The sequence below is a fragment of the Metopolophium dirhodum genome, chromosome 9 (genome assembly GCF_019925205.1).
Source record: "Metopolophium dirhodum isolate CAU chromosome 9, ASM1992520v1, whole genome shotgun sequence".
Lineage (NCBI taxonomy): Eukaryota > Metazoa > Arthropoda > Insecta > Hemiptera > Aphididae > Metopolophium > Metopolophium dirhodum.
Genome location: NC_083568.1, coordinates 22,180,325 through 22,293,904, shown reverse-complemented (window position 1 = coordinate 22,293,904; position 113,580 = coordinate 22,180,325). Strand labels below are relative to the sequence as shown.

At 28.6% G+C, this 113,580-nt stretch overlaps 1 protein-coding gene and 1 long non-coding RNA gene across 3 annotated transcripts; both read left to right on the top strand.

Moving 5' to 3' along the window:
* The first annotated feature begins 60,836 nt into the window (after positions 1 to 60,836).
* Positions 60,837 to 67,793, top strand: LOC132952114 (uncharacterized). 2 transcript variants are annotated; one of them, XM_061024274.1, is made up of 12 exons: positions 60,837 to 61,041; positions 61,119 to 61,280; positions 61,356 to 61,517; positions 61,593 to 61,799; positions 61,878 to 64,641; positions 64,711 to 64,848; positions 64,918 to 65,004; positions 65,219 to 65,299; positions 65,392 to 65,544; positions 67,309 to 67,413; positions 67,473 to 67,614; positions 67,688 to 67,793. In XM_061024274.1, the coding sequence occupies exon 5, from the start codon at positions 62,122 to 62,124 to the stop codon at positions 63,424 to 63,426; it is 1,305 nt and encodes a 434-aa protein (XP_060880257.1). In that variant the 5' UTR covers positions 60,837 to 61,041; positions 61,119 to 61,280; positions 61,356 to 61,517; positions 61,593 to 61,799; positions 61,878 to 62,121; the 3' UTR covers positions 63,427 to 64,641; positions 64,711 to 64,848; positions 64,918 to 65,004; positions 65,219 to 65,299; positions 65,392 to 65,544; positions 67,309 to 67,413; positions 67,473 to 67,614; positions 67,688 to 67,793. The 2 variants fall into 2 exon arrangements, with proteins under 2 accessions (XP_060880257.1, XP_060880258.1); XM_061024275.1 differs by having other exon boundaries at positions 67,473 to 67,584; positions 67,688 to 67,710.
* A 7,577-nt stretch (positions 67,794 to 75,370) lies between these two features.
* LOC132951665 (uncharacterized) lies at positions 75,371 to 101,770 on the top strand. Its single transcript, XR_009665377.1, has 4 exons — positions 75,371 to 75,501; positions 77,817 to 77,979; positions 78,398 to 78,520; positions 101,551 to 101,770. It is a non-coding gene; the product is annotated as an uncharacterized LOC132951665 (long non-coding RNA).
* Positions 101,771 to 113,580: the final 11,810 nt, after the last annotated feature.

Sequence of the window (113,580 nt, the reverse complement as noted above, 5' to 3'; positions counted from 1 at the left end):
TTTGAATTGACTTGAAAATTGATAACTTGGTGCCCTGTGAATAATCATTCTTTAATAAACTAAATATTTTGAATATTTTTTTCTGTTTACGATTCTGGGCATTTTAGTTTGTACTTTGTAATGTGTATTCCTACAATATAATTTATTTAATTTTTTTTTTGGTTTCCTAAAATGCATTTGCCTGCGGGCGCAAACACCCTCCTTCAATTTTTTTTTTTTAGTAATGCCACTCTAGTTGAATATTTTGTATTGACTTGAAAATTGATAACTTGGTGCCCTGTGAATAATCATTCTTTAATGAACTAAATATTTTGAATATTTTTTTCTATTTACGATTCTGGGCATTTTAGTTTGAAGTTTGTAATGTGTATTCCCACAATATAATTTATTTAATTTTTTTTGGGTTTCCTAAAATGCATTTGCCTGCGGGCGCAAAAACCCTCCTTCAATTTTTTTTTTTTAGTAATGCCACTCTAGTTGAATATTTTGAATTAACTTGAAAATTGATAACTTGGTGCCCTGTGAATAATCATTCTTTAATGAACTAAATATTTTGAATTTTTTTTTCTGTTTACGATTCTGGGCATTTTAGTTTGAAGTTTGTAATGTGTATTCCCACACTATAATTTATTTAATTTTTTTTTTTGTTTCCTAAAATGCATTTGCCTGCGGGCGCCAACACCCTCCTTCAATTTTTTTTTTTCAGTAGTGCCATTTTAGTTGAATATTTTGTATTGACTTGAAAATTGATAACTTAGTGCCCTATGAACAATCATTCTTCACTGAAATAAATATTTTGAATATTTTTTTCTGTTTACGATTCTGGGAATTTTAGTTTGAAGTTTGTAATGAGTATTCCCACAATATAATTTATTTAATTTTTTTTTGGGTTTCTTAAAATGCATTTGCCTGCAGGCGCCAACACCCTCCTTCAATTTTTTTTTTTAGTAATGCCACTCTAGTTGAATATTTTGAATTGACTTGAAAATTGATAACTTGGTGCCCTGTGAATAATCATTCTTTAATGAACTAAATATTTTGAATATTTTTTTCTGTTTACGATTCTGGGAATTTTAGTTTGAAGTTTGTAATGAGTATTCCCACAATATAATTTATTTAATTTTTTTTTTGGGTTTCTTAAAATGCATTTGCCTGCGGGCGCCAACACCCTCCTTCAATTTTTTTTTTTAGTAATGCCACTCTAGTTGAATATTTTGAATTGACTTGAAAATTGATAACTTGGTGCCCTGTGAATAATCATTCTTTAATGAACTAAATATTTTGAATATTTTTTTCTGTTTACGATTCTGGGCATTTTAGTTTGAAGTTTGTAATGTGTATTCCCACAATATAATTTATTTAATTTTTTTTGGGTTTCCTAAAATGCATTTGCCTGCGGGCGCCAAAACCCTCCTTCAATTTTTTTTTTTTAGTAATGCCACTCTAGTTGAATATTTTGAATTGACTTGAAAATTGATAACTTGGTGCCCTGTGAATAATCATTCTTTAATAAACTAAATATTTTGAATATTTTTTTCTGTTTACGATTCTGGGCATTTTAGTTTGTACTAAGTAATGTGTATTCCTACAATGTACCTAATTTATTTAATTTTTTTTTTGGTTTCCTAAAATTCATTTGCCTGCGGGCGCCAACTCCCTCCTTCAATTTCTTTTTTTTATGATTTAACCTCTAGTTGAATATTTTGAATTGACTTGAAAATTGATAACTTGGTGCCCTGTGAATAATCATTCTTTAATAAACTAAATATTTTGAATATTTTTTTCTGTTTACGATTCTGGGCATTTTAGTTTGAAGTTTGTAATGAGTATTCCCACAATATAATTTATTTAATTTTTTTTTGGGTTTCTTAAAATGCATTTGCCTGCGGGCGCCAACACCCTCCTTCAATTTTTTTTTTTAATTATGCCACTCTAAATGAATATTTTGTATTGACTTGAAAATTGATAACTTGGTGCCCTGTGAATAATCATTCTTTAATGAACTTAATATTTTGAATATTTTTTTCTGTTTACGATTCTGGGCATTTTAGTTTGAAGTTTGTAATGTGTATTCCCACAATATAATTTATTTAATTTTTTTTTTGGTTTCCTAAAATGCATTTGCCTGCGGGCGCCAACACCCTCCTTCAATTTTTTTTTTTAGTAATGCCACTCTAGTTGAATATTTTGAATTGACTTGAAAATTGATAACTTGGTGCCCTGTGAATAATCATTCTTTAATAAACTAAATATTTTGAATATTTTTTTCTGTTTACGATTCTGGGCATTTTAGTTTGTACTTTGTAATGTGTATTCCTACAATATAATTTATTTAATTTTTTTTTTGGTTTCCTAAAATGCATTTGCCTGCGGGCGCAAACACCCTCCTTCAATTTTTTTTTTTTAGTAATGCCACTCTAGTTGAATATTTTGTATTGACTTGAAAATTGATAACTTGGTGCCCTGTGAATAATCATTCTTTAATGAACTAAATATTTTGAATATTTTTTTCTATTTACGATTCTGGGCATTTTAGTTTGAAGTTTGTAATGTGTATTCCCACAATATAATTTATTTAATTTTTTTTGGGTTTCCTAAAATGCATTTGCCTGCGGGCGCAAAAACCCTCCTTCAATTTTTTTTTTTTAGTAATGCCACTCTAGTTGAATATTTTGAATTAACTTGAAAATTGATAACTTGGTGCCCTGTGAATAATCATTCTTTAATGAACTAAATATTTTGAATTTTTTTTTCTGTTTACGATTCTGGGCATTTTAGTTTGAAGTTTGTAATGTGTATTCCCACACTATAATTTATTTAATTTTTTTTTTTGTTTCCTAAAATGCATTTGCCTGCGGGCGCCAACACCCTCCTTCAATTTTTTTTTTCAGTAATGCCATTTTAGTTGAATATTTTGTATTGACTTGAAAATTGATAACTTGGTGCCCTGTGAATAATCATTCTTTAATGAACTAAATATTTTGAATATTTTTTTCTGTTTACGATTCTGGGCATTTTAGTTTGAAGTTTGTAATGTGTATTCCCACAATATAATTTATTTAATTTTTTTTTGGGTTTCCTAAAATGCATTTGCCTGCGGGCGCCAACACCCTCCTTCAATTTTTTTTTTTAATAATGCCACTCTTGTTGAATATTTTGTATTGACTTGAAAATTCATAACTTGGTGCCCTGTGAATAATCATTCTTTAATGAACTAAATATTTTGAATATTTTTTTCTGTTTACGATTCTGGGGATTTTAGTTTGTACTTTGTAATGTGTATTCCTACAATATAATTTATTTAATTTTTTTTTTGGTTTCCTAAAATGCATTTGCCTGCGGGCGCCAACACCCTCCTTCAATTTTTTTTTTTAGTAATGCCACTCTAGTTGAATATTTTGAATTGACTTGAAAATTGATAACTTGGTGCCCTGTGAATAATCATTCTTTAATAAACTAAATATTTTGAATATTTTTTTCTGTTTACGATTCTGGGCATTTTAGTTTGTACTTTGTAATGTGTATTCCTACAATATAATTTATTTAATTTTTTTTTTGGTTTCCTAAAATGCATTTGCCTGCGGGCGCAAACACCCTCCTTCAATTTTTTTTTTTTAGTAATGCCACTCTAGTTGAATATTTTGTATTGACTTGAAAATTGATAACTTGGTGCCCTGTGAATAATCATTCTTTAATGAACTAAATATTTTGAATATTTTTTTCTATTTACGATTCTGGGCATTTTAGTTTGAAGTTTGTAATGTGTATTCCCACAATATAATTTATTTAATTTTTTTTGGGTTTCCTAAAATGCATTTGCCTGCGGGCGCAAAAACCCTCCTTCAATTTTTTTTTTTTAGTAATGCCACTCTAGTTGAATATTTTGAATTAACTTGAAAATTGATAACTTGGTGCCCTGTGAATAATCATTCTTTAATGAACTAAATATTTTGAATTTTTTTTTCTGTTTACGATTCTGGGCATTTTAGTTTGAAGTTTGTAATGTGTATTCCCACACTATAATTTATTTAATTTTTTTTTTTGTTTCCTAAAATGCATTTGCCTGCGGGCGCCAACACCCTCCTTCAATTTTTTTTTTTCAGTAATGCCATTTTAGTTGAATATTTTGTATTGACTTGAAAATTGATAACTTAGTGCCCTATGAACAATCATTCTTCACTGAAATAAATATTTTGAATATTTTTTTCTGTTTACGATTCTGGGAATTTTAGTTTGAAGTTTGTAATGAGTATTCCCACAATATAATTTATTTAATTTTTTTTTGGGTTTCTTAAAATGCATTTGCCTGCAGGCGCCAACACCCTCCTTCAATTTTTTTTTTTAGTAATGCCACTCTAGTTGAATATTTTGAATTGACTTGAAAATTGATAACTTGGTGCCCTGTGAATAATCATTCTTTAATGAACTAAATATTTTGAATATTTTTTTCTGTTTACGATTCTGGGAATTTTAGTTTGAAGTTTGTAATGAGTATTCCCACAATATAATTTATTTAATTTTTTTTTTGGGTTTCTTAAAATGCATTTGCCTGCGGGCGCCAACACCCTCCTTCAATTTTTTTTTTTAGTAATGCCACTCTAGTTGAATATTTTGAATTGACTTGAAAATTGATAACTTGGTGCCCTGTGAATAATCATTCTTTAATGAACTAAATATTTTGAATATTTTTTTCTGTTTACGATTCTGGGCATTTTAGTTTGAAGTTTGTAATGTGTATTCCCACAATATAATTTATTTAATTTTTTTTGGGTTTCCTAAAATGCATTTGCCTGCGGGCGCCAAAACCCTCCTTCAATTTTTTTTTTTTAGTAATGCCACTCTAGTTGAATATTTTGAATTGACTTGAAAATTGATAACTTGGTGCCCTGTGAATAATCATTCTTTAATAAACTAAATATTTTGAATATTTTTTTCTGTTTACGATTCTGGGCATTTTAGTTTGTACTAAGTAATGTGTATTCCTACAATGTACCTAATTTATTTAATTTTTTTTTTGGTTTCCTAAAATTCATTTGCCTGCGGGCGCCAACTCCCTCCTTCAATTTCTTTTTTTTATGATTTAACCTCTAGTTGAATATTTTGAATTGACTTGAAAATTGATAACTTGGTGCCCTGTGAATAATCATTCTTTAATAAACTAAATATTTTGAATATTTTTTTCTGTTTACGATTCTGGGCATTTTAGTTTGAAGTTTGTAATGAGTATTCCCACAATATAATTTATTTAATTTTTTTTTGGGTTTCTTAAAATGCATTTGCCTGCGGGCGCCAACACCCTCCTTCAATTTTTTTTTTTAATTATGCCACTCTAAATGAATATTTTGTATTGACTTGAAAATTGATAACTTGGTGCCCTGTGAATAATCATTCTTTAATGAACTTAATATTTTGAATATTTTTTTCTGTTTACGATTCTGGGCATTTTAGTTTGAAGTTTGTAATGTGTATTCCCACAATATAATTTATTTAATTTTTTTTTTGGTTTCCTAAAATGCATTTGCCTGCGGGCGCCAACACCCTCCTTCAATTTTTTTTTTTAGTAATGCCACTCTAGTTGAATATTTTGAATTGACTTGAAAATTGATAACTTGGTGCCCTGTGAATAATCATTCTTTAATAAACTAAATATTTTGAATATTTTTTTCTGTTTACGATTCTGGGCATTTTAGTTTGTACTTTGTAATGTGTATTCCTACAATATAATTTATTTAATTTTTTTTTTGGTTTCCTAAAATGCATTTGCCTGCGGGCGCAAACACCCTCCTTCAATTTTTTTTTTTTAGTAATGCCACTCTAGTTGAATATTTTGTATTGACTTGAAAATTGATAACTTGGTGCCCTGTGAATAATCATTCTTTAATGAACTAAATATTTTGAATATTTTTTTCTATTTACGATTCTGGGCATTTTAGTTTGAAGTTTGTAATGTGTATTCCCACAATATAATTTAATTAATTTTTTTTGGGTTTCCTAAAATGCATTTGCCTGCGGGCGCAAAAACCCTCCTTCAATTTTTTTTTTTTAGTAATGCCACTCTAGTTGAATATTTTGAATTAACTTGAAAATTGATAACTTAGTGCCCTATGAACAATCATTCTTCACTGAAATAAATATTTTGAATATTTTTTTCTGTTTACGATTCTGGGAATTTTAGTTTGAAGTTTGTAATGAGTATTCCCACAATATAATTTATTTAATTTTTTTTTGGGTTTCTTAAAATGCATTTGCCTGCAGGCGCCAACACCCTCCTTCAATTTTTTTTTTTAGTAATGCCACTCTAGTTGAATATTTTGAATTGACTTGAAAATTGATAACTTGGTGCCCTGTGAATAATCATTCTTTAATGAACTAAATATTTTGAATATTTTTTTCTGTTTACGATTCTGGGAATTTTAGTTTGAAGTTTGTAATGAGTATTCCCACAATATAATTTATTTAATTTTTTTTTTGGGTTTCTTAAAATGCATTTGCCTGCGGGCGCCAACACCCTCCTTCAATTTTTTTTTTTAGTAATGCCACTCTAGTTGAATATTTTGAATTGACTTGAAAATTGATAACTTGGTGCCCTGTGAATAATCATTCTTTAATGAACTAAATATTTTGAATATTTTTTTCTGTTTACGATTCTGGGCATTTTAGTTTGAAGTTTGTAATGTGTATTCCCACAATATAATTTATTTAATTTTTTTTGGGTTTCCTAAAATGCATTTGCCTGCGGGCGCCAAAACCCTCCTTCAATTTTTTTTTTTTAGTAATGCCACTCTAGTTGAATATTTTGAATTGACTTGAAAATTGATAACTTGGTGCCCTGTGAATAATCATTCTTTAATAAACTAAATATTTTGAATATTTTTTTCTGTTTACGATTCTGGGCATTTTAGTTTGTACTAAGTAATGTGTATTCCTACAATGTACCTAATTTATTTAATTTTTTTTTTGGTTTCCTAAAATTCATTTGCCTGCGGGCGCCAACTCCCTCCTTCAATTTCTTTTTTTTATGATTTAACCTCTAGTTGAATATTTTGAATTGACTTGAAAATTGATAACTTGGTGCCCTGTGAATAATCATTCTTTAATAAACTAAATATTTTGAATATTTTTTTCTGTTTACGATTCTGGGCATTTTAGTTTGAAGTTTGTAATGAGTATTCCCACAATATAATTTATTTAATTTTTTTTTGGGTTTCTTAAAATGCATTTGCCTGCGGGCGCCAACACCCTCCTTCAATTTTTTTTTTTAATTATGCCACTCTAAATGAATATTTTGTATTGACTTGAAAATTGATAACTTGGTGCCCTGTGAATAATCATTCTTTAATGAACTTAATATTTTGAATATTTTTTTCTGTTTACGATTCTGGGCATTTTAGTTTGAAGTTTGTAATGTGTATTCCCACAATATAATTTATTTAATTTTTTTTTTGGTTTCCTAAAATGCATTTGCCTGCGGGCGCCAACACCCTCCTTCAATTTTTTTTTTTAGTAATGCCACTCTAGTTGAATATTTTGAATTGACTTGAAAATTGATAACTTGGTGCCCTGTGAATAATCATTCTTTAATAAACTAAATATTTTGAATATTTTTTTCTGTTTACGATTCTGGGCATTTTAGTTTGTACTTTGTAATGTGTATTCCTACAATATAATTTATTTAATTTTTTTTTTGGTTTCCTAAAATGCATTTGCCTGCGGGCGCAAACACCCTCCTTCAATTTTTTTTTTTTAGTAATGCCACTCTAGTTGAATATTTTGTATTGACTTGAAAATTGATAACTTGGTGCCCTGTGAATAATCATTCTTTAATGAACTAAATATTTTGAATATTTTTTTCTATTTACGATTCTGGGCATTTTAGTTTGAAGTTTGTAATGTGTATTCCCACAATATAATTTATTTAATTTTTTTTGGGTTTCCTAAAATGCATTTGCCTGCGGGCGCAAAAACCCTCCTTCAATTTTTTTTTTTTAGTAATGCCACTCTAGTTGAATATTTTGAATTAACTTGAAAATTGATAACTTGGTGCCCTGTGAATAATCATTCTTTAATGAACTAAATATTTTGAATTTTTTTTTCTGTTTACGATTCTGGGCATTTTAGTTTGAAGTTTGTAATGTGTATTCCCACACTATAATTTATTTAATTTTTTTTTTTGTTTCCTAAAATGCATTTGCCTGCGGGCGCCAACACCCTCCTTCAATTTTTTTTTTCAGTAATGCCATTTTAGTTGAATATTTTGTATTGACTTGAAAATTGATAACTTGGTGCCCTGTGAATAATCATTCTTTAATGAACTAAATATTTTGAATATTTTTTTCTGTTTACGATTCTGGGCATTTTAGTTTGAAGTTTGTAATGTGTATTCCCACAATATAATTTATTTAATTTTTTTTTGGGTTTCCTAAAATGCATTTGCCTGCGGGCGCCAACACCCTCCTTCAATTTTTTTTTTTAATAATGCCACTCTTGTTGAATATTTTGTATTGACTTGAAAATTCATAACTTGGTGCCCTGTGAATAATCATTCTTTAATGAACTAAATATTTTGAATATTTTTTTCTGTTTACGATTCTGGGGATTTTAGTTTGTACTTTGTAATGTGTATTCCTACAATATAATTTATTTAATTTTTTTTTTGGTTTCCTAAAATGCATTTGCCTGCGGGCGCCAACACCCTCCTTCAATTTTTTTTTTTAGTAATGCCACTCTAGTTGAATATTTTGAATTGACTTGAAAATTGATAACTTGGTGCCCTGTGAATAATCATTCTTTAATAAACTAAATATTTTGAATATTTTTTTCTGTTTACGATTCTGGGCATTTTAGTTTGTACTTTGTAATGTGTATTCCTACAATATAATTTATTTAATTTTTTTTTTGGTTTCCTAAAATGCATTTGCCTGCGGGCGCAAACACCCTCCTTCAATTTTTTTTTTTTAGTAATGCCACTCTAGTTGAATATTTTGTATTGACTTGAAAATTGATAACTTGGTGCCCTGTGAATAATCATTCTTTAATGAACTAAATATTTTGAATATTTTTTTCTGTTTACGATTCTGGGCATTTTAGTTTGAAGTTTGTAATGTGTATTCCCACAATATAATTTATTTAATTTTTTTTTTGGTTTCCTAAAATGCATTTGCCTGCGGGCGCCAACACCCTCCTTCAATTTTTTTTTTTTAGTAATGCCACTCTAGTTGAATATTTTGTATTGACTTGAAAATTGATAACTTGGTGCCCTGTGAATAATCATTCTTTAATGAACTAAATATTTTGAATATTTTTTTCTGTTTACGATTCTGGGCATTTTAGTTTGAAGTTTGTATTGTGTATTCCCACAATATAATTTATTTAATTTTTTTTGGGTTTCCTAAAATGCATTTGCCTGCGGGCGCCAAAACCCTCCTTCAATTTTTTTTTTTTAGTAATGCCACTCTAGTTGAATATTTTGAATTGACTTGAAAATTGATAACTTGGTGCCCTGTGAATAATCATTCTTTAATGAACTAAATATTTTGAATATTTTTTTCTGTTTACGATTCTGGGCATTTTAGTTTGAAGTTTGTAATGTGTATTCCCACACTATAATTTATTTAATTTTTTTTTTTGTTTCCTAAAATGCATTTGCCTGCGGGCGCCAACACCCTCCTTCAATTTTTTTTTTTAGTAATGCCATTTTAGTTGAATATTTTGTATTGACTTGAAAATTGATAACTTGGTGCCCTGTGAATAATCATTCTTTAATGAACTAAATATTTTGAATATTTTTTTCTGTTTACGATTCTGGGCATTTTAGTTTGAAGTTTGTAATGTGTATTCCCACAATATAATTTATTTAATTTTTTTTTGGGTTTCCTAAAATGCATTTGCCTGCGGGCGCCAACACCCTCCTTCAATTTTTTTTTTTAATAATGCCACTCTTGTTGAATATTTTGTATTGACTTGAAAATTCATAACTTGGTGCCCTGTGAATAATCATTCTTTAATGAACTAAATATTTTGAATATTTTTTTCTGTTTACGATTCTGGGCATTTTAGTTTGAAGTTTGTAATGTGTATTCCCACAATATAATTTATTTAATTTTTTTTTGGGTTTCCTAAAATGCATTTGTCTGCGGGCACCAACACCCTCCTTCAATTTTTTTTTTTTAGTAATGCCACTCTAGTTGAATATTTTGAATTGACTTGAAAATTGATAACTTGGTGCCCTGTGAATAATCATTCTTTAATAAACTAAATATTTTGAATATTTTTTTCTGTTTACGATTCTGGGGATTTTAGTTTGTACTTTGTAATGTGTATTCCTACAATATAATTTATTTAATTTTTTTTTTGGTTTCCTAAAATGCATTTGCCTGCGGGCGCCAACACCCTCCTTCAATTTTTTTTTTTAGTAATGCCACTCTAGTTGAATATTTTGAATTGACTTGAAAATTGATAACTTGGTGCCTTGTGAATAATCATTCTTTAATAAACTAAATATTTTGAATATTTTTTTCTGTTTACGATTCTGGGCATTTTAGTTTGTACTTTGTAATGTGTATTCCTACAATATAATTTATTTAATTTTTTTTTTGGTTTCCTAAAATGCATTTGCCTGCGGGCGCAAACACCCTCCTTCAATTTTTTTTTTTTAGTATTGCCACTCTAGTTGAATATTTTGTATTGACTTGAAAATTGATAACTTGGTGCCCTGTGAATAATCATTCTTTAATGAACTAAATATTTTGAATATTTTTTTCTGTTTACGATTCTGGGCATTTTAGTTTGAAGTTTGTAATGTGTATTCCCACAATATAATTTATTTAATTTTTTTTGGGTTTCCTAAAATGCATTTGCCTGCGGGCGCAAAAACCCTCCTTCAATTTTTTTTTTTTAGTAATGCCACTCTAGTTGAATATTTTGAATTAACTTGAAAATTGATAACTTGGTGCCCTGTGAATAATCATTCTTTAATGAACTAAATATTTTGAATTTTTTTTTCTGTTTACGATTCTGGGCATTTTAGTTTGAAGTTTGTAATGTGTATTCCCACAATATAATTTATTTAATTTTTTTTTTGGTTTCCTAAAATGCATTTGCCTGCGGGCGCCAACACCCTCCTTCAATTTTTTTTTTTTAGTAATGCCACTCTAGTTGAATATTTTGTATTGACTTGAAAATTGATAACTTGGTGCCCTGTGAATAATCATTCTTTAATGAACTAAATATTTTGAATATTTTTTTCTGTTTACGATTCTGGGCATTTTAGTTTGAAGTTTGTATTGTGTATTCCCACAATATAATTTATTTAATTTTTTTTTTTGTTTCCTAAAATGCATTTGCCTGCGGGCGCCAAAACCCTCCTTCAATTTTTTTTTTTTAGTAATGCCACTCTAGTTGAATATTTTGAATTGACTTGAAAATTGATAACTTGGTGCCCTGTGAATAATCATTCTTTAATGAACTAAATATTTTGAATATTTTTTTCTGTTTACGATTCTGGGCATTTTAGTTTGAAGTTTGTAATGTGTATTCCCACACTATAATTTATTTAATTTTTTTTTTGTTTCCTAAAATGCATTTGCCTGCGGGCGCCAACACCGTCCTTCAATTTTTTTTTTTAGTAATGCCATTTTAGTTGAATATTTTGAATTGACTTGAAAATTGATAACTTGGTGCCCTGTGAATAATCATTCTTTAATAAACTAAATATTTTGAATATTTTTTTCTGTTTACGATTCTGGGCATTTTAGTTTGAAGTTTGTAATGTGTATTCCCACACTATAATTTATTTAATTTTTTTTTTTGTTTCCTAAAATGCATTTGCCTGCGGGCGCCAACACCCTCCTTCAATTTTTTTTTTTAGTAATGCCATTTTAGTTGAATATTTTGTATTGACTTGAAAATTGATAACTTGGTGCCCTGTGAATAATCATTCTTTAATGAACTAAATATTTTGAATATTTTTTTCTGTTTACGATTCTGGGCATTTTAGTTTGAAGTTTGTAATGTGTATTCCCACAATATAATTTATTTAATTTTTTTTTGGGTTTCCTAAAATGCATTTGCCTGCGGGCGCCAACACCCTCCTTCAATTTTTTTTTTTAATAATGCCACTCTTGTTGAATATTTTGTATTGACTTGAAAATTCATAACTTGGTGCCCTGTGAATAATCATTCTTTAATGAACTAAATATTTTGAATATTTTTTTCTGTTTACGATTCTGGGCATTTTAGTTTGAAGTTTGTAATGTGTATTCCCACAATATAATTTATTTAATTTTTTTTTGGGTTTCCTAAAATGCATTTGTCTGCGGGCGCCAACACCCTCCTTCAATTTTTTTTTTTTAGTAATGCCACTCTAGTTGAATATTTTGAATTGACTTGAAAATTGATAACTTGGTGCCCTGTGAATAATCATTCTTTAATAAACTAAATATTTTGAATATTTTTTTCTGTTTACGATTCTGGGGATTTTAGTTTGTACTTTGTAATGTGTATTCCTACAATATAATTTATTTAATTTTTTTTTTGGTTTCCTAAAATGCATTTGCCTGCGGGCGCCAACACCCTCCTTCAATTTTTTTTTTTAGTAATGCCACTCTAGTTGAATATTTTGAATTGACTTGAAAATTGATAACTTGGTGCCTTGTGAATAATCATTCTTTAATAAACTAAATATTTTGAATATTTTTTTCTGTTTACGATTCTGGGCATTTTAGTTTGTACTTTGTAATGTGTATTCCTACAATATAATTTATTTAATTTTTTTTTTGGTTTCCTAAAATGCATTTGCCTGTGGGCGCAAACACCCTCCTTCAATTTTTTTTTTTTAGTATTGCCACTCTAGTTGAATATTTTGTATTGACTTGAAAATTGATAACTTGGTGCCCTGTGAATAATCATTCTTTAATGAACTAAATATTTTGAATATTTTTTTCTGTTTACGATTCTGGGCATTTTAGTTTGAAGTTTGTAATGTGTATTCCCACAATATAATTTATTTAATTTTTTTTGGGTTTCCTAAAATGCATTTGCCTGCGGGCGCAAAAACCCTCCTTCAATTTTTTTTTTTTAGTAATGCCACTCTAGTTGAATATTTTGAATTAACTTGAAAATTGATAACTTGGTGCCCTGTGAATAATCATTCTTTAATGAACTAAATATTTTGAATTTTTTTTTCTGTTTACGATTCTGGGCATTTTAGTTTGAAGTTTGTAATGTGTATTCCCACAATATAATTTATTTAATTTTTTTTTTGGTTTCCTAAAATGCATTTGCCTGCGGGCGCCAACACCCTCCTTCAATTTTTTTTTTTTAGTAATGCCACTCTAGTTGAATATTTTGTATTGACTTGAAAATTGATAACTTGGTGCCCTGTGAATAATCATTCTTTAATGAACTAAATATTTTGAATATTTTTTTCTGTTTACGATTCTGGGCATTTTAGTTTGAAGTTTGTAATGTGTATTCCCACACTATAATTTATTTAATTTTTTTTTTGTTTCCTAAAATGCATTTGCCTGCGGGCGCCAACACCCTCCTTCAATTTTTTTTTTTAGTAATGCCATTTTAGTTGAATATTTTGAATTGACTTGAAAATTGATAACTTGGTGCCCTGTGAATAATCATTCTTTAATAAACTAAATATTTTGAATATTTTTTTCTGTTTACGATTCTGGGCATTTTAGTTTGTACTTTGTAATGTGTATTCCTACAATATAATTTATTTAATTTTTTTTTTGGTTTCCTAAAATGCATTTGCCTGCGGGCGCAAACACCCTCCTTCAATTTTTTTTTTTTAGTAATGCCACTCTAGTTGAATATTTTGTATTGACTTGAAAATTGATAACTTGGTGCCCTGTGAATAATCATTCTTTAATGAACTAAATATTTTGAATATTTTTTTCTGTTTACGATTCTGGGCATTTTAGTTTGAAGTTTGTAATGTGTATTCCCACAATATAATTTATTTAATTTTTTTTGGGTTTCCTAAAATGCATTTGCCTGCGGGCGCAAAAACCCTCCTTCAATTTTTTTTTTTTAGTAATGCCACTCTAGTTGAATATTTTGAATTAACTTGAAAATTGATAACTTGGTGCCCTGTGAATAATCATTCTTTAATGAACTAAATATTTTGAATTTTTTTTTCTGTTTACGATTCTGGGCATTTTAGTTTGAAGTTTGTAATGTGTATTCCCACAATATAATTTATTTAATTTTTTTTGGGTTTCCTAAAATGCATTTGCCTGCGGGCGCAAAAACCCTCCTTCAATTTTTTTTTTTTAGTAATGCCACTCTAGTTGAATATTTTGAATTAACTTGAAAATTGATAACTTGGTGCCCTGTGAATAATCATTCTTTAATGAACTAAATATTTTGAATTTTTTTTTCTGTTTACGATTCTGGGCATTTTAGTTTGAAGTTTGTAATGTGTATTCCCACAATATAATTTATTTAATTTTTTTTTTGGTTTCCTAAAATGCATTTGCCTGCGGGCGCCAACACCCTCCTTCAATTTTTTTTTTTTAGTAATGCCACTCTAGTTGAATATTTTGTATTGACTTGAAAATTGATAACTTGGTGCCCTGTGAATAATCATTCTTTAATAAACTAAATATTTTGAATATTTTTTTCTGTTTACGATTCTGGGGATTTTAGTTTGTACTTTGTAATGTGTATTCCTACAATATAATTTATTTAATTTTTTTTTTGGTTTCCTAAAATGCATTTGCCTGCGGGCGCCAACACCCTCCTTCAATTTTTTTTTTTAGTAATGCCACTCTAGTTGAATATTTTGAATTGACTTGAAAATTGATAACTTGGTGCCCTATGAATAATCATTCTTGAATAAACTAAATATTTTGAATAGTTTTATCTGTTTAGGATTCTGGGCATTTTAGTTTGTACTTTGTAATGTGTATTCCTACAGTTAATTTTTTTCAAAATTTTTTTATGGTTTCCTAAAATGCATTTGCCTGCGGGCGCCAACACCCTCCTTCAATTTTTTTTTTTTAGTAATGCCACTCTAGTTGAATATTTTGTATTGACTTGAAAATTGATAACTTGGTGCCCTGTGAATAATCATTCTTTAATGAACTAAATATTTTGAATATTTTTTTCTGTTTACGATTCTGGGCATTTTAGTTTGAAGTCTGTATTGTGTATTCCCACAATATAATTTATTTAATTTTTTTTGGGTTTCCTAAAATGCATTTGCCTGCGGGCGCTAAAACCCTCCTTCAATTTTTTTTTTTTAGTAATGCCACTCTAGTTGAATATTTTGAATTGACTTGAAAATTGATAACTTGGTGCCCTGTGAATAATCATTCTTTAATGAACTAAATATTTTGAATATTTTTTTCTGTTTACGATTCTGGGCATTTTAGTTTGAAGTTTGTAATGTGTATTCCCACAATATAATTTATTTAATTTTTTTTTTGGTTTCCTAAAATGCATTTGCCTGCGGGCGCCAACACCCTCCTTCAATTTTTTTTTTTTAGTAATGCCACTCTAGTTGAATATTTTGTATTGACTTGAAAATTGATAACTTGGTGCCCTGTGAATAATCATTCTTTAATGAACTAAATATTTTGAATATTTTTTTCTGTTTACGATTCTGGGCATTTTAGTTTGAAGTTTGTAATGTGTATTCCCACAATATAATTTATTTAATTTTTTTTGGGTTTCCTAAAATGCATTTGCCTGCGGGCGCAAAAACCCTCCTTCAATTTTTTTTTTTTAGTATTGCCACTCTAGTTGAATATTTTGAATTAACTTGAAAGTTGATAACTTGGTGCCCTGTGAATAATCATTCTTTAATGAACTAAATATTTTGAATTTTTTTTTCTGTTTACGATTCTGGGCATTTTAGTTTGAAGTTTGTAATGTGTATTCCCACAATATAATTTATTTAATTTTTTTTTTTGTTTCCTAAAATGCATTTGCCTGCGGGCGCCAACACCCTCCTTCAATTTTTTTTTTTAGTAATGCCATTTTAGTTGAATATTTTGTATTGACTTGAAAATTGATAACTTGGTGCCCTGTGAATAATCATTCTTTAATGAACTAAATATTTTGAATATTTTTTTCTGTTTACGATTCTGGGCATTTTAGTTTGAAGTTTGTAATGTGTATTCCCACAATATAATTTATTTAATTTTTTTTTGGGTTTCCTAAAATGCATTTGCCTGCGGGCGCCAACACCCTCCTTCAATTTTTTTTTTTAATAATGCCACTCTTGTTGAATATTTTGTATTGACTTGAAAATTCATAACTTGGTGCCCTGTGAATAATCATTCTTTAATGAACTAAATATTTTGAATATTTTTTTCTGTTTACGATTCTGGGCATTTTAGTTTGTACTAAGTAATGTGTATTCCTACAATATACCTAATTTATTTAATTTTTTTTTTGGTTTCCTAAAATTCATTTGCCTGCGGGCGCCAACTCCCTCCTTCAATTTCTTTTTTTTATGATTTAACCTCTAGTTGAATATTTTGTTTTGACTTGAAAATTGATAACTTGGTGCCCTATGAATAATCATTCTTCACTGAAATAAATATTTTGAATATTTTTTTCTGTTTACGATTCTGGGCATTTTAGTTTGAAGTTTGTAATGAGTATTCCCACAATATAATTTATTTAATTTTTTTTTGGGTTTCTTAAAATGCATTTGCCTGCGGGCGCCAACACCCTCCTTCAATTTTTTTTTTTATTTATGCCACTCTAGTTGAATATTTTGTATTGACTTGAAAATTGATAACTTGGTGCCCTGTGAATAATCATTCTTTAATGAACTAAATATTTTGAATATTTTTTTCTGTTTACGATTCTGGGCATTTTAGTTTGAAGTTTGTAATGTGTATTCCCACAATATAATTTATTTAATTTTTTTTTTTGTTTCCTAAAATGCATTTGCCTGCGGGCGCCAACACCCTCCTTCAATTTTTTTTTTTAGTAATGCCATTTTAGTTGAATATTTTGTATTGACTTGAAAATTGATAACTTGGTGCCCTGTGAATAATCATTCTTTAATGAACTAAATATTTTGAATATTTTTTTCTGTTTACGATTCTGGGCATTTTAGTTTGAAGTTTGTAATGTGTATTCCCACAATATAATTTATTTAATTTTTTTTTGGGTTTCCTAAAATGCATTTGCCTGCGGGCGCCAACACCCTCCTTCAATTTTTTTTTTTTAGTAATGCCACTCTAGTTGAATATTTTGAATTGACTTGAAAATTGGTAACTTGGTGCCCTGTGAATAATCATTCTTTAATAAACTAAATATTTTGAATATTTTTTTCTGTTTACGATTCTGGGGATTTTAGTTTGTACTTTCTAATGTGTATTCCTACAATATAATTTATTTAATTTTTTTTTTGGTTTCCTAAAATGCATTTGCCTGCGGGCGCCAACACCCTCCTTCAATTTTTTTTTTTTAGTAATGCCACTCTAGTTGAATATTTTGTATTGACTTGAAAATTGATAACTTGGTGCCCTGTGAATAATCATTCTTTAATGAACTAAATATTTTGATTATTTTTTTCTGTTTACGATTCTGGGCATTTTAGTTTGTACTAAGTAATGTGTATTCCTACAATATACCTAATTTATTTAATTTTTTTTTTGGTTTCCTAAAATTCATTTGCCTGCGGGCGCCAACTCCCTCCTTCAATTTCTTTTTTTTATGATTTAACCTCTAGTTGAATATTTTGTTTTGACTTGAAAATTGATAACTTGGTGCCCTATGAATAATCATTCTTCACTGAAATAAATATTTTGAATATTTTTTTCTGTTTACGATTCTGGGCATTTTAGTTTGAAGTTTGTAATGAGTATTCCCACAATATAATTTATTTAATTTTTTTTTGGGTTTCTTAAAATGCATTTGCCTGCGGGCGCCAACACCCTCCTTCAATTTTTTTTTTTATTTATGCCACTCTAGTTGAATATTTTGTATTGACTTGAAAATTGATAACTTGGTGCCCTGTGAATAATCATTCTTTAATGAACTAAATATTTTGAATATTTTTTTCTGTTTACGATTCTGGGCATTTTAGTTTGAAGTTTGTAATGTGTATTCCCACAATATAATTTATTTAATTTTTTTTTTTGTTTCCTAAAATGCATTTGCCTGCGGGCGCCAACACCCTCCTTCAATTTTTTTTTTTAGTAATGCCATTTTAGTTGAATATTTTGTATTGACTTGAAAATTGATAACTTGGTGCCCTGTGAATAATCATTCTTTAATGAACTAAATATTTTGAATATTTTTTTCTGTTTACGATACTGGGCATTTTAGTTTGAAGTTTGTAATGTGTATTCCCACAATATAATTTATTTAATTTTTTTTTGGGTTTCCTAAAATGCATTTGCCTGCGGGCGCCAACACCCTCCTTCAATTTTTTTTTTTTAGTAATGCCACTCTAGTTGAATATTTTGAATTGACTTGAAAATTGGTAACTTGGTGCCCTGTGAATAATCATTCTTTAATAAACTAAATATTTTGAATATTTTTTTCTGTTTACGATTCTGGGGATTTTAGTTTGTACTTTCTAATGTGTATTCCTACAATATAATTTATTTAATTTTTTTTTTGGTTTCCTAAAATGCATTTGCCTGCGGGCGCCAACACCCTCCTTCAATTTTTTTTTTTTAGTAATGCCACTCTAGTTGAATATTTTGTATTGACTTGAAAATTGATAACTTGGTGCCCTGTGAATAATCATTCTTTAATGAACTAAATATTTTGATTATTTTTTTCTGTTTACGATTCTGGGCATTTTAGTTTGTACTAAGTAATGTGTATTCCTACAATATACCTAATTTATTTAATTTTTTTTTTGGTTTCCTAAAATTCATTTGCCTGCGGGCGCCAACTCCCTCCTTCAATTTCTTTTTTTTATGATTTAACCTCTAGTTGAATATTTTGTTTTGACTTGAAAATTGATAACTTGGTGCCCTATGAATAATCATTCTTCACTGAAATAAATATTTTGAATATTTTTTTCTGTTTACGATTCTGGGGATTTTAGTTTGTACTTTGTAATGTGTATTCCTACAATATAATTTATTTAATTTTTTTTTTGGTTTCCTAAAATGCATTTGCCTGCGGGCGCCAACACCCTCCTTCAATTTTTTTTTTTAGTAATGCCACTCTAGTTGAATATTTTGAATTGACTTGAAAATTGATAACTTGGTGCCTTGTGAATAATCATTCTTTAATAAACTAAATATTTTGAATATTTTTTTCTGTTTACGATTCTGGGCATTTTAGTTTGTACTTTGTAATGTGTATTCCTACAATATAATTTATTTAATTTTTTTTTTGGTTTCCTAAAATGCATTTGCCTGCGGGCGCAAACACCCTCCTTCAATTTTTTTTTTTTAGTATTGCCACTCTAGTTGAATATTTTGTATTGACTTGAAAATTGATAACTTGGTGCCCTGTGAATAATCATTCTTTAATAAACTAAATATTTTGAATATTTTTTTCTGTTTACGATTCTGGGCATTTTAGTTTGTACTAAGTAATGTGTATTCCTACAATGTACCTAATTTATTTAATTTTTTTTTTGGTTTCCTAAAATTCATTTGCCTGCGGGCGCCAACTCCCTCCTTCAATTTCTTTTTTTTATGATTTAACCTCTAGTTGAATATTTTGTTTTGACTTGAAAATTGATAACTTGGTGCCCTATGAATAATCATTCTTCACTGAAATAAATATTTTGAATATTTTTTTTCTGTTTACGATTCTGGGCATTTTAGTTTGAAGTTTGTAATGAGTATTCCCACAATATAATTTATTTAATTTTTTATTGGGTTTCTTAAAATGCATTTGCCTGCGGGCGCCAACACCCTCCTTCAATTTTTTTTTTTAATTATGCCACTCTAAATGAATATTTTGTATTGACTTGAAAATTGATAACTTGGTGCCCTGTGAATAATCATTCTTTAATGAACTTAATATTTTGAATATTTTTTTCTGTTTACGATTCTGGGCATTTTAGTTTGAAGTTTGTAATGTGTATTCCCACAATATAATTTATTTAATTTTTTTTTGGGTTTCCTAAAATGCATTTGCCTGCGGGCGCCAACACCCTCCTTCAATTTTTTTTTTTAGTAATGCCACTCTAGTTGAATATTTTGAATTGACTTGAAAATTGATAACTTGGTGCCCTGTGAATAATCATTCTTTAATAAACTAAATATTTTGAATATTTTTTTCTGTTTACGATTCTGGGCATTTTAGTTTGTACTTTGTAATGTGTATTCCTACAATATAATTTATTTAATTTTTTTTTTGGTTTCCTAAAATGCATTTGCCTGCGGGCGCAAACACCCTCCTTCAATTTTTTTTTTTTAGTAATGCCACTCTAGTTGAATATTTTGAATTGACTTGAAAATTGATAACTTGGTGCCCTGTGAATAATCATTCTTTAATGAACTAAATATTTTGAATATTTTTTTCTGTTTACGATTCTGGGCATTTTAGTTTGTACTAAGTAATGTGTATTCCTACAATATACCTAATTTATTTAATTTTTTTTTTGGTTTCCTAAAATTCATTTGCCTGCGGGCGCCAACTCCCTCCTTCAATTTCTTTTTTTTATGATTTAACCTCTAGTTGAATATTTTGTTTTGACTTGAAAATTGATAACTTAGTGCCCTATGAACAATCATTCTTCACTGAAATAAATATTTTGAATATTTTTTTCTGTTTACGATTCTGGGAATTTTAGTTTGAAGTTTGTAATGAGTATTCCCACAATATAATTTATTTAATTTTTTTTTGGGTTTCTTAAAATGCATTTGCCTGCAGGCGCCAACACCCTCCTTCAATTTTTTTTTTTAGTAATGCCACTCTAGTTGAATATTTTGAATTGACTTGAAAATTGATAACTTGGTGCCCTGTGAATAATCATTCTTTAATGAACTAAATATTTTGAATATTTTTTTCTGTTTACGATTCTGGGAATTTTAGTTTGAAGTTTGTAATGAGTATTCCCACAATATAATTTATTTAATTTTTTTTTTGGGTTTCTTAAAATGCATTTGCCTGCGGGCGCCAACACCCTCCTTCAATTTTTTTTTTTAGTAATGCCACTCTAGTTGAATATTTTGAATTGACTTGAAAATTGATAACTTGGTGCCCTGTGAATAATCATTCTTTAATGAACTAAATATTTTGAATATTTTTTTCTGTTTACGATTCTGGGCATTTTAGTTTGAAGTTTGTAATGTGTATTCCCACAATATAATTTATTTAATTTTTTTTGGGTTTCCTAAAATGCATTTGCCTGCGGGCGCCAAAACCCTCCTTCAATTTTTTTTTTTTAGTAATGCCACTCTAGTTGAATATTTTGAATTGACTTGAAAATTGATAACTTGGTGCCCTGTGAATAATCATTCTTTAATAAACTAAATATTTTGAATATTTTTTTCTGTTTACGATTCTGGGCATTTTAGTTTGTACTAAGTAATGTGTATTCCTACAATGTACCTAATTTATTTAATTTTTTTTTTGGTTTCCTAAAATTCATTTGCCTGCGGGCGCCAACTCCCTCCTTCAATTTCTTTTTTTTATGATTTAACCTCTAGTTGAATATTTTGAATTGACTTGAAAATTGATAACTTGGTGCCCTGTGAATAATCATTCTTTAATAAACTAAATATTTTGAATATTTTTTTCTGTTTACGATTCTGGGCATTTTAGTTTGAAGTTTGTAATGAGTATTCCCACAATATAATTTATTTAATTTTTTTTTGGGTTTCTTAAAATGCATTTGCCTGCGGGCGCCAACACCCTCCTTCAATTTTTTTTTTTAATTATGCCACTCTAAATGAATATTTTGTATTGACTTGAAAATTGATAACTTGGTGCCCTGTGAATAATCATTCTTTAATGAACTTAATATTTTGAATATTTTTTTCTGTTTACGATTCTGGGCATTTTAGTTTGAAGTTTGTAATGTGTATTCCCACAATATAATTTATTTAATTTTTTTTTTGGTTTCCTAAAATGCATTTGCCTGCGGGCGCCAACACCCTCCTTCAATTTTTTTTTTTAGTAATGCCACTCTAGTTGAATATTTTGAATTGACTTGAAAATTGATAACTTGGTGCCCTGTGAATAATCATTCTTTAATAAACTAAATATTTTGAATATTTTTTTCTGTTTACGATTCTGGGCATTTTAGTTTGTACTTTGTAATGTGTATTCCTACAATATAATTTATTTAATTTTTTTTTTGGTTTCCTAAAATGCATTTGCCTGCGGGCGCAAACACCCTCCTTCAATTTTTTTTTTTTAGTAATGCCACTCTAGTTGAATATTTTGTATTGACTTGAAAATTGATAACTTGGTGCCCTGTGAATAATCATTCTTTAATGAACTAAATATTTTGAATATTTTTTGCTATTTACGATTCTGGGCATTTTAGTTTGAAGTTTGTAATGTGTATTCCCACAATATAATTTATTTAATTTTTTTTGGGTTTCCTAAAATGCATTTGCCTGCGGGCGCAAAAACCCTCCTTCAATTTTTTTTTTTTAGTAATGCCACTCTAGTTGAATATTTTGAATTAACTTGAAAATTGATAACTTGGTGCCCTGTGAATAATCATTCTTTAATGAACTAAATATTTTGAATTTTTTTTTCTGTTTACGATTCTGGGCATTTTAGTTTGAAGTTTGTAATGTGTATTCCCACACTATAATTTATTTAATTTTTTTTTTTGTTTCCTAAAATGCATTTGCCTGCGGGCGCCAACACCCTCCTTCAATTTTTTTTTTCAGTAATGCCATTTTAGTTGAATATTTTGTATTGACTTGAAAATTGATAACTTGGTGCCCTGTGAATAATCATTCTTTAATGAACTAAATATTTTGAATATTTTTTTCTGTTTACGATTCTGGGCATTTTAGTTTGAAGTTTGTAATGTGTATTCCCACAATATAATTTATTTAATTTTTTTTTGGGTTTCCTAAAATGCATTTGCCTGCGGGCGCCAACACCCTCCTTCAATTTTTTTTTTTAATAATGCCACTCTTGTTGAATATTTTGTATTGACTTGAAAATTCATAACTTGGTGCCCTGTGAATAATCATTCTTTAATGAACTAAATATTTTGAATATTTTTTTCTGTTTACGATTCTGGGGATTTTAGTTTGTACTTTGTAATGTGTATTCCTACAATATAATTTATTTAATTTTTTTTTTGGTTTCCTAAAATGCATTTGCCTGCGGGCGCCAACACCCTCCTTCAATTTTTTTTTTTAGTAATGCCACTCTAGTTGAATATTTTGAATTGACTTGAAAATTGATAACTTGGTGCCCTGTGAATAATCATTCTTTAATAAACTAAATATTTTGAATATTTTTTTCTGTTTACGATTCTGGGCATTTTAGTTTGTACTTTGTAATGTGTATTCCTACAATATAATTTATTTAATTTTTTTTTTGGTTTCCTAAAATGCATTTGCCTGCGGGCGCAAACACCCTCCTTCAATTTTTTTTTTTTAGTAATGCCACTCTAGTTGAATATTTTGTATTGACTTGAAAATTGATAACTTGGTGCCCTGTGAATAATCATTCTTTAATGAACTAAATATTTTGAATATTTTTTTCTGTTTACGATTCTGGGCATTTTAGTTTGAAGTTTGTAATGTGTATTCCCACAATATAATTTATTTAATTTTTTTTTTGGTTTCCTAAAATGCATTTGCCTGCGGGCGCCAACACCCTCCTTCAATTTTTTTTTTTTAGTAATGCCACTCTAGTTGAATATTTTGTATTGACTTGAAAATTGATAACTTGGTGCCCTGTGAATAATCATTCTTTAATGAACTAAATATTTTGAATATTTTTTTCTGTTTACGATTCTGGGCATTTTAGTTTGAAGTTTGTATTGTGTATTCCCACAATATAATTTATTTAATTTTTTTTGGGTTTCCTAAAATGCATTTGCCTGCGGGCGCCAAAACCCTCCTTCAATTTTTTTTTTTTAGTAATGCCACTCTAGTTGAATATTTTGAATTGACTTGAAAATTGATAACTTGGTGCCCTGTGAATAATCATTCTTTAATGAACTAAATATTTTGAATATTTTTTTCTGTTTACGATTCTGGGCATTTTAGTTTGAAGTTTGTAATGTGTATTCCCACACTATAATTTATTTAATTTTTTTTTTTGTTTCCTAAAATGCATTTGCCTGCGGGCGCCAACACCCTCCTTCAATTTTTTTTTTTAGTAATGCCATTTTAGTTGAATATTTTGTATTGACTTGAAAATTGATAACTTGGTGCCCTGTGAATAATCATTCTTTAATGAACTAAATATTTTGAATATTTTTTTCTGTTTACGATTCTGGGCATTTTAGTTTGAAGTTTGTAATGTGTATTCCCACAATATAATTTATTTAATTTTTTTTTGGGTTTCCTAAAATGCATTTGCCTGCGGGCGCCAACACCCTCCTTCAATTTTTTTTTTTAATAATGCCACTCTTGTTGAATATTTTGTATTGACTTGAAAATTCATAACTTGGTGCCCTGTGAATAATCATTCTTTAATGAACTAAATATTTTGAATATTTTTTTCTGTTTACGATTCTGGGCATTTTAGTTTGAAGTTTGTAATGTGTATTCCCACAATATAATTTATTTAATTTTTTTTTGGGTTTCCTAAAATGCATTTGTCTGCGGGCACCAACACCCTCCTTCAATTTTTTTTTTTTAGTAATGCCACTCTAGTTGAATATTTTGAATTGACTTGAAAATTGATAACTTGGTGCCCTGTGAATAATCATTCTTTAATAAACTAAATATTTTGAATATTTTTTTCTGTTTACGATTCTGGGGATTTTAGTTTGTACTTTGTAATGTGTATTCCTACAATATAATTTATTTAATTTTTTTTTTGGTTTCCTAAAATGCATTTGCCTGCGGGCGCCAACACCCTCCTTCAATTTTTTTTTTTAGTAATGCCACTCTAGTTGAATATTTTGAATTGACTTGAAAATTGATAACTTGGTGCCTTGTGAATAATCATTCTTTAATAAACTAAATATTTTGAATATTTTTTTCTGTTTACGATTCTGGGCATTTTAGTTTGTACTTTGTAATGTGTATTCCTACAATATAATTTATTTAATTTTTTTTTTGGTTTCCTAAAATGCATTTGCCTGCGGGCGCAAACACCCTCCTTCAATTTTTTTTTTTTAGTATTGCCACTCTAGTTGAATATTTTGTATTGACTTGAAAATTGATAACTTGGTGCCCTGTGAATAATCATTCTTTAATGAACTAAATATTTTGAATATTTTTTTCTGTTTACGATTCTGGGCATTTTAGTTTGAAGTTTGTAATGTGTATTCCCACAATATAATTTATTTAATTTTTTTTGGGTTTCCTAAAATGCATTTGCCTGCGGGCGCAAAAACCCTCCTTCAATTTTTTTTTTTTAGTAATGCCACTCTAGTTGAATATTTTGAATTAACTTGAAAATTGATAACTTGGTGCCCTGTGAATAATCATTCTTTAATGAACTAAATATTTTGAATTTTTTTTTCTGTTTACGATTCTGGGCATTTTAGTTTGAAGTTTGTAATGTGTATTCCCACAATATAATTTATTTAATTTTTTTTTTGGTTTCCTAAAATGCATTTGCCTGCGGGCGCCAACACCCTCCTTCAATTTTTTTTTTTTAGTAATGCCACTCTAGTTGAATATTTTGTATTGACTTGAAAATTGATAACTTGGTGCCCTGTGAATAATCATTCTTTAATGAACTAAATATTTTGAATATTTTTTTCTGTTTACGATTCTGGGCATTTTAGTTTGAAGTTTGTATTGTGTATTCCCACAATATAATTTATTTAATTTTTTTTTTTGTTTCCTAAAATGCATTTGCCTGCGGGCGCCAAAACCCTCCTTCAATTTTTTTTTTTTAGTAATGCCACTCTAGTTGAATATTTTGAATTGACTTGAAAATTGATAACTTGGTGCCCTGTGAATAATCATTCTTTAATGAACTAAATATTTTGAATATTTTTTTCTGTTTACGATTCTGGGCATTTTAGTTTGAAGTTTGTAATGTGTATTCCCACACTATAATTTATTTAATTTTTTTTTTGTTTCCTAAAATGCATTTGCCTGCGGGCGCCAACACCGTCCTTCAATTTTTTTTTTTAGTAATGCCATTTTAGTTGAATATTTTGAATTGACTTGAAAATTGATAACTTGGTGCCCTGTGAATAATCATTCTTTAATAAACTAAATATTTTGAATATTTTTTTCTGTTTACGATTCTGGGCATTTTAGTTTGAAGTTTGTAATGTGTATTCCCACACTATAATTTATTTAATTTTTTTTTTTGTTTCCTAAAATGCATTTGCCTGCGGGCGCCAACACCCTCCTTCAATTTTTTTTTTTAGTAATGCCATTTTAGTTGAATATTTTGTATTGACTTGAAAATTGATAACTTGGTGCCCTGTGAATAATCATTCTTTAATGAACTAAATATTTTGAATATTTTTTTCTGTTTACGATTCTGGGCATTTTAGTTTGAAGTTTGTAATGTGTATTCCCACAATATAATTTATTTAATTTTTTTTTGGGTTTCCTAAAATGCATTTGCCTGCGGGCGCCAACACCCTCCTTCAATTTTTTTTTTTAATAATGCCACTCTTGTTGAATATTTTGTATTGACTTGAAAATTCATAACTTGGTGCCCTGTGAATAATCATTCTTTAATGAACTAAATATTTTGAATATTTTTTTCTGTTTACGATTCTGGGCATTTTAGTTTGAAGTTTGTAATGTGTATTCCCACAATATAATTTATTTAATTTTTTTTTGGGTTTCCTAAAATGCATTTGTCTGCGGGCGCCAACACCCTCCTTCAATTTTTTTTTTTTAGTAATGCCACTCTAGTTGAATATTTTGAATTGACTTGAAAATTGATAACTTGGTGCCCTGTGAATAATCATTCTTTAATAAACTAAATATTTTGAATATTTTTTTCTGTTTACGATTCTGGGGATTTTAGTTTGTACTTTGTAATGTGTATTCCTACAATATAATTTATTTAATTTTTTTTTTGGTTTCCTAAAATGCATTTGCCTGCGGGCGCCAACACCCTCCTTCAATTTTTTTTTTTAGTAATGCCACTCTAGTTGAATATTTTGAATTGACTTGAAAATTGATAACTTGGTGCCTTGTGAATAATCATTCTTTAATAAACTAAATATTTTGAATATTTTTTTCTGTTTACGATTCTGGGCATTTTAGTTTGTACTTTGTAATGTGTATTCCTACAATATAATTTATTTAATTTTTTTTTTGGTTTCCTAAAATGCATTTGCCTGCGGGCGCAAACACCCTCCTTCAATTTTTTTTTTTTAGTATTGCCACTCTAGTTGAATATTTTGTATTGACTTGAAAATTGATAACTTGGTGCCCTGTGAATAATCATTCTTTAATGAACTAAATATTTTGAATATTTTTTTCTGTTTACGATTCTGGGCATTTTAGTTTGAAGTTTGTAATGTGTATTCCCACAATATAATTTATTTAATTTTTTTTGGGTTTCCTAAAATGCATTTGCCTGCGGGCGCAAAAACCCTCCTTCAATTTTTTTTTTTTAGTAATGCCACTCTAGTTGAATATTTTGAATTAACTTGAAAATTGATAACTTGGTGCCCTGTGAATAATCATTCTTTAATGAACTAAATATTTTGAATTTTTTTTTCTGTTTACGATTCTGGGCATTTTAGTTTGAAGTTTGTAATGTGTATTCCCACAATATAATTTATTTAATTTTTTTTTTGGTTTCCTAAAATGCATTTGCCTGCGGGCGCCAACACCCTCCTTCAATTTTTTTTTTTTAGTAATGCCACTCTAGTTGAATATTTTGTATTGACTTGAAAATTGATAACTTGGTGCCCTGTGAATAATCATTCTTTAATGAACTAAATATTTTGAATATTTTTTTCTGTTTACGATTCTGGGCATTTTAGTTTGAAGTTTGTATTGTGTATTCCCACAATATAATTTATTTAATTTTTTTTTTTGTTTCCTAAAATGCATTTGCCTGCGGGCGCCAAAACCCTCCTTCAATTTTTTTTTTTTAGTAATGCCACTCTAGTTGAATATTTTGAATTGACTTGAAAATTGATAACTTGGTGCCCTGTGAATAATCATTCTTTAATGAACTAAATATTTTGAATATTTTTTTCTGTTTACGATTCTGGGCATTTTAGTTTGAAGTTTGTAATGTGTATTCCCACACTATAATTTATTTAATTTTTTTTTTGTTTCCTAAAATGCATTTGCCTGCGGGCGCCAACACCCTCCTTCAATTTTTTTTTTTAGTAATGCCATTTTAGTTGAATATTTTGAATTGACTTGAAAATTGATAACTTGGTGCCCTGTGAATAATCATTCTTTAATAAACTAAATATTTTGAATATTTTTTTCTGTTTACGATTCTGGGCATTTTAGTTTGTACTTTGTAATGTGTATTCCTACAATATAATTTATTTAATTTTTTTTTTGGTTTCCTAAAATGCATTTGCCTGCGGGCGCAAACACCCTCCTTCAATTTTTTTTTTTTAGTAATGCCACTCTAGTTGAATATTTTGTATTGACTTGAAAATTGATAACTTGGTGCCCTGTGAATAATCATTCTTTAATGAACTAAATATTTTGAATATTTTTTTCTGTTTACGATTCTGGGCATTTTAGTTTGAAGTTTGTAATGTGTATTCCCACAATATAATTTATTTAATTTTTTTTGGGTTTCCTAAAATGCATTTGCCTGCGGGCGCAAAAACCCTCCTTCAATTTTTTTTTTTTAGTAATGCCACTCTAGTTGAATATTTTGAATTAACTTGAAAATTGATAACTTGGTGCCCTGTGAATAATCATTCTTTAATGAACTAAATATTTTGAATTTTTTTTTCTGTTTACGATTCTGGGCATTTTAGTTTGAAGTTTGTAATGTGTATTCCCACAATATAATTTATTTAATTTTTTTTGGGTTTCCTAAAATGCATTTGCCTGCGGGCGCAAAAACCCTCCTTCAATTTTTTTTTTTTAGTAATGCCACTCTAGTTGAATATTTTGAATTAACTTGAAAATTGATAACTTGGTGCCCTGTGAATAATCATTCTTTAATGAACTAAATATTTTGAATTTTTTTTTCTGTTTACGATTCTGGGCATTTTAGTTTGAAGTTTGTAATGTGTATTCCCACAATATAATTTATTTAATTTTTTTTTTGGTTTCCTAAAATGCATTTGCCTGCGGGCGCCAACACCCTCCTTCAATTTTTTTTTTTTAGTAATGCCACTCTAGTTGAATATTTTGTATTGACTTGAAAATTGATAACTTGGTGCCCTGTGAATAATCATTCTTTAATAAACTAAATATTTTGAATATTTTTTTCTGTTTACGATTCTGGGGATTTTAGTTTGTACTTTGTAATGTGTATTCCCACAATATAATTTATTTAATTTTTTTTTTGGTTTCCTAAAATGCATTTGCCTGCGGGCGCCAACACCCTCCTTCAATTTTTTTTTTTTAGTAATGCCACTCTAGTTGAATATTTTGTATTGACTTGAAAATTGATAACTTGGTGCCCTGTGAATAATCATTCTTTAATGAACTAAATATTTTGAATATTTTTTTCTGTTTACGATTCTGGGCATTTTAGTTTGAAGTTTGTAATGTGTATTCCCACAATATAATTTATTTAATTTTTTTTGGGTTTCCTAAAATGCATTTGCCTGCGGGCGCAAAAACCCTCCTTCAATTTTTTTTTTTTAGTATTGCCACTCTAGTTGAATATTTTGAATTAACTTGAAAGTTGATAACTTGGTGCCCTGTGAATAATCATTCTTTAATGAACTAAATATTTTGAATTTTTTTTTCTGTTTACGATTCTGGGCATTTTAGTTTGAAGTTTGTAATGTGTATTCCCACAATATAATTTATTTAATTTTTTTTTTTGTTTCCTAAAATGCATTTGCCTGCGGGCGCCAACACCCTCCTTCAATTTTTTTTTTTAGTAATGCCATTTTAGTTGAATATTTTGTATTGACTTGAAAATTGATAACTTGGTGCCCTGTGAATAATCATTCTTTAATGAACTAAATATTTTGAATATTTTTTTCTGTTTACGATTCTGGGCATTTTAGTTTGAAGTTTGTAATGTGTATTCCCACAATATAATTTATTTAATTTTTTTTTGGGTTTCCTAAAATGCATTTGCCTGCGGGCGCCAACACCCTCCTTCAATTTTTTTTTTTAATAATGCCACTCTTGTTGAATATTTTGTATTGACTTGAAAATTCATAACTTGGTGCCCTGTGAATAATCATTCTTTAATGAACTAAATATTTTGAATATTTTTTTCTGTTTACGATTCTGGGCATTTTAGTTTGTACTAAGTAATGTGTATTCCTACAATATACCTAATTTATTTAATTTTTTTTTTGGTTTCCTAAAATTCATTTGCCTGCGGGCGCCAACTCCCTCCTTCAATTTCTTTTTTTTATGATTTAACCTCTAGTTGAATATTTTGAATTGACTTGAAAATTGATAACTTGGTGCCCTGTGAATAATCATTCTTTAATAAACTAAATATTTTGAATATTTTTTTCTGTTTACGATTCTGGGCATTTTAGTTTGAAGTTTGTAATGAGTATTCCCACAATATAATTTATTTAATTTTTTTTTGGGTTTCTTAAAATGCATTTGCCTGCGGGCGCCAACACCCTCCTTCAATTTTTTTTTTTAATTATGCCACTCTAAATGAATATTTTGTATTGACTTGAAAATTGATAACTTGGTGCCCTGTGAATAATCATTCTTTAATGAACTTAATATTTTGAATATTTTTTTCTGTTTACGATTCTGGGCATTTTAGTTTGAAGTTTGTAATGTGTATTCCCACAATATAATTTATTTAATTTTTTTTTTGGTTTCCTAAAATGCATTTGCCTGCGGGCGCCAACACCCTCCTTCAATTTTTTTTTTTAGTAATGCCACTCTAGTTGAATATTTTGAATTGACTTGAAAATTGATAACTTGGTGCCCTGTGAATAATCATTCTTTAATAAACTAAATATTTTGAATATTTTTTTCTGTTTACGATTCTGGGCATTTTAGTTTGTACTTTGTAATGTGTATTCCTACAATATAATTTATTTAATTTTTTTTTTGGTTTCCTAAAATGCATTTGCCTGCGGGCGCAAACACCCTCCTTCAATTTTTTTTTTTTAGTAATGCCACTCTAGTTGAATATTTTGTATTGACTTGAAAATTGATAACTTGGTGCCCTGTGAATAATCATTCTTTAATGAACTAAATATTTTGAATATTTTTTTCTATTTACGATTCTGGGCATTTTAGTTTGAAGTTTGTAATGTGTATTCCCACAATATAATTTATTTAATTTTTTTTGGGTTTCCTAAAATGCATTTGCCTGCGGGCGCAAAAACCCTCCTTCAATTTTTTTTTTTTAGTAATGCCACTCTAGTTGAATATTTTGAATTAACTTGAAAATTGATAACTTGGTGCCCTGTGAATAATCATTCTTTAATGAACTAAATATTTTGAATTTTTTTTTCTGTTTACGATTCTGGGCATTTTAGTTTGAAGTTTGTAATGTGTATTCCCACACTATAATTTATTTAATTTTTTTTTTTGTTTCCTAAAATGCATTTGCCTGCGGGCGCCAACACCCTCCTTCAATTTTTTTTTTCAGTAATGCCATTTTAGTTGAATATTTTGTATTGACTTGAAAATTGATAACTTGGTGCCCTGTGAATAATCATTCTTTAATGAACTAAATATTTTGAATATTTTTTTCTGTTTACGATTCTGGGCATTTTAGTTTGAAGTTTGTAATGTGTATTCCCACAATATAATTTATTTAATTTTTTTTTGGGTTTCCTAAAATGCATTTGCCTGCGGGCGCCAACACCCTCCTTCAATTTTTTTTTTTAATAATGCCACTCTTGTTGAATATTTTGTATTGACTTGAAAATTCATAACTTGGTGCCCTGTGAATAATCATTCTTTAATGAACTAAATATTTTGAATATTTTTTTCTGTTTACGATTCTGGGGATTTTAGTTTGTACTTTGTAATGTGTATTCCTACAATATAATTTATTTAATTTTTTTTTTGGTTTCCTAAAATGCATTTGCCTGCGGGCGCCAACACCCTCCTTCAATTTTTTTTTTTAGTAATGCCACTCTAGTTGAATATTTTGAATTGACTTGAAAATTGATAACTTGGTGCCCTGTGAATAATCATTCTTTAATAAACTAAATATTTTGAATATTTTTTTCTGTTTACGATTCTGGGCATTTTAGTTTGTACTTTGTAATGTGTATTCCTACAATATAATTTATTTAATTTTTTTTTTGGTTTCCTAAAATGCATTTGCCTGCGGGCGCAAACACCCTCCTTCAATTTTTTTTTTTTAGTAATGCCACTCTAGTTGAATATTTTGTATTGACTTGAAAATTGATAACTTGGTGCCCTGTGAATAATCATTCTTTAATGAACTAAATATTTTGAATATTTTTTTCTGTTTACGATTCTGGGCATTTTAGTTTGAAGTTTGTAATGTGTATTCCCACAATATAATTTATTTAATTTTTTTTTTGGTTTCCTAAAATGCATTTGCCTGCGGGCGCCAACACCCTCCTTCAATTTTTTTTTTTTAGTAATGCCACTCTAGTTGAATATTTTGTATTGACTTGAAAATTGATAACTTGGTGCCCTGTGAATAATCATTCTTTAATGAACTAAATATTTTGAATATTTTTTTCTGTTTACGATTCTGGGCATTTTAGTTTGAAGTTTGTATTGTGTATTCCCACAATATAATTTATTTAATTTTTTTTGGGTTTCCTAAAATGCATTTGCCTGCGGGCGCCAAAACCCTCCTTCAATTTTTTTTTTTTAGTAATGCCACTCTAGTTGAATATTTTGAATTGACTTGAAAATTGATAACTTGGTGCCCTGTGAATAATCATTCTTTAATGAACTAAATATTTTGAATATTTTTTTCTGTTTACGATTCTGGGCATTTTAGTTTGAAGTTTGTAATGTGTATTCCCACACTATAATTTATTTAATTTTTTTTTTTGTTTCCTAAAATGCATTTGCCTGCGGGCGCCAACACCCTCCTTCAATTTTTTTTTTTAGTAATGCCATTTTAGTTGAATATTTTGTATTGACTTGAAAATTGATAACTTGGTGCCCTGTGAATAATCATTCTTTAATGAACTAAATATTTTGAATATTTTTTTCTGTTTACGATTCTGGGCATTTTAGTTTGAAGTTTGTAATGTGTATTCCCACAATATAATTTATTTAATTTTTTTTTGGGTTTCCTAAAATGCATTTGCCTGCGGGCGCCAACACCCTCCTTCAATTTTTTTTTTTAATAATGCCACTCTTGTTGAATATTTTGTATTGACTTGAAAATTCATAACTTGGTGCCCTGTGAATAATCATTCTTTAATGAACTAAATATTTTGAATATTTTTTTCTGTTTACGATTCTGGGCATTTTAGTTTGAAGTTTGTAATGTGTATTCCCACAATATAATTTATTTAATTTTTTTTTGGGTTTCCTAAAATGCATTTGTCTGCGGGCACCAACACCCTCCTTCAATTTTTTTTTTTTAGTAATGCCACTCTAGTTGAATATTTTGAATTGACTTGAAAATTGATAACTTGGTGCCCTGTGAATAATCATTCTTTAATAAACTAAATATTTTGAATATTTTTTTCTGTTTACGATTCTGGGGATTTTAGTTTGTACTTTGTAATGTGTATTCCTACAATATAATTTATTTAATTTTTTTTTTGGTTTCCTAAAATGCATTTGCCTGCGGGCGCCAACACCCTCCTTCAATTTTTTTTTTTTAGTAATGCCACTCTAGTTGAATATTTTGTATTGACTTGAAAATTGATAACTTGGTGCCCTGTGAATAATCATTCTTTAATGAACTAAATATTTTGAATATTTTTTTCTGTTTACGATTCTGGGCATTTTAGTTTGAAGTTTGTAATGTGTATTCCCACAATATAATTTATTTAATTTTTTTTTTGGTTTCCTAAAATGCATTTGCCTGCGGGCGCCAACACCCTCCTTCAATTTTTTTTTTTTAGTAATGCCACTCTAGTTGAATATTTTGTATTGACTTGAAAATTGATAACTTGGTGCCCTGTGAATAATCATTCTTTAATGAACTAAATATTTTGAATATTTTTTTCTGTTTACGATTCTGGGCATTTTAGTTTGAAGTTTGTATTGTGTATTCCCACAATATAATTTATTTAATTTTTTTTGGGTTTCCTAAAATGCATTTGCCTGCGGGCGCCAAAACCCTCCTTCAATTTTTTTTTTTTAGTAATGCCACTCTAGTTGAATATTTTGAATTGACTTGAAAATTGATAACTTGGTGCCCTGTGAATAATCATTCTTTAATGAACTAAATATTTTGAATATTTTTTTCTGTTTACGATTCTGGGCATTTTAGTTTGAAGTTTGTAATGTGTATTCCCACACTATAATTTATTTAATTTTTTTTTTTGTTTCCTAAAATGCATTTGCCTGCGGGCGCCAACACCCTCCTTCAATTTTTTTTTTTAGTAATGCCATTTTAGTTGAATATTTTGTATTGACTTGAAAATTGATAACTTGGTGCCCTGTGAATAATCATTCTTTAATGAACTAAATATTTTGAATATTTTTTTCTGTTTACGATTCTGGGCATTTTAGTTTGAAGTTTGTAATGTGTATTCCCACAATATAATTTATTTAATTTTTTTTTGGGTTTCCTAAAATGCATTTGCCTGCGGGCGCCAACACCCTCCTTCAATTTTTTTTTTTAATAATGCCACTCTTGTTGAATATTTTGTATTGACTTGAAAATTCATAACTTGGTGCCCTGTGAATAATCATTCTTTAATGAACTAAATATTTTGAATATTTTTTTCTGTTTACGATTCTGGGCATTTTAGTTTGAAGTTTGTAATGTGTATTCCCACAATATAATTTATTTAATTTTTTTTTGGGTTTCCTAAAATGCATTTGTCTGCGGGCACCAACACCCTCCTTCAATTTTTTTTTTTTAGTAATGCCACTCTAGTTGAATATTTTGAATTGACTTGAAAATTGATAACTTGGTGCCCTGTGAATAATCATTCTTTAATAAACTAAATATTTTGAATATTTTTTTCTGTTTACGATTCTGGGGATTTTAGTTTGTACTTTGTAATGTGTATTCCTACAATATAATTTATTTAATTTTTTTTTTGGTTTCCTAAAATGCATTTGCCTGCGGGCGCCAACACCCTCCTTCAATTTTTTTTTTTAGTAATGCCACTCTAGTTGAATATTTTGAATTGACTTGAAAATTGATAACTTGGTGCCTTGTGAATAATCATTCTTTAATAAACTAAATATTTTGAATATTTTTTTCTGTTTACGATTCTGGGCATTTTAGTTTGTACTTTGTAATGTGTATTCCTACAATATAATTTATTTAATTTTTTTTTTGGTTTCCTAAAATGCATTTGCCTGCGGGCGCAAACACCCTCCTTCAATTTTTTTTTTTTAGTATTGCCACTCTAGTTGAATATTTTGTATTGACTTGAAAATTGATAACTTGGTGCCCTGTGAATAATCATTCTTTAATGAACTAAATATTTTGAATATTTTTTTCTGTTTACGATTCTGGGCATTTTAGTTTGAAGTTTGTAATGTGTATTCCCACAATATAATTTATTTAATTTTTTTTGGGTTTCCTAAAATGCATTTGCCTGCGGGCGCAAAAACCCTCCTTCAATTTTTTTTTTTTAGTAATGCCACTCTAGTTGAATATTTTGAATTAACTTGAAAATTGATAACTTGGTGCCCTGTGAATAATCATTCTTTAATGAACTAAATATTTTGAATTTTTTTTTCTGTTTACGATTCTGGGCATTTTAGTTTGAAGTTTGTAATGTGTATTCCCACAATATAATTTATTTAATTTTTTTTTTGGTTTCCTAAAATGCATTTGCCTGCGGGCGCCAACACCCTCCTTCAATTTTTTTTTTTTAGTAATGCCACTCTAGTTGAATATTTTGTATTGACTTGAAAATTGATAACTTGGTGCCCTGTGAATAATCATTCTTTAATGAACTAAATATTTTGAATATTTTTTTCTGTTTACGATTCTGGGCATTTTAGTTTGAAGTTTGTATTGTGTATTCCCACAATATAATTTATTTAATTTTTTTTTTTGTTTCCTAAAATGCATTTGCCTGCGGGCGCCAAAACCCTCCTTCAATTTTTTTTTTTTAGTAATGCCACTCTAGTTGAATATTTTGAATTGACTTGAAAATTGATAACTTGGTGCCCTGTGAATAATCATTCTTTAATGAACTAAATATTTTGAATATTTTTTTCTGTTTACGATTCTGGGCATTTTAGTTTGAAGTTTGTAATGTGTATTCCCACACTATAATTTATTTAATTTTTTTTTTGTTTCCTAAAATGCATTTGCCTGCGGGCGCCAACACCGTCCTTCAATTTTTTTTTTTAGTAATGCCATTTTAGTTGAATATTTTGAATTGACTTGAAAATTGATAACTTGGTGCCCTGTGAATAATCATTCTTTAATAAACTAAATATTTTGAATATTTTTTTCTGTTTACGATTCTGGGCATTTTAGTTTGAAGTTTGTAATGTGTATTCCCACACTATAATTTATTTAATTTTTTTTTTTGTTTCCTAAAATGCATTTGCCTGCGGGCGCCAACACCCTCCTTCAATTTTTTTTTTTAGTAATGCCATTTTAGTTGAATATTTTGTATTGACTTGAAAATTGATAACTTGGTGCCCTGTGAATAATCATTCTTTAATGAACTAAATATTTTGAATATTTTTTTCTGTTTACGATTCTGGGCATTTTAGTTTGAAGTTTGTAATGTGTATTCCCACAATATAATTTATTTAATTTTTTTTTGGGTTTCCTAAAATGCATTTGCCTGCGGGCGCCAACACCCTCCTTCAATTTTTTTTTTTAATAATGCCACTCTTGTTGAATATTTTGTATTGACTTGAAAATTCATAACTTGGTGCCCTGTGAATAATCATTCTTTAATGAACTAAATATTTTGAATATTTTTTTCTGTTTACGATTCTGGGCATTTTAGTTTGAAGTTTGTAATGTGTATTCCCACAATATAATTTATTTAATTTTTTTTTGGGTTTCCTAAAATGCATTTGTCTGCGGGCGCCAACACCCTCCTTCAATTTTTTTTTTTTAGTAATGCCACTCTAGTTGAATATTTTGAATTGACTTGAAAATTGATAACTTGGTGCCCTGTGAATAATCATTCTTTAATAAACTAAATATTTTGAATATTTTTTTCTGTTTACGATTCTGGGGATTTTAGTTTGTACTTTGTAATGTGTATTCCTACAATATAATTTATTTAATTTTTTTTTTGGTTTCCTAAAATGCATTTGCCTGCGGGCGCCAACACCCTCCTTCAATTTTTTTTTTTAGTAATGCCACTCTAGTTGAATATTTTGAATTGACTTGAAAATTGATAACTTGGTGCCTTGTGAATAATCATTCTTTAATAAACTAAATATTTTGAATATTTTTTTCTGTTTACGATTCTGGGCATTTTAGTTTGTACTTTGTAATGTGTATTCCTACAATATAATTTATTTAATTTTTTTTTTGGTTTCCTAAAATGCATTTGCCTGCGGGCGCAAACACCCTCCTTCAATTTTTTTTTTTTAGTATTGCCACTCTAGTTGAATATTTTGTATTGACTTGAAAATTGATAACTTGGTGCCCTGTGAATAATCATTCTTTAATGAACTAAATATTTTGAATATTTTTTTCTGTTTACGATTCTGGGCATTTTAGTTTGAAGTTTGTAATGTGTATTCCCACAATATAATTTATTTAATTTTTTTTGGGTTTCCTAAAATGCATTTGCCTGCGGGCGCAAAAACCCTCCTTCAATTTTTTTTTTTTAGTAATGCCACTCTAGTTGAATATTTTGAATTAACTTGAAAATTGATAACTTGGTGCCCTGTGAATAATCATTCTTTAATGAACTAAATATTTTGAATTTTTTTTTCTGTTTACGATTCTGGGCATTTTAGTTTGAAGTTTGTAATGTGTATTCCCACAATATAATTTATTTAATTTTTTTTTTGGTTTCCTAAAATGCATTTGCCTGCGGGCGCCAACACCCTCCTTCAATTTTTTTTTTTTAGTAATGCCACTCTAGTTGAATATTTTGTATTGACTTGAAAATTGATAACTTGGTGCCCTGTGAATAATCATTCTTTAATGAACTAAATATTTTGAATATTTTTTTCTGTTTACGATTCTGGGCATTTTAGTTTGAAGTTTGTATTGTGTATTCCCACAATATAATTTATTTAATTTTTTTTTTTGTTTCCTAAAATGCATTTGCCTGCGGGCGCCAAAACCCTCCTTCAATTTTTTTTTTTTTAGTAATGCCACTCTAGTTGAATATTTTGAATTGACTTGAAAATTGATAACTTGGTGCCCTGTGAATAATCATTCTTTAATGAACTAAATATTTTGAATATTTTTTTCTGTTTACGATTCTGGGCATTTTAGTTTGAAGTTTGTAATGTGTATTCCCACACTATAATTTATTTAATTTTTTTTTTGTTTCCTAAAATGCATTTGCCTGCGGGCGCCAACACCCTCCTTCAATTTTTTTTTTTAGTAATGCCATTTTAGTTGAATATTTTGAATTGACTTGAAAATTGATAACTTGGTGCCCTGTGAATAATCATTCTTTAATAAACTAAATATTTTGAATATTTTTTTCTGTTTACGATTCTGGGCATTTTAGTTTGTACTTTGTAATGTGTATTCCTACAATATAATTTATTTAATTTTTTTTTTGGTTTCCTAAAATGCATTTGCCTGCGGGCGCAAACACCCTCCTTCAATTTTTTTTTTTTAGTAATGCCACTCTAGTTGAATATTTTGTATTGACTTGAAAATTGATAACTTGGTGCCCTGTGAATAATCATTCTTTAATGAACTAAATATTTTGAATATTTTTTTCTGTTTACGATTCTGGGCATTTTAGTTTGAAGTTTGTAATGTGTATTCCCACAATATAATTTATTTAATTTTTTTTGGGTTTCCTAAAATGCATTTGCCTGCGGGCGCAAAAACCCTCCTTCAATTTTTTTTTTTTAGTAATGCCACTCTAGTTGAATATTTTGAATTAACTTGAAAATTGATAACTTGGTGCCCTGTGAATAATCATTCTTTAATGAACTAAATATTTTGAATTTTTTTTTCTGTTTACGATTCTGGGCATTTTAGTTTGAAGTTTGTAATGTGTATTCCCACAATATAATTTATTTAATTTTTTTTGGGTTTCCTAAAATGCATTTGCCTGCGGGCGCAAAAACCCTCCTTCAATTTTTTTTTTTTAGTAATGCCACTCTAGTTGAATATTTTGAATTAACTTGAAAATTGATAACTTGGTGCCCTGTGAATAATCATTCTTTAATGAACTAAATATTTTGAATTTTTTTTTCTGTTTACGATTCTGGGCATTTTAGTTTGAAGTTTGTAATGTGTATTCCCACAATATAATTTATTTAATTTTTTTTTTGGTTTCCTAAAATGCATTTGCCTGCGGGCGCCAACACCCTCCTTCAATTTTTTTTTTTTAGTAATGCCACTCTAGTTGAATATTTTGTATTGACTTGAAAATTGATAACTTGGTGCCCTGTGAATAATCATTCTTTAATAAACTAAATATTTTGAATATTTTTTTCTGTTTACGATTCTGGGGATTTTAGTTTGTACTTTGTAATGTGTATTCCTACAATATAATTTATTTAATTTTTTTTTTGGTTTCCTAAAATGCATTTGCCTGCGGGCGCCAACACCCTCCTTCAATTTTTTTTTTTAGTAATGCCACTCTAGTTGAATATTTTGAATTGACTTGAAAATTGATAACTTGGTGCCCTATGAATAATCATTCTTGAATAAACTAAATATTTTGAATAGTTTTATCTGTTTAGGATTCTGGGCATTTTAGTTTGTACTTTGTAATGTGTATTCCTACAGTTAATTTTTTTCAAAATTTTTTTATGGTTTCCTAAAATGCATTTGCCTGCGGGCGCCAACACCCTCCTTCAATTTTTTTTTTTTAGTAATGCCACTCTAGTTGAATATTTTGTATTGACTTGAAAATTGATAACTTGGTGCCCTGTGAATAATCATTCTTTAATGAACTAAATATTTTGAATATTTTTTTCTGTTTACGATTCTGGGCATTTTAGTTTGAAGTCTGTATTGTGTATTCCCACAATATAATTTATTTAATTTTTTTTGGGTTTCCTAAAATGCATTTGCCTGCGGGCGCTAAAACCCTCCTTCAATTTTTTTTTTTTAGTAATGCCACTCTAGTTGAATATTTTGAATTGACTTGAAAATTGATAACTTGGTGCCCTGTGAATAATCATTCTTTAATGAACTAAATATTTTGAATATTTTTTTCTGTTTACGATTCTGGGCATTTTAGTTTGAAGTTTGTAATGTGTATTCCCACAATATAATTTATTTAATTTTTTTTTTGGTTTCCTAAAATGCATTTGCCTGCGGGCGCCAACACCCTCCTTCAATTTTTTTTTTTTAGTAATGCCACTCTAGTTGAATATTTTGTATTGACTTGAAAATTGATAACTTGGTGCCCTGTGAATAATCATTCTTTAATGAACTAAATATTTTGAATATTTTTTTCTGTTTACGATTCTGGGCATTTTAGTTTGAAGTTTGTAATGTGTATTCCCACAATATAATTTATTTAATTTTTTTTGGGTTTCCTAAAATGCATTTGCCTGCGGGCGCAAAAACCCTCCTTCAATTTTTTTTTTTTAGTATTGCCACTCTAGTTGAATATTTTGAATTAACTTGAAAGTTGATAACTTGGTGCCCTGTGAATAATCATTCTTTAATGAACTAAATATTTTGAATTTTTTTTTCTGTTTACGATTCTGGGCATTTTAGTTTGAAGTTTGTAATGTGTATTCCCACAATATAATTTATTTAATTTTTTTTTTTGTTTCCTAAAATGCATTTGCCTGCGGGCGCCAACACCCTCCTTCAATTTTTTTTTTTAGTAATGCCATTTTAGTTGAATATTTTGTATTGACTTGAAAATTGATAACTTGGTGCCCTGTGAATAATCATTCTTTAATGAACTAAATATTTTGAATATTTTTTTCTGTTTACGATTCTGGGCATTTTAGTTTGAAGTTTGTAATGTGTATTCCCACAATATAATTTATTTAATTTTTTTTTGGGTTTCCTAAAATGCATTTGCCTGCGGGCGCCAACACCCTCCTTCAATTTTTTTTTTTAATAATGCCACTCTTGTTGAATATTTTGTATTGACTTGAAAATTCATAACTTGGTGCCCTGTGAATAATCATTCTTTAATGAACTAAATATTTTGAATATTTTTTTCTGTTTACGATTCTGGGCATTTTAGTTTGTACTAAGTAATGTGTATTCCTACAATATACCTAATTTATTTAATTTTTTTTTTGGTTTCCTAAAATTCATTTGCCTGCGGGCGCCAACTCCCTCCTTCAATTTCTTTTTTTTATGATTTAACCTCTAGTTGAATATTTTGTTTTGACTTGAAAATTGATAACTTGGTGCCCTATGAATAATCATTCTTCACTGAAATAAATATTTTGAATATTTTTTTCTGTTTACGATTCTGGGCATTTTAGTTTGAAGTTTGTAATGAGTATTCCCACAATATAATTTATTTAATTTTTTTTTGGGTTTCTTAAAATGCATTTGCCTGCGGGCGCCAACACCCTCCTTCAATTTTTTTTTTTATTTATGCCACTCTAGTTGAATATTTTGTATTGACTTGAAAATTGATAACTTGGTGCCCTGTGAATAATCATTCTTTAATGAACTAAATATTTTGAATATTTTTTTCTGTTTACGATTCTGGGCATTTTAGTTTGAAGTTTGTAATGTGTATTCCCACAATATAATTTATTTAATTTTTTTTTTTGTTTCCTAAAATGCATTTGCCTGCGGGCGCCAACACCCTCCTTCAATTTTTTTTTTTAGTAATGCCATTTTAGTTGAATATTTTGTATTGACTTGAAAATTGATAACTTGGTGCCCTGTGAATAATCATTCTTTAATGAACTAAATATTTTGAATATTTTTTTCTGTTTACGATTCTGGGCATTTTAGTTTGAAGTTTGTAATGTGTATTCCCACAATATAATTTATTTAATTTTTTTTTGGGTTTCCTAAAATGCATTTGCCTGCGGGCGCCAACACCCTCCTTCAATTTTTTTTTTTTAGTAATGCCACTCTAGTTGAATATTTTGAATTGACTTGAAAATTGGTAACTTGGTGCCCTGTGAATAATCATTCTTTAATAAACTAAATATTTTGAATATTTTTTTCTGTTTACGATTCTGGGGATTTTAGTTTGTACTTTCTAATGTGTATTCCTACAATATAATTTATTTAATTTTTTTTTTGGTTTCCTAAAATGCATTTGCCTGCGGGCGCCAACACCCTCCTTCAATTTTTTTTTTTTAGTAATGCCACTCTAGTTGAATATTTTGTATTGACTTGAAAATTGATAACTTGGTGCCCTGTGAATAATCATTCTTTAATGAACTAAATATTTTGATTATTTTTTTCTGTTTACGATTCTGGGCATTTTAGTTTGTACTAAGTAATGTGTATTCCTACAATATACCTAATTTATTTAATTTTTTTTTTGGTTTCCTAAAATTCATTTGCCTGCGGGCGCCAACTCCCTCCTTCAATTTCTTTTTTTTATGATTTAACCTCTAGTTGAATATTTTGTTTTGACTTGAAAATTGATAACTTGGTGCCCTATGAATAATCATTCTTCACTGAAATAAATATTTTGAATATTTTTTTCTGTTTACGATTCTGGGCATTTTAGTTTGAAGTTTGTAATGAGTATTCCCACAATATAATTTATTTAATTTTTTTTTGGGTTTCTTAAAATGCATTTGCCTGCGGGCGCCAACACCCTCCTTCAATTTTTTTTTTTATTTATGCCACTCTAGTTGAATATTTTGTATTGACTTGAAAATTGATAACTTGGTGCCCTGTGAATAATCATTCTTTAATGAACTAAATATTTTGAATATTTTTTTCTGTTTACGATTCTGGGCATTTTAGTTTGAAGTTTGTAATGTGTATTCCCACAATATAATTTATTTAATTTTTTTTTGGGTTTCCTAAAATGCATTTGCCTGCGGGCGCCAACACCCTCCTTCAATTTTTTTTTTTTAGTAATGCCACTCTAGTTGAATATTTTGAATTGACTTGAAAATTGGTAACTTGGTGCCCTGTGAATAATCATTCTTTAATAAACTAAATATTTTGAATATTTTTTTCTGTTTACGATTCTGGGGATTTTAGTTTGTACTTTCTAATGTGTATTCCTACAATATAATTTATTTAATTTTTTTTTTGGTTTCCTAAAATGCATTTGCCTGCGGGCGCCAACACCCTCCTTCAATTTTTTTTTTTTAGTAATGCCACTCTAGTTGAATATTTTGTATTGACTTGAAAATTGATAACTTGGTGCCCTGTGAATAATCATTCTTTAATGAACTAAATATTTTGATTATTTTTTTCTGTTTACGATTCTGGGCATTTTAGTTTGTACTAAGTAATGTGTATTCCTACAATATACCTAATTTATTTAATTTTTTTTTTGGTTTCCTAAAATTCATTTGCCTGCGGGCGCCAACTCCCTCCTTCAATTTCTTTTTTTTATGATTTAACCTCTAGTTGAATATTTTGTTTTGACTTGAAAATTGATAACTTGGTGCCCTATGAATAATCATTCTTCACTGAAATAAATATTTTGAATATTTTTTTCTGTTTACGATTCTGGGCATTTTAGTTTGAAGTTTGTAATGAGTATTCCCACAATATAATTTATTTAATTTTTTTTTGGGTTTCTTAAAATGCATTTGCCTGCGGGCGCCAACACCCTCCTTCAATTTTTTTTTTTATTTATGCCACTCTAGTTGAATATTTTGTATTGACTTGAAAATTGATAACTTGGTGCCCTGTGAATAATCATTCTTTAATGAACTAAATATTTTGAATATTTTTTTCTGTTTACGATTCTGGGCATTTTAGTTTGAAGTTTGTAATGTGTATTCCCACAATATAATTTATTTAATTTTTTTTTTTGTTTCCTAAAATGCATTTGCCTGCGGGCGCCAACACCCTCCTTCAATTTTTTTTTTTAGTAATGCCATTTTAGTTGAATATTTTGTATTGACTTGAAAATTGATAACTTGGTGCCCTGTGAATAATCATTCTTTAATGAACTAAATATTTTGAATATTTTTTTCTGTTTACGATTCTGGGCATTTTAGTTTGAAGTTTGTAATGTGTATTCCCACAATATAATTTATTTAATTTTTTTTTGGGTTTCCTAAAATGCATTTGCCTGCGGGCGCCAACACCCTCCTTCAATTTTTTTTTTTTAGTAATGCCACTCTAGTTGAATATTTTGAATTGACTTGAAAATTGGTAACTTGGTGCCCTGTGAATAATCATTCTTTAATAAACTAAATATTTTGAATATTTTTTTCTGTTTACGATTCTGGGGATTTTAGTTTGTACTTTGTTATGTGTATTCCTACAATATAATTTATTTAATTTTTTTTTTGGTTTCCTAAAATGCATTTGCCTGCGGGCGCCAACACCCTCCTTCAATTTTTTTTTTTTAGTAATGCCACTCTAGTTGAATATTTTGTATTGACTTGAAAATTGATAACTTGGTGCCCTGTGAATAATCATTCTTTAATGAACTAAATATTTTGAATATTTTTTTCTGTTTACGATTCTGGGCATTTTAGTTTGTACTAAGTAATGTGTGTTCCTACAATATACCTAATTTATTTAATTTTTTTTTTGGTTTCCTAAAATTCATTTGCCTGCGGGCGCCAACTCCCTCCTTCAATTTCTTTTTTTTATGATTTAACCTCTAGTTGAATATTTTGTTTTGACTTGAAAATTGATAACTTGGTGCCTTATGAATAATCATTCTTCACTGAAATAAATATTTTGAATATTTTTTTCTGTTTACGATTCTGGGCATTTTAGTTTGAAGTTTGTAATGAGTATTCCCACAATATAATTTATTTAATTTTTTTTTGGGTTTCTTAAAATGCATTTGCCTGCGGGCGCCAACACCCTCCTTCAATTTTTTTTTTTATTTATGCCACTCTAGTTGAATATTTTGTATTGACTTGAAAATTGATAACTTGGTGCCCTGTGAATAATCATTCTTTAATGAACTAAATATTTTGAATATTTTTTTCTGTTTACGATTCTGGGCATTTTAGTTTGAAGTTTGTAATGTGTATTCCCACAATATAATTTATTTAATTTTTTTTTTTGTTTCCTAAAATGCATTTGCCTGCGGGCGCCAACACCCTCCTTCAATTTTTTTTTTTAGTAATGCCATTTTAGTTGAATATTTTGTATTGACTTGAAAATTGATAACTTGGTGCCCTGTGAATAATCATTCTTTAATGAACTAAATATTTTGAATATTTTTTTCTGTTTACGATTCTGGGCATTTTAGTTTGAAGTTTGTAATGTGTATTCCCACAATATAATTTATTTAATTTTTTTTTGGGTTTCCTAAAATGCATTTGCCTGCGGGCGCCAACACCCTCCTTCAATTTTTTTTTTTTAGTAATGCCACTCTAGTTGAATATTTTGAATTGACTTGAAAATTGGTAACTTGGTGCCCTGTGAATAATCATTCTTTAATAAACTAAATATTTTGAATATTTTTTTCTGTTTACGATTCTGGGGATTTTAGTTTGTACTTTGTAATGTGTATTCCTACAATATAATTTATTTAATTTTTTTTTTGGTTTCCTAAAATGCATTTGCCTGCGGGCGCCAACACCCTCCTTCAATTTTTTTTTTTTAGTAATGCCACTCTAGTTGAATATTTTGTATTGACTTGAAAATTGATAACTTGGTGCCCTGTGAATAATCATTCTTTAATGAACTAAATATTTTGAATATTTTTTTCTGTTTACGATTCTGGGCATTTTAGTTTGTACTAAGTAATGTGTATTCCTACAATATACCTAATTTATTTAATTTTTTTTTTGGTTTCCTAAAATTCATTTGCCTGCGGGCGCCAACTCCCTCCTTCAATTTCTTTTTTTTATGATTTAACCTCTAGTTGAATATTTTGTTTTGACTTGAAAATTGATAACTTGGTGCCTTATGAATAATCATTCTTCACTGAAATAAATATTTTGAATATTTTTTTCTGTTTACGATTCTGGGCATTTTAGTTTGAAGTTTGTAATGAGTATTCCCACAATATAATTTATTTAATTTTTTTTTGGGTTTCTTAAAATGCATTTGCCTGCGGGCGCCAACACCCTCCTTCAATTTTTTTTTTTATTTATGCCACTCTAGTTGAATATTTTGTATTGACTTGAAAATTGATAACTTGGTGCCCTGTGAATAATCATTCTTTAATGAACTAAATATTTTGAATATTTTTTTCTGTTTACGATTCTGGGCATTTTAGTTTGAAGTTTGTAATGTGTATTCCCACAATATAATTTATTTAATTTTTTTTTTTGTTTCCTAAAATGCATTTGCCTGCGGGCGCCAACATCCTCCTTCAATTTTTTTTTTTAGTAATGCCATTTTAGTTGAATATTTTGTATTGACTTGAAAATTGATAACTTGGTGCCCTGTGAATAATCATTCTTTAATGAACTAAATATTTTGAATATTTTTTTCTGTTTACGATTCTGGGCATTTTAGTTTGAAGTTTGTAATGTGTATTCCCACAATATAATTTATTTAATTTTTTTTTGGGTTTCCTAAAATGCATTTGCCTGCGGGCGCCAACACCCTCCTTCAATTTTTTTTTTTTAGTAATGCCACTCTAGTTGAATATTTTGAATTAACTTGAAAATTGATAACTTGGTGCCCTGTGAATAATCATTCTTTAATGAACTAAATATTTTGAATTTTTTTTTCTGTTTACGATTCTGGGCATTTTAGTTTGAAGTTTGTAATGTGTATTCCCACAATATAATTTATTTAATTTTTTTTTTTGTTTCCTAAAATGCATTTGCCTGCGGGCGCCAACACCCTCCTTCAATTTTTTTTTTTAGTAATGCCATTTTAGTTGAATATTTTGTATTGACTTGAAAATTGATAACTTGGTGCCCTGTGAATAATCATTCTTTAATGAACTAAATATTTTGAATATTTTTTTCTGTTTACGATTCTGGGCATTTTAGTTTGAAGTTTGTAATGTGTATTCCCACAATATAATTTATTTAATTTTTTTTTGGGTTTCCTAAAATGCATTTGCCTGCGGGCGCCAACACCCTCCTTCAATTTTTTTTTTTTAGTAATGCCACTCTAGTTGAATATTTTGAATTGACTTGAAAATTGGTAACTTGGTGCCCTGTGAATAATCATTCTTTAATAAACTAAATATTTTGAATATTTTTTTCTGTTTACGATTCTGGGGATTTTAGTTTGTACTTTGTAATGTGTATTCCTACAATATAATTTATTTAATTTTTTTTTTGGTTTCCTAAAATGCATTTGCCTGCGGGCGCCAACACCCTCCTTCAATTTTTTTTTTTAGTAATGCCACTCTAGTTGAATATTTTGTATTGACTTGAAAATTGATAACTTGGTGCCCTGTGAATAATCATTCTTTAATGAACTAAATATTTTGAATATTTTTTTCTGTTTACGATTCTGGGCATTTTAGTTTGAAGTTTGTAATGTGTATTCCCACAATATAATTTATTTAATTTTTTTTTTGGTTTCCTAAAATGCATTTGCCTGCGGGTGCCAACACCCTCCTAAAATTTTTTTTTTTAATAATGCCACTCTTGTTGAATATTTTGTATTGACTTGAAAATTGATAACTTGGTGCCCTGTGAATAATCGTTCTTTAATGAACTAAATATTTTGAATATTTTTTTCTGTTTACGATTCTGGGCATTTTAGTTTGAAGTTTGTATTGTGTATTCCCACAATATAATTTATTTAATTTTTTTTGGGTTTCCTAAAATGCATTTGCCTGCGGGCGCCAAAACCCTCCTTCAATTTTTTTTTTTTAGTAATGCCACTCTAGTTGAATATTTTGAATTGACTTGAAAATTGATAACTTGGTGCCCTGTGAATAATCATTCTTTAATGAACTAAATATTTTGAATATTTTTTTCTGTTTACGATTCTGGGCATTTTAGTTTGAAGTTTGTAATGTGTATTCCCACAATATAATTTATTTAATTTTTTTTTGGGTTTCTTAAAATGCATTTGCCTGCGGGCGCCAACACCCTCCTTCAATTTTTTTTTTTAATTATGCCACTCTAGTTGAATATTTTGTATTGACTTGAAAATTGATAACTTGGTGCCCTATGAATAATCATTCTTCACTGAAATAAATATTTTGAATATTTTTTTCTGTTTACGATTCTGGGCATTTTAGTTTGAAGTTTGTAATGTGTATTCCCACAATATAATTTATTTAATTTTTTTTTTGGTTTCCTAAAATGCATTTGCCTGCGGGTGCCAACACCCTCCTAAAATTTTTTTTTTTAATAATGCCACTCTTGTTGAATATTTTGTATTGACTTGAAAATTGATAACTTGGTGCCCTGTGAATAATCGTTCTTTAATGAACTAAATATTTTGAATATTTTTTTCTGTTTACGATTCTGGGCATTTTAGTTTGAAGTTTGTATTGTGTATTCCCACAATATAATTTATTTAATTTTTTTTGGGTTTCCTAAAATGCATTTGCCTGCGGGCGCCAAAACCCTCCTTCAATTTTTTTTTTTTAGTAATGCCACTCTAGTTGAATATTTTGAATTGACTTGAAAATTGATAACTTGGTGCCCTGTGAATAATCATTCTTTAATGAACTAAATATTTTGAATATTTTTTTCTGTTTACGATTCTGGGCATTTTAGTTTGAAGTTTGTAATGTGTATTCCCACAATATAATTTATTTAATTTTTTTTTGGGTTTCTTAAAATGCATTTGCCTGCGGGCGCCAACACCCTCCTTCAATTTTTTTTTTTAATTATGCCACTCTAGTTGAATATTTTGTATTGACTTGAAAATTGATAACTTGGTGCCCTATGAATAATCATTCTTCACTGAAATAAATATTTTGAATATTTTTTTCTGTTTACGATTCTGGGCATTTTAGTTTGAAGTTTGTAATGAGTATTCCCACAATATAATTTATTTAATTTTTTTTTGGGTTTCTTAAAATGCATTTGCCTGCGGGCGCCAACACCCTCCTTCAATTTTTTTTTTTAATTATGCCACTCTAGTTGAATATTTTGTATTGACTTGAAAATTGATAACTTGGTGCCCTGTGAATAATCATTCTTTAATGAACTAAATATTTTGAATATTTTTTTCTGTTTACGATTCTGGGCATTTTAGTTTGAAGTTTGTAATGTGTATTCCCACAATATAATTTATTTAATTTTTTTTTTTGTTTCCTAAAATGCATTTGCCTGCGGGCGCCAACACCCTCCTTCAATTTTTTTTTTTAGTAATGCCATTTTAGTTGAATATTTTGTATTGACTTGAAAATTGATAACTTGGTGCCCTGTGAATAATCATTCTTTAATGAACTAAATATTTTGAATATTTTTTTCTGTTTACGATTCTGGGCATTTTAGTTTGAAGTTTGTAATGTGTATTCCCACAATATAATTTATTTAATTTTGTTTTGGGTTTCCTAAAATGCATTTGCCTGCGGGCGCCAACACCCTCCTTCAATTTTTTTTTTTAATAATGCCACTCTTGTTGAATATTTTGTATTGACTTGAAAATTGATAACTTGGTGCCCTGTGAATAATCATTCTTTAATGAACTAAATATTTTGAATATTTTTTTCTGTTTACGATTCTGGGCATTTTAGTTTGAAGTTTGTAATGTGTATTCCCACAATATAATTTATTTAATTTTTTTTTTTGTTTCCTAAAATGCATTTGCCTGCGGGCGCCAACACCCTCCTTCAATTTTTTTTTTAGTAATGCCACTCTAGTTGAATATTTTGTATTGACTTGAAAATTGATAACTTGGTGCCCTGTGAATAATCATTCTTTAATGAACTAAATATTTTGAATATTTTTTTCTGTTTACGATTCTGGGCATTTTAGTTTGAAGTTTGTAATGTGTATTCCCACAATATAATTTATTTAATTTTTTTTTGGGTTTCCTAAAATGCATTTGCCTGCGGGCGCCAACACCCTCCTTCAATTTTTTTTTTTTAGTAATGCTACTCTAGTTGAATATTTTGAATTGACTTGAAAATTGGTAACTTGGTGCCCTGTGAATAATCATTCTTTAATAAACTAAATATTTTGAATATTTTTTTCTGTTTACGATTCTGGGGATTTTAGTTTGTACTTTGTAATGTGTATTCCTACAATATAATTTATTTAATTTTTTTTTTGGTTTCCTAAAATGCATTTGCCTGCGGGCGCCAACACCCTCCTTCAATTTTTTTTTTTAGTAATGCCACTCTAGTTGAATATTTTGTATTGACTTGAAAATTGATAACTTGGTGCCCTGTGAATAATCATTCTTTAATGAACTAAATATTTTGAATATTTTTTTCTGTTTACGATTCTGGGCATTTTAGTTTGAAGTTTGTAATGTGTATTCCCACAATATAATTTATTTAATTTTTTTTTTGGTTTCCTAAAATGCATTTGCCTGCGGGTGCCAACACCCTCCTAAAATTTTTTTTTTTAATAATGCCACTCTTGTTGAATATTTTGTATTGACTTGAAAATTGATAACTTGGTGCCCTGTGAATAATCGTTCTTTAATGAACTAAATATTTTGAATATTTTTTTCTGTTTACGATTCTGGGCATTTTAGTTTGAAGTTTGTAATGTGTATTCCCACAATATAATTTATTTAATTTTTTTTTTGGTTTCCTAAAATGCATTTGCCTGCGGGTGCCAACACCCTCCTAAAATTTTTTTTTTTAATAATGCCACTCTTGTTGAATATTTTGTATTGACTTGAAAATTGATAACTTGGTGCCCTGTGAATAATCGTTCTTTAATGAACTAAATATTTTGAATATTTTTTTCTGTTTACGATTCTGGGCATTTTAGTTTGAAGTTTGTATTGTGTATTCCCACAATATAATTTATTTAATTTTTTTTGGGTTTCCTAAAATGCATTTGCCTGCGGGCGCCAAAACCCTCCTTCAATTTTTTTTTTTTAGTAATGCCACTCTAGTTGAATATTTTGAATTGACTTGAAAATTGATAACTTGGTGCCCTGTGAATAATCATTCTTTAATGAACTAAATATTTTGAATATTTTTTTCTGTTTACGATTCTGGGCATTTTAGTTTGAAGTTTGTAATGTGTATTCCCACAATATAATTTATTTAATTTTTTTTTGGGTTTCTTAAAATGCATTTGCCTGCGGGCGCCAACACCCTCCTTCAATTTTTTTTTTTAATTATGCCACTCTAGTTGAATATTTTGTATTGACTTGAAAATTGATAACTTGGTGCCCTATGAATAATCATTCTTCACTGAAATAAATATTTTGAATATTTTTTTCTGTTTACGATTCTGGGCATTTTAGTTTGAAGTTTGTAATGTGTATTCCCACAATATAATTTATTTAATTTTTTTTTTGGTTTCCTAAAATGCATTTGCCTGCGGGTGCCAACACCCTCCTAAAATTTTTTTTTTTAATAATGCCACTCTTGTTGAATATTTTGTATTGACTTGAAAATTGATAACTTGGTGCCCTGTGAATAATCGTTCTTTAATGAACTAAATATTTTGAATATTTTTTTCTGTTTACGATTCTGGGCATTTTAGTTTGAAGTTTGTATTGTGTATTCCCACAATATAATTTATTTAATTTTTTTTGGGTTTCCTAAAATGCATTTGCCTGCGGGCGCCAAAACCCTCCTTCAATTTTTTTTTTTTAGTAATGCCACTCTAGTTGAATATTTTGAATTGACTTGAAAATTGATAACTTGGTGCCCTGTGAATAATCATTCTTTAATGAACTAAATATTTTGAATATTTTTTTCTGTTTACGATTCTGGGCATTTTAGTTTGAAGTTTGTAATGTGTATTCCCACAATATAATTTATTTAATTTTTTTTTGGGTTTCTTAAAATGCATTTGCCTGCGGGCGCCAACACCCTCCTTCAATTTTTTTTTTTAATTATGCCACTCTAGTTGAATATTTTGTATTGACTTGAAAATTGATAACTTGGTGCCCTATGAATAATCATTCTTCACTGAAATAAATATTTTGAATATTTTTTTCTGTTTACGATTCTGGGCATTTTAGTTTGAAGTTTGTAATGAGTATTCCCACAATATAATATATTTAATTTTTTTTTGGGTTTCTTAAAATGCATTTGCCTGCGGGCGCCAACACCCTCCTTCAATTTTTTTTTTTAATTATGCCACTCTAGTTGAATATTTTGTATTGACTTGAAAATTGATAACTTGGTGCCCTGTGAATAATCATTCTTTAATGAACTAAATATTTTGAATATTTTTTTCTGTTTACGATTCTGGGCATTTTAGTTTGAAGTTTGTAATGTGTATTCCCACAATATAATTTATTTAATTTTTTTTTGGGTTTCTTAAAATGCATTTGCCTGCGGGCGCCAACACCCTCCTTCAATTTTTTTTTTTAATTATGCCACTCTAGTTGAATATTTTGTATTGACTTGAAAATTGATAACTTGGTGCCCTGTGAATAATCATTCTTTAATGAACTAAATATTTTGAATATTTTTTTCTGTTTACGATTCTGGGCATTTTAGTTTGAAGTTTGTAATGTGTATTCCCACAATATAATTTATTTAATTTTTTTTTTGGTTTCCTAAAATGCATTTGCCTGCGGGTGCCAACACCCTCCTTCAATTTTTTTTTTTTATAATGCCACTCTAGTTGAATATTTTGTATTGACTTGAAAATTGATAACTTGGTGCCCTGTGAATAATCATTCTTTAATGAACTAAATATTTTGAATATTTTTATCTGTTAACGATTCTGGGCATTTTAGTTTGTACTAAGTAATGTGTATTCCTACAATATACCTAATTTATTTAATTTTTTTTTTGGTTTCCTAAAATTCATTTGCCTGCGGGCGCCAACTCCTTCCTTCAATTTCTTTTTTTTATGATTTAACCTCTAGTTGAATATTTTGTATTGACTTGAAAATTGATAACTTGGTGCCCTGTGAATAATAATTCTTTAATAAACTAAATATTTTGAATATTTTTTTCTGTTTACGATTCTGGGGATTTTAGTTTGTACTTTGTAATGTGTATTCCCAAAATATAATTTATTTAATTTTTTTTTGGGTTTCCTAAAATGCATTTGCCTGCGGGCGCCAACACCCTCCTTCAATTTTTTTTTTTAATTATGCCACTCTAGTTGAATATTTTGTATTGACTTGAAAATTGATAACTTGGTGCCCTATGAATAATCATTCTTTACTGAAATAAATATTTTGAATATTTTTTTCTGTTTACGATTCTGGGCATTTTAGTTTGAAGTTTGTAATGTGTATTCCCAAAATATAATTTATTTAATTTTTTTTTGGGTTTCCTAAAATGCATTTGCCTGCGGGTGCCAACACCCTCCTTCAATTTTTTTTTTTAATTATGCCACTCTAGTTGAATATTTTGTATTGACTTGAAAATTGATAACTTGGTGCCCTGTGAATAATCATTCTTTAATAAACTAAATATTTTGAATATTTTTTTCTGTTTACGATTCTGGGGATTTTAGTTTGTACTTTGTAATGTGTATTCCCAAAATATAATTTATTTAATTTTTTTTTGGGTTTCCTAAAATGCATTTGCCTGCGGGCGCCAACACCCTCCTTCAATTTTTTTTTTTAATTATGCCACTCTAGTTGAATATTTTGTATTGACTTGAAAATTGATAACTTGGTGCCCTGTGAATAATCATTCTTTAATGAACTAAATATTTTGAATATTTTTTTCTGTTTACGATTCTGGGGATTTTAGTTTGTACTTTGTAATGTGTATTCCTACAATATAATTTATTCAATTTTTTTTTTGGTTTCCTAAAATGCATTTGCCTGCGGGCGCCAACACCCTCCTTCAATTTTTTTTTTTTAGTAATGCCACTCTAGTTGAATATTTTGTATTGACTTGAAAATTGATAACTTGGTGCCCTGTGAATAATCATTCTTTAATGAACTAAATATTTTGAATATTTTTTTCTGTTTACGATTCCGGTCATTTTAGTTTGTACTTTGTAATGTGTATTCCTATAATATAATTTATTTAATTTTTTTTTTGGTTTCCTAAAATGCATTTGCCTGCGGGCGCCAACACCCTCATTCAATTTTTTTTTTTAATTATGCCACTCTAGTTGAATATTTTGTATTGACTTGAAAATTGATAACTTGGTGCCCTGTGAATAATCATTCTTTAATAAACTAAATATTTTGAATATTTTTTTCTGTTTACGATTCTGGGGATTTTAGTTTGTACTTTGTAATGTGTATTCCCAAAATATAATTTATTTAATTTTTTTTTGGGTTTCCTAAAATGCATTTGCCTGCGGGCGCCAACACCCTCCTTCAATTTTTTTTTTTAATTATGCCACTCTAGTTGAATATTTTGTATTGACTTGAAAATTGATAACTTGGTGCCCTGTGAATAATCATTCTTTAATGAACTAAATATTTTGAATATTTTTTTCTGTTTACGATTCTGGGGATTTTAGTTTGTACTTTGTAATGTGTATTCCTACAATATAATTTATTCAATTTTTTTTTTGGTTTCCTAAAATGCATTTGCCTGCGGGCGCCAACACCCTCCTTCAATTTTTTTTTTTAGTAATGTCACTCTAGTTGAATATTTTGTATTGACTTGAAAATTGATAACTTGGTGCCCTGTGAATAATCATTCTTTAATGAACTAAATATTTTGAATATTTTTTTCTGTTTACGATTCCGGTCATTTTAGTTTGTACTTTGTAATGTGTATTCCTATAATATAATTTATTTAATTTTTTTTTTGGTTTCCTAAAATGCATTTGCCTGCGGGCGCCAACACCCTCCTTCAATTTCTTTTTTTTATGATTTAACCTCTAGTTGAATATTTTGTATTGACTTGAAAATTGATAACTTGGTGCCCTGTGAATAATCATTCTTTAATAAACTAAATATTTTGAATATTTTTTTCTGTTTACGATTCTGGGGATTTTAGTTTGTACTTTGTAATGTGTATTCCCAAAATATAATTTATTTAATTTTTTTTTTGGGTTTCCTAAAATGCATTTGCCTGCGGGCGCCAACACCCTCCTTCAATTTTTTTTTTTAATTATGCCACTCTAGTTGAATATTTTGTATTGACTTGAAAATTGATAACTTGGTGCCCTGTGAATAATCATTCTTTAATGAACTAAATATTTTGAATATTTTTTTCTGTTTACGATTCTGGGGATTTTAGTTTGTACTTTGTAATGTGTATTCCTACAATATAATTTATTCAATTTTTTTTTTGGTTTCCTAAAATGCATTTGCCTGCGGGCGCCAACACCCTCCTTCAATTTTTTTTTTTAGTAATGTCACTCTAGTTGAATATTTTGTATTGACTTGAAAATTGATAACTTGGTGCCCTGTGAATAATCATTCTTTAATGAACTAAATATTTTGAATATTTTTTTCTGTTTACGATTCCGGTCATTTTAGTTTGTACTTTGTAATGTGTATTCCTATAATATAATTTATTTAATTTTTTTTTTGGTTTCCTAAAATGCATTTGCCTGCGGGCGCCAACACCCTCCTTCAATTTCTTTTTTTTATGATTTAACCTCTAGTTGAATATTTTGTATTGACTTGAAAATTGATAACTTGGTGCCCTGTGAATAATCATTCTTTAATAAACTAAATATTTTGAATATTTTTTTCTGTTTACGATTCTGGGGATTTTAGTTTGTACTTTGTAATGTGTATTCCTACAATATAATTTATTTAATTTTTTTTTTGGTTTCCTAAAATGCATTTGCCTGCGGGCGCCAACACCCTCCTTCAATTTTTAGATTGTGAGCGAAGCGATGAATGTATTGACAAGCGACGTGAAAAACAGAAGAAAAATTAAGGAAAAACGGGAATTTTTACGCAAAATCTGTTTTCGAGAAAATCGATTTTGGTTTTTGGTGTAACTCTAAAACAAATGATCGTAGGGACATGACATTTTGACTGAATGTTTATATTAGCATTTTTTATACACCATAAAATTTTGAAAATATTTTGACTCTTTTTGAGTTGTTTACGGCTATTGTCAGTTTTCAATTTTTTTAGTTTTTTTTTCTATAAATATCAATAAAATTATATTTTAAGGCTCCTAGGTTATTGTTTCAAAGGCAGATGAAAAAAATTAAAAATCCTTAGTCACAGTTTTTAATTATAAACATTTAAATTTCAAATTTTGACAAAATACGGAAAAATAACGAAAAATAGCAAATTATTTTGATGAGAATTCATATAAATTTTTCTTTTTAAATCTAAGATTTGAAAATGTAATATAAGATTACTAAGAGATACTAAAGATTACATAAGTTTGTCTACCTTTATCAAATAAAAAATGTCTAGAAGAAACTTAAATTAAATTTTTATGAGCGTCTGAAATTTATATTTTTACAACATTTGATATTTACTCGATTTCTCATGTAACAATTTTCTTATTTTATTGTAATTAAAAAACGAATGACTGTAGATACTTGAAAATTTCACTGAATGTTTATATTAGCATTTTCTATACACCATAAAATGTTGAAAATATTTTGACTCTTTTTGAGCTGTTTACGGACATTGTCAGTTTTCAATTTTTTTAGTTTTTTTTCTATAAATATCAATAAATTTTTATTTGTTGGGTAAAAAAGCGTGAAAATTTAATATAAGGCTCCTGATATATCGTTCTAATAGCAGTTGAAAAATATTAAAAATACATAGGCACAATTTTTTTTTATAAGCATTTAAAGTTCAAATTTTGACAACATTTATCAAATTTATAATTTATTAATTATTTTGTAGTTAAAAATTTATAAATTTTTAACTTTTATGGCTAAGGATTGAAAATTTAAAACAAGGCTCCACGTAAATAGGTTATATATAAATTACTTTATTCACAATAATATCATCAAATATACTTGGTAAAATCACTAAAATCATAGGCTGACTGACCGTTTTCGCTCAGAATCGTTTTTCTTATACAATGATATTATATCATTGAATTCAAATTTAACACCATCCATTACAGTGACCCACTTGTAACCTACTGTACAGCAGAGCGACATCCACTTATCCACCTTTTTTTTTTTTAGTTATGCCACTCTAGTTGAATATTTTGTATTGACTTGAAAATTGATAACTTGGTGCCCTGTGAATAATCATTCTTTAATGAACTAAATATTTTGAATATTTTTTTCTGTTTAAGATTCTGGGCATTTTAGTTTGTACTTTGTAATGTGTATTCCTACAGTTAATTTTTTTCAAAATTTTTTTTTGGTTTCCTTAAGTGCATTTGCCTGCAGGCGCCAACGGCCTCTTCAATTTTTTTTTTATGATTTAACCTGTAGCCAAATTTTTTAAACATTGACAATCTGGTACCCTTTGAATAATCCTTGTTTACTGATATAAATATTTTAAATAATTTTTTCTGTTTAAGATCCTGGGCATTTTAGTTTGTACTTTGTGATGTGTATTCCTCAGTTAGATTTTTTTCTAAATTTTTTTTTGTTTTTCGAAATTTTTTTATTTGTACTTCGTAATTTGTATTCTTACAGTAAAATATTTTCCACATTGTTTTTGGTTTTCAAAAAAGCATTCGCCTGCGGGTGCCAACACCCTCTTTCAATTTTTTTTTAGGAATGTTACTAGTAGAATTTTTGTATAGACTTGAACTTAGATAACCTGTTGCCATGCGAATAATTCTTCTTCAATGAACTAAATATTTTGAATAGTTTTTTCTGTTTAAGATTCTGGGCATTTTAGTTTTTACTTTGTGATGTGTATTCCTAAGGTAGAACTATTTCTAAATTATTTTTTGGTTTTCTAAAAATACGCACCTCTTTGCATGTTTTACTATACGCCGGTATCACCTTAAGTTTGCGCGAAGTAATTTAAAGCAATATAATGTTATTAATCTTTATATTTTATATTTTTATATACATAAATACATTATACACCTCATATATTTTATTAGCATACTTACACATTTTTTAGTGTAGTTTATACCCTAGACGGCTATATATATATAGGTATTATATGTCATGCAATTATATATTTTACTATAATTATTAATTTTATTATAATTTAATATAACAATACACTTTAAATTAAATTAGTTGTTATCAATACAGACAGTTTTAAAACAAACTCTTTTCGAGTTTTAGAAATCTAGTTGGTATTATAGTATTTGATAAATGTACTAATTTTCTATTTAAGATTCTTGGCATTTTAGTTTGTACTTTTTAATGTTTATCCTACAGTAAAATTTTTTCCACATTTTTTTTTTTTGGTTTTTTAAAAAGCATTTGTCTGCGGGGTGACCCGTCATTTGATCCGGTAAATAATATCCGGCGACGTACATTTTCTAATACATATATTACGGTGATACACCTCCGATCATATTAACTATTCGTTTATGTAAATAATACACACACATTTTTTATGTTTGAATTCTGGACATTTTAGTTTGTAATTTGTGATGTGTTTTCCTAAAATAAAATTTTTTCCACATTTTTTTTGGATTTCTAAAATGCATTTGCCTGCGGGCGCCGACACCCTTCTTCAATTTCTTATTTTTAGGAATGGAACCAGTCGAATTTTTTGTATGCACTTTTACATTGATATTTAGTATATTATATACTAGTTATTTAATTTTCGATGTTATAATTTAAATATTTAACAAGAATTAATTATCATTTGAGAACAAATTTAAAATTGTAAAAATCTTAATATTTAACATTTATGTAACTTACTTGGATTAATAATTATCATAGATTGAATATCAAGCATTCACTCAATAATTTATATTGAACGCTAATTCAAATTTTATGTTGTTTGAAAATCAAATATTTGATAACATTTATTTATTATATTGAAAATAATATAATATATATAATTCAGGCACGGATATCCTGAAGAACAATATAGTTACTGGCGGGGAGGATTTAATTTTTTTTAAGAAGGCGACACAAAATAATATATAATATTATGTATCCCCAGCACTCTTGAAGGAATTACGTCAAAAACTATAAAGTCACATGGATTTCTAACTATTTTTTTTTATGAGAATGTTTGGGGAGAGATGACGTGGGAGATTGATCACTTATAAATAAATAATATATATATTTTGCAGGACAAACTACATGAATTAGTTTTATTAACGCGAGTCGCGAAGTATAGGTAATATAAAACTAATAATGCAGACATATTAGGCTGCAGCATAATATTTTATATTGCAGCGTGTAGTCACATTATAATTGGCAGATAGGCCATATATTTGGCCCACCACACATACCGGTTAATATATATATATATATATGAACAAAATTAGCCTATTAAAAAAAGAGCCTTATCGAGCAAATAGCGGAGGGGGGGGCACCAGAAAATACGCCGTCTTCTTGTATCAGCCCATTATATGCGAGTGCATATTTTAAGGAATTTCACTAGGCGACAAAAAAATATTTTCTCAAAATGAATAATCATAATTTAGTAGTATATGCTAGAAGTATTATTATATATTTACATACTCGTTCCTATAATAATTAATTTAAAAAAAAATAAATCTCAATAGTGCTAGCATTAAATTTAAAAAAATAATAAATAAAAACTTATTATAATATTAAGTAAGGCGTCCTAATTGTTGTAGCCGCTATATTATAGGTATAGGTATAATATAATAATAATTATTATTTTACAATTATAAATATATGTGCTGCCTGACACGAGAAAAAAAATAGGTAAGGAATTTCAAGATGATTATGATGATACCTAGCTATTTATATATAATGTACAATGTACATGTCAATTAAATGTTATTAATTTTTGAGGTGGTATTATAGGCAGCGTACATTCATGAATATTTTAACATAATATAATATAATATTTTAACATAATATATTAACATTATTCACGTTAACGCGCTTCGTTGCGTAACCGCACTATAATCATAGAAAAATATTGAAAACTATTGAAACGAATTTCGATCAGCTGATAGGGTTTTACGTTTACCCATGATCTGAAGTCTGGACCTAGGAAACGAGTCCGTAAACCAACATGATGTATTCGAAAAACGTTTTCTCTTTCGTTTGCGTGGTATGACGGGTATATAAGACGTGGTATGTTACGCGGGGTCGGCTCGTTTACCATTCGGTATTATAAATATTATTATGGCACTATAATAGCAGTACCTATATTATTATCACAGATTATATTTCATATAATCTGTGTTATTATCAGTGATTAGTATAATATATAAGGTCTATGGGGGAAATACAGTTGTTAACATTTAAAACTATGTTATTTTTGGACGAGCATTGTCGACTGTTTCAATACAGCCGATTGCGGCATTGCGCCATTGCGGTGTGTAGTGTGGGGATGATACGTAACGGCGACCGTGAATTGTGTTTATCGTTTTGTTCCTGCCTCTTGGACTACTCTTGGTTACCATTTTTTGACTTGGTCTTCGCATGTTATAATTTATACGTATATAATATTGTTCTGTACTTGTGTTTTGTCCGTACGCGTTATTTGCACGGAGCACAACTCAATTTAAAACGGTGTTGGTCGTTGGTGTACTTCGAAGTAAGTATAATTTTTTTATACTAATTTTGTGGGATTGAGTACCACGCTACAATAATACCTGCTGGTTGATATTTCAGATTTCTCCATCTATCCGTACTTTTTCGCATCGTATATTGGTTTTGTTCATCGACTATTGTATATTACATACGTATATATATTGTTCTGCACTTGATTTTTGTCTGTACGCGTCATATACACAAAGCACAACTCAATTTAAATCGGTGTTGGTGTACTTCCAAGTAAGTATAATTTTTTTATAATAATTTTGTGGGATTGAGTACCACGCTACAATAACCTATTGGTTGATATTTCAGATTTCTCCATCTATCCGTACTTTTTCGCATCGTATATTGGTTTTGTTCATCAACTATTGTATATTACATACGTATATATATTGTTCTGCACTTGATTTTTGTCTGTACGCGCCATATACACAAAGCACAACTCAATTTAAAACGGTGTTGGTGTACTTCGAAGTAAGTATTATTTTTTTATAATAATTTTGTGGGATTGAGTACCACGCTACAATAACCTATTGGTTGATATTTCAGTTGTTTCCATCTTACACATAAGCATATGGTATATGTGCATATATTTATATATTATATTCTCATCTATATGGATAGTAAAAATGGTCTTCATTGTTCAACTCCAGCCTGCAGCTAACTATTTAAACAATTGCATACAAGTTAGGTATAGGTACACAAATATTTAAAATATATTCGTTAGAACTTTGCCCCACCACACCTCGCATAAAGGTATGAGTACTTTGAACATTATATATACATTTCTGTTGCATAGATCCGAATTACAAAATATATAATTATATTCTGCAGGTGTAAATGAACATGGATATTCAATAAGTTATAAAATCATACTCAATACCAATATTATATTATATTTTATTATCCCTTCAGTATTGTCATTTTAACAATCAATTTTATTATGTATAATTTATTAAAATTCTCATTGTATTTAATAGGTATAATATACTATTAATAAGTTATAATATTATTATAACTTATTAATAGTTGGTAAAGCTTAGCTCATTATAGTTCTTATTTTTATATTATATTCAATATGTCTTATTCTAATGTAAGCAAATCTACCAAACGCAGAAGGTTTTTAGAGGATGTCGAAACCATTAATTTTATAGTAGAAAATCAACAATCTCAAGTTTCACCACAACCATCGAGTATAACATCCCGACATACTGAATCTAATTTAACTATAGATGTTCAAAATAATGTATCATCAATTAATATTGATAGTAATTTTTCCATGTGTGATACAACTTTTATTGAACCTAAATATCCACTTCCAAGTAATGACTTTTTAAATAATAACCACAATATATTTATTAATGTGACAAGTTCTGATTCTGAAGATCATCAAAGATCAACTAATAATTTAAATAAAATTGCAGATGATAGTAATGGTTCCATTTTACCATTATCATCTAAATGGGCTGTAGATCACAATATAACATTGACAGCTCTCTCTTCATTATTAAAGGTTTTGAGGGTTCATGACTGTTTCAAGTATTTTCCGGTAGATGCTAGGACTGTTTTAAAAACAAATAATAATTCTCAACGTAATACTCACACAATTGTGCCAGTTCAGCCTGGATTTTATTATCACTTTGGAATTGCTAATGGGTTGAAATTTGACTATAATTTGATGGGTATTTTAAGCGAAAAAATAAAACTAGTAATTGGTATAGATGGCTTGCCACTTACAAAAAGTTCATTTAGTATGTTCTGGCCTATACTTGGATATGCTCGGTATTCTAGCAAACCTCGTGTATTTTTAATTGGTTTATATTGGGGAAGAGAAAAACCGCATAGTAGCAAATTGTATTTGAAAAACTTGGTTGATGAATTAAAAGATTTATCTGAAAATGGAATGGTGTCTGATTTTGGGAAAAAATTTGTTACTGTGGATACATTTTGCTGTGATGTCCCAGCTAAAAGTTTTATATTGTATACAAAAGCTCATAATGGATACTATTCATGTTTAAGATGTACTGTAGAAGGTGAACGTGTCAACAATACCATGAGTTTTTTAGGTTCAAATTTTCCAAAAAGAACACATATGGACTTTTTAAACCGAATAGATGATGAACATCATATTGGTGAAACAGTTTCCATTTTAACTGAAATTCCTCAAATAAACATGATCGATAACTTTAGTATGGATTACATGCATTTAGTTTGCTTAGGTATAGTTAAAAAATTAATTTCATTATGGCTAGGTATATTTAAAAAAGCTCCTGTACAAGTTCGTTTACAATCCCGAGATGTAAATATAATTTCTAATCGTTTGTTGTATGTTAAATCAAGTATTCCTTGTGATTTCTCCAGAAAACCGAGACGGTTAAACTAAGTGGCCCGTTGGAAGGCCACTGAATTTAGATTATTTTTGTTGTACACGGTTCCAGTGGTATTGAAAGGTGTTGTGTCAAATGATTGCTTTTTACATTTTGTATGTTTACATGTAGCTTTTAGAATTATTTAGTCTTCAAACAGTTCTAAAAAACTTGTAGATTTCAGTGAAAAAATACTATTACATTTTGTTGAGAAATTTGAAGAATTATATGGTGCCCAGTTTGTATCACACAATGTCCATGGATTAATACATATAGTGGATGATTACAGAAAATTTGGTTCTTTAGATAAATGTTCATGCTTTCCGTTTGAGGATTATATGAAGTTTTTAAAAAAAATGATTAGTAAACACGAAAAACCCCTAGAACAGGTTATTAATCGTTATCAGGAGTTTATGACATTTAGTGAATCTAAGTTAAGTTCTAATTTAAGTAATGAAGTTATCTATAAAAAATTACATAACAATGGATCTCTTCTTGAACATTTAACTGCCCCTCAATATCAAATTATCATAAAACATAATGTTAAAATCAACACTAAATCTATCAGTGATAATTACATAGGATTTGAAGAGGATAAAAAATTATTAATTTTTAAAGTTTATAATATATGTCACAATTAGTTAATGGTAGATATGTATTCTTAGTAAGACAGTTTAAGCATGTTCAATATTATTTTCTGAAACCTATCAACAGCTTAAAATTGGGTATAGCTTATGTCAATGACTTATCTGAAGAATTCACCACTGTAGATATAGATCTCACAAACTTTTTTAAATATGTTATTTTATGTGATAGTAATAATAAAAATATTGCATTTCCTATTCTTCACTCTAATGATACTTAAAATGTTACATTTATTATTTTTAGTTTAATAGTACTTAATTATAACTTATATTATTAATATGTAATTACTAATGTAACTATTTATATATTATGTATTATTTAATTATTTCAAACACCTTTGTAATATGAAATTATATTTTTGTTTATTGATAGAGAAATAAATATTAATTAATATGACAAGTTATTCAGTAGTACATTTCTTTGAAGATAATTCTGTTGAGGCAGTACCAAGCTTTTGGGTAAAAAAAATGGTACATGTGCATGGCCTCAAAACCAATTGTCTGCAGCAAAATTAATCGAACGAAAAACTATGCCAAATGAAATTGATTTTAATTATTTTAAAGCAAGGATTTAAAAAAACAATATTGGTAAACTTAAATACTTAACATTGAAAATTTTGATCAAATAGTTCTCTTTCAATTTGAAGTGTATTTTAGAATCTCTGATATCGGCAAAAGCGTATGCAGACAAGACGGCTATCTTTAGTGATTTATCTGGTGAAGATGATAAATCAAAAAGAAAACTACTTGCAAAGAAAAAGACTCAGTCCTATTCTGATTGTCCTGAATATCCAGGTAAATATAATACTTTTTAATTTTATAAGTATATACTATATTACTTTAATAAAATAATTAAAAATATAGAATCTGAATCTGAAGCTTTTAATGAAACCTTATATTTGAAAAGATCAGCAGCAGCAAGTTTGTCACCGTCGCCAAAAAAAAAAAAGGGTATAATTTATTTAAATTGTATATAGTTTATAATAATAAGTTATTACCATAATTGATAATAGTAATGGTCTTATTTTTATGATCATGAATATCTATATTATAATATAACCTACATATTAATACGTTTTATTTTCTTACAAATACAAATTTTATTGATCTTATCTATTAAATTATTAATTTATGTCAAATTCAATAAAATTAATTACAAATTTAGATTCTGAAGATGAAGTTTATAATAAAACCTTATTATCTTTGAAAAGACCAGCTGGCTGGTCACCATCTCCAAATAAAAAGGGTAATTTAATTATTTATTTAAATTGTGTATAATTTGAAATAACAAATTTGTATTATAACTATAATAGTTTGATTTTTCTTATTGATTTGTAGTAGACAAAGTTCAGCTTAATTCGTCCATTTCCATCAGTTCAATTAAACGACCAACAACTAATATTGGTGCCTCTACTCAAAGGTCAACAATAGTAAAAAAAAAATTGTCTTATAATGAATCTTCTGTTGAAAGTGATGGCAAAGGAATAATGAGTAAGTGATAAAACATTGTCAAATTTTGTATTTATTTACACGAAAGTTTAGGTCAAAAAAGTTATCATTTTAAATACTTAATTTCAAAAGATAACTTTTAGATTCTGAGCGAAGCGATGAATGTATTGATTTTACAATTATGTGTGTTTTTTTTTTATTTTTTTTTTATTTTTGTGTCTGTCATCACCTTTTAGGACAGTAAAAGGGCTTGGATTTTCTTCAATAGTAACTTTTCTGATAGGAAAGTGAATCTAGTTGGTACTTTGGGGGTCAAAAGTAAAAATTTCTCAGTAGTTTTCAAACGCGACGTGAAAAACAAAAGAAAAATTAAGGAAAAACGGGAATTTTTACGCAAAATCTGTTTACGAGAAAATCGATTTTGGTTTTTGGTGTAACTCTAAAACAAATGACCGTAGGGACATGAAATTTTGACTGAATGTTTATATTAGCATTTTCTATACACCATAAAATTTACAAAATTACAAAAAGACTCTTTTTGAGCTGTTTACGGACATTGTCAGTTTTCAATTTTTTTAGTTTTTTTTTTCTATAAATATCAATAAAATTTTATCTGTTGAGTAAAAAAGCTTGAAAATTTAATAGAAGGCTCCTAGGTTATTGTTTCAAAACGCAGATGAAAAAAATTAAAAATCTTTAGTCACAGTTTTTATTTATAAGCATTTAAAGTTCAAATTTTGACAAAATACAGAAAAATCACGAAAATTAGTAAACTATTTTGGTTTAAGAATTCATAAAAATTTTTCTTTTTGAATCTAAGATTTGAAAATTTAATATAAGATTACTCATAAGTTTGTCTACCTTTATCAAATAAAAAATGTCTAGAAGAAACTTAAATTAAATTTTTATGAGCGTCTGAAATTTATATTTTTACAACATTTGATATTTACTCGATTTCTCATGTAACAATTTTCTTATTTTATTGTAATTAAAAAACGAATGACTGTAGATACTTGAAAATTTCACTGAATGTTTATATTAGCATTTTCTATACACCATAAAATGTTGAAAATATTTTGACTCTTTTTGAGCTGTTTACGGACATTGTCAGTTTTCAATTTTTTTAGTTTTTTTTTCTATAAATATCAATAAATTTTTATTTGTTGGGTATAAAAGCGTGAAAATGTAATATAAGGCTCCTGATATATCGTTCTAATAGCAGTTGAAAAATATTAAAAATACATAGGCACAGTTTTTTTTTATAAGGATTTAAAGTTTGAATTGTATTTATATTTTATATCAAATTTAAAATTTAATAATTATTTTGTAGTAAGGATTGAAAATTTAAAACAAGGCTCCACGAAAATAGGTTGGTTATGTATAAATTACTTTATTCACAATAATATCATCAAATATACTTTGTAAAATCATAGGCTGACTGACCGTTTTTGCTCAGAATCTTTTTTCTTATACAATGATATTATATCATTGAATTCAAATTTAACACCATCCATTACAGTGACCCACTTGTAACCTACTGTACAGCAGAGCGACATCCACTTATCCACCTTTTTTTTATTTGATGCATATATCTATCATATTATAACTTAAAAGTATTGATTAAAATATTTTATGCATAGAATTTTATCATATTTTTGTTTTAATGATCTCTTAAGCTCAGCATTTTATCTGTGTATTCTAAGCAAATATTGACAATTTATAGATTCAATTTTCCTAATTTGTTCCTTCAGCTATAAAATCAAAAGTGTGTACGTGATAAAAATCTTATTTTAATTTTTTTAATAGGTTATAAAATCAGTGGGGATGGAGATAATAATGAAAATAACTATACTACTGGTGGTAACAATAACGACAATCCTAATTCACTAAGATTGGCTGAAATCAAACATAGTAAATATAATTTTACTATCAAAATTAAAACTTGTTTACACACAATACATTGTTTTTAGGAAATAACAAAAGTCCACAAATAATAATTGCAACACCTCCAGCATCTAGATCATCAGTAACTTCAGAAGGTCTCATTACACCAACTGCAGAACTTGGCTAGTTTACTTTTATGTGATTATGCTGTTAATATTCGCCTAATTTGTACTTTCATTTAACTCGTTATTTATATCTTTTTCATTAATAATTACATATTTTTCATATTTATTATGAATAGGTAAAGATTTTCAAAAAGAAGTCCTTCATGCTCTGTCTTTTGTAAGACATGAATTAAGATGAATAGTAAACAACCAAAGAAATTTTACCCAAAGATTTGATGTAATGGAATGTATTTTGGAAAAAATGCAATCATCATCTGACTTTTCTGGCACCATGAATAAGTCATCTACACCAATACTAGACGTGACAGGTGGTTATTCATTACCAATTGATAACTTACAAGACCTTGAAATATTTGAAGAACAAAAAGATGGTACATTCCGCATTAATTTAGTAAGGAATTGTATTTATAATATTCTATCCAAAATAGAAATAAATTAAGAATTATTCAATTGTTATGCTTTTCTATTACATAGGTAAGTCAATTATCCTATTTAGGCAGTAAACATGTCAAGTCAGTGGTTAAAAGGCTCATGGGTAAATTATTTAAAGACAAATTACTTAAAGAGTTTTTATACACTGGAAAAAAAGGAAAAAAGAAATTTTCAACCTTGACAACTTGTTCAGTTATATTTGGTAATATTTTTATACATTTAAAATATTATCATTTTATAATTATAATGATAACCTAACCTATATGTTATCAGAGAGAAAAAATTAATCTAACACTACTTTAACTACAACTATAGGGCATAGGCTCTAAAACGACTACAATTTTATTTTATTCAAGTTTTTAATTTAATTTTGCATAACATATATTTATAGTAGATATAACTATATACTGGGGCCCAGTAATACTGGCGATTAATTTGAAGTCATAATTCATAGTTACAAAGCATAATTAACTCTCCAAATTGCTAGCGATCAAACTATTTTTATTTCAAACCCTTCTATGAGAAAATAATATCTTCATACTTTATAAAGTTATGCTGTGCAGTTATTTATACCAAGGCTCATCCTCTTGACCACTTATCATATGAATTATATGTATTAAATCGATTAACTTTGAAAAGTGTTTTTGTATTTATGTTTTCAATAAATAAATATGCTATAATCATAATACATTTTTAAAAGCTAATATTCAGTATTATGGTTGTTCAGATGCTGTCAAAACTCAATCCAAATTTAAACAAGTATCTCAAAGTGAAATGGAAGAAATTATAAAATATATTCTTGCTCAAGCACCATTCAACCTCAAGAGGGAAAGTGAAAAAAAAAGCTTACATTAGTTTAAAAAAGATTGTTATAATAAATTTAAAAAAAAAACCTTTTCATAAATTGTTTTTAAACATCAAAGTAGATGTAGAAGATTTTATACTTCTGATTTTTTTAAATAAAAAACTAATAAAAACAACTGCAATATTGTATATTAATATTAATATCTACAGTATACAAAACAAATCATTCAGTAATTAAAATTAAAAAATACTCACAATATTTGTATAGTCTTAATTGTGGTCAATTGTATACGTTTATATTATATTCAGTGGTAAAAATCCCTTTTTTATGGGGGGGGGGGGGGGACTAAGAAATTTATCAGTCTGCATCCACTAATTTTTTTGAATTATTCATACAATATTATAATATCAATGCAAGGATCCAACAGACACAACACATATACATAATACTTTACTAAGTTTATTATTTTATTGTTTTTTATGGTATGTGGGCAAGTGCCTCCCCTGCTCAAAGAAATTTGTGCAACTGAGTTATATTATTTAATGTTGAATCCCTATCTCCAATGTTCATAATATGAAAATAATATTATTTCCTATTATAATAATAATATGTATTAGACATATAATATATGTATATAAAGTTATGTATCAGTGGTGTATACAAGGGGCGACATGGGGTCAGATCCCCCTTTCAGAAATCATTTCTACGCCACTGGTATGTATATATTGAAAATAATACAGTATTAAATAAAAATTGTATTAATTAAATACATATAAAAAATTAAAAAATTACCATTAAATGTTAATTTTAAATGTTTAATGATTTGTTAACAACCAAAGTTAAATATTTATTAATAATTGATATTTATTTTCAAATATTTTTTTAATTTTAAATAAATATATTTATGCTGTGTGGGATTGTATAATATCTAATTATGTTCGTGTACATAAATTTGTATATCGAAAGGGCTCAGCCCGTTTAGTCAAAATAAATTAATAAATTAATAATTATTTGTTACAATCTTGAAATATCCATAACTTACTTTTAAAAAATACAAATAAATGCTTGCAATGTTTTAGTATGTATATTGAAGATGTTGCCCATCAGCTGTTATAATATTAATTATTAAATTTAATTAAATATTTAAATTATAGGTTTACTCCGTCGTCAAACCCGTTGCCATTCATGGAATTTACTTCTCAACAAGGAAAGACAAACTTCTTTGAAAGAAGACTAAGTGAACACCAATTACCTTCAGTTGTACTCTGAATCATGTTTGTGAATAAAATTATTGGTCAAAGACTTATTCATAATATTCTTAGAAAACTTTATTTTTAAATTTTTATAATTGAAGTGAAAAGTATTAAAAATCTTAATTAATTATACTATCATAGTTTTCATATTTGTCGTATTTATAGTTAGATTGTAATATAAAATTTATAAGTATATGACTAATGTGTTATAATTTATTGTTATAACTGCTTGCAGCAGTTATTTGTTCATGCTAAATAAGAAACTCTTATTAAGTAAGAAGAAATAAATTATAGTATAATATAAGATGTAGGCATATAAAACAATTAAAAAATGTTGTTTTTTATGTCTATGGATTAACGAAATTAATAATAATATCATAAATGACCAAAATAAATATATTAAGAGACGCGTGGTACTACCGTTCTTTCATCACTGTACACTATATACTAAAGTTTGACAGACGACGGTTTACCGGGCGTGCCTGGGAAGTTATATTTCTTTGGTAATTAAATTACAATATGAATTTTAAGTTGGGTACCTATTATGTAGGTAGGTAGATACTTATCCAAAACTCGTTTATCAGGATTTAAATAAAAAGGGAGGTCAATTGAAAAAAAAAAAAATTGGAAGTCACTCAGCTGAACAGTAGGTTACAAGGTGGGTGACTGTTATGGATAGTGTTAAATTTGAATTCAATGATATAATATCATTGTATACAAAAAACGATTCTAAGTGGAGACAATTTGTCAACCTAGGATATTTTATTTTTTTTATTTATTAAGAGCCCTCGGCAACATAGGCCATTGGGCTTAGGTACATAAGATTAAATAACATGTTTAATGTTAAATATGAGTATACTATAGAGGGACTTAATTTTAAATTTTTGGTTGAAGGTTTGCTGCTGTGACGAATTGGATGATGTCAGCTATGGCTTTGGGATGATTGTGCCATTAAAAAACTGTGAGAGATTTGCGAGTGGCCAATTCTTAGTCTCGTTATGATGACTTTAAATTTTCTAGGTGTTTCGAAGGGAAATGTCCAGTTGTCTGTGTTGTGTTTGATTTGATTTAGCTTGGTGGAGAAGGATAACCATTTCTGATGCCATCGTAGATGACATTTATTAGTTATCAGTGCTTGTATGTCCCTGTATGATATGATGTTTGAGGGGGACGATAGTGAAGAGGTGATTGCAGTTTTGGCAGCTAGGTCAGCGCGCTCGTTTTCAATGATGTTGGAGTGTCCGGGGATCCAGAAAAGTTTGATTTTGAAATTATTAATTTTTTGCAGCGTGTATATTTTGTTTTGAATATAAAGGCCAATGTCTGATGGGTTATTAGTATTTTTGATGTTATTGATGGCGCTGAGGGAGTCAGTAAAGATGATGGTGTCTTGGAGCTGATGATCAGTTATTAACTCGAGGGCTTTGATTATTGCGAATGATTCGGCAGTGAAGACTGAGCAGGAGTTAGGGAGTTTGTACATAAATTCAATGTTATTCCAGACAACTGCAGCTCTGACCCCGATTTGGTTTTTGGATGCATCCGTGTACATTTTTTCGCATTTTATGTTTTGTATCAAGTGGAAATATTCTTGTTTATATATTGAAGATGAAGTGTCTTTTTTTTTTAATATGGAGAGTTCGGTGTTAGTTTCATTGAGATATATCCATTGGGGAGCTAGGGGAGGTGAAATAGTTAATAAATCGGAGATGACTAGATTGTTCTCCTGAAGTAGTATGACGCGGCTACGACGGTGGTGGTGGATGGTCCGCGGAGAGCCGGTCGTTGGTGCGGTAGGTCGGGTGACACACTCGAGCGTTAAATTAACAACACAAATTTCGGTTGAAGTCTGAAGATGATTAATGTTTATTTCCCCGTAACGGGTACACGTATAGAGATATAAATATATATGTATACAACAAAAAAAAAGAATATCAAAAAGAAACGAACAACTGACGGCGGCTATATGAGACTATAATATATGTGTCGTTTAGGTCGTGGTGCGTGTGTAGTTGACAGTTGTCGAACGGGTGTCTCTTTACTAGTGACTACTGACTAGTCTACCGTCTACGACGGCCGGTACTCGTTCTACGCGACTCGCCTTCCCGTCCCACCTTGTGCCTTTGTGGCGTGGTGGGGGAGTTGGCGTTGTCGCGCTGTGGCTGTAGCCCGTAGTGGCGGTTGACGAAAAATGTAGACTGGTCGCTGCGGTACCTGTATTTTGTACTGGTGGCCGCTGCGTACCGTGTCAAGTATTGATAAAGTTTTGAATTTTGGATTGAAGTCGAGTGAAGGAAGAGTGCTTAGTAATTTTAATTCGTGATTTAATGTTATTTTCAGTCTTCTTATGTCTAGTGGAGGTGTACATGCTAAGTTGTAGATACTGGTTATTGGGCTTGAGCGATAAGCACCGATTGACATACGAAGTCCGGCGTTGTGAATGGTATCTATATATGGTATATAATGGTAATAGTTTTTTTGTAATTGATTTACTAGCTGTTGTCCAAATAAATGATCCGTAGTCGAGTTTAGATAGTATGAGAGACTTGTAAATTGTCAACAGTACACGAGATTTGGAACCCCATGAGGTATGGGATAACATTTTTATAATATTGAGGCGTGGAGAGGTCGATGTTTTCAAAAAGTCGATGTGGTGTGTCCATGAGCATCTTTTGTCGAAAGTGATACCGAGTATCTTGATTGTATTGCAATTTATTAATAGATGATCGCCCAATTTTATCTTAATTGGATTTTGAAAGCGTTTACGTGAACCTAAATACGATGCATTTTGATTTTTCAGGGCCTAGGATATAGTATACTATACTTATATTGATATTATTAAAATAAATATTATTAATACCGTAGCCGGTTAAGTTGTATTATTATTATTATTTGTTTATTATCATATTTGTATATAATAATATATTTTAGACGTTTCAATTACCCACGAATAATATTTTTAAAATAGTTATATATATTAAAAGTTACAACAAATTAAGAACGATATTGCAAAAGTTAATTGCCGGAAATAATTAGTTTTTAACAGAAAACGACAGGGAAGTCTGAATTTGGCGGCCAGTCTTATTTTTAAGTTATATTATAGCTAATTGAAATTGTTGATATTTTATATATACCCGGTGTAGTCACTCGCACACTGCCCTTGCTCGAACAATTGAAATCAAAAACATCCCTCGACTTGTTATGTAAAACCACCATGGGTAGGTGTCAGAATTATTTTTCCATCATCAATTTAATAAAACGTTGATTTACCTAGATTAAAAATAAAAATTAATTTGTTATACTTACGCTCGGTAAACTTTAAGCGTTGTACGGGTGCGTACCATAAAAACCAATGATTTCCCGGTAGTCGAGTTTTGGACAAGTACCTACTTAAATTTGGCATGTGAACTATAATTGAAATAGAAAACCAGAATAGGTTCATTGCAGATGACAAAGATTTCTGTAAAAGAAGAAAGGATTTACCAATATACTGTATAGATACTGAGTATAATACTATAATATATAAGTTCTATGGATATCATAGTAAATAATATATATTATAATATCTATGGCAATCGTCAATTGTCGAAATTCGTCGGCGACGGTTAACAATCCTAATAATTTCAGCAATTACTATTGTATTATAAATATAATATATTGTATATTTTGATTTCAGTGAAAAAAAAAATAATAAGCCACCAATATAAACAGAAAGTTCGTTAAACCGTATATATTATAATGTGAGTTTTTACACAAACTAGCCAATTTCGTTATGATCAGGTTATTTTCATAAAATATTTCGATACTTCCAAGTTTCAGCTCATCGGGATGAGATGATTAAATTAAGATGGATGAACATGGCTGTTTCTTCGGCGATGGCGGCACTCTAGCTACGTTTCACCGGAAGAGTAGATGTTTACGAGTAAGTTTGTTTTCATATTATTACCTACTATTTTAGATTTACTTTTTAGACTTAAATTAAATATTTATTGCAACGGATAATCTGTTAACTAGGTGACGTAGAAGCATTTATAAGTTTAATCCTAAAATCCCAATTTATAAAATACGCGAGACCGTCTTCGTTTCACCACGCCAAGTTTAATACGCACCTTTTTGCATGTTATACTATACGCCGGGTATCACCTTAGGTTTGCGCGAAGTAATTTAAAGCAATATAATGTTACTAATCTTTATATTTTATATTTTTATATTTTTATATACATAAATACATTATACACCTCATATAGTCATATATTTTATTAGCATACTTACACCTTTTTTAGTGTAATTTATACCCTAGATGGCTATATATACATATATAGGTATTAAATGTCATGCAATTATATATTTAACTATAATTATTATAATATAATATAACAATACACTTTAAATTAAATTAGTTGTTATCAAGACAGACAGTCTTAAAACAAACTCTTTTCGAGTTTTAGAAATCTAGTTGGTATTAAAGTATTTGATGAATTTACTAATATATACTCATAAATTGATCTTACAGAATGCCTTAAAACACCAAAAATACATTTGTACATCATTTACAAAATTTCAGTTCCCTATTATGGTGTAGGTACTAATACGAACAATAAATTGCTATTCGAAAACACAATTTTATATACCTACCTATTATTATTTACTAAATACCTATAATTAAACTAAACTAAAAATAAACATATGATTACATATACTGAGTGACTATAATATAATATTATATATGAAAATTGAATCTTTATTACGAATACTTATCGTTTACACAGACCACAGAAAAAAATATTAAAAAAATAAAGAACACATCATTGTAAAATTAATACAGTCATCGATCCGCTCAGAATCTAAAATTATAGACTTGGAGTTTTCAGAAATCTAGTTGGTATTATAGTATTTGATAGATTTACTGTATACGTTTATGGCTTTGTGATGTTAACTCTAAAATCCGGTAATCACATTTTTATTTAATGATTGATAAAATGCAATATGCTCTTATAAAAATATTCTTGTGCTTCTGAAGATATCTATTCACCACCTTAATCAATAATTAAATTGATAAACGAAAATAGTTAGGTTAAACTATTTTGGTTTATTGTCATATCAAATTTAAGTGAACAAATTGTTCCTTAACACGGAACTCTTTGATATAAAAAGTTGCATTATATTATATCCGTGGATTCATCATATTGACGTACCTAGTATAATATCTATCATTTATTTATTTATCTATGGCAAATCTCAAAGCCGTTGCAGAAGACACAGTCGATTAAAAATTCTAAAATTTCAATAAGCAAAGAAGATACGAGCAAAAAACTTACCGTGTTTCGTATAATTTTATTTTTCATAAATCACAATATTCTAAGTTCTGTATTCTGAAGCGTTTCCTCATGGGCGTCGGCAGTTCACGTCACGGATTCCGCCGAAAGAGTCGATAATTAAAGTAAGTTTGTTTTTATATTCTTTTGGGGCTTAAATTTAATTTTAAGACTTAAAATAAATATTTAATGTCACGAAAAATGTGCTATCCAAGAATTTTAGTTCCGAACTAGAAATGTATAAAATACGCGAGATATAAACTTCGTCGTCGTTTTTCCAGTCCCTGTTCGTAGAATAATTATAATTAATAGGTGCATACCTATATACTATATAGGGTACTTAATATTTATATGCTTTGGTTTAATTTATAGAAATATATATCATAACTTATAACTGATAATAGTCATAAGATACAATTTTAATTAATAACTGGTAATTTTTTTTCCAAATACAACGTTATAAGTTATAGGTAACTATTAATTTAGTGTCACATACTTAACTTCTATTGTTCACCTAATATCGATATTCTATATCATAGGGATTAGGGACGTATAACCATGTACACATAAAAGTAATATTCACGGAATGGTCAACTGCCTATCCTGACGTGTGCGCACTTATGAATAATATACTTACTCATATACTTGTATAGGTATATAAATATACCTATATAAATAGTGTAATACTACACACACGAATGTGTTACCTATTATGTCCCTAAAAGTTCAACATTATTATATATATTTATTTTTTACATATAGGTAGGTACATTACTAGACTCTAATTAAAATCACATTTATTTTTATTTTTTCGAACACAATGTTTCAAAAATTATTAATTAATATATGATTCATTGGTATAGTATTAAATAAATTAATGAAATAATACAAACACACCTACTATAATTATTAGTAATAATAATATATCCATGTATAAATTATTAAAATACAAAACGAACAATCGAAAAATGATTCTGTAATTACATTTGAAAGTGTCATCGTATATATAAATTATAATAATATACTCTAAAAGTTTCATAAATCCGCGAATACCTACTATTTTTAAATCACAACAAAATAACTAAAATCGTTATTCTTGGTTTTAATATGTAATTTCGTCCAAATTTTAACTTATAATATCTGTAAAAAGTAACTGTGTTTAAAATAGATTTTTTGGATTTTTTGGTTACAATATGAACCAGTGGCGGACTGGGCCGGCGGGATACTGGGAACTTTCCCGGTGGGCCGCTACTCAAAAATGATTTGTTATTGTTATATATTTATAATTATTATTAATATAGAAGATCGGTATAAATATATGAATTATAAATATTTTTTATTTTCATACCATGACGCGTGTGTGAAAAATTGTTTATATTAAGTGTTTAAGATGTTATATTTCGGTTCAGCTCATTGTCCACCCCCTCACTCTTCAGCATTCAATGCATTCAATGCATCAGAAATTATTATTTATATTTAGGCCGCGGATTTAAAAGTAAACTGCATTTTCTGAATTTTCTAAAACATTGCTTTCCAAGCAAAGAATTCGTTTCATTATTATCAACGAATTTAAAAATGAAATTAGAACATTTATATGGGTTGAAGTCAATTTTATAAAATCTTAGCAAAAATTCCTTCAAAAAAAAAAAAATTAAATACAATTAAATAAAGGTAATTTTTTTTACTTATATTTCTATTTTAATACTTATCTACCTATTATGTTCGATACTATAACTTCAGTCTTCAGTTATAGAAAACAACACTTGCCAATATGAAATTATACTATATCGAAGTTTTTTTTTTTAAATATTAAATAGTAAGTATCTGATTGACTGATGTGTTATAATGAAATTTCCCAGTAGTTTTCAAAAGCGACGTGAAAAACAAAAGAAACGGGAATTTCAACTTATTTATAAGTACATAGTGTTATTGTATAAACATTCTGTTTTAGAATCGATCGATATGTTACCTAGGTATACATCACATTCTTTATTTTAAATTCTGGTAGTCGAGTATTGGACAAGTACCTACGTAACTTATAATTCGTATCGTAATTTAATAACTAAAGAAATATTATAATTTCCCCAACAGTGTCTTGGGCCACCGGCAGCAGAATGCATTATAGAATGTCTATAAACTTGTGGTCTAGTATATGGTTAAAATTGGCATGCGACCAACAACTGGGGGCTTGTTCTGGAAAATTTAAATGATCTAATAAGGTTCATCTCATTATTTGAATTAAATTAATTTTTAAGCGATTGTTGTGTTAATCAAGTTTTTAATTTATTTCATTCAACACACTCGTCTCAGTTTTCTAGTACCTCTAGATTTCTCACAAAATTCATATCGATCATCTCACAGCTTTCATATTCAAAACCAAAAAAATATGTATTTTTATCTTATTTCAATCTTTTTCATCGAACACCAATATATATTACAGATCATAAAGATACTAGTATTGTATACTAGATAAGTTTCAATTAGCGAGATGTAGAGAGAGATGGAGATGGAACGAGATGTAGACGGATGAAGATAGCTGTTTCTTCGACGACAACGTGTGCTGCAGTACACCTAGGTTTCACTGGAAGAGTCGATGTTTATGCGTAAGTTTGTTTTTATATTATTTTGGTCTTACATTTACTTTTTAGACTTGAATTAAATATTTATTGTCGCGGAAAACCTGTTAACTAAGTAACGTAGAAGCATATACGTTTACTACTACCTACCAAAGGCGCAATGTATAATAATAATAAATTATACGCCAGTCCGAACAATCCAAACGCTGTCTTACTCGTAGTCGAGTTCTAGTTGATAACTGACTTGTGAATAAATGTAATTTTTGTTAGGTATACAAATAAAACTAATAAATCCTTGAATACAACATTTAAAAATACTAACTCTGTGTAATAAAATTATTATTAGGTATTTATTGGTAGGTTTATATAATATCTGTAGACTGTGACGCATAGGTCATTAGAATATTGTAGAACATTTTACTGCATAAGATGCGTGTTATTTCAGAAATGGTATTCGTCAGTGAACATTTTCAAACTGGGAATAATACATCATAAGCAGATTGAAATGTGTGAACGTTTCAGTGTTCCGAAGACTAAGTTTCGTAGCAGATTTTGATTCCGTCACAGGGTATGTATTTTCTTATTACTCAGTAGGTTTTTTTTTATTATAGTTAATTGATCAGGGGATGTATTGCCCGAAAATTTTCAATATTTGTATTTTAACTATACTGGTATAACACTATTCGGACTATCAATAAAGTCGTGTTCAAAATTAGAAAATTGGTGAGGTATGATATTTTTTTGAGCAATTCATTCGAGTAGGGAATTCGCTCAATGATATTTAAATATTTTCACCGATAATCAAGTACGATGACTTGTAGGTAACTAGAGACTGAGTGAATAGGAATTAGGAAGTGTGTGATATGTGCGAAGATAAGGAAATGGGTCAACAGGATTTCAGAATGTTTGGTGTATGAAAGGGAAAGATGAAAAAGAAATGTAAGGTTAGGGTAGGTAAGTGGAGTCACAGTAGCAGATATGAGAATAATAAGTAAGGTGTTAAGGTACAAAAGAGGATAGAATAAGAAATTTATTAATTAAGGGTAGTGTAGGGTAGTGTACATATTGTAGTGAAAACAAGAGAGAATAGGTTTAGGTGGTTCGGTCACTGTATGATAAGAGATAGTGAGAGTGGCTATAGAAGTTAATTTAACGGAGAAATGATGGGCGAGAAGACTGAAGAAGAGATGGATAGACAGAATACCGATCATATGGAGGTGTGGAATGAGAGTGGCTGAACCTGTATATAGCTGTGAGAGACGGGGGAAGAAAAAGTGTAAAGGTAGAATAGTTATGTTAACAATGCCGAATACGTAGGAAAAGATCTTGAATTGCAAAGGCCCTATTGACTCTTTGGCTTCAACTAACCATAGGTTTACCTAACTAACCTTCTTATGACTCATTAGGACACTTTGAATAAAAAGATCCTGAGTTGCAGGTTGCCGAACTTAAGTGTTTGATTATCAAGTTGATCCTTTGATTGTTGACACCTTAATCCATGCTATGGATGAAGCCCATAGATAATAAAGATATGGATCATATAGTCCACAGGGGAAAGCAATTGAGGCTCCTTTATATTGATAGTCGATGGTCGATACTCGATATAAGTATACTTTATTTGGCCTCAATTTATTGTTCCCCTCGAAGACCGCTGATAAGACCATGATATGATGGAGCCATACCCAGCTCACTCGTGTAAACTTGTTGCCGGTTGGGATGTCAGCGCACTATTTGTTTTCCATATCTGACCCACCCGTAGCATACCAAATGTACGATTAAGAAAACACTAAAATGATTGGGTCAGAGAGAGAAATAAATGGTGCGCTAAAAATCTGACATCCTCTTAGTGTTATCAAGTTGAAGAAGCAGTTGATTGTTGACAATTTGACATTTAACATTAACTGTGGTCAGTGCCGTAACTAGATTTGATTGGGCCCGTGTGTGAAAACTCTGTTGGGCCCCTTTTTCCTAAAAAATTTACTTATTTGAAAATCTCCATATTTATTTTCCTAATAAGACATTTTTTTTTAACAATAAGTATAACTTGTAGTTTAGAAACAACATAAAAATTAAATAATTTTACATATAAATGTGGGTAAATAAATAATATAATTATAACTCTTAGGTAGGTAAGTCATAAAAAATATTTTGAAATTTGAACATCATAAATGTAATTGAATAAAATAATAATATTAACTAAAAATGTTAAAAGTATAAAATTTTCAAAACTAAATTATAAGCTATCGAAGAAAATTCTTTTTTCTTGCTTTTAAATTTGCAAAGTCTTCAATGATTTTGTCTACATTAATATTTTCTGCTTGAAGTCTTTCAATGTTCAGAATAGCGATGTTAGATAACCGGTCTTGACCTATAGAGTTGCGCAAATAGTTTTTAATAAGTTTTAACTTTGAGAATGACCTTTCTGCTGAAGCAGATGTTACTGGTATAGTCATAAAAATGATTATACCAGTAAAAACATCTGGAAGTATGGAAGTTAAGTCATCTTTGATAATGATATCTCCTAAATTTTGAACAGTCATTTTTTGAAGTGAGTTTTCTTGATAAGTTGATGATAAATATGCTTTTAAAGAGATAATTTGTCTTGTAAAATTTGTACTTATATCATCTTTGTATTTAATGGTAAAGTCATACGCTGATTTTATTAAAAGTTCTTCAGACATTTCTACTAATGTTTGGGGAATAAGTATACTAAAATCTTCACAAACCATTTGCATTCCTTTAAAACATAGGTTCTCAAACTTATTTCATCCAACGCCCACTTTGAGAATCAAAAATTTTCTAGCGCCCCCCCCCCCCACCCCAAAAAAAAAAAAATTAACTTAGCATCTGTTATGTCTTTTAAAAATAGATATTACAATTTATAATATATAAATATGCTATATCTAATTTCTGAGTTCTAACATACATTTTAAATTAGCTTTTTGGATGACAGCAATTAAAACGCATACTTTTTCATACTTAAAAGTATTTTTATTAAAATCATGCTAAAAAAGTTATGAATTCAAAATATAAAATTTATAAATTGAAAATGTATTTTGTTTTAATAAATATAGATTTACTATATTACATTTTGTATTAATATATGTATAAATATATAAATGAGACTTTTTTTAATATAATATAATTATAATATTTATATATATAATTTTTTGTATCGCCTCCTAAACCTAACTCAACGCCCCAAAATTCCTTCGGGCATCCTACCGCCCCCCTGAAGACCATCAACGCCCATTAGGGGGCGCTATCGCCCACTTTGACAATGACTGCTTTAAACCTTTCTCTAAGTTGCATAAATGTTGTATCAATTACTGGGTAAAATACATTTACCTTAAAATTATCTTCAATTACTGTAAGTCGATAATCACTATCTACTTCGTCAAAATGCCTTACAGCAAATCGTTGACGCTTTTTATCAAATTTAAATGGTATATTCCATGTTCACACAATTTTCTTGCGTTGTCAGTTATTTTTTCGTACTCTTGTCTCATTTTTCAGAGATGAATTTTTGAGAGATCTGAGTGGGCCCCTAAAAATTTTCTTTGGCCCTGGGCCCGTGTGTTCCACACACTTAACACACCCGGTTTTTACGGCACTGACTGTGGTAGGTATTATGATTGGAAGTAAAAGTAATTAGCAGGACTGTGAATTTAATGTGATGAAAAAGTGTTAAATATTTGCCTGCATGTATGCACTAAAAACAGACAAATATATGCACTGAAATATTTAAAAGCATGTACTTAAAATTCAAAATAATACTGAATGAAAACGTTTTTATTAACATTTTTTTAAATTAATAAATTATAATTCAAATTGGTTTACAAAAAAAATTCTTTATTTACACACTTGGTAGGTAGGTATGTAGGTAGGTAACGGATGAACCGAAAATATAAAAACATTTTAAGAAAATAAGCATAAATACGAAGAAATCATGAAAACATGCAATTATATTAACTAACCCAAAAAAAAAACGCTTATTGGTAACGGTGTTGTAATAATAGGGATTTTCCAAAAAAAATACGTACTAATAGTTCAAACAAATCATAAAGGCCAACTGTAATAAATATTAATTTATGAAAAAGTATATTAAAAAGCATTATTATTATAAATGAAACAAAACTATGAACTATGGACCGTGACATAATATAGGTATTTCTATATTTTTAGCTCCATAATTTCTGTTAAAATATTAGGAAAATGTATTAAGTACCGTAAAAGTGCTAAATTTTAGCTATTACTTAAAATATTATATTCATAACAAATTATCATAGAAGGTTAGGTACTGTTATTCCACATACTTATTATAGTTTAATTTAACTACAACGTTCTAGTAGAGTCTGATAAAATTTGGTTCCACGACTTTGATCATACAAACTTTAAATACTAAACTATGGGTCTGAAATTTAGTTTATATAGATCTAAATAATCCAAAACATATTATATTGCTTCAAAATATAAAAATAAAGTGTCTTGTATTGTAGCAGGTAGGTAACTTTCAAAAAAAAAAACTAAAAAAAATCATACTTGAAATCTATGTATAATATACGTATATTGTAATAAATGTTCAAATGTTTACTATAGTAAATTATAAAAAATTAACTTAAGTTCAATATAATACATTATAACAGGTGTTCAAATAAACAGTTCCTACCAAAAATGTTGTCAATTCACACAGTCTCTCTTTAATTTTAAATTTTTCTTCAAATCATCTACAAAATATAAATGTTTAGTAAATTGGAAGACTTGATTAAGTATTTAATCATTTATCTAAAAGAGATGTGCCGGGTCGCCACATTACTATATCGAGGGGCCATGGTGCAAGTGTCGTCCATAAATATCATGATTAATAATCATAATTGCCTCAGTAAGTTGAGGGACCGTAGTTAAAGTGCCGTCCACCAATAAATGACCCGAAAAAAAAAACGATTAATTCAAATATAGAAGGTACTTATATCATATACTTTTATCAAAGTATGATTGTGTTAGCCACTGTCTTGTGTAAATTATATTGTCTTATGTTTTCCCAATCTAATAATACAAAATACTGAAAATTAATGAAATCACAAATATTAGTAGGTACAATAGAGAGACTGTGCATTGATTTACAAATTTGTCTTAAATTTACTTTTTGCATAGAGAATAATATGAAGGTGGGCTGAGCTTAGATGCTGATAAATCATTAATAGAGAGTCCAGTGTATCTTTCAGACAATTTTCTTCGGAGGGGCAATTATAATACGTATTATTTTATTTACACAATATCACATTATTATACTGTAATAGGTAGTCTGTTATGACTGTGAAAATTATAATTAAATAGATACGTCATACCCAACATTTCGCATAAAGTTTTACATACACACATAGTATTATTATTTTTTTTTTTTTTAATTGATCTTGAGCCCGGCAGCTGAGGCCATTAGCTATTTTTAGTTTTACTGTAGGTTATTAAGTCGGTAGGGGGAGGAACACGTGTGTTTTTTGTTTGGCAGAATTTCTAATGTGGCACCCGTAGGTTTCTGCCGTGCCCCGGGTGGGGGGATGGCGGCACTTTTTCTCCGGACACCGTGACTTGCATGGAGAAAAATGCCGCCCGGTGGTCGAGGATCGAGCTCGGACCGGCTGTGCCGAATCCGTCGCGTTAGACCGCTCTGCCACCTCGTCCCCCCATAGTATTATTATATATAACCTAACCTTCTTTTTAAATACATGTATGTTAAGTTCAATATAGGTACAAAAAAAAAAAAAAAAATAATAATAATAGCTAGAAAAAAACATACTTTTTAACTTACTTTTTTATTACCTACACTGAAAAAAAATCCTGATCATATAAAATAATACAAGTATAAAGGTAAATTAGTTCAGTATAATTAAAATATGGCAATACAAATTCAAGTTATTTATTTAAATAAGATAATCATTGAAAAAAAAATATTTAATAGATTTACCTACAATATGACAAAAGTAAATATACATTTAAATAGAATTTATACCATTAGGTTAGGTATTATAAAATATATTTTAGTAGGTACATATAAATTTAACTTTTTAACTGACTTAAAAGTATAAATTTAAGAATTTAGATTAACTGCAGACCTTTTAATAATATAATAGTTTACCTTATTATGATTGTCAATGCTTTGATGCTGATTAAGAACTGTACTAAATTATTAAACAAATATAATTTGATTTTTTATTGTTTTATACAAATTTCAATGAATTAGGTACACAACACACAGTAACAAATAACACAGTGACAGTCAATACACTTCACCGTTTAGACTATAGTAAAGTAATACTAGTAATAGGTACATTATCACAGTGAACAACAATGATACACATTACAAACTAATGAAATACCTACGTATAAATCTGATAATATTTTTGGTGTTTAATAATTTATAATCACCGGTGTCCTATAATATTATCTATGTGATTACTGATTTCTATCGGGGAAAAAAAATTATAAATAGAATACTGTGTTGACTCTTATCGGATGTACCTCTTATCTATTGTTGGTGATTCACTGTGGTATAGAATTTACATTTGTCTTATGACTATTTGATTTTTTTTTTACTATTCTTCAAATTTTTCTCCGGGGGGGCACTAGACAATCTCCGGGGGGGCCTTGCCCCCCCCCCCCCCCTTCCTCCCGGAGAAGTACCTGAAAGAAACACTGATAGAGACGCGTTGATCGCTTTTATGTGCTTCAAATTGTTTACACGAGTGAGCTGGGTATGGCTCCATCATATAATATAATAAAGATATAACATAATGGTCTTATCAGCGGTCTTCAAGGGAACAATTGAGGCCGAATAAAGTATACCTATACGAGTATCGACTATCAATATAAAGGAGCCTCAATTGCCTTCCACGGGAACGCGGCCTAAAATGTATTTAACATAGGCGTGGACTATCCATATCTTTATTATCTATGGGCTTCATCCATAGCATGGATTAAGGTGTCAACAATCTAACGATCAACTTGATAATCAAACACTTAAGTTCAGCAACCGGCAAATCAGGATCTTTTTATTCAATGTGTACCTAATAAGTCATAAGAAGGTTAGTTAGTTAGGTTAACCTATGGTTAGTTGAAGCTATGGTAATGATAGACGACTACCATCACCGGTCGTGAGCTTTGCGATGATCTTTTCCTACTAACTATCAAGGTATTCGATATTGTAAACATAACAATGAAAGAAAATATTTAAATATTATTAATTTGGTTAGATTAGGTTAGGTTAGGATTGGGCAGGAAATTAGATGTTAACTAATTATCATAGTTTTTAACACGGTCTTAAAGACTGTCAGCTAGAGTTGTACCAGTATAGTTATTAAAAACTTAAATACAGCCAACATTAAATAATGACTTTTTTACCACAACAAATTATAAAATGTATTTTAAAATATAACAAAATATTATTTTATCCAGGTTTTATAAGGTTTTCAATACTTATGAGTCTTTGTAAATAGAAAATGTATAAAATCAATAGTTTTAATTTAATATATGGTTTTGTGTTTTAATATCCTATTGTCAAAGAATTCTCAGGGTTTCCTTTCCACATTTTTTTACATCTGTAGACCCACCAAACACAATATTATTTTAAATTAAACATTTTATGTCCTTCATAAATTACAATCACATAGTAGAGTCCGTGCAGGACCTTTTCTTATTTAATTTCTTTGCATCCTTTATAATTTACATTCATTTTTATACATTTTCTAATATATATACTACCGTGATACACCTCTGATCATAATAACTGTTCGCATTATTATAATGTAAAGAACACCTAGTTTTTGGATTGTAGTTAATGTGTATTGTAGTATTTAGCTTCCAGCGTATTCTTTTGTTTAGTGATATTTCACCCAGATTTCTCAAACAATTTTTTTTTCACTTCATTGAACTCTAGTAGATTTTTTTGTATAAATATTTTTCAAGATTAAGCGGCTATACCTAGGAGTACGCTGAGTACCTGTGTACATAATATATAATTTGAAAAGAGACTGGCTATGTTCTCTCACGTTCCCCATTCAATTTATTTTTTTTATATCTATCTTTACATTTACAACCTGGTCCCATATGATTTTTTTTAAATTTTTTATTTTTCACGTTCCCCTTTCAATTTTTTTTCATAGATTAATTTCAATTCATTTTTAATATGAATATTTTCAAAAATGTATTTCAGAGAATACTAAATGTTTAATTTTATCTCATTTGTGTTTGCTTTATGATGTTCATTTGCCTAAGGCTTCCGTGCTCCCCTCCACAATTTTTAATCTGTTATTTAATTCCTATTGATCTTTCTATATAGATTTTTTAAAGACTGCCAAGCCGGTGCCATGTAAATTTTTTTTAAATTTTATTTTATTTTTTTTTTGCCTTTTAAAATGCATTTCTTACTGGCACCCACAGCTCCTTTTAAATTTTTTTTTTATGAAATTATTTTAAGTAATGAATTTGTATTTATTTTTTTAACATTAACAACCTGGTACCCTATGAATAATCCTTCTTTAAACAAATAAATATTTTGAATAGTTTTTTCTGTTTGAGATTCTGGGCATTTTAGTTTGTACTTTGTGACGTGTATTCCAAAGGTAGAATTATTCTAAATTTTTTTTTGGTTTTCTAAAAAGCATTTGCCTGCGGGCGCCCACACCCTCTTGCAAATTTTTTTTTATAAATGTAACTCTAGTTTATTTTTTTGTATTGACTTGATTATTGATAACCTGTTTCCCTATTAATAATGCTTCATTAAAGAAATAAATGTTTTGAATAATTTTTTCTGTTTAAGATTCTTGGCATTTTAGTTTGTACTTTGTAATGTGTGTTCATACAGTAACATATTTTCCACAATTTTTTTGGTTTTCTAAAAAGCATTTGCCTGCGGGCGCCAACACCCTCCTTCAAATTTTTTTTTTAGGAATGTCACTAGTCGAATTTTTGTATAGACTTGAACTTAGATAACCTGTTGCCATGCGAATAATCCTTCTTTAAACAAATAAATATTTTGAATAATTTTTTCTGTTTAAGATTCTTGGCATTTTAGTTTGTACTTTGTAATGTGTGTTCATACAGTAACATATTTTCCACAATTTTTTTGGTTTTCTAAAAAGCATTTGCCTGCGGGCGCCAACACCCTCCTTCAAATTTTTTTTTTAGGAATGTCACTAGTCGAATTTTTGTATAGACTTGAACTTAGATAACCTGTTGCCATGCGAATAATCCTTCTTTAAACAAATAAATATTTTGAATAGTTTTTTCTGATTAAGATTCTGGGCATTTTAGTTTGTACTTTGTGACGTGTATTCCTAAGGTAGAATTATTCTAAATTTTTTTTTGGTTTTCTAAAAAGCATTTGCCTGCGGGTGCCAACACCCTCCTTCAAATTTTTTTTTTAGGAATTTAACTAGTCGAATTTTTGTATAGACTGGAATATTAATACCTTTGTGCCATACGAATAATCCTTCTTTAATGAACTAAATATTTTGAATAATTTTTTCTGTTTAAGATTCTTGGCATTTTAGTTTGTACTTTGTAATGTGTGTTCATACAGTAACATATTTTCCACAATTTTTTTGGTTTTCTAAAAAGCATTTGCCTGCGGGCGCCCACACCCTCCTTCAAATTATTTTTTAGGAATGTAACTAGTCGAATTTTTGTATAGACTTGAACTTAGATAACCTGTTGCCATGCGAATAATCCTTCTTTAAACAAATAAATATTTTGAATAGTTTTTTCTGTTTAATATTCTGGGCATTTTAGTTTGTACTTTGTGACGTGTATTCCTAAGGTAGAATTATTCTAAATTTTTTTTGGTTTTCTAAAAAGCATTTGCCTACGGGTGCCAACACCCTCCTTCAAATTTTTTTTTTAGGAATTTAACTAGTCGAATTTTTGTATAGACTGGAATATTAATACCTTTGTGCCATACGAATAATCCTTCTTTAATGAACTAAATATTTTGAATAATTTTTTCTGTTTAAGATTCTTGGCATTTTAGTTTGTACTTTGTAATGTGTGTTCATACAGTAACATATTTTCCACAATTTTTTTGGTTTTCTAAAAAGCATTTGCCTGCGGGCGCCCACACCCTCCTTCAAATTATTTTTTAGGAATGTAACTAGTCGAATTTTTGTATAGACTTGAACTTAGATAACCTGTTGCCATGCGAATAATCCTTCTTTAAACAAATAAATATTTTGAATAGTTTTTTCTGTTTAAGATTCTGGGCATTTTAGTTTGTACTTTGTGACGTGTATTCCAAAGGTAGAATTATTCTAAATTTTTTTTTGGTTTTCTAAAAAGCATTTGCCTGCGGGCGCCAACACCCTCCTTCAAATTTTTTTTTTAGGAATGTAACTAGTCGAATTTTGTATAGACTTGAACTTAGATAACCTGTTGCCATGCGAATAATCCTTGTTTAAACAAATAAATATTTTGAATAGTTTTTTCTGTTTAATATTCTGGGCATTTTAGTTTGTACTTTGTGACGTGTATTCCTAAGGTAGAATTATTCTAAATTTTTTTTTGGTTTTCTAAAAAGCATTTGCCTGCGGGTGCCAACACCCTCCTTCAAATTTTTTTTTTAGGAATTTAACTAGTCGAATTTTTGTATAGACTGGAATATTAATACCTTTGTGCCATACGAATAATCCTTCTTTAATGAACTAAATATTTTGAATAGTTTTTTCTGTTTAAGATTCTGGGCATTTTAGTTTGTACTTTGTGATGTGTATTCCTAAGTTAGATTTTTTTCTCAATTTTTTTTTGTTTTTCTAAAAAGCAATTGCCTGCGGGCGCCCACACCCTCTTGCAAATTTTTTTTTATAAATGTAACTCTAGTTTATTTTTTTGTATTGACTTGAGTATTGATAACCTGTTTCCCTATTAATAATGCTTCATTAAAGAAATAAATGTTTTGAATAATTTTTTCTGTTTAAGATTCTTGGCATTTTAGTTTGTACTTTGTAATGTGTGTTCATACAGTAACATATTTTCCACAATTTTTTTGGTTTTCTAAAAAGCATTTGCCTGCGGGCGCCCACACCCTCCTTCAAATTATTTTTTAGGAATGTAACTAGTCGAATTTTTGTATAGACTTGAACTTAGATAACCTGTTGCCATGCGAATAATCCTTCTTTAAACAAATAAATATTTTGAATAGTTTTTTCTGTTTAAGATTCTGGGCATTTTAGTTTGTACTTTGTGACGTGTATTCCAAAGGTAGAATTATTCTAAATTTTTTTTTGGTTTTCTAAAAAGCATTTGCCTGCGGGCGCCAACACCCTCCTTCAAATTTTTTTTTTAGGAATGTAACTAGTCGAATTTTGTATAGACTTGAACTTAGATAACCTGTTGCCATGCGAATAATCCTTCTTTAAACAAATAAATATTTTGAATAGTTTTTTCTGTTTAATATTCTGGGCATTTTAGTTTGTACTTTGTGACGTGTATTCCTAAGGTAGAATTATTCTAAATTTTTTTTTGGTTTTCTAAAAAGCATTTGCCTGCGGGTGCCAACACCCTCCTTCAAATTTTTTTTTTAGGAATTTAACTAGTCGAATTTTTGTATAGACTGGAATATTAATACCTTTGTGCCATACGAATAATCCTTCTTTAATGAACTAAATATTTTGAATAGTTTTTTCTGTTTAAGATTCTGGGCATTTTAGTTTGTACTTTGTGACGTGTATTCCTAAGGTAGAATTATTCTAAATTTTTTTTGGTTTTCTAAAAAGCATTTGCCTGCGGGTGCCAACACCCTCCTTCAAATTTTTTTTTTAGGAATTTAACTAGTCGATTTTTTGTATAGACTTGAACTTAGATAACCTGTTGCCATGCGAATAATCCTTCTTTAAACAAATAAATATTTTGAATAGTTTTTTCTGTTTAATATTCTGGGCATTTTAGTTTGTACTTTGTGACGTGTATTCCTAAGGTAGAATTATTCTAAATTTTTTTTTGGTTTTCTAAAAAGCATTTGCCTGCGGGTGCCAACACCCTCCTTCAAATTTTTTTTTTAGGAATTTAACTAGTCGATTTTTTGTATAGACTTGAACTTAGATAACCTGTTGCCATGCGAATAATCCTTCTTTAAACAAATAAATATTTTGAATAGTTTTTTCTGTTTAAGATTCTGGGCATTTTAGTTTGTACTTTGTGATGTGTATTCCTAAGTTAGATTTTTTTCTCAATTTTTTTTTGTTTTTCTAAAAAGCAATTGCCTGCGGGCGCCCACACCCTCTTGCAAATTTTTTTTTATAAATGTAACTCTAGTTTATTTTTTTGTATTGACTTGAGTATTGATAACCTGTTTCCCTATTAATAATGCTTCATTAAAGAAATAAATGTTTTGAATAATTTTTTCTGTTTAAGATTCTTGGCATTTTAGTTTGTACTTTGTAATGTGTGTTCATACAGTAACATATTTTCCACAATTTTTTTGGTTTTCTAAAAAGCATTTGCCTGCGGGCGCCAACTCCCTCCTTCAAATTTTTTTTTTAGGAATGTAACTAGTCGAATTTTCGTATAGACTTGAACTTAGATAACCTGTTGCCATGCGAATAATCCTTCTTTAAACAAATAAATATTTTGAATAGTTTTTTCTGTTTAAGATACTGGGCATTTTAGTTTGTACTTTGTGACGTGTATTCCTAAGGTAGAATTATTCTAATTTTTTTTTTGGTTTTCTAAAAAGCATTTGCCTGCGGGCGCCAACACCCTCCTTCAAATTTTTTTTTTAGGAATGTAACTAGTCGAATTTTTGTATAGACTTGAACTTAGATAACCTGTTGCCATGCGAATAATCCTTCTTTAAACAAATAAATATTTTGAATAGTTTTTTCTGTTTAAGATTCTGGGCATTTTAGTTTGTACTTTGTGACGTGTATTCCTAAGGTAGAATTATTCTAAATTTTTTTTTGGTTTTCTAAAAAGCATTTGCCTGCGGGTGCCAACACCCTCCTTCAAATTTTTTTTTTAGGAATGTAACTAGTCGAATTTTTGTATAGACTGGAATATTAATACCTTTGTGCCATACGAATAATCCTTCTTTAATGAACTAAATATTTTGAATAGTTTTTTCTGTTTAAGATTCTGGGCATTTTAGTTTGTACTTTGTGATGTGTATTCCTAAGTTAGATTTTTTTCTCAATTTTTTTTTGTTTTTCTAAAAAGCAATTGCCTGCGGGCACCCACACCCTCTTTCAAATTTTTTTGAATGTGTATTCATACAGTAAAATATTTTCCACAATTTTTTTGGTTTTCTTAAATGCATTGGTCTGCGTGTGCCAACACATCGCTTCAATTTTTTTCGAAATTTTTTTATTTGTACTTTGTAATGTGTATTCATACAGTAAAATATTTTCCACATTTTTTTTTGGTGTTCTAAAAAGCAATTGCCTGCGGGCGCCCACACCCTCTTGCAAATTTTTTTTTATAAATGTAACTCTAGTTTATTTTTTTGTATTGACTTGATTATTGATAACCTGTTTCCCTATTAATAATGCTTCATTAAAGAAATAAATGTTTTGAATAATTTTTTCTGTTTAAGATTCTTGGCATTTTAGTTTGTACTTTGTAATGTGTGTTCATACAGTAACATATTTTCCACAATTTTTTTGGTTTTCTAAAAAGCATTTGCCTGCGGGCGCCCACACCCTCCTTCAAATTATTTTTTAGGAATGTAACTAGTCGAATTTTTGTATAGACTTGAACTTAGATAACCTGTTGCCATGCGAATAATCCTTCTTTAAACAAATAAATATGTTGAATAGTTTTTTCTGTTTAATATTCTGGGCATTTTAGTTTGTACTTTGTGACGTGTATTCCTAAGGTAGAATTATTCTAAATTTTTTTTTGGTTTTCTAAAAAGCATTTGCCTGCGGGTGCCAACACCCTCCTTCAAATTTTTTTTTTAGGAATTTAACTAGTCGAATTTTTGTATAGACTGGAATATTAATACCTTTGTGCCATACGAATAATCCTTCTTTAATGAACTAAATATTTTGAATAATTTTTTCTGTTTAAGATTCTTGGCATTTTAGTTTGTACTTTGTAATGTGTGTTCATACAGTAACATATTTTCCACAATTTTTTTGGTTTTCTAAAAAGCATTTGCCTGCGGGCGCCCACACCCTCCTTCAAATTATTTTTTAGGAATGTAACTAGTCGAATTTTTGTATAGACTTGAACTTAGATAACCTGTTGCCATGCGAATAATCCTTCTTTAAACAAATAAATATTTTGAATAGTTTTTTCTGTTTAATATTCTGGGCATTTTAGTTTGTACTTTGTGACGTGTATTCCTAAGGTAGAATTATTCTAAATTTTTTTTGGTTTTCTAAAAAGCATTTGCCTACGGGTGCCAACACCCTCCTTCAAATTTATTTTTAGGAATTTAACTAGTCGAATTTTTGTATAGACTGGAATATTAATACCTTTGTGCCATACGAATAATCCTACTTTAATGAACTAAATATTTTGAATAGTTTTTTCTGTTTAATATTCTGGGCATTTTAGTTTGTACTTTGTGACGTGTATTCCTAAGGTAGAATTATTCTAAATTTTTTTTTGGTTTTCTAAAAAGCATTTGCCTGCGGGTGCCAACACCCTCCTTCAAATTTTTTTTTTAGGAATTTAACTAGTCGAATTTTTGTATAGACTGGAATATTAATACCTTTGTGCCATACGAATAATCCTTCTTTAATGAACTAAATATTTTGAATAGTTTTTTCTGTTTAAGATTCTGGGCATTTTAGTTTGTACTTTGTGACGTGTATTCCTAAGGTAGAATTATTCTAAATTTTTTTTGGTTTTCTAAAAAGCATTTGCCTGCGGGTGCCAACACCCTCCTTCAAATTTTTTTTTTAGGAATTTAACTAGTCGATTTTTTGTATAGACTGGAATGTTAATACCTTTGTGCCATACGAATAATCCTTCTTTAATGAACTAAATATTTTGAATAGTATTTCTGTTTAAGATTCTGGGCATTTTAGTTTGTACTTTGTGATGTGTATTGCTAAGGTAGAATTAATTCTAAATTTGTTTTTGGTTTTCTAAAAAGCATTTGCCTGCGGGCGCCAACTCCCTCCTTCAAATTTTTTTTTTAGGAATGTAACTAGTCGAATTTTCGTATAGACTTGAACTTAGATAACCTGTTGCCATGCGAATAATCCTTCTTTAAACAAATAAATATTTTGAATAGTTTTTTCTGTTTAAGATACTGGGCATTTTAGTTTGTACTTTGTGACGTGTATTCCTAAGGTAGAATTATTCTAATTTTTTTTTTGGTTTTCTAAAAAGCATTTGCCTGCGGGCGCCAACACCCTCCTTCAAATTTTTTTTTTAGGAATGTAACTAGTCGAATTTTTGTATAGACTTGAACTTAGATAACCTGTTGCCATGCGAATAATCCTTCTTTAAACAAATAAATATTTTGAATAGTTTTTTCTGTTTAAGATTCTGGGCATTTTAGTTTGTACTTTGTGACGTGTATTCCAAAGGTAGAATTATTCTAAATTTTTTTTTGGTTTTCTAAAAAGCATTTGCCTGCGGGCGCCAACACCCTCCTTCAAATTTTTTTTTTAGGAATGTAACTAGCCGAATTTTTGTATAGACTTGAACTTAGATAACCTGTTGCCATGCGAATAATCCTTCTTTAAACAAATAAATATTTTGAATAGTTTTTTCTGTTTAATATTCTGGGCATTTTAGTTTGTACTTTGTGACGTGTATTCCTAAGGTAGAATTATTCTAAATTTTTTTTTGGTTTTCTAAAAAGCATTTGCCTGCGGGTGCCAACACCCTCCTTCAAATTTTTTTTTAGGAATTTAACTAGTCGAATTTTTGTATAGACTGGAATATTAATACCTTTGTGCCATACGAATAATCCTTCTTTAATGAACTAAATATTTTGAATAGTTTTTTCTGTTTAAGATTCTGGGCATTTTAGTTTGTACTTTGTGATGTGTATTCCTAAGTTAGATTTTTTTCTCAATTTTTTTTTGTTTTTCTAAAAAGCAATTGCCTGCGGGCGCCCACACCCTCTTGCAAATTTTTTTTTATAAATGTAACTCTAGTTTATTTTTTTGTATTGACTTGAGTATTGATAACCTGTTTCCCTATTAATAATGCTTCATTAAAGAAATAAATGTTTTGAATAATTTTTTCTGTTTAAGATTCTTGGCATTTTAGTTTGTACTTTGTAATGTGTGTTCATAAAGTAACATATTTTCCACAATTTTTTTGGTTTTCTAAAAAGCATTTGCCTGCGGGCGCCCACACCCTCCTTCAAATTATTTTTTAGGAATGTAACTAGTCGAATTTTTGTATAGACTTGAACTTAGATAACCTGTTGCCATGCGAATAATCCTTCTTTAAACAAATAAATATTTTGAATAGTTTTTTCTGTTTAAGATTCTGGGCATTTTAGTTTGTACTTTGTGACGTGTATTCCAAAGGTAGAATTATTCTAAATTTTTTTTTGGTTTTCTAAAAAGCATTTGCCTGCGGGCGCCAACACCCTCCTTCAAATTTTTTTTTTAGGAATGTAACTAGACGAATTTTGTATAGACTTGAACTTAGATAACCTGTTGCCATGCGAATAATCCTTCTTTAAACAAATAAATATTTTGAATAGTTTTTTCTGTTTAATATTCTGGGCATTTTAGTTTGTACTTTGTGACGTGTATTCCTAAGGTAGAATTATTCTAAATTTTTTTTTGGTTTTCTAAAAAGCATTTGCCTGCGGGTGCCAACACCCTCCTTCAAATTTTTTTTTTAGGAATTTAACTAGTCGAATTTTTGTATAGACTGGAATATTAATACCTTTGTGCCATACGAATAATCCTTCTTTAATGAACTAAATATTTTGAATAGTTTTTTCTGTTTAAGATTCTGGGCATTTTAGTTTGTACTTTGTGACGTGTATTCCTAAGGTAGAATTATTCTAAATTTTTTTTGGTTTTCTAAAAAGCATTTGCCTGCGGGTGCCAACACCCTCCTTCAAATTTTTTTTTTAGGAATTTAACTAGTCGATTTTTTGTATAGACTGGAATATTAATACCTTTGTGCCATACGAATAATCCTTCTTTAATGAACTAAATATTTTGAATAGTATTTCTGTTTAAGATTCTGGGCATTTTAGTTTGTACTTTGTGATGTGTATTGCTAAGGTAGAATTAATTCTAAATTTGTTTTTGGTTTTCTAAAAAGCATTTGCCTGCGGGCGCCAACTCCCTTCTTCAAATTTTTTTTTTAGGAATGTAACTAGTCGAATTTTCGTATAGACTTGAACTTAGATAACCTGTTGCCATGCGAATAATCCTTCTTTAAACAAATAAATATTTTGAATAGTTTTTTCTGTTTAAGATACTGGGCATTTTAGTTTGTACTTTGTGATGTGTATTGCTAAGGTAGAATTAATTCTAAATTTGTTTTTGGTTTTCTAAAAAGCAATTGCCTGCGGGCACCCACACCCTCTTTCAAATTTTTTTGAATGTGTATTCATACAGTAAAATATTTTCCACAATTTTTTTGGTTTTCTTAAATGCATTGGTCTGCGTGTGCCAACACATCGCTTCAATTTTTTTCGAAATTTTTTTATTTGTACTTTGTAATGTGTATTCATACAGTAAAATATTTTCCACATTTTTTTTTGGTGTTCTAAAAAGCAATTGCCTGCGGGCGCCCACACCCTCTTGCAAATTTTTTTTTATAAATGTAACTCTAGTTTATTTTTTTGTATTGACTTGAGTATTGATAACCTGTTTCCCTATTAATAATGCTTCATTAAAGAAATCAATGTTTTGAATAATTTTTTCTGTTTAAGATTCTTGGCATTTTAGTTTGTACTTTGTAATGTGTGTTCATACAGTAACATATTTTCCACAATTTTTTTGGTTTTCTAAAAAGCATTTGCCTGCGGGCGCCCACACCCTCCTTCAAATTATTTTTTAGGAATGTAACTAGTCGAATTTTTGTATAGACTTGAACTTAGATAACCTGTTGCCATGCGAATAATCCTTCTTTAAACAAATAAATATTTTGAATAGTTTTTTCTGTTTAATATTCTGGGCATTTTAGTTTGTACTTTGTGACGTGTATTCCTAAGGTAGAATTATTCTAAATTTTTTTTTGGTTTTCTAAAAAGCATTTGCCTGAGGGTGCCAACACCCTCCTTCAAATTTTTTTTTTAGGAATTTAACTAGTCGAATTTTTGTATAGACTGGAATATTAATACCTTTGTGCCATACGAATAATCCTTCTTTAATGAACTAAATATTTTGAATAGTTTTTTCTGTTTAAGATTCTGGGCATTTTAGTTTGTACTTTGTGATGTGTATTCCTAAGTTAGATTTTTTTCTCAATTTTTTTTTGTTTTTCTAAAAAGCAATTGCCTGCGGGCGCCCACACCCTCTTTCAAATTTTTTTGAATGTGTATTCATACAGTAAAATATTTTCCACAATTTTTTTGGTTTTCTTAAATGCATTGGTCTGCGTGTGCCAACACATCGCTTCAATTTTTTTCGAAATTTTTTTATTTGTACTTTGTAATGTGTATTCATACAGAAAAATATTTTCCACATTTTTTTTTGGTGTTCTAAAAAGCAATTGCCTGCGGGCGCCCACACCCTCTTTCAAATTTTTTTTTATAAATGTAACTCTAGTTTATTTTTTTGTATTGACTTGATTATTGATAACCTGTTTCCCTATTAATAATGCTTCATTAAAGAAATAAATGTTTTGAATAATTTTTTCTGTTTAAGATTCTTGGCATTTTATTTTGTACTTTGTAATGTGTGTTCATACAGTAACATATTTTCCACAATTTTTTTGGTTTTCTAAAAAGCATTTGCCTGGGGGCGCCCACACCCTCCTTCAAATTATTTTTTAGGAATGTAACTAGTCGAATTTTTGTATAGACTTGAACTTAGATAACCTGTTGCCATGCGAATAATCCTTCTTTAAACAAATAAATATTTTGAATAGTTTTTTCTGTTTAAGATTCTGGGCATTTTAGTTTGTACTTTGTGACGTGTATTCCTAAGGTAGAATTATTCTAAATTTTTTTTTGGTTTTCTAAAAAGCATTTGCCTGCGGGTGCCAACACCCTCCTTCATATTTTTTTTTAGGAATGTAACTAGTCGAATTTTTGTATAGACTGGAATATTAATACCTTTGTGCCATACGAATAATCCTTCTTTAATGAACTAAATATTTTGAATAGTTTTTTCTGTTTAAGATTCTGGGCATTTAAGTTTGTACTCTGTAATGTGTATTCATACAGTAAATTATTTTCCACAATTTTTTTGGTTTTCTAAAATTCATTTGTCTGCGTGTGCCAACACATCGCATCAATTTTTTTCGAAATTTTTTTATTTGTTCTTTGTAATATGTATTCATACGTTAAAATATTTTCCTCATTTTTTTTTGGTGTTCTAAAAAGCATTTGCCTGTAGGCGCCAACACCCTCCTTCATATTATTTTTTAGGAACGTAACTTGTCGAATTTTTATATAGACTTTAACTTAGATAACCTGGTGCCATTGGAACAATCCTTCTTTAAAAAAAAATAAATATTTTGAATAGTTTTTTCTCTTTAAGATCCTTGGCATTTTAGTTTGTACTTTGTGATGTGTATTGCTAAGGTAGAATTATTTCTAAATTTGTTTTTGGTTTTCTAAAAAGCATTTGCCTGCGGGCGCCCACACCCTCCTTCAAATTATTTTTTAGGAATGTAACTAGTCGAATTTTTGTATAGACTGGAATATTAATACCTTTGTGCAATATGAATAATCCTTCTTTAATGAACTAAATATTTTGAATAGTTAATTAGTACATAATATAGGTATTTCTATATTTTTAGCTCCATAATTTCTGTTAAAATATTAGGAAAATTTTTTAAGTATCGTAAAAGTATTGAGCTATTACTTATTTATTATAATCATAACAAATTATCATAGAAGGTTAGGTACTCTTATTCCACATACTTATTATAGTTCCATTTAACCACAACATTCTAGTAGAGTCTGAAAAAATTTGGTTCCATGACTCTGATCATACAAACTTTAAATACTAAACTACGGGTCTGAAATTTAGTTTATATAGATCTAAATAATCCAAAACATATATTGCTTCAAAACATAAAAATAATGTTTCTTGTATTGTAGTAGGTAAGAAAATATAAAAAAAAAACTAAAAAAAATCATACTTGAAATCTATGTATAATATACGTATAAATGTTCAAATGTCTATTATAGTACATTTTAAAAATATTAGCTAAAGTTCAACATAATACATTTTAACAGGTGTTCCAATGTACATTTCACACCACATATTTTGTTAATTCACACAGTCTCTATTCAATTTCAAATTATCTACAAAACATAAATGTTTAGTAAATTGGTTAAGTATTTAATCATTTATCTAAAAGAGATGTGCCGGGTCGCCACATTACTATATCGAGGGACCATAATGCAAGTGACGTCCATAAATATCATATTATATATTATATTAAAAATACAAATAATTAATATTTCACTAACAGTAAATATTATAAAAAAATATTTCGAAATGTACAATACTCATATTATATTATGATTGTATTAGTTACAAACACTTGAATTAAGAGTTATGTTTGAGGATTTAATTAATTTCCTAAAAGGAAATGCCTCAAGGTAGCCTCAAGGTACCGGAAAAAAACGATTGATTCAAATATAGAAGGTACTTATATTATATACTTTTATCAAAGTATGATTGTGGTAGTCACAGTCTTGTGTATATGATATTGTCTTATGTTTTCCCAATCTAACTATACAAAATACTGAAAATTAATGAAATCACAAATATTAATCAATAGAGAGACTGTGCATTGATTTACAAATCTGTCTTAAATTTACTTTTTACATAGAGAATATGAAGGTGGGCTGGGCTTTTAATATCAGAGTATGGATACAGGGCTGGGATTTCATATTATGATTGCAATATTTGTGGACCCTGGACGACCAAAAGGACCATCCTCCATAACATGTTTCAATAAGTCCAAAATAAAATGAATCGAATACGTTATAAAGTTGCTACCATGCTCGACATTATCCTGGTATTTTTAAAAAACACGAAGCTAAAAAAAATCATTAAAAATTTTGTTTTAAAAAAAACTTTTCTTGTACATATTATGTTGTCTCCAAGTGTGTCAACGATCAAAGGATCAACTTGATAATCACACACTTAAGTTCGGCAACCTGCAACTCAGGATCTTTTTATTCAAAGTGTCCTAATAAGTCATAAGAAGGTTAGTTAGGTAAACCTATGGTTAGTTGAAGCTATGGTGATGATAGACGACTATCATCACTGGTCGTGAGCTTTGCGATGGTCTTTTCCTACTAACTATCAAGGTATTCGATATTGTAAACATAACAATGAAAGAAAATATTTAAATATTATTAATTTGGTTAGGTTAGGTTAGGATAGGACAGGAAATTAGACGTTTATTAATTATCATAGTTTTTAACACGGTCTTAAAGACTGTCAGGTAGAGTTGTACCAGTATAGTTATTAAAAACTTAAATACAGCCGACATTAATTTATGATTCTTTACCACAACAAATTATAAAATGTATTTTAAAATATAACAACATATTATTTTATTAGGATTTTATAAGGTTTTCAATACTCATGAGTTTTTGTTAATAGAAAATGTATAAAATCAATAGTTTTAATTTAAAATATGGTTTTGTGTTTTAATATCCTTTTGTCAAAGAATTCTCAAGGTTTCCTTCCCGCATTTTTTTACATCGTTTATAAATTACATTCATTTTTATACATTTTCTAATACATATATTACGGTGATACACCTCTGAACATAATAACTGTTCGTATTATTATAATGTAAACAATACCTAGTTTTTGGATTGTAGTTAATATGTATTGCAGTATTTATCGTCCAGCGTCTTCTTTTGTTTAGTGTTACTTCACCTAGGTTTATAAAACAATTTTTTTTTAGTTATGTAGCTCTAGTTGAATTTTTTGAATAGACTTGAACATTGATAACCTTGTGCCCTATGAATAATCCTTTTTAATGAACTACCTATACTTTTGGTTATACATTAGGTTTCTAAAACAATTTTTTTTTTCAATTCATTGAACTCTAGTAGATTTTTTTGTATAAATATTTTTCAACATTAACCGACTATACCTGGGAGTACACTGAGTACATAATATATAATTTGAAAAGAGGCTGGCTAGATTCTCTTAAGTTCCCCATTCAATTTATTTTTTTTATAATTAACTTTTTTTGATTTTTTTATACATATCTTTTTTTAAAACATTTACAACCTGGTGCCATATGATTTTTTTTAAATTTTTTATTTGCTTCTTACAATGCGTTTGCGTGCGGGTGCCAACACCCTCTTTCAATTTTTTTTTTTAGTTATGCAACTCAAGTTGAATTATTTGTACATACTTTTTGAACATTGATAAAACCTGGTGCTCTCTGAATAATCCATCATTAATGAACTAAATATTTTGAATAGTTGTTTCTGTTTAGGATTCTGGACATTTTAATTTGAACTTTGTAATGGTGTGTTCCTACTATTTAATTTTTTCTAAATTTTTTTTTGGTTTTCTAAATGCATTTGCCTGCATGTGCTAACACCTCCCTTCAATTTTTTTTTTTTATGATTTTAACCCTAACTGAATTTTTTAAACATCGATAACCTGATACCCTCTGTATTATCATTCTTTTGTGAGCTTATCATTTTGAATAGTTTTTCTGACTAAGATTCTGGGTATTTAAGTTTGAACTCTTTAATGTGTGTTCCTATACTATTTAATTTTTTCTACATTTCTTTATGTTTTCTGAAATGCATTTGCCTGCAGGCGCCAACACCTCCCTATGATTTTAACACTCACTGAATTTTTTAAATATTGATAGCCTGGTGCTATACAGTTTGTTGGTTGCTGTTAAAGTTGATGATTTTATTTCACCCAGAGAAGCCTGATAAACTTAACGATGTCTACTTCATACACACTTATGTTTGGATATTACTCAAGTCTCCGATTTTAAACGTTTGTCAAAACCAAAATTTACTTAGTGGTTTATCGTTTTTAGTTCATACAGTGGTTTATACTTATTCTTGTTTTCAAAACTGAAATATTTAATGTATCAAATACAAGGAACTAGGAATTCGAGCCAATGTATAGACAAGTCTTCCGGCTCAGATGAAGCCATACAATATTGGCGTGAATTGTGAAACTTATAAAGGTCAAAATATTGTTGATAGGTTTTTATTTTAAAGCTATTAACTAACATCCCTACCTGTTCACGCAATACATTGTATAATATCTAATTATGTGCGTGGACATAAATTTGTATATCGAAAGTGCTCAGCCCGTTTAGTCAAAATAATTTAATAAATTAATAATTATTTATTACAATCTTAAAATATCCATAACTTGTTTAAAAAAAAAAAAATACAAATAAATGGTTGCAATGTTTTAGTATGTATATTGAAGATGTTGCCCATCAGCTGTTATAGTATTAATTATTAAATTTAATTAAATATTTAAATTATAGGTTTACTCCGTCGTCAAACCCGTTGCCATTCATGGAATTTACTTCTCAACAAGGAAAGACAAACTTCTTTGAAAGAAGACTAAGTGAACACCAATTACCTTCAGTTGTACTCTGAATCATGTTTGTGAATAAAATTATTTGTCAAAGACTTATTCATAATATTATAAGAAAACTTTATTTTTAAATTTTATAATTGAAGTGAAAAGTATTAAAAATCTTAATTAATTATACTATCATAGTTTTCATATTTGTCGTATTTATAGTTAGATTGTAATATAAAATTTATAAGTATATGACTAATGTGTTATAATTTATTGTTATAACTGCTTGCAGCAGTTATTTGTTCATGATAAATAAGAAACTCTTATTACCAAGTAAAAAGAAATAAATTATAGTATAATATACTAGATGTAGGCATATAAAACAATTAAAAAATGTTGTTTTTTATGTCTATGGATTAACGAAATTAATAATAATATCATAAATTACCAAAATAAATATATTAAGACTACCGTTCTTTCATCACTGTACACTATATACTAAAGTTCGACAGACGACGGTTTACCGGGCGTCCCTGGGAAGTTATATTTCTTTGGTAATTAAATTACAATATGAATTATAAGTTAGGTACCTATTATGTAGGTAGGTACTTATCCAAAACTCGTTTATCAGGATTTAAATAAAAAGGGAGGTCAATTGAAAAAAAAAAAATTGGAAGTCACTCAGCTGAACAGTAGGTTACAAGTGGGTGACTGTTATGGATAGTGTTAAATTTGAATTCAATGATATAATATCATTGTATACGAAAAACGATTCTAACGATTTGTCAGCCTAGGATATTGTATACTATACTTATATTGATATTATAAAATATTATTAATACCGTAGCCGGTTAAGTTGTATTATTATTATTATTTGTTTATTATCATATTTGTATATAATAATATATTTTAGACGTTTCAATTACCCACGAATAATATTTTTAAAATAGTTATATAATATATTACAAGTTACAACAAATTAAGAACGATATTGCAAAAATTAATTGCCGGAAATAATTAGTTTTTAACAGAAAACGACAGGGAAGTCTGAATTTAGCGGCCAGTCTTATTTTTAAGTTATATCAAATACTATAGATTAGAATACGGGAAGCTCTTAGATTTGCTAGGGGATACTGTAGCGCTCCATATTATAGTAGGTTGCCTATATAAGCCCCTTAATTTTTCTTTTTTAGACACTGATAACTATTAACTGATAAGTTATTAGTACAAAACTACAAAAGAAAAACTACTTAGCTTTTTTCTAATTTTTAAATTAAGACTCATAGTCCATTAGCCTTTAGGTACTTAATATTATAGTGTTATTAGTGTTAAAATATAAAAATATATACATAGTTTATAATAAAACGTGCAATACATCATTACCATTTACCTGTATCAAGTGTATGGCTGTTTGGATTATGGACACTGGATTACTAAAACAAGGTTTATTTCATAGAGTAATACTTGATGGTTAGCTTATTGTTTTTACAATAATTTGATACACTTCTACACGGTTATACGGGTCTTAAGTTTTAAACATTTTAATGATATCGATAGTTGTGAAAAAATAATTATATAATTATCATAAAATATTGATTATACTAACTAAAAAATATGTACAGTGAGAAATGTGTGACATAAAGATTAATACAAAATATTATTAAAACAATATAAAAAATGTAGGTACCTACTAAATATTTGCAACAGTGTACACCATCATTACAAGTCATAATAATATTATGTACAATGTACAAATACAAAATAATAAAAGAAATAGAACTTAGGTATGAGAACATTATAAAATATGTATGAACAATATTTTTATATTTATGATATAATATGTTAAATTAATAATTAGGTGTATAATATAATACAATATAGGTAAAATATGGCGCCAAATTATTTGTATTAGTTAACGAGTACATAAAAGAAAGGGGCTGAATAGGCAATCACATACATTTTGGAGCGGTATGACGCCAGCGGGTTTCTACAGAGCTTCTCGTATTCTATAGTAACTATAGTATTTGATTTGGCTTAGACGCTGCACTCCGCCGGCTCATTCGTTTCCGGTCCTGTATTTATCATAGTTCGTGTTTATAATTCATATTTCTTTATGCTATGCTACCATAGTTTAACCATGGACCTTATACTATATAATATATAGTATGACTGTATGAGGTCTATGAGCTTACACAATCATTAACTTTATAAAATTAATTAATTACGGGGCCGGTAACAAATGTACAGACTGTTCTTTATGCAACACGCCCTGAGAATATTATCCAGGGCACCTAGTAGGTTATTATTTTCATTATTTTAATTTTGAACCAAGTAATGAGTATTTTAAAATGTTGAATTTCTTATGAAAGTTCCTGATAAACAAAAATGTTTTTTTCGTAACTGTCGTTCTTTCATAAACTTTAATATTTGTTTCAACCATTAGTACATTTCCAAATCTCATAGAGTTATCTTGGTTTTGTAAGGTTAATGTTGCTATTTTCACTGGTAACCAGAAATGCAATACATTTCAAATATTTTATTTTAAATTTAAATATAATATTATCTATTAACTGTCAGACTGGTAGGTAGTAAACGTAAAAAGAAACAGTCATTACAAAACCAATATACTACACATATTAGTACACATAACAATTAAATATTTAACTTACAATATGTACTTTGAAAAGATATCCACTCACTATCTGTAAGTTTAATTCTTGGTTGATTTCGTTATGTTCCTTACAAAACAATTTTAATCAATTAATCTTTATAGCATGTTGTATATTGAATTCCATCTAGTTTCATTGTCAATAATAACTAGTTTAAAATTTATTCTTAATAATCAACTCAAATATTTTGGTGTTTTTTCACTAGGCTTACGTAGATTTATAAATATAATAATTATTTATAATATGCTGATAGCTAATACCTAAACGTCTTATTTTATTTAAAGATTTTATGAATTCTGCCAAAGCGCATATCTAAGTAGGTATAATAACATTTAAAATATTAATTATAAAGATATTTTATTATCTTCCACTCAAAGACCTCATAATATTTTAAGTTGTAACAAATGGATTACAATAAAAATAATAAATACCTAGGTATATAAATAATAATTGTTATTTTGTAGTTAAGGAAACAAAAAAAGTCAGTTACAATATGTGCCACAAATTGTGACTTACAATGTACAAAATAAAGCACTCACCGTAAACAGTACAATAGTGTATGTACTACCTCGACTGCTCGACAATTATTAATGTTGAAACGAAATGTCCAAACTCTATAGAGACCATGGCTAAAATATATTTTAAAGTATATTAATTTAAACATGATAGAGACGCAAAAAGAGTTGGCCAAAATGACACAGGTACTAGGTACCTATTTTTTCGTATTCAATCTGTTGGAAATCTTTCAATTATTATTGTCTAAATCTGTTTTATTTTGAAAACACGATCTGAGGCTCCTAATAACACATATCTATATACAATATATCATTGGTACGACTGCAACCATTGATTACAATATTGCAATTCTAAAACAAAAACCGCTGTTAAACGAATTTAATCAAAAATGTAAACATAACTATTTATCTATTCTGTGACATAACCTTAAGAAACAAGAAAAACCTTTTTATTTATAGTGGTTTTGAATGTATCAATGACTGTACTGTCAGTATTACTCGAACGAACCGTTTTAACTTTTATTAAAATAAAAATCACCACGACGTCCAAAGTCCAAACTAGCAAACTCGCGTTAAATTCTAAAAACTATCGAAAATAATGGTTGTAACAGCAGGCTGTTATTTCATTACGAGAGTGCCACCATGCGGCCAGTATTGGTACTAGTAGTTTAGTGTTATGTTATATAGAGGCCACTGTACGAATGACGTAAAAATATTATCAACATTGGTTGACGTGTTCGGTCGGCTTTAATAATAATTGTTATAAATTTCCAGGTCTATGTAATTAATATTTTATGAACATGATAATAATATGTGTAATTTTTCCCCGATTGAATTTATTTAAAAAAAAAATAATTATTGGTCAAGGAAAGTCATCAGAAAAGCAAAATTGTAGTTCGTAAACAGTTGTTATGTTTTATTAAAATAAAATTACCTATCTATTTTCCAAAGGAAAAAATAATTGGTACCAATATTAGTTATGTAATTTTTTAAGACAAAACAACTGTTTCATTTAAATTTCTGTGCATATTTTTATTCGTACGTCTTATTGTGTATGTTCATATTATAGTCATAATATATAGTTTATTTCAATTATATATTGAATTATACATTTTTTATTGTCCTGATGTCTTTCTTTAACTTTTTTTGTAAAGTTTGTAAGTTTCAGTTTGAAAGCTATTTTGTGTAATATTTATATAATTCAATATTTATTGAGAATCGGAATAAAAGTTTTAAATTATTGATTGTATTTTATTATTATATATAATTACAAATATTTGAACAATAATATTATAATGTTGAAAATAATCAGAAATTACAAACAGATTGCATATTGAATACGATATTATATAATTGGATAGTGTGTACCTATGTGGTCCGTAAGATTTTTCCAAAATAAATAATGTTTTCCCTGCTAGGTACTTATTAACAACTAAATAATATATTTTATTTAATAATAGTGAATAATATTGTATTGAAATAATTAAGCAAATACAATTTAATACACATGTCTCACTAGTGCATGGTCTATTTTCCTTTACTGTATTATTGTGTAAATCGTGTAGATTAAGAATAAAAAGAAAATGGATGAATGTAACACCATAACAAAAAGTGTAAAACTTTCAAGTCCAACTAGTTAAAATGTGGGTACACGATAAATTCAATTTACCCAAAAAAGTGAATAAATTTCAACTACAAAGACTGTGTAAATTTACACACAAAGCACACGTGAACTTAATTTACAAACACAAAGATAGGTGAATATAATTTTCTTGTAAAAGTGTATAAATTGTAATCCAGCCCGTAGGATAAAAGTGTATGCTGCCAAACATTTTGCGTAGTTTTCAGCTGTTTGTTGTTGAGAACCTAGAACTATTTACAATATGCACAGGACCTTTTGATCTCTATATTTAATGAGTGTCCCTCTATAATAAATTATAATAATTACTGTCAACTTTTTTTTATTCAAATAACTTATAAATGTATAATATTATCACAATATTTCAAGGATTATCACAGGAAATCTGCTAATTGACTTGGCTGAGTAATTTTTGTACATACCAGACACTGAAATCTATACCACGGTCCTTACAAACCATACAATTTTGGTTACATCTTATATTCATGTCATTATAACCTCCATGCGTGACGCTTAAAATAAATAAAACCAAATCGTTTCTTTCATGAAATATTGTCGTCGTAGAATTATAGTCTGTAGTTGTTGCATTGATCCCTGAATTACCTTGGCCAAGATCGATGGACGCAGAGGCGTGACAAAAAATGTGCGTGGCTCGTGCGGAAAGGCAATTTCACACAATATATGTAAAATATTTATAGTGTTAACTGCAATGCCATATTGGGCAATGATTTATATCGTCTGTGGATCTGAAAGCTGTCGATATAACGGACTTTCATCGCTTTTGGTCGATTTTCCCGGAGATTGTCAAAAATCTGGATGATAATTTCGGTCGCGGACTGTGTATTGACATCGAACGAATTATCAAGTGCTGCGGTATTCGACATGATATTGATAATATATTATACGTATATTATGTATGGTCAATATATTATACAAAAAGTAGGTAAGTTATAATTTTTACTGTATTTTTATAATTAGTATTCTTCGTAATATTCATTGTAACAAATAAGTAGGTACTGAGAACTGATACTGAATACTGTAATACGCAGATACTAATTAATAATTAATTATACGTACTGTATACGATAATTATATATATTTAAAACACTAACGCTGACCATGAAAACAAGAACGTTAAAGTTTTTGTAAAACAGGAGTGTATCTAGATTTTTAAATACCTGTTCAATGGAGCCCATTATATTTTTAAAAGAATAATTAAAAATTTAAATTAAAAAAAAATCACATGAGTACCATAATTATTTATTAAAATCTTATTTGTATTTTTAAGTTGTATAATAGTTAATTATTATAAAACATTTTCGATCTATCACATAAAGATAAATTGACGTCGCAATGAATTGACGGCGATAAATTGTCACATGATAATTAATTTGATACGATTGAATATAGAACATCTAATGATAGCTGTCGAAAAAGTACTGGAATGTTTATCGCGTATAGACCTACTCATACATAATTCATTTCAATCGGTCAACAAATCTCGTTTAAAGCAAATACTTTCTTTTCAACATTCTCAAGCAATCAAGACATAATATGTATATTATTACCAACTCTACAGCATGAGTCCCCATGATTTGAAATAATCATAATACTTTTTTTTTATATTTTTCTATTGATTTCAAAAATATCCGGCATCTGTGGCCATTAGTTTTAATTATCATATTATAATAATGTACAAAACTAGGTACTGTTTTCGAAAATTGTATTTAATTAAATTAAATATTACCAACCAGGTGATCAATATTTTATATTTAATTCAATTGATATATATTTGTAAGCTTAAATCAAAACAATATGACAAATGTGATCACTAGGTTTCGAGCACTCTGGATATGTGTTTAGTTTCATTTGAGTATTTGACCCATTTGTCCGGCGTTCTGTACTCGCTGTTGTTATCTAATGGATTACCATTACTGGTACCATAATATATTATTTCACGTATTACACGCATGACTGATGTACTATCTTTATGTAATCGAAAATCTATGTTTGACAAAATTAAAATTAATTTCTAACTGTTTGACGTTTGGTTTGGTTACGGAATCTATGGGTTTCATGACTTTGATTTCAGCTATCTATATAATATGTATATTAATCAAACATTTTACATTATGAGAAAATATAGTTTTGTCCTGTCTGGTTAGTTGGATTGTATAATATTATGGTCAATATTCGTTGAAGTATTGTCCATAATGACATGCCAATAATAATGATTAAGTACATACTATTATAATATGCTTTTGAATAAAAAAAAATGAATTATGTTTTGTTAGGTTCACAGAAAGGATGGGTCTCGGGGATGAAGTAAACCCTATAGACGCGATAGCATCACAAAAAGGTAGGTTAGTTTAGGTTAGTGACAAGTAATGTAAATCATTAATCACCTATTCTAAAAAAATGTAAACTTATGTCTCTTATAACAATAGGAATAACCATGAAATAACAATTAATTTTTAATTTATATATACATCAAATTCTTATAGAAACTATGGGTCATCGTACCATATAATTAGTTACCATTTATACGTTATGTAAATAATGAAAATAATATTACGATGATATAATAATTAGTATAGTAGGTACCTAATTATATCAACTATGACGTATTGCAGACGATACTTCGAGCGCCAATTCATCGCTAAATGTATAACTACGAAAACGATACTAACGTATTATAAGACTTGACCTGTTTTATGATATGCCTTATATTATTGTATTCTATTCCTGTGCATCTTGCTTTTTTTCGTGTTCTCGATTTATATTGAACAGTCCCATTTCGATGGTTGTCTGAAATGCTAACTGACCAGTAGTTATATCCGTAACCGAAAACAGGGGTAGTCTCAAAAGTCGTAGTGTCGTTGTGCCGAATGGCGTTGCAGTTGATAAAAGTGAACAGAGATGTCCAATACCAGTATTTTGCGGGATATCGCCTACTTTTTATAATTAAAGGCTCATTCCTGGAATTCACTCCAGTTGTGAGCTGGTAGAGTGACGAGATGAGAGGAAGGCAAATAACAGCCGCAGTGCCAATACTAACTATGATAAAGGTAAACATAATATATTACATTTAATTAAATTTGTTTCTTAGTAAAATAGTTTCAATAATTCCCTGGACAAGAGGCTGAAATTCTGTGACATTACAATAGTTATTTTATTACTCGCTCTTTTGATACATATTTGTTATTAATTTTGGTCTTGCACCATTTATTTATTTTGAACTACTGCAATATCACTGCCAATATTGTAACTGCCGTGTTTTAAATACCGTGCACATGATGTACATTGGTATAATATTTATAGACACTAAAGAGCCTACTGCCACTTTTGACCAAAAGCGTCTGGTCGACAGCATATAGTTGTTATTAAACAAACATTGTGGCTGGATAAGTTTGGTTAGTGGTAAATCCGATAGGGCAACCCGGTTACGTGGTGTTACTTTTACTGCCTATAGTCCTTTCCCATTTCATACTATGATGGTTAAATGTATATTATTATAGATTGAAGTTGTAATTTATCGAAATCAAGACTCTAGGTACAAAATATAAAAAATGGACTAATTTTTCTGAAATTATATTTTGGCAACATCCGATGGTGTGTTGAAACTCAAATTTGGATGAAATTGATAAGATGTTGTGTGGGTTCAGAACCAAAAGGTTTCATCTCAGAATATAAAATTGTTCAGGAGAGCAATTTTAACCTTCAAAATGTAATATAATTTTTCGTAATAAATGGTTTTTATTATTATTTAATCTAAGAATTTATAAAGTTGTTTAACCATTATGTTTTTAAATTTGTTTTGGTTCCTAGTAAATCTTAATTTAAAAAAAACAAAATAAGGTAAAAATGTTAATAATTTCCGTCAAGATCAAAAAAGTTATATTGAACCTTTTGGTTGGTACCTAATATTTATATTTTCACTCATTTATAACTTTTTCTTCTTCTGAATGTTTTTCCTATGATGTTATAAACTTCCAAATAAGAAATAACGTTGCACACTTAACTTATAACTTATAAACTATAAACCAATTAATGCGTTTTTGCTTGTAGTTAGCAAACCAGTGGATGATTTGAGGGTGGAGGGGATGTAACGTGTGGATGACCCTTCAAATCTTGGTCTTCATTTTTAAATTGATATTAAATCGGCATATGATTATAGCACCATAATTATGCTTAACTAGATTTATTAAATGTTTTTAATTATTTATTCTGTTTATATTTAACTAGTACTACATTTCGTAACTTTGAACTAGACATGTTCTACTTCTACACTAATTGCACACCAGACAATTATTATTATCCACCATTAGGAAATACACTTTGGTATTCATAATATTATCTACGTTATATTACTCATGCAAATATATCCATATAATCTATTCTAAAACAGACCATATCTGGCAAATGTCCAACTCGTCGTACCGTCAATTTACACTAATTGAGGTTTGTAATAATGTGCATCCAATAAAGCAAACCAAAATATAGAAATAATTTTCAGAAAATCAAAATAAATTGAAAATTAAATTTCAACTGTGATACAATTCAATTAAGTAAATTAAAATCGTTATGGCCTAATCCCGCAACAACCCACACGGAAAGGGGGGAAAGTTAATGTGATACCCGCTGTTTAAAATTTTACGACCGACATTATTTTTTATTGCACATTAACGGGTAAGTTATTACGAAGTTAAAGACGATGTGAGCAAAATAATATCTTAATTATCCCGGTATAATTATTTCTCGGATTATAATAATTATTGCGCAGAACCACACACCGCATTATACGAAGTTCTTCGCGTGTCACGGAGTTTTGTATCCATTGACTAAACTATAGTCAAAATATTATACTGATCAGCAATAATGTGGTTCACCAAAACCATAAGCATTTATAGCTTATGAAGACATATTTTAAATTAAAAAATAAATTTTTTAAGTACACATGTTGTCAAAAACACGAAAATTGGAATATTCATACAATTTTAAATTTAATAGCTATATGGCTTGACAGTTTAATCTAGAAGTCTTCATAAGTGTTCTTAAAGAAGTTTAAAAATATCATTGATGCACAAACAACATTTTTTTCCCAAGTCATTTTAAGTTGAACTATGACAAAATTGGATTTTTATACGAAATTTAAGATTTTTCCTCAAGAGTTTTGTTACTTTGTTATACTGTGTTCTAAAAATTGTCTATACAGAATACAAATTACAATTAACAATATAGGTAGGTATATAGAAAAATGTCAAGCCATTTACAATTCACACATAGTACATCGTCTTACTGTGTTTTAGTATTGAATATTACAAACGATAATACATTAAATAATATAATATGAAATGTTTTAGGTGAAAAAAGTTTAGTCTACGGTATAACTTATCCGGTGGATTACGATTGCGCGCGTTTTACCTTTTTGGGCATACGATTGCGCACAGTGCTGGAATAACAAAGAACATGATTTTGAATATTTAAAAGCGTATGATTGTGCGTGAAATGTGATGCGACGTTGTCAAATTGTTTGTAACAAATTTCAGTTATTCCGTAATTCTTTTTTATATTTAAATACAGATACAAATTCATCCATTTAGGATATTTTTAAATACATTTACTTAAATACTTATTATTATAAATATTTCCAAATTTTCCAAATTTTCCTTAAAAATTATTATTATCATTATTATTTTTCATTATTTATATTCAAAATTGATATTTGGGGTACGTGAAATAGTGGTGAGACAGAGAGAAAGAGGTACGTGAATAAAAAAACGTTGAGAACCACTGACCTAGTTTCATGATACCTTTTTTCCGTTTTTTTTTTATCTTTAAATAATACCAAGTGTTAATATAAATATTTATTTTTAGATTCTGAGTGGAACGATGAATGTATTGATTTTACAATGATGTGAGTTTTTTATTTTTGTGTCTATCATCACCTTTTAGGTCAGTAAAAGTGCTTGGATTTTCTTCAACAGTAACTTTTCTGATAGGAAAGTGAATCTAGTTTGTACTTTGGGGGGTCAAAAGTAAAAATTTCTCAGTAGTTTTCAAAAGCGACGTGAAAAACAAAGGAAAAACGGGAATTTTTACGCAAAATCTGTTTTCGAGAAAATCGATTTTGGTTTTTGGTGTAACTCTAAAACAAATGACCGTAGGGACATGACATTTTGACTGAATATATATAATTGCATTTCCTATACACCATAATATATTGACTTATTTTGAGCTGTTTACGGACAATGTCAATTTCCATTTTTTTTAGTTTTTTTTTCTATAAATATCAATTGTATCTGTTGAGTAAAAAAAGATTGAAAATTTAATAGAAGGCTCCTAGGTTATTGTTTTAAAGGCAGATGAAAAAAATTAAAAATCCTTGGTCACAGTTTTTATTTATAAGCATTTAAAGTTCAAATTTTGACAAAATACGGAAAAATCACGAAAATTAGCAAATTATTTTGAGTTGAGAATTCATTAAAATTTTTGTTTTTAAATCTAAGATTTGAAAATATAATACAAGATTATCCATAAGTTAGTCTATCTTTATCAAAAAAAAAATGTCTACAAAAAAGTCAAATAAAATTTTTATGAGCGTTTGAAATTTATATTTTTACAACATTTGATATTCACTCGATATCTCATGTAACGATTTTCTTATTTTGTTGTAATTAAAAAACGAAAGACTGTAGATACTTGAAAATTTCACTGAATGTTTATATTAGCATTTTTTATACACGATAAAACTTTTAAAATAATTTGACTCTTTTTGAGCTGTTTACGGACATTGTCAGTTTTCAATTTTTTTAGTTTTTTTTTCTATAAATATCAATAAAATTTTATTTGTTGGGTAAAAAAGCATGAAAACGTAATATAGAGCTCCTGATATATCGTTCTAATAGCAGTTGAAAAATATTAAAAATACATAGGCACAATTTTTTTTTATAAGCATTTAAAGTTCAAATTTTGACAAAATGTATCAAATTTAAAGTTTAATAATTTTTTTCTTGTTAAAAATTTATAAAATGTTCAAATTTTATAGCTAAAGATTGAAAATTGAAAACAAGGCTTCACGTAAATAGGTTATATATAAATTACTTTATAGTTTATTCACAGTAATATCATTAAATATACTTGGTAATATCATAGGCTGACTGACC

What these genes read in the sequence shown, in the direction of transcription:
- LOC132952114 (XM_061024274.1), top strand. Translation starts at nt 62,122, where the DNA reads ATGTCTTATTCTAATGTAAGCAAATCTACCAAACGCAGAAGGTTTTTA.